The following is a 143609-nucleotide window of genomic DNA, read 5'->3' as shown; positions in this document are numbered from 1 at the left end:
GGGTTCAGCCTGTCTGCTGCGTCTGGCCAGAGCGACAGATACTAATGGCATATGTTAATTACAACCCAACAACTTCCTTTCATTGGGGTGTTTATTGACAGCCTCACTTCTGCCCATCGAGGCAGCTGGCGCGGGATGCTGGGGCTGCTCAGGGCCACGGGATCTTCTCCATTCGGGCCGGGGATGTTGCACCACATCGCTCCGTTGGCCAGAGAATCCAGCATCCCATGAGAGGTTTTGGGGTTTTTCCTCCCCTCTCTTTTCCTAATGTTGCAGAGGGCTTGGAGAGGAAATGGGAGCTTGGGAAGAAATTCTCTTCGTGGCCGCCAGTCTCCTGATTGCTCCGGGTGCAAACGGGATTCAAATAGCTGGAAAATAACTTGATAATTTGGAATTTAGGGGGATTGTCAACTGTCTGGTGTAACTGATGAATGCAGCCAAACAGGTTTTGACAGGAACAAGAGGTGCTGTTGTATCATGCAGAGCCAGGACACGTAGACCCTAGTGTCCAATTTTTGAGCACAATCAGAGACAAATATTTCAAAGGCAAATGCAAGAAATATTTAAAGTGACAATTAGGGATTAATATTTCAGGTGAAGTTTCCTTATCTTTCCCTTAACAAATGGTTTCTGACATTGGAAAAATGAGAGAAAAAAATTACTTTTTAAGAAAGAAAGGATATCATTTTCTCATTTCTAAACCTCTCATCCTTACTGAAGAGCATCTATCCCAATGGTTTCTTATGGCATGGTGGTCCAAGGTGGTCTGTTGATTATACATCATATTTAAAAGGATACCCAAATCATGTTTAGTTTACGGTACTTGAATTTCATGCAGTTTTATTTATATCTCTGCATTGGCCAGGAGTCACGGCCAATGGAGCAGGGCTCCTACAGCCAGGTTCTGTAGACACACAGAGCAAACTCACCAAGCTCAAGGTGTGGAAAAAAACTCAGATGCAGGACCACACGGAGACAGAACTGAGCAATACCAGCAGCCTATTCCCTGCTGCCTTTTACAAAAATCGCATTACTGAAAAGACATTTTCAGTTTTTGGTTTGTAGGACATAGCTGCATGGATAATGGGAATCTTTGAGGCAGCATGAAAGAAAAAATATGAGTCTCAGCTTTTGTTCTGGGACTGGTTTTGATTAGTGTCAAGCCCTGTGTGAGGTATGCATGAGTGTGCCTCTCAGTGTGCATCAGGCTGCATTTGGCATTTGGGGACTTCACTTAGCACTGTGCTGCTCTGGTGACTACGAGTTGTTAAGTCCCTGCATAATTCCCTACAGTCTTCACTCATCTGGAAGCAAAGTGTAATTAGCAGTTTTTGCCAACTCACTATTTAACTCTTTTATGGCCCTTTGTGTGTGTGCGTGTGTGTGCTGTTCATTCACAAATATCCAAGCCAAAATGCTACATCTGCTTGAATTTGCTGAGATGTGCAAAGAGTTATAGTAGATTAGTGAAATACAGCTGTCATGGAATCATAGAACCATAGAACCATTAAGGTTGGCAAAGCCCTCCAAGATCATCTGGTCCAACCATCCCCTACCACCAGTGTCACCCACTAAACCATGTCCCTAAGCACCACGTCCAGCCTCTCCTTGAACACCCCCAGGGACGGTGACTCCACCACCTCCCTGGGCAACCCGTCCCAGTGCCTGACTGCTCTTGCTGAGAAGAAATGTCTCCTCATTTCCAGCCTGAACCTCCCCTGGCACAACTTGAGGCCATTCCCTCTAGTCCTGTCACTGGTTATCTGTGAGAAGAGGCCGACCCCCAGCTCCCCACACCTTCCTTTCAGGTAGCTGCAGAGAGCAATGAGGTCTCCCCCAAGCCTCCTCTTCTCCAGACCAAACAACCCCGGTTCCCTCAGCCGCTCCTCAGGACTTGTGTCCCAGGCCCTTCACCAGCTTCGTAGCCCTTCTCTGGACAAGTTCCAGGGCCTCGATGTCCTTCTTGTAGTGAGGGGCCCAAAACTGAACACAGCACTCGAGGTGCGGCCTCACCAGAGCAGAGTACAGGGGGATGATCACCTCCATGGTCCTGCTGGCTGCACTATTCCTGACACAAGCCAGGATGCCGTTGGCCTTCTTGGCCACCTGGGCACACTGCTGGCTCATGTTCAGGCAAGTATTGACCAACACCCCAGATCCTTTCCCTCTGCACAACTTCTGGGCCACTCTGCCCCAAACCTGTAATGTTGCATAGGGCTGTGACCAAAGTGCAGGACCCAAGGTGAAGTGAAGTGAAGGACCTGTCCTTCCCACACAGCTATTTTCTCTTCTTCCTTCTGTATCTAGTTTACCTTCTTGGGGTTAATTATTTTAGCTCCTGGTCTGACCAATTTTGTTGCACTACATTTATAAAATAAAATAAAATAAAAATAAAAAAATCTGCTCGAAACATGTAAGTCATAACAATGGCCAGCTGAAGAAGAGTTTTTTATTTTATGTAAGTAGATCGTTCTCAAATTACAGTGACTCGCTTGACGTATCCCATTTAGCCCTGGAGGCTGTTCCTGTTCAACTCAACATTGCTCAGTGGGGGCACCTATAGGGTAGAGGCAGGCCAGGAGATGCTTCTTTGTGGCCTGCAACAGCTAGAGGAGATGGAGAGTGGCTCATTGCCTTCTCACGAGGGCATGCCTCTGCCCATGCAGGGCCACTTGTGTCTTGTTTCTGCTTTGTGTGGACCCAGGGCAGAGCTGAACGGGGTTACCCATGGTCTCTGACATGATTACCCATGGTCCTCAACAGGACTGGAAAAGTCCTGTCTGGGATGAGTAAGTCTGAACAGCAAAATAAACAAGTTTTTTTTCATCATTTGCATCCAGCAAAATCCCCCCACACAATCACTTGTCACAGACACCAAACACAGGCCAGAAAGCATGTCAGATGAGCAAGGGTGCCTGGTTTAACAGCCTCTATTGAGAATGACTTTGTTTCTCATTCAAAGACAAGACATTTAATTATCTGGTCATACATTGTTCTCACTCCCCATGCTACTGGGCTGATGGAACATTTTAGTTGTTTATTGAGATGCGGGAAAGCCAAACCTTTTGAATACTGCAACAACGAGGAGTTTGCATGCATTCTACTACTCCTCTGTATCTTATAAAACAAAAAAAGAGACTGTTCACAAGACAGAGGAAAAACAATGACTTTCAAGATGAGACAAGCACAGTAGATACTGAACTATAACAACCATATAACCAGGATGTGCACATGGGTCTAGGTTTTAACGAGAGTTTACAAAAAGGGCTAAATCCTGTCATTACCCCAGCATAAGGGCAATCGTGTCAGCTGCACATACCCATGGGCAATTGTGTGTTGAAGTGATTGTTTCAGTGCTCTGTGGTCTCGGCTCTATTTTTATGTTAAAGGAAATGGTAAAGGAAGAGCAGGAACATCCTCAGATGCCTTGTGCTGTGTTCAGCAGGACTGTGCCCTGTCCTAGAGTGTTTCACAGCGCCGAACCATCCTGTGTGAGAGTCTCCTGCTGGGCAATCCCAGCTGTTACACAGATGTCCGTGTTTGTGCCTATGTACAGAGTCCCGATGTACATAACCACCAGCCACACTGAGTAGTCTTCTCCCTCCCTGATGTTATATCCTTTGCGTGCACCCATCGAGAAACCATGATGCGTGTTTTTTCGAGGGGAACTGGTAGGCTGGAAGAAGCAATGCAAGAGGAACTGGTAAGAGTTTGTCACGGGCCATGGAAGAGGGAACACAATGGATGAAGCAGCTGTGGCCCATCTTCCCAGTGAAGCATGGTGACTTTTCAGTTGTCTTCTCACCTCCGTGTTGGCCAGGGTCCTTGCAGGCCCAAGGTGGAGCCAAACGCTCTCATCACCAGAAGATGCTGCTTCTGCAGAAGCTCTCTGGGCAGCCGCCTCTGCCTTCAGAAATGCTCTCCATCGTGACCCTGTGCTCCCAGGGGATGGCCTCTGAGGCAGAACTTCAGATGTTGTTTTCCAGCCTGAAAGCCTGAGCACTTTGGAGGCTCGTTACCCAGAGACCTCTTTTCTTTCCTCCTTCCTGCTCCGTGTATGAAACGAGCAAGGACTGGAACCGACGTGAGGCTGAGTTGCCAGTAAAAACATCCCCCCTAAATCCTAAAGGATTTGGGACATTTTCCTCCGGACTCCTAAGACCCTCCAAAGCACAGTGATTGTAGCAGTCTCTAAAATAAACGCTGTGGGCCGGGAAGTCTCGAATCAGGAACAGGAAGCACTGGCTGAACTGATAACTGAAATGCTACTTTAAAACAACTCGGTGAGTACAGCAGGACAGCAGCAGGGCTTCTGCAAGGATGGACTCTGCCTCTCCCATCAGATTAGGTCCTATTAGGTCACCTGCAGTAAACAGCAGAGGCAATTAAAAATATATATTTACATGCTCAGTGGTATTTAAAAAGCGCTCTTCAGAAAACTGAATAGCGATGTGGGTAAAATTCTGTCCTGGATAAAAATTGCCTATGATTGTGTAAATCAAGAGTTCACTTTCATTAAGGCAAAGACAGCAAATGGCTGCAGATATACTGGTGGGCAGAGCAGGAGGAAGATCCCGGTCAGCACAACAGGCAGCACACGGCAGCCCCAGAGGAGTTCATAGCGATTTTTGCAGCCATGATGCTGAAGAAGACTTTTAAAGGATAATTCAAAGAAATAGGTGGCTCTTTGGCTGTTTCCATGAATGAAGGAAGGCTTGGAGAAAATGCTTCCTAGTGAGGTAGAGAAGAGGACAAACCAGGCAATGGCAAAATATGGTGAGGACATCAATTTGGCCACGATAACTGAAACTAGAAAAATCCACGAGGTACTTCAGTGATGGGGCCAAAAAGGTCTGAAGGGTTATAGAAAGAGCAATAAAAAGATCTGAGGCATGGAAGAGACTGAAAGATTAAAAGACTCAGGTGGGAGTGATGGCAAATATGAAGGAACCTGACAGAATGACTTGAGATAGTACAAAACATGTCAGCTGAAGTAACACTGAGAATTTCAGCTGAACACATTATTTGCTTTTATTTAACACCAGAGCAAAGTGACATCAGATGGAAATGAAAGACAGCAGGTATAAACACTCAAAAGCGAAACGCTACTTTTGGAGAACAATGCAGACTTTGACTGCCATGGCTGAACAAGTGTTTTCTCATTCTGCCTGCACACAGGACCAGGGCCATGGATATCTGACTTCTTGTTTCTCCTGAGACAGTAGCAGCAAGTGCTTCATTCATGAGAGTGATTCCCATAAGGTAGTGCTGGAACTGATATTTCAGCCTGATTCCACAGACAGCGGGCAGTAACATGACTAACAGGCCCAGCAGGAACGTCAAGAGAAAGAAATGGTCTGTGAGCCACTTCAAGGGGTGATCCAATCAGTAATTGCCAAGGATTAGGGAAAAATATAAATCCCATGGACACTGTGCTCCAAATGTACCTGATTCTGGGATCCTTGCACTTTCTTGTCATTTTTGAATGCAAATAACTCAGCTGATTCGGCTAGTGAGCTCAGGTCCTACTTGCTTAGTCAGTCTAAGGTGGAGATGCAGTGCACATAATACACATACTACAGAAAGCCAAATAAATTTTAAAAGCTTCTCCTTGTCCTTTGGACAAAAGTGCCCAAAACCAGGTGAAATGAAACAAATAGGCCATGACTGGAGCATATTTGGTTTGCATGTGCTGCGTTATTATGCCTGAGAGGTGCGCCTGCTTAAATAGCATTACATGCCGGAAAGTTGGTGATTGCAGTGATGTGCGCAAACTTGGCCAACAAAATCTTGCAGAAGGAGCCTGGGATGAGTGGCTCCCTCAGCCTAAACCCACAGCTCTCAGCATCTGAGCTGCAAAGAGAAGGTACAGCTCTGGATAGAGCAATTGCAGGAGACCACTGGTGACCATTTCTTGAAAGGGGTATGGGACGTGTAGACGTAGCTTCAGAGCTTCTGAGATCAGCTCCCAGTGCTCTGTGCAGTTTCCCAGGAGCTGCAGTGACAGAAGGCCCCAGCAGAGCAGGAGACATGTTTGCAGAGCACAGGCTCATGTCTTTGCAAGACCAACTCTCAAACCACCAGCGAAGGTGACGCAGTAGCAGGAAAGCCGCCAAGCAGCTTTATCCCAAAGGAAGAGAAATTGAAACCGATACAGTTTAGGAATTTATTATTGTGACACTGTTTACTTATCTTGTTCAACTATTCTTTTCTCCCTTTAGTAAGCATATTTCGTGCTGCCCATCTGACTCCTGTGTGAGAAAGCAGAGAGATGACTGACCATCAGATAGCTTAGCCTCAGGAAAAGGCTGAGGTGCTTAATGCCGCCTTTGCCTCAGTCTTTAGCGGCAATACCGGTTGTTCTCCGGACACCCAGTGCCCTGAGCTGGTGGAAGGGGATGGGGAGCTGGATGTGGCCTTCGCTATCCATGAGGAAATGGTTGGCGACCTGCTACGGAGCTTGGATGTGCGCAAGTCGATGGGGCCGGATGGGATCCACCCGAGGGTACTGAGAGAACTGGCGGAGGAGCTGGCCGAGCCGCTTTCCATCATTTATCGGCAGTCCTGGCTATCGGGGGAGGTCCCGGTTGACTGGCGGCTAGCCAATGTGACGCCTATCTATAAGAAGGGCCGCAGGGCAGACCCGGGGAACTATAGGCCTGTCAGTTTGACCTCAGTGCCGGGGAAGCTCATGGAGCAGATTATCTTGAGGGTCATCACGCGGCACTTGCAGGGCAAGCAGGCGATCAGGCCCAGTCAGCATGGGTTTATGAAAGGCAGGTCCTGCTTGACGAACCTGATCTCCTTCTATGACCAAGTGACGCGCTTGGTGGATGAGGGAAAGGCTGTGGACGTGGTCTACCTTGACCTCAGTAAGGCTTTTGACACCGTTCCCCACAACATTCTCCTCAAGAAACTGGCTGCTCGGGGCTTGGACTGGCGTACGCTTCGCTGGGTTAGAAACTGGCTGGATGGCCGGGCCCAGAGAGTTGTGGTGAATGGAGTCAAATCTGGCTGGAGGCCGGTCACTAGTGGAGTCCCCCAGGGCTCGGTACTGGGGCCGGTCCTCTTTAACATCTTTATTGATGATCTGGATGAGGGCGTCCAGTGCACCCTCAGTAAGTTTGCAGATGACACCAAGCTAAGTGCGTGTGTCGATCTGCTCGAGGGCAGGAAGGCTCTGCAGGAGGATCTGCATAGGCTGGAGCGATGGGCTGAGGTCAACTGCATGAAGTTCAACAAGGCCAAGTGCCGGGTCCTGCACCTGGGCTGCAACAACCCCAAGCAGAGCTACAGGCTGGGAGATGAGTGGCTGGAAAGCTGCCTGGCCGAGAAGGACCTGGGAGTATTGGTGGATAGTCGGCTGAATATGAGCCAGCAGTGTGCCCAGGTGGCCAAGAAGGCCAACGGCATCCTGGCCTGTATAAGAAGCAGTGTGGCCAGCAGGTCGAGGGAAGTGATTGTGCCCCTGTACTCGGCTCTGGTGAGGCCGCACCTCGAGTACTGTGTTCAGTTTTGGGCCCCTCGCTACAGGAAGGACATGGACGTGCTCGAGCGAGTCCAGAGAAGGGCGACCAAGCTGGTGAGGGGTCTGGAGAACAAGTCTTACGAGGAGCGGCTGAGGGAGCTGGGCTTGTTCAGCCTGGAGAAGAGGAGGCTCAGGGGCGACCTCATCGCTCTCTACAGTTATCTGAAAGGAGGCTGTAGAGAGGTGGGGGTTGGTCTATTCTCCCACATGCCTGGTGACAGGACGAGGGGGAATGGGCTAAAGTTGCGACAGGGGAGTTTTAGGTTGGATGTTAGGAAGTACTTCTTTACCGAAAGGGTTATTAAGCATTGGAACGGGCTGCCCAGGGAGGTGGTGGAGTCACCATCCCTGGAGGTCTTTAAAAGACGTTTAGATGTAGAGCTTGGGGATATGGTTTAGTGGAGTACTTAGTGTTAGGTCGGAGGTTGGACTCGATGATCTTGAGGTCTCTTCCAACCTAGAAAAATCTGTGAATCTGTGAATCTGTGAATCTGTTTTTCCCAGGTGTGAGCTCAAGCTAGAGGTTTTGCAGTGATGCCCTGGTGCTTGAACCCAGCCCTCACTGCTGCCCAAAGCCCTGGCAGAAGGGTTACGTACACATGACTCTTATTCACGTCTCTGGAAAAGCTGGACGGACATCCAAAGACAAGCTTTGTCTCCAGAAGCAAACACAATATCTCATTATGGTCTGGAAGGATCATTCTCCGGGATTCAGAGCTGGGATGACAAATCCATAAACTCCTTGGGGATCTGTTTCTTTGTAAATACGCAGACATGACTCAGATTATACTAATGTAGTTACGTGTGAAAATTCAGGGGGAAAACGCAACCCCAAACCACCTTCCTCAGAAAATAAGCTGCAAAGCCAAACGTTACTGCATGCTTTTTTTTTTTTTTTTTTGCTTGGCTATCAGCAATTTGCAAGTTCTCTCTTGTTGGCCCCTGGGAAACAACACATCCCGAGACTGCGAGCACCAAGCAGTCCAAAGCGATGCCAGCGCTCTCCAGCATGACAGAAGGAAGAAAGCCTGCAAAAAATGCTTGGTATTCTCCATGGGCCTGGATGGTCCCTGAGGTCCTTCCCGTGTGCCACACTGTCAGACCTTTGCATGCGCAGGTCTTTATCCCCGGGGATGCACTTGTTAGAGGCTGCCAAATCCTGTCCTGCTCACCAGCCAGCCTTCGGAGGGTTTGATGTTGCAAGCCCTCCGCTAATGGGCTGTGTGCTGGTGCTAATGAGGTTCAGAGCACTGACCACAGGGAGGATGGGCCGCTCATTATGTTCCTAATTAATTCGAGAACTAATCATACGGTAGCGTGCTCCAGGAGACAGCCCATCCAATGACAGAGGTAAGGAGTCTGCACAATCTGCCCCCTCTGCATTCACCTCGCAGTATTTTTCCCTGCCTTCTGTAACTCATTTTTTATAAAAAGACGGCAGAAATCTTGCTCTGCGAGCTGCTTGTGTTCTCCCCCATGGCGGCTCGTCTGTACATTAGCTCCTTCTGCTATTTAAAGTCATCTGGCATTCCTTCTGGGCCCACCCATCCTGCATACTCTGGGCTTAAATTCTTGACCCCTACCGGGAGATGACATTAGCTCTCCGCTTCACTGCCTCTCCCATCTTACTCAAAGCTTATCTGAACCCATGCTTGCTCACCTCTCTGATTTTTTTTCTTTTTCTCTTGGTCATAACACCCTAATTAGAGCCCTGAAGCATATGGAGATGGGTTTTGCATGAAAGGCAATGTTCAGGGTGTAACTGGATCCCAACCCGTGCAGCTTAGCCACAGTATTTGAAGGTGATAAAAGATATTTAGAGGCCTCACTTCTTGCCTTTATTTTTTGTAAACTACTCAAAGCCCCTTTTTCTTTTCTGAAGGTTCAGAGCTAGTTTCTCTAGTTTTTCTGGAAGAGTAATAACCTTGTATCTCCATACCACGTTAAATAAACCCTAGAAGGGTTTCCACATTCCTGTTCAGTGTGTATATATTTACTTGAGTGTATATCACCTGTTACCCAGCCCACACAGTGGATGGCTATCTCACAGGTTAAAACACACAAAATAAGGCCATTGGTATGAACAGAGGTGCTCATCGCTTTGTTGCTTCTTTGAAGCTGCCTATTAAAAAAAAAAGAGACATGAAAAGTTAGTTATATCAGAGGTACTAATAGAAAAGACAAAGACATCTTCGTAACTATTATAGCTAATGACCATTCTTAGATATTAGCTGTAACATTAAATATGGAAAGCTGGTAAATACCACGTTTACATACCAGGGCGATTGTCCTACCTTGGAAAGCTTGGCTGGGAGCAGCAGCAGGTCCTGGCGCTGCTTGGCGCGGGGGGGACATCAGTTACAGAAGAGCTGACACGAGGAATTTGTGCTGCGACTATTCACGGTGCTGACGCTTGCTGGGTAACGCCGTTCGGGGCCTGTTTGGGAAACAGGACGTGTCCCGGGCTCTGGAAGAAAAGCCAGAGAAACGGGGCATTTCTCAGTAGCATATTCAAAAGAGCATTTGCAAAGCAAACCCTGTGCAAATTAAACGGGTTGGCTCAGCCTGCCCCTAGCGATGCTGGCAGCCCCTGGTTTGGGGTGTCTGCTGTCAGCAGCCAGCCCGACAACAGCAAAGAGGCTGCACAGGGCCAAGGGCTTCCCTGTCCCCCCGCTTGGCCTGGCAAGGACGAGGGATAAAATGCTGATGGATGAACTTCTGGGTGCTGGGTGCACCTGGGGCTGAGCTGGTGCGGCTCTGCTGGCCTCAAGGAGAAGTGCTGCGGAGGAGCAAGGTAGGGATCAAAGTGCTCAGGTGGTAGAGCTGAATCTGGCCCTGTAATTTTAATTTGAGGTTAAACTACGCAGTGTTATATCACCCCAAGGATCAGGGACAAAGGCCAGGCTGAGCTCAGAGGCTCCTGCCATGTCAAGGGGAAAAATATCAGGGCTGATGGAGAGCTGAGGTTGCTGCAGCTGCCTGTAGGACACCAGAGCTGGTCAGAACAACTCCTGCCGGGGGAGGTTGTGCCCCCACAAAGAGTGATACCCCAGTCTCTCCTTCCATAGACTCCAGAGTGGTCTCTGGCTTCCCAGGGCTCTGGAAAGAGCAGGGTCACAGACATGGACCCTTCCCTCCCCATGGGGAGCTGCCTGCTTTGCCTGTGCCTAGAGCTTGTCCCCCCCTTTGGGGCTAGGCTTATTGTTTTATATAAAAGATATTTCCAAGAAGAGCAAGCCAGTGATTACTTGACACGCTGACGATTGCCAGTGATTACTCCCAGAGCAGTGCCTTCTGGACCCCACTGTATTTCTATCGTGTGCTGTAAGCTCTGCTCTCCGGGCTGACCGCAATCATTAGCCAGCAGATTTCGTGGAATTTCACTCTGGAAATGAGCTTCCTCTGTAATTGCTGCAAATTCCTCGGAGTTTGAAGGCACGTGGGACATACCCAGACTACATCCCCAAACTTGGGCAGCAGGAATGGGTCCCGAGGAGGGATTCCTTGGAGGGGCTGGGAGGAGACTTCTCAGAAGATGCTGGAGGTTACCCTAGCCACATGGCAAAAACTGCCTTCATGGCTTTTCTATAGAAAAATAGAGAGGGGGAGGAGAGAGGACTGGGGCTGAAGCAGAAATAGGTTTGGCTGCAAGGAAATAGATGGCTTCACCAGGTGTGCCAGCAGTTTGGGCTGCCCTTGAAATATAGAAGAAACTAATGTGGGAAAGCCAGTCCAGGTGCTGTGGCTGGACTGATCCAACATCCAAGGGCCTGGTGGGCTGGAGACCTGGGTTCAAGTGTCCATTCCTATATCTTCTTGGGCAAACCTTTCAGCCAAATGGTTCTTCAGTCCTGCAAAACACCACACGGAGATAAAAGCTTTTCCTGACCTCTCAGCAAAGCACACACTTGGATGGGATAAACCTTGAATACTGAGACGGTGGGTGCAAAGCAAAAGTAGTGGATGTTTAGGTAGAGGGGCAAAACCAAGAGCTGGCACTTTCAGGTCAGCCTTACAGAGCACACCTCTAGCAGGTGCTACCACGGGCTGCCCAGAGAGGCTGTGGGGTCTCCTCCTGGGAGAGCGGCACAAGGCGCCTGGACGGGGTCCTGGGCACCCTGCGCTGGGGGGCCCTGCTGGAGCGGGGCTTGGGGACGGGGGCCTCCAGAGCTCCCTGACAGCATCAGCCATTATTTTTTTTTCTGTGATTTTAATAATGAAAGATGGTTTGAAGACCTCCCTGAAGGGTTTCACCCAATAAATCCTGATTATTTGGGCTTTGTGCAGACAAAACGATTGTTACCCTAACTTCTTAAGGCACATAAGCATTTAAGCTTTCTTAAATCTTTAAGGTAGCACAATGTAAGCATTAAAGCCAACTTAAATCCTTATTAAGTCTTCTAGGTGCTTAAAGCATTTAAGCCATTTTTAAGTCTTTTTTAGAATGACTTCTGATTTCCATGGGAAGGATGTAAGGCTGACAGACACTTTGTACCCAATGTCCTCTTAAAGTTCACGCTGTCAGACAAGCCAATGTCTCATATTCAACCTTATCAGGAAGAAATGAAAAATGTCTAGAACTTTAATTTCCCTGTCACTTCAGCTTTGGTCCTGGGTTCACAGCAATGCTTATAAATGCGACAGGGTTTTGAGAGCATGGTGCTCGATCCACCAGCTCATCCTGGTGGTTCACGTTACCCCATCCCGTAGCTTTGCCACATTGTCCCGTGGCACAGAGGACGGTGGAGGAAGTTGCAAAGGAGTGAATTTCATGCACATGCAGGGACAATCGCTGTTCATCACCAGCTGAAAGCATTTTGCCCTGACTTTTCAGCAGTGGCCTTTGGATCGCAATCAACCTTGGAACGTCCCATCTGAAAAGGCAACGTTTCTGGCATGCCGTGAAGGCAAGGCTTTAGAGTAGAAGCCACTTTTGCAACTTTTACTGTATGATTGCACTCAAGAGGATGCCATAACAAACTGCTGAGTACAGTAAATCTTTCTGTGAACAGGGATCCAATCCAGCAAACACTGTCCTTTGCACACAGTCAAAGAAACTGCTTAGCCCCACGAATAAAGGCTACATGTGTGGCAAACGCTTTAGGGGACTGGGCCCTCAGCTGACAGAGCGCTTTTCCAATAACTCCTGCTACAATTCTGACCTTTTCTGGTTCCTAACTTCCCTTGCTCAGTTAAACCCCTCGTACAAGGGAACAGCTGATGGAGATCTCCTGTCTGTGCCATTCTGGATTTGCAGTGCCTGGGAAGTTGGCTGCCTCCTTCTGGTCCTTAGCTTCTGTCAGCATCACAGGCACCCGTTGAAGCTGCCCTCCAAAGTTAACAGAGGGAGGAATTCGCTCTGAAGGTTCCCACTGAGAGCAAGAGGGACATCTCATCTAAGTGTAGACCACTGTGCTGGAATCCTTCAAGAGCTGACACTGTAGGACCCGGGTCTGATTCATCTTTCTTAACTGTATCCTAATAAAATATATTGCCAGGACATCTGTGCCTGACCTAGCCACCCTTTGTAGTCAATGGCCAAGACTGGGCACATTCAGAAAGCCATTCACCTCAGCTCTTTCACACATCTCCCTTAGTACAAAGGCAGCCGTGCCTTAAAAAAAGCTCATTTCTCTCCTCTGTGAATCCAGACAACCAGACGTAGGCACCCACAGTGCCCATTTGATCAAACAAAACCATACACCTGGTGCCTAGGCACAGGCTAAGTGCTTAAATCGGACTGACAGGGTCTCACCTCCTGCTTCAGTGTATGCAGAAAGTGAGTGACTTCTTTATCCCCATCTCAAGGTCAGTTTTGAAACTGCCCCTATACTCTATAAAACACCATCGCTGCTGAATCATGGGGTCAGTCTATTTTTTCCTCCTTGCACTTAATTGCAGACTGTTAGTGCATGCCATAAAAGGTTTATGCAAGCATACCCGAGTGGCTTTGAATGCTTTCCACTTCCCTGCATTTGCATGTGAGAAGTGACCAACTCACAGTTGCAGGTTCTCAGCAGACCCGGGGTTTATGACTGAATGCCTCCAAGTTGGGGTATTCAGATGGACGGCAGTGTTTGGAGTCAGTGACCGCACTCATGCCCACATAATCGTGAGCATGTACAGGCCACGGGGAATTGTTAAAACGGAGACTGATTTGTCTGCAACAAAAGTCTCGGCTGAGTTTTGCTATAAAGTGCCTCATTAGTCGGATGTTTTTTGTGACATCCCATTGGTAGTAGATATGAATAGAAGTGTTTTGTGTTTTTTTCCCCCCCCTTTTCACACATGAGCAATAGGCACAAATTCCCACGTCTGCTGAAAACTGGCCTGCCCTCCACGTGCGAGATGTGTACCCGAAGAGCCTGCAAGATGCTGAACATCCCCTGCTGATGAGAGCAGCCAGGTAGTTATGTGCCTCAGCCTCTCGGATAATCTAGCCCAAAAAGGGAATGGAAAAGTTCAAGAGCTTATTTAAGAGCTCCGTGCCCAAACTTAGCTCGTGCAGAAGGAATCTGCGGGCCGAGCGAGCGCAGTTTGCTGCAGCTCCCTTTCCTCCTTCTGTCCCGGGACGAGTCACGTACCCCTGCCCGCCCGGAGACCGCACCTAGACAAGCTGGAAGGGGATTGCCACGCACAGAGCAGCACACGGTGGACGGGGCAAATATTTATCACACTTGGAAGTGGCAACCCAGCCGATGGGCAATGCGGCCGGTCACCCAACGTTGGGCGCAAGCAGGGGAGGGGGCTGGCTGCATGCCAGCCCGAGGGGATGGTGAGCTCTGCTGCTGCCACCAGGTGCTGCTGGCTCACGGTCACCTCGCTGGCCACCAGGACCCCAGGTCTGCTTTCCTCTGTGCTGGACTTCATCAGTGTTGGACCATTTCTCCAGCCTGTGGAGGCCCTTTGTGCATGACGGCCCTGCTCTTCAGCTTAGTGACCGCTCTCCCCGTTTGGTTTCACTGGTGACCCCACTGATGAGGCAATCCGGCCTGTCGTTGGGTCCTGAATCACAACCTGACAAACTCCTCTAGCAGCACTCTGCACCACTGACCACCACCCTTTGACTCTGGCAACCCAGCTAATTTTTCACCCACCTTACATTCAGATCATGATAACCGGGGCAGGTCCTATCAAGCATTAACTTTACAGATGAAGCCACTGTGGTCAGGAATTCAAAATAATCATTCCTTTTGGGTGCGTTTATCCCTGTGTGAAGTTTTCCCTCTTCTCCTCCACTATGTAAAATGTAAAATGATTCAAACCGCCTATCCCATGAGAAACAGCAAATGCCATCAGAGATGTCACAGAAACCATCCCTTTTGGTATTATAGCCATGATTCTCACTAAGGAAAAGGTATAAATTATATTGAATGGATTACAGATCAAAGACCCTAAAAGAATCCTTGCTATCACCTCACCTATTACTTGGCTGGAGAAAAGAATATATTCCTGGTAGACCAAGACATCTCTGCTTATCAGAATGATCTGAAAGACAGATTTGTAGTCACCCCAATGAGATTCATGAAAAATATACCACATGCCTAGCTATCGTGGAGATGGAAAGCAAGTGTAATGCACCATTGTTAAATTGCTGATCACCTGCAGAGACAATGACCTCTACTCTGCAGTACCCCCTTGATAGCTAATGCGAGTGACACTTTGAGATGACAGTCAAGAGCTCATTCTGTTTTCTAGACCATTAACATCATTATTCTAATTACCTATTGAGTCCTATTCTTGCGTGTGGTGCTGCACACAAACAAAGGGAATATTGTATTTGTCTCCCAAAGTTTGTGCTCTTAATCAAAGAAGGAAAGCATTCAGGCACCTAACAAATTGCAGAGGCTAGAGAGGGGTAGAAATTACGCGATGAATTAGCTAGGCAACATTTGTGAGAAAAATGGCTGGTGAAAAACATACTTCCCTGTCAATCCCAAGCCCCTACATCCTCACCAAGTGGAATGTGGGAGGGCTGAGTATCTAGCAGCCTGATTCGCGGGCAGCAATTCCTTTGGAGTATTTTGACTGATTTACTTGACATTTCCTTGTGGCGTTGACGGTATAAAAATGATCCAGCGATTTCTGCTCCATCATGTCAAGAAGGTAATTTGCTCCTTCCTGGTATTTGTTCATAAAGAACAAAAAGAGGTGAAGTGCTTGAATCTCTCTGAAATCCAATATGGTTTGGATGCAAATCTTTTTCTATAGTATAAAGAAAGAATTTGTGCAATTCCCTTTTCTATTCCATTAACAAAGTTTCCTGCTGGCAGTATCCAAAATAAATCTGAGGTCTGGCATAACATATAGCAATGACTCTATAGAAAAATACTTTTAATTTAATCAATAATATGGCTTTATAAGGAAATCTTGTCAGAATGTAATTACGTATCCGAGCAAATGGATTGTTGCGTGCGTCTTACTAAGACCATTGCTGAGCGAAGCTGTGAACCGAAAAGGAACTGAGAGGTTTCAGATACCCAAAATATGCTACAGTCCCTGTGCAGATGAAAATCTCGGTGAGTATGGCAGGGCTAGAAAGTTGTTGTAAATCTTCTGTTTAGCATAAGCAGCTATTAGGGACATCATTTAATGGGTGACATTGGTGGTAGGGGGATGGTTGGACCAGATGATCTTGAAGGTCTTTTCCAGCCTTAATGATTCTATGGTTCTATGGTTCTATTTGGGAAAAAGAATGATCTTTTTTGGGTTGTGGCTGAGCGCATGCCTGTCCTCACTGATACATCAGGTTCACTACGCTGCAGTCTCCTGGCGTGGGTTCAGACAAGTTTGTATTGAATTAGATGGTTTGGCCCAATACACTGACCCATTTATTTTTGCCTATATGTTTAACCTTTCTGTTTCTGTTCCTGCTTCTTCTCACCCATATAGCTCTCCAGAATCAGTCCTTCTCCCATATTTATCGTGCTTACTTAGCAATACTCAGCGTGGCTGTGCTGAGAGCTTCTGCCCTGGGTACAGTGACTGCTCACAGAATCTCTATTGAGAGCACACGGTTTCTGTCCATGGCAGAACAGCCCTTCTCCTGATCTGATGGAGTCAGAACAAATGGAGGGTTGGTACTCGCTGTGCAGGAGTATCTTTGATTTGTTGCTGTGTCTCTTCCCTTTCTTTGCTTCCACCATCTGCTGTTACTCCCCACACATCTAGGTCTTTGCACAGGGGGAATGTCCTGTTACATGCACCACCCCCTGATTTGGGGTGCTTCATCCAAGGTGCAGGTTAGACACACAGCCACAAGTTCATTCCTACATGTAGGACCCAGCTGGGCTAAATAGATCATGTGAAAAAGGATGAAAATGGGCTATTAAGGTCAGCTTATGTCTGAGAACTGCTTTTGTGCTATATAAAGCTCAAATCTCCAAGCAAAGTTCCATTCTGCCCATGTTCTCTGGATTTTTCCACCATTTAGGGAACCCAAGAGCCTAGATACCCCAGCAAATGAACAGTTGACCTCACACATTCTTCAGGCATAATGAAAAAAGGACCCAGGCCTGGAGCCATAGAATCGCAGAATCACAGAATGGTTTGGGTTGGAAGGGACCTTAAAGATCATCTAATTCCAACCCCCCGCCATGGGCAGGGACACCTCCCACCAGACCAGGTTGCTCAAAGCCCCTGAGGTATCACCAAAACACACTTAACTGGGTAAGGAGCACAAGGCCTGCTCTGCTGTTTGCCGCAGACTGAAGAGCAGTTCTTGCAGGGTATGAAACCAGCTCCTCGTGGAAGCCCAGGGAAGAATTCAGATTTTTCAGGTTCTAAAAGCTACATGTTATTTCCTAGTACAAGCACTTCACAGCACACCACTACCTACTTTTTTTTTCTCTTTAATATTTAAAAAAAAAGGAAATAAAATATCTTTGTAAGATTAAATTAGTGAGAAAAGGCTGAGCCACAGGTGCAACCTGATCTCAGACTTTGCTTACATTTATTGTGGTGCAAGTTACTGCACTCAGAGGAGTGCGCTGGCACCTGCTCACACATTGGGCACAGCTTGGAGAATATTTAAAGGCATGCACTGAATGCTAAGAAAAATTGGCAGTTTACTGACAATGGCTGTGCTAATATTTTTATGCAAAACTTGTCCTTTGATTCTCCCGAGGCATGGGCAAACACATGCAAGCAACGTTAATGACTAGCTGCAGAAAGTATCGATGACTGCGAGCTCTTATTTTACTAACAGCGCTGCATGTGTAGGCAGGCATGAAGCCCAACCAGCTCATTTGGGAAGGTCAAAGGGCTCGGATCCACACAGGTGCTCAGGCACTTATAGCCCACGTAGGCACTGGTGGCCAGGCTTTCCCCAGCTAGCAGTGAGCATATCATGGAGATGCACGGGAGAAAGAAGCACTTTCAGGCATGGTTCAGACCCAAAACACCCCTCAGAGGCACACATCTCCATGGAGGGAGCCTGCTTCACATATAAAGCTCCCAGCTCAGCAGCTGCGGGTGCCTGCAGGCTTTCAGAGCAGGTTCAGTGCTGCGTGAGACAGCAGATGAAGATAATCGGTGTCCTGGAGAGTGAGGGCCATAAACAAGCCTGGAGAGGAATTTCGTGGGAGAGGTTGGAAAACGCTTCTGTTAGCAGAAAAAAATGTGAAAAAGTTCGGTGCTTCACTCCCTGGGGGTGGCGGATAGAGGCATCGGTGTAACCCACATCTGGGAGGTGAATGGCTCTCGAATATCCATTTCTGCCATACAGACTATTTTCACTTCAGTGCTTAAATGCCTTCCTTAGGACTCTTTTTTTTTTTTTTTTGTAATGCTGTGAAGAAGTTGTCAGCTCTTCCCATTTCTTAAAAGAGCCCTGACTCACCTGCAGAGTTCATTCAGTTTTCCGTTCTGCAAACCACCTAGCATGGGAGGGGGGAAAAAAGCACCTGCAGGTAACACAAAAGAATACCTGGAAGGTTTAAGACTTGAAACAGTGTGCTTGTCCAGTAAATTATTTTTAATAATTAATAACAGTTTAATTATTTTATTTCTAGAGCTGTGCTAGCCAGTTTCAGAACATACCAATGCCAACATTTTATTTACATCTGCCTGCAAAGAGGTTACAAATCAACTAAAGATATACTATTTTATCTTGGAATTTATTCTATGAAGATGATTCATGCCGGACAGCTAAATGCCATCAGTGTTGTCTCAGCTTTTACTGACTAAAGTATTTTTCCATATGTGATAGCGGACTGTTCTCATTAATGGCTGAGCTGTAAAATCTTGCTTTCCTTCTTATTTATGATACTGGAAGACATCCAACGTAGCACAGTACATGTGTAAGTCATTACTCTCCCTCTAAGCTCCCCCCCAAGCATGGAATGTTGCTGTATTTTAATATATTACAGAAATAAACAAATGCTATACATGTGGGGGATGAGTATAAATCAGACTTTACTCGGAGGGCAAAATGGCCAGAGTTTGCTGGGCCTGGAAACCTCCGGAACTTGAGGGCTGCATGGGGTGGGGTTGAGCTCCCACCTCGCCCTTTTGGCCATGCCCAGTGCTGAATATTGCCAGATTTCCAGTCCATGCAAGCCTTCCGGACTGGTGGTTAAAGATCTCGGGCTATCTGATATGTTTTGGGTCGTGTGGTGTGTGCAACAGGCCACGATGCTCCTTGCTGCTGCGTCCCAGAGTGCGGCACGAGGAGCCTGCCCTTCCTGGTGGTGGCTGCCGGCTGCCGTGCCACCCCCTCGCCAGGCCCTGCAGTGCCCATCACCACAGCCTCCCGAGGGCCACATCCAGACCCTGAGCGCTCCCGTCCTGGCAGCTTCAGCCATCCGCCACCGTGGAGGCCATGTTTTTTCTCATCAGAATGAGTGAAGGCTGGTGGAGGCCTCAAGTTGGATCAGGCCTCGAGCTGGGTTGGGCCTCAAGTTTGCCGTGACAAACGCTGCAGCCCAAGAGCTGACACTTTGATCAATTCTCTGTCACAGAGGGAGAAAGAAAAAAGAATATACTCCTCCTGCAAGAGCCTTTTCTTCCCCCTGGATCAATGCGTACATCCTCATTCGACATCAGTGGGAGTTCTGTCACAGATCAAGAGCAGTAAATGGCCTAATGGCAAGAATAATAATGCTAGCATGCATCCGTACCGCTTCTCATCCATCTTGTGGTTTTAAAGACCTTCCTCCAGCAAGCTTGCTGGTCATAACGCTCACCCTCAGCTAATTCAGATCTTTTAATTATCTTCTCAAAAGTGCTATCAAAAATCAGGATGAAAGTGGAAGAGCAGAGAATACGCAGATTGCAAGCTGAAATGAGATGCTCTAAAACTTGAGTCTTTCTGCCTTTGAAACATAATAGGCAATATAACTTAAAAAAATAAGCAGATTTTATTAAGTGCACCACCATTTAAAAACTGTGAGCCTGAGACTTAATTTCATCCATAAGCTGCAATATAATACCTTATTGACCTCAAGTTGTTTTATGCTGCATGTTTCTTCTACCTCTTAATGCTAAGAAGCACATATTTATAAGCCACCAGCTTATTCACTAATGCAACATTTTCATTGTATTTCAAGTGGGAAGCAAATTTATTTGTTATGAGATTTTATTTTATTTTATTTTATTTTATTTTATTTTATTTTATTTTATTTTATTTTATTTTATTTTATTTTATTTATTTTATTTTATTTTATTTTATTTTATTTTATTATTATTATTTTTTTCCCAGTGATGTTGCGGGTACCTTTCACCTAATACTATATCAGCATATATGATGGGACTGGCTGCTTCCTTGACATTCACTGAAGCTGGATAACAAAGTGGGAAAGAGTAAGAGAAAGACATTCGAAATAGAAAAGTCTTGCATATACGTGTTGGCTACTTGTCTTTCAGCAGCACCATTATGTCCCCCCTCCAAACTGTATCTCTGTTCGAGATTTCGCTCTTGTTTTGACAATTTTGTGTCTCAGTGACACTTAATGTAATTATTGTTATTTTTTCCTTTGCTTGTACAGCAAAAATTTGCTGACGCTCTCAGAAATTCGGGGGTCTCATTCACTTATAGTTCCAGAAATGGAATTATCGGAAAACATTTTTAGGATACTGTGCAGTGAGTCAAATTGCACACACAGAAGGGATGCGAGCAAAGCTGAATTATTTTCTATATTTATTTTGTCATACAGAAACATGTAAATCACCATCTTGTTACTGTAAATGGTATTTAGGAAATAAATGAGAACTTCTTGATCACATAGTTGATGACTTCTTAAAAATGAGGACATTTAAAGAGTGCGATAGTGTTAACAAATTGTTATTGATTGCTTCTCAGGAAATATTCTGTCTATGTCATGTACCACTGTATATTCACATTATGGAAGGCTTCCTACATGGTGAACAAACAATAATAGTCTGAACATGATGAATCAGATAAAAGCAATTGCATTTAGTTTCAAAATGTACCAAAGAGCTAAAATTAAACCCGTGCTTCCTCTCCCTGAGCCGATTCATCTCATTCTTCAAGAGCAAAGCAGAAGCACATCTGTATGTGACACAATAAAATGCAGAAATTGAGACTATTGGTAGAAAATGATTTTAGGGTAATTGCTGTTTGCATTTAGCCTGTTCCTTGGAGAGGAATGAGTTGTTACTAACGAAATGCTCAAAAGCATTACACGTAAGACTGCATTCCTTCCACGGCTCGTGAGACGGGTTTTGGAGAACACAAAGGGTTACTGGGATGAGAGAGGCATTTTAACAGGAAACTTGCTGTAATGTGCCACGGTCCTTAAACAAAGGAGAGAACTTCCTTCATGTTGAGGAAGGAATTCATTCAGCAATTCTGAAATTTTCAGGGCGGACAATTGGGGCTGAATTCACACGATGAAATAGCGCACCAGAAGGTGGGCTTATTCAGCACCAGGAGGGCTGGGAAGAACTTGGCTTGTCCAGCGAAGCCTCGGGATGAACGAAAAAAAAAAAGCTATGAAAATGTTCGGTATGTTCCCCGCGAACATCTGGGTGTGAGAACACAGGGCAAGGAGCCGAAATGCCTCGTGCGCGCTTGGGACCCTGCCAGCCACCGCGGCGGGGAGATGTGCAGCTGCCATGGGCTCAGGAAACAGGCAGGTCAGGTAGCGGGACGCCGCAGCCTGGCCCAGTTCAGACTTCAGAAAGCATTATCAGGGTCATCTGCTGTTCCTTGCTCCCCTTTTAACTCCTTCCAGCTCCTGCTAACGAGCAAAAGCAGCTCATTCCCAGCTTTCAGAGTGCTCCTTGCATGAGGCTCTGGAGCAATTTCTTTCACAGAGGTCACAACTGAACCTCGGGGAGGTTAAGTGCCTTTCCCAGGACTTGAGGGCGACAGCAATCAGGGCTATGGGGAGCGATGACGGAGATAGGTCACACAGCAGAACAATTGCAAGTCAGGGAAGGAATCTGGGCCATGCGATGCTCAGACCCCCGCACAGCCGGACGCGAGATCACCATGGTGGGAATCTGAAAGAAGACATTGTTCCTTCAAACGTCTTGGGCCTGGACATTTATTAACATGGAGCTGTCTTCATATATATATATATATATTTTTTTTTTCAAAACAGAGTCAAGCCCAGTGCTTTCCTGGACATCAGGGAATGGCTTTGAAAGTGTTCATAGAAAGCAGTGAAGGCTTGCAAGCCCTTAGTAGGCTTGAATTCTTTATTTCAGCACTGCTACCTCTTCTGGATAGATGTCTGCAAATCAAAATAGTTTGGGAAAATCACGGATCTCTCTCACCTTTATCCAGAAAACAGAACCACGCAATGAAAAAATTGACAGTCCCAGCAAACACCCACCAGAAAACATTATCTGGGCTCCTCTGGAAAAGTATGAAAATAGATGAGATCAAAGGTAGTTACACCAACAACCTTAAACCGTATTTATACGTAACACTTCTCATTCTGCTTTTAGAAGTAGATGAGGATGGGAAACGATTCAAAAACTTCTCTGAAATGAGCAAGGGCCCTCTGCATGGGCACACAGCTGTAGGGACACCAGCAGCAGGATGGGGAAATGCTCCAAAAGATGTAGACGAAGGGCTGTAAGCGGAGCTGTTGTAAAGCCCTTGCAAGTTAAAGATGTTAGGGAAGACATCCAGACATGTGGGCACAGGGAGTGCCTGGTGTCACATGAGATCCTCAGCTATGAACAGAGGGAACCTGCAAGGACAGTCCAAGGAAAAGGGGGCTGAGCTTCCAGCAAAGAGAAACTAAAAGAAGATCTGTGTAAAATCTCTTCTTCGTTTTATATTGCATTCCGGGCGCAAGAGAGAGACGGAGTGTGCATTTCACTTACCTTTTAGTACTGCTTTTCATTTTTTTCCTATTATGTCTCAAGCATACTCTTGCGCAATGAGCTAAAGTAGGCCTTGGAAACAAGGCTCCTTACCCTCTGCGTGCACCTCAGCTGCACAGAAAAAAGCAAAGCAGTTCCTTGAGGCTAGGATTCATTGATGTTTTCTAACTCCTGCAGCTGTCATAAAGGTTCAGCAGCAGCCTTATTTCACCAGAAGATTTGGGTGTGATAAATTATCCCCAGGGAGCGTGTAAGAGCTCTGCAGGCCCTACGCACACGGTCTGGGTTTTGTGGGTAGGAGAGAGAAGCAGGTAACAGAGGAAGACGTCTTTCCCTTACCATTTTTGACCAGTCAAGCTCTCTTTGCACCATTAGAGAAGGATAAAAGAGATGTGCTTGGATTGCTGGAGTGAAGGTGTGTAATCCAGAAGAGCCCCAGGGGAAGCAGACTGCAGCTTGGCTCCAGCATGGAGAAGCCTCACCCAACTTTATGGTCTTGGCATCGTGCAGGAGCAAGAAGCTCCCGCGTGTACCACCACCACCACCCTGTCTCTGCAGGGGGACACGTAACACCGAGCCAAAACCATCTGCAGCATTTCCTTTCGGTGCATCCTTCGCTTCCCATCACACCCAGCTCTCCTCCAGAGCCCTGACTTTCTAGGTTTCTCGTCCCCTTGAACATCTGCGTTTCAGCTGCTTTTTCCCCAGTTGTATTATGTTTCATTTTCTGAGTGAATGTCACTTTGTTATTTTTCAGCTGGTATGTGCAGGCTCTTTCTATCCCCACTGGTGTTTGCAGCAGTATTGTCTGTGCATCTTAATAAAGCAGAGAGCAGGCGATCAAAGACAGGCACTGGGGTTTTGGGGAACCCAAGCCTCCGCTGAGCCACAGAAACGGGAAGGCGAACGCCCTGTCCGCAGCCTCAGAGGCGGATTTGGGGTCCGATGGCGCCGAGAGTATTTGAGCTGATGTTTTGCCTGATCTGCAAGGATAAGGTTTTAATCTGAAAAGAAAACAATAGCAATGATGACCCCCTCCCCCCCATCCCCCCCGGCCCTGACTGTTTGTATAAATGCATGGCAGAAAAGACAAAAAGCAACACAGATGGAAGAGGAGCAGCCATCCCTCTTAAAAGTGCAATTGGCATTTCGGATGCTGCTTTTGCTTTTAGATTTGTGGGGTTTGGAAACGAATGCGTGTTCCTTGATGCCATAAAAGATTGCTTTGCTGAGTGGGTCAGTTTGATGGTGTCCTTCAGACAGGCACAGCATGAAGGAGTTACACCCCCAGCCTGGCATTGCTCTGGGCATGGAGAGCTGGACCCCAGAGCAGACAGCAGCCCTGGGCTCTCCCTGGGGCCACCAGCATCTCTCCAGCATGTGCTGGCGTCTGGGAGGATGCTCGGAGGTTGGCTGAAGCGTATTTTTAGGGGTAGGTTCAGACTGGGACAGCCTGGCATTCCCTCTGAACGGGGATCCTTCTTTCCCTTTGGGGAGGACTGTTTTTCCCATCCCCATTTCAAAGTGCATGTCCTGATTATCGTGGACTTGGAAACAGCAGTTAGAGGGTGGCTTTTAAAGCTGCACTGGTGCATCTCTTTAAAAGACATTCCTTCCCCCCTTCCCTCCTCACCTTTCACATCTTTCTTGGCTGGCTTCAGGGTGAATGGTCAAGGGCAAACACGATTTCACAGGCTGGGTATTACGTATGGTAGGCTGGAGGGCAACAGCTTCCCAAAGCAAGTATAAATATGGAAGATCTCGTGGGAAAAGAAAGGAGAGTGCACATATAGCCAAACGGAAAGCTAGAATGAATGGAGAATGAAGCACTGGGGGTGGTTTCCTTACGGCTACGGAGTACTTGTTTAGTTTAAGACAAAAGGTATTATTCTAAAATGCATTAGTTAGCGTGTTCTAACCAGTACCTTTTAACATTCATATTAAAGAATATTTTTAATTGTAATATATTATCATATATTTAAAGGTACAGCTCAGACTGAAGTGAAGGCTAATTAGGAGGCGACTTTGCTCTAGCTGGATAATGGCTGCTGAAATAGTTTCCCTTGCCTGGACGAAGGGCACGAGTCCATGGATGGAAGCAGTTTGTAAGAGCTGATCAAGTTGCCCTTCACCACCTGACCTGCAACACTGGTTGAGTGCCTACTCTGAGCTCATCAAGACGTCGGACTCACGTGGTTTTCCCAGGGGGACCCTCATGGAAAGTCTTAGCCACGGATTGTGCTGAGATGTATGAGACAAGTAGTCGCTGTGGCCCTGTTAGGCACTTTCAGAAGAGGATCTGCCTGATTTATGTGCCCCAGGAACGTCTCTTGATGCCATGAGGTCTGGGATCTGGATCACTCATCAGTCCTTTTATCCTTTAGGATCACAGCTTCTACGTGAGGCACTTCTGATAGGGAGTCTGAATAAAGCCCCTTTCTCTATCTAATCTGACCGGGCTGATGTAATGCACGATACGAGCCAGCATCCTCAAGAGATAGGAATCTAGGAGCTGCTTATGTGGCTAAGCCTTATACCAGAGACTGCCTGGTAATGTCAATTGGATGAGGGAATTAACCAGAGGAACAGTCAAGGCTCTTTGATTAAGGGATTGCATCAATTGTCATAAGATATGTTTGCAATAAAGATCTGTGGTTCCTGCTAGTAGGTCGGTATCAGTTGTGGCTAAGAACACTATCTTGCCATCTGTTCTTGGCAGGAATTGTACAATCCTTTCTTTCAAGTCGCAGATATTATTACACTTACTCAGCCTTTGTCAGCTCAGGACTTGACCATCATAATGCTCTCTGCAGGATGCTGCTTGCTGCGACCATCTGGAAAATGAAGCCAGATCAGTATACAGCTGCTTGCTTATTCAGTAGCATTTCATACCGCAAATGTCTTACACATCTGCCTTATCGTCTGTCCAAGCTATTCATTCGAGGGTGTGGTAGGAGCTGTTGCTTTGAATCTACACAATGCTGTGCGTGCACACACAAAACCATGCTACAGGAACATGGAGTTGCAAAGTGGGGTACACCCAGGAAGAGCCCGTAGGAAAGTGGACTCCGAAATCTCTTCATTGACTGTGTGATCACTTACGAAGGAGTATTCACACCTCCCGTCTTAGGTTACACGGGCACGACCTCTCCCTGCTGACTTGATTTCTAACTTCTTCCTCTGAATGGCCCCAAAGTCAGATCGCTGTGACATCCTCCAGCCACTGCCAATACCCCGTCCCCGCACCAGTCACCCAGCCTTGCCTCTTTGCTAGCACAGAAAGGATGGTGCCCACCAAGTGAACAGCTGCCCAGTGTGTGGTTTTCCATCCCGCTCAATGCATAGCCCAACACCCCATCGACCATACACCATCCAAGTTGTTTTCAGAGGTAGGTCTGTTCCTTTCCTCGTGTCCCTTCTGTGTCACTCATCATATTGATCCATTTACTGTCAGAGTCCCATCTGTGGGTGGGAAGGTGGCTAAGGAGCCGCCCAGGAGCTTCTCAAGGGGAGGAAGGCAGAGACCTTCCAGAAGAACAGAGGCTGTGACTGGAGCAAGGCCAGCGGCCCTGCAGGCTGGGGTGGTGCAGAGACCGCACCAAGGACTGGGAGGAGAGGCCAGGCCAAGGGTAAAGAGCTCACAAGCTGGCGTATAGCAAAGGCTGGAAAGGTTAAGAGACTGGGACAAGAAACCGGGGATTAGAAAAGAAACGAAACAGGGAGCTGAGAGAGGCTGGAGCACGTTCTCCACCAGGCCCTGGGACTAAACCCATCCTGGCACTCCGCTGTCGGTAGGACACAGCCACGGAGCACACCCACGAGCTGTGCTATCACCATTGTCCTCACCACATCCAGGTCCAAGGACTGGATAGCTACCTTCTGCTGCTATCAATTACTCCTCAGATCCAGTGTCTGAGTCACTTCAAGTCTTGGAGGATCGATCTACCACAGGCTGCAACTGTCCTGCTGGCTTTTCAAAGCAGATCTTACTGGTAGAGACAAGGTGGAAGCCAAAATCCAACTCACAGTGGAAAAATCTGTGAATCTACGGCCATACTGAACACCATATTTTCCCAATTAGTGCTCATGCAAGTTGCAGCAGCGATGAACAGCTTTTCTGTATGCAGTTACAACTGCATAAGGAAACCACGCTGCCTATTTGCACAGCCAGTTAGCTGCATAACTGGTCTTTTGTGCACAAAGTCTCTGATTCAGCAAGTTCTTTAATCATGTGTCCTACTTTAAGCATGTCTCTGAAAATCGGGCCTTACAGCACGTATCTCTGTAAAATCAATTTTTACAACAATTTACAACTACTTCTGTCGTTTTAGCCCTCGCGTTGGATTTGTCTAAACTTTTGTGCCTGAAGCAAAGCACCGAGCAAACAGAACAGTTCATATAAATGAGTAGGTTCATCAAACAATTATTTTTTTTTTATGGCTTAAATTGATGCTATCATCATTTTCCATTTTTTCTGCATTATTACCCCACAAGGAAGAACTACCACCATAAAAAAAATATCTGCTGCTAAGGCTCCTTGGGGTTTTTAACCTCCTTTTGGTTAATGGGATTTAGAAAAAGACACATTTTATGGGTTCTGTCTGTGTCTTTTCTCAGGCTCTGTTAGCTGTATGAATATACCCTTTGCACTTTTGAAGCACGCTAAACCTGCATGATCCCACGCGGGCTATCACGCACTACCTCCAACCACACAGCAAGAAATTTGCCCAACTAACAGCAATTTATACCTAGTTAACATGCGTAGTACGAGGTTAGTTATTTGATCCTGTCTGCTGAGAAACAAGAAAAAATACCTGCTATTATTCTAGCAGTTTTCCTGCACATTTTCAGCCATTAGTGATAATATCTTTTTTTTTTTTCTTTTTGACTGGAGTTATCTAAAATACATCCTGCCCTCCTACTCCTCGTTATGCGCATCAACGTCTTCCTTGCTGCCTTCCCCAGAGAGGACTGGCTGTACCTGGGTATCAAGGAGCACGTTCTCATGTCTCGGGAAGTTTTTGGAGGCAGCCAGTGTGTGAGTCCCGTGGTGGCTCACAGAGGATGTGTATGCCAGGTGTGAAGGAAAGAGACGGTGACCTCTCTTTTTGTCTTCAGAAACTTTACAGATCTGTCCACGGAAAGCCAGTTTGGGGAAAGAGAATAACCTCTGCATTCTCTAGGCTGCAGCCTGAATAGGCAGACAAGGAGGAAACCACTGTCAATAAATGCAAAGCTAAAAATAGGCAGACCAAAAGCCTCAGCAGAGCTCTGGAAAAAATCTGAAGGTGGAAGTAAGAGTTATTTATAAGGTTGGGAACTGAGAGGGGAGAAAGAGGTCACACGAAGACTTTATTTACATAGTTTGGGTTCCAGAAATTACTTTCCAGTGCACACAGCATCATTAGGAAGTGTTTCTGCTCAAGTCCCGAGTTCTGGCTACTTTTATGCCTACACAACGTGCTGTGCCATGCCAGGAGCAGGTTTCTGTGCACTCTCGGGATGCAAGAGGGCCTGGACTTGGGAGCTGCGACTCCACTTTTCAGAACAGAGAGCTTACTTGCAGATAAATAATGTGCAAAAGTGCTCTTTTTGGAGTCTGAAAGCAGGTTAAGCTGCCTCCATAGGCATGGTCTTAGATGGTAGGTTGGTATGGTCCTGGGTGATAGGTTCATTGGTAAACAGATAGATAGAAAGACGGATAGATGCATGCCCAGGGGTGGAGTGATTTCTTCTGACCTGAGCTGCAAAGAAGTGATTTTTCTAAGTGAGTTATCCAGGGGGTATACAGATATCTCCACGGAGAGCAGGTGAGCTTGGACAATGAGCACTGACTTAGGCCATGGGCACTTCAGCAAGTGGTGCAGTGCATGAGGAGCAGATTGCGAAAGGCAGAAGAGGTGCTGAAAATTTGACATTTACTGGCAGGGGTCACTTCGGTCTTGCTCTAGTCTCATCCCATTTGCACACAGGTGTGTCCCCAGGGCCCATCTTTTTGTTTAGCTTCATCCAGCTGGTGCCCCTGAGACAACTCCGTTGTGTGGACCATAGCATGGTCAGTGGGGATGACAGGGGGATGTATTTCAGAAGCACTGAAAATGCAGAAGCTTCTGAAATGCAGAAGCACTCTCCCAGCACAAACACATACTGTGTTGTGGACATATCCTGACACGAGTAATTTTTGTACAACTAAAATAGTTACCATGATATTTGCCCCTTACTTGGAGTAGTCCAGTGCAAATGTGAGGTCTGAGACAAGAGCAAGAAAATCAATCTCATTTACACATCTGAAACTTGACAAATGCATAGGTTTTCCCCTCGCGTGTTCAAAGGCAATATAGGGAACATTTATTTCACAAGAAATCACCTGTATTTTTTCTGTTTTCGCTGTTACAGGTAACTAAAATAGTTGGATATCTTTCTTGGGGCAGATAATTGGCATGAAAAAAAATCTGCATTGTACCTCCTGTTACAATTTTATTTAATGAGAAGTCTCGGGCAAGCTTAATAACAGATGGATCTTCCAGCCTAATGTAATGCAATAGAATATAAATGACCAGTAAGAGTGCATTTAAATAAACATCTCCTCTTGGGTATATATTAAATTGACTATTTACATTAATTATGACTTTAATTGTGAGAGATCGCTAGTTAATTTCATGAGGAATTTAATCTAGTTTGCCGTACGTGAGGAAGAAGGACAGCAGTTACGTTTGAGTGGAGCTGCTCGGCAGGGGAAGGATGCCCTGGAGAAGCTGGCCGTGCAGGTGAGCATCAGAAGGAAAATCTGTGAGGACCAGCACCTTTCCTCCTTGCCCAGCTCCTGGATGAAATCACGGACAGCATCCCATGGGGGAAGACTAACATCTCACCGGCCTGATCAGCAGCTTGTTTAGCAGTCTTCTCGCGTATCAGAAGGACCCGCTGGCTTTTGGAGTGCACAGGATAAATAACTGATACCTCAGGAAGGGGACTGTAAGGTCTGATGGGAATTGTCCTCTCTGGAGGGGATGGTCCTCTGCAATGCCAGACTCTATGCAGTTCCGCTGCTAAGTGCTTTGGCTAGGGCGTAATGGGGGAGTTACCCATACGTCAATATTTTAATATACCATTTTACTCTCCGCTCTTCATTAAACCCTTATAGGGTCCAAAAAATCACGTCTACCCGGTCGCCACTGCACTTGGCAGAGCTCTCTCTCCCAGGCACCTGCTTGTGAGGCTCGTTCTTGGAGAGGGTCTCCTGATTTTGCTGCTGGAACAAAACAGCTCTTGGAAAGCGTCTGTGCGGGCAAGAAGGACCCCGTAGAGGCCACTTCCAGCTCCGCTGCGAAGCTCCTTGGACTTTTCAGTGTTTGGGAATGGAGAGCCCGGTTGCCTAGCAGTGGCAGATGAAAGCCTGGATCACAGAGGCTTTATCTGTGTTCGCCTGGAGAGGGAAATATTTATGTGACAATAATCTGCGAATACCGCACACGCTGCGGGGAACAGCTGTGAACCGGCGGGGAATAACACAGGGCAGAAGCACCCCAAACCACCATCTCGGGGGGCAGAACGGCTGCGGCCCCTCTCGCTCTCATCTCAGCAGCTTGGTGACCTGGCTGAGGCACCTCGCCTGCAGCTCTTCCCCAGGAAAACCACCCTGGTCACCAGCTCCACCTGGGCCCAGCCAGGAGCATGCCCCAGGGCTTGGCCCCGCATGCCACGCGAGCCTCAGACCCGCTTCGGTCCGCGGCAGAGGCGTCTGCAGGGGCAACAAGGGTCAGGCCCGTCCCGTGAACCACTAATGAGCAAACCGGCGAGGGGAGGGGGTGATTTTGGCCTCCTCCCGCGCCACGTAACTAGATACGACGATAAAGTTGACAAGGTCGTTCCTTCTTTTGGCGGTGACCCGGTCAGCCCCGAGTCACGGCTCTTTCCACTGGCAGCCGGTGCGGGAGGGAGAGCCGGGTTAAATCCCTGCATGTGCCCCGTGTCAGTCACGGATGGGGCCGGGAGAGGCCAAGAGCTCCTTCACACCACGTCCCCTGCAAGACATCATCGTTAGCAACGCCTGGGTGAACTCCAGAAGGAGTCTGAATGCAAGGTTTGGGATATGGGAAGATGTACTTAAAAAACAGTCCCCTGGCAGGGAACCGAGCCTCTCCTGAGACACTGCCCAACACCCTCATGATGATATTAATCGCCGTTCCCATCTCAGCTATTCTGTCTGGGATCAGGATTTAGCCTGCCATGGAGCATGTTTGCATTTCATAATCTGCCTCTGAATTCTAACAATAATCCACTATAACCGCTGTAATAGACTCTTCAAATTAATATGCTGTTTAACAGGAAAATGAAGTTCTAGAAATGTATTGCAAAATTAGAATTACCCACAAAATGAAATAATTTTGACATGACATATCTGGCTGTAAATTTGCCTTGCAACAGAAATATTCATAATTACAGTAATTTGCAGCTCAGCCTCTTACTGTAGTTATATGATCCCGTAATTGCTGAGTTGTCTGCAAAGCGCTGGTTGTGCTAGCTCAACCAGTTTGCAGCTTTAAAGGAGCAGAGTGCGAGCCAGCTCCAGCCCGTCCTCAAGTCGTGGAAAACTTCCCAGCGGCTGCAGCGAGCGGCGGGCTGGACCCCGAGCTGGCAGGGAGGATAGACAGGCTCCTGCAGAAGGGTGCTTCTATTACGTTTGCTGGGAAAAGAGAAATGCTGGGATGGAGGCAGATATTGCTTAAAAACTGTGAGCACAGAGCTCTGCTGTAAGTTGCTGCATCTTAACAGAGTAATTCCAGGAGTATGCCAATGCAAATGGAAAATACTCTGGTCCACATCATGGATTAACCTCTGGCTGGTGCTTAGGGTACAACAAAGCTGTTTGCTTCCCCAAATCGAGAACTGAATGGGCTTTTCTTGGGAGCTGGAATTAGAAGTATAATGCAATAAGTCCACCTTCTAGTTCAAAGGAAGTTGCCCCCCAGAATGTTAACTGTTTGGGCTCTATTGTAATTAATGACCTCAAGAAAGTCTTTTTGTTGCTGATATATGTGAAATGGTGTAACTCATGGAGGTACACTCTTACCAACACTGGTGAGCAGGGAAAGCACAGAAAAGGAGAGCGTGAGGTTCAAGTCCTCAGTCCCAGGGCAGCACCTGCATTTAACGTTGGGTAAAACACAAAACCTGAGATCCTTTGCTCCTAAACCCTGCGCCTTCAGAGCCACCCTCCAGGTGTGTTATCATCTTGTTTCCCTGACCCTGTGTGGCAGCACGGCTCGTATACAGCAAGGCCAGAGACTGTAGTCTGCTGGGATGTGGACACGATGGGTTTGAACCCCTCTAGACTGTATTCCTCTTAAGTAGAAGTGTTCCTCTTAAAATGTAGCTTTAGAGTCAAGCTGTGCTGCATGGTCAGATAATACATAATGCTAGTGGGACCATAAACAACAGATAGTTTTTCATTTGTTTTTTAATAAAGCATGAAAAATAGGGGTGGTTTTTTGCTTGTTTGATTGCTCATTTGAAATAATGAATACTACTATTTACGCTATTTTACTTCTGGTATGGAAAATAAATGTTGATTACTTCTCGTATTTTATAACCTTAAATAGAAAGAGAGAAACCTGCCACAGATATGTTTTCCTATTTACACCAATGCCATAACCACGCTTGTTCAGTTATCTTTATTGAGCCTGGTGTTTGAGTGATAACTCCTCTATTATCAAATGTATTTCAGTAATGATCACCCACTTATGAAGCACGTTTCCTTACAGGCAAGAGCATGAGATGTCTTCGCTAAAGGTCTGTGACCAGGGCTGGCAAAGTACCAACCTAATTCAGCTCCGAGACATACCCAATAAGAACTGTCTGCTGTGCCTGGGGAAAAAGCAATAACGAGGTAATTTATTCACAGATTCACAGATTTCTCTAGGTTGGAAGAGACCTCAAGATCATCGAGTCCAACCTCCGACCTAACACTAAGTACTCCACTAAACCATATCCCTAAGCTCTACATCTAAACGTCTTTTAAAGACTTCCAGGGATGGTGACTCCACCACCTCCCTGGGCAGCCCGTTCCAATGCTTAATAACCCTTTCGGTAAAGAAGTACTTCCTAACATCCAACCTAAAACTCCCCTGGTGCAACTTTAGCCCATTCCCCCTCGTCCTGTCACCAGGCACGTGGGAGAACAGACCAACCCCCACCTCTCTACAGCCTCCTTTCAGGTAACTGTAGAGAGCGATGAGGTCGCCCCTGAGCCTCCTCTTCTCCAGGCTGAACAAGCCCAGCTCCCTCAGCCGCTCCTCGTAAGACTTGTTCTCCAGACCCCTCACCAGCTTGGTCGCCCTTCTCTGGACTCGCTCGAGCACGTCCATGTCCTTCCTGTAGCGAGGGGCCCAAAACTGAACACAGTACTCGAGGTGCGGCCTCACCAGAGCCGAGTACAGGGGCACAATCACTTCCCTCGACCTGCTGGCCACACTGCTTCTTATACAGGCCAGGATGCCGTTGGCCTTCTTGGCCACCCGAGCACACTGCTGGCTCATATTCAGCCGACTATCCACCAATCTCAGGGTTTAGGTGAGCGTAAAAAGGCCCTGTGCCACCACGCCTGTCGGCAGCCCGAATCCTCCTGCTGAAGGGATGTCTGCTTCAAAAGGCTCTGTCGGTCCAGGCTCGTACATTATAACATTTCATTGTGTTCACTGAAACTCAATACATCCTACAGTCGGCAGGCTCCTAGCACATAAAAACGTAACCGGCCTGCATGGCCTCACTGCTGCGATGAGCCCTGAGTGAAGTGCCTCAGCATTTCGTACTCCTCGGCCTATGGCGGTTGGGTACAAATACCAGCATTATTAGATAAATAAAATACGTCTGTCCAGCTTGTGCAAATCCTCTCAAAAAACTGTTTCGGTATGTCACCTCTGTAAGGGGAGTCCAGCTGCGTGTGCTGCACCTTGCAGCCGGCCACGGTGCCGCTGAGGCCTTGCCCCATATGTTTTAGAAGTTTGTTCTTCCTTCTGACCCACCCCACCAAGCTTTCCTCATCATTTGTGTTTAACCGGGTCTTCTTTAGCTTGTAAAACCTGAAAGCTGTCACCTCGCTGCCCAGGAAGGAGTCCAACCCTAGAAGCCGCTGCCTGTGGATAAGCCCAGACTTTCTTCTGGAAATAATTTCTTCTGGGAATATTTCTTCTGCAAGTTCTTCTGGAAGAAATGGTCTTTACTGGGATTGCAGAACAGGAATATAGGGGGCACTCTGGCAAGCTGCAGCAAAGAAAATCCCCCCTTCCTTCTCTCTCCTCCCTTCATCTCAAGCCAAGTGCTGATGGCACCAGGAATCAGAGCAGCACGTGAGCTAACGGACCAGCAGCAAGAGCTGCAGCCCCACCACCCCAACAGAGAGACCTTTTGGTCTAGGAAAGGTCAGCACTTTCTATTCCCGCTCTTTCTGTTTTTGTTTTGTTTCTGGTAAGTCTTTGTGGTAGGAGGAATCCAGGTTCTTCTTTTAGGATGATTCCTCTATCCTCTCCCCCATTCTGTTTTTTTTTTTTTTTTTTTTAAACAAACTCCCCTCATGCCTACAGTTTTTGATTGCAAGAATCTTTCTCCCAACTGAGGAGCTGCCAAGTACTGACTCCTGGTGTCTCATAACATGGTGTCTACACAGGGAGACGCTGGTTCCTGCAGAAGCAGAGCCCACGGCACAGCTGGGCTCTGCAATGGGTCCCCGACGACCCGCAGCACGTGATAACAAGGATCTGTCTTCTCAGCAGTTTTCTTGGCTTTACTCCAGACCCTGGGTCACGTTTATGCTTCTCCGCGGACAACCAGCAATCGTTGCATTAAGTTATCGTCTCCTATCATCTACTTCTCTTTCCCCCGTCTTTAAATGAAAAGAAAGAAAAGAAAGGCTACATGACAAGAGGGTTGTTATATCAATAATAAAAAAAAAAGCAATAAAAACATTGACTTTATGGAGTCTCCTGCCCTGGGCTGTATGTTTTGTAAAGCACTTTTTCAGCCAGTGCCAGGCTGGGATTACTAAATGTGATAACCAGATTCTGATAATCTGCATGTACAAGCCGAATAGCTGGACGGTGCAAATTGCATTGGTTTTTGTCACACTTCATGGGAGTTATTATTCCGACCTTAACGCTTCCTTAACTTTCAAAGCAGCGTGTAGGGTTTTAGCCCAGTGGCTTCATGGCCCCATGCTGCTCCTGCTCAAGACAAGAGGAATTTTATCACTGATTCCAAAGGGAATGATCCCAAACCGACGGAGTCAACAGCAATTGCTCTGTAAGGCTGGTCTCCTGGTGGAAAAAGGGGCTATTGTATCAGACTGCTCCTGACCATGCAGTACCACGGTGATGGTACCGTTCAAGTATTTGCCCTGTGACACACCGCGCGGCGCTGCACGCGTCCAGCTGGAGCTGGGGGTTTCGCAGCCAGTGTGGCACAGGGTAGGTGCCCAGTTGGGCTCGTTTTCAGGTGCCCATTTCCTCCAGATGGAAGCCAAAGTCCAGACCTGTTGGCAGTGACTCTGTAAAATGTCAGCAGAGCTTACGCTTCTGTGGCCAAAGGTAAATTGAGTCATTCTTTTTAATGAAGTGTTCCTTAATTTCCTTTATTCCTCCGGATAGCACAGCAAACAGACTATACATTTCGTAAAGAGATTACAGAGAAGGAGAGTTGCCAATATAATCATACAATCTTGCAAACGCTAAACCTGAAATTGCCTTTTGTTTGCTGCTTTACAGTACATCTTTTCTTCCTGCCCTCTGTAGCTGACAGAATAGTGCTTGTTTAAAAAATATGTGACAGAAAATACCATGGGAAAAAATGTATTGTTAAATCTCAGCCAACCCGTGTGAAGGCTCGAGCCAGGACTGTCAACACATACAATCCCAATTTAATGTCTGCTCTTCGCAGCAAAAGAAGGCAGTGTGGAGCTAAGCACAAATTAATTAGAGGACTGAAAGGAAAGAACAGAGCAAATTTTATTCCTTTCTAAGCCGACCCAAACCCAGTTGGCAAATACCTATCTAGCGCACAGGGATGTGGTTTCGCTTTGTAGTCCCTACCTAGTGAAAGCTATAAACCAGTTTATGGTGAAATCACTTTTTTTTTTTAAAGTCACAGACAAAACTCCCACTGATTTCAGTTGTGCCAGGCTTTTATTCGAGAAGTTGTGCTATTTCAGCACTTCCAGAAACCAAATATTAGTACTTTTTTCAGAACCATGTGTGTCTTGGTCTGTATATTTCGAGATACATACGGTGTGCCAATATTTATTTCTCAGAGCCGTGGGACATTTTACTGCTTGCCCCTCACGCTAGCTCAGCCAGGCAGACTTTGGCGCAGCTCTCCCAGCAGAAATGAAGGCCAGCTCTCAAACTGACCTCTCCAAGAAGAGACGTGCCCAGGCTCTTGGGATTGCCAAACTCCTCGAGGGTTGAAGGTACCCACAGGCTCTGTCTGCGAATGCCTCCTTGCTTGGCTCGCTTCCACCAGGGAAAACAACGTGTGTCACACCCCGTCAGATTCACTCGGACCCGTTCTGGACACGTTGGATGCTCTCCAAATGAAAGCAGCTAGTTTCACCACAGCAAAGCAAAGGTTTGCACCTTTCGTTGTGTGTTGGAATCATTGCTATGGAAGCAATGCATAAAAGCAAACGAAGCAAGCAAGCAAACAACAACAAAAAACATACAGAAACTTAAAGCATGTTTGACAGCCACTTCTGCCCAGGCTGTTGCTTAAACTTTCTCTGAAGCGTCAGGTTGATGGCAAGAGAATAAGCCCAGACTAGTGAGCAGCTGGTTCCTGGGGTGCTCTTTTGTTTGGTACCCCAACCTTCCAAAATTGCCATTGCATCTGACCGTATCAGGGTTTCACCGTGTGCCAATGAACCTTGAAGTTCACAGGATCCTTTCTTCTACTAAACAACCTAAGGAAACCTGTGCTATCTTTGCAGGAACATAAGTTTTAAAAGTGGACTGGATGTGGGATGGCAGTGCCGGGCTTACCTTCCCGTTCCAGAAGTTAAACTCACCCGAGATTGCCCTTCCCAGATGGCATGACTTGCCCCGAGGACTTCTGATATCATCGCAGCAATGTACACACCGCTTATCTTAAACAGCATTACACACGGAGCGTTTTGACAGCCCCTGGATTTGTGGGAGACTAGTGCTGGCCTTCCATAGACACCGCATATGACGTTACGGTAGGTGTGGGGCTTGGCGTGTCACCTCCCCACCTACCTTACGTCAGCACTATAAAGCCACCATAACACATGATATTGTGTTAGTTACGGCTGTACGGCCACCCTCCACAGCTGCTGCAGTGAAGGGTTGCAAATCGGTCTGCAGCAGGGCTAGGAAAGCCCAGTTCCTTGTGGTTGTGTGTCTTCCTGCTGCATCTGTGAAATCTGGGAGTTTATACGGCTGTAGAGTTTTTGTGATTCTGTGATCCACAGCATCCTTCTCTTTCCTTTACACTCTTCTCTCCATCCCCATGTTAAATCAGGACTGAATGCTGCACTCTGCCATTTCTCTTCTACTTGCATAAAGCTTGTTCAAACCAAAGATATTTGGGACCTCTACCTTTTTGTCAAATATGGCAGAAATCACACGTAGCTCAGAAATAATTGCTGGGGTTTGGAGAAAATAATGGGAAAACAGGCATTCATGAAAGACAACTATCCAAATTTCAAGACTTTTGGAAAGTAGGTTTAAAAAGTAATATGTTAGATGTAGGGCTTTCTACCATACTGCTGAACAAAAGGGGTAAAGTGGTCACAGCACTTTTTAAAAATGGTCACAATACTAGGACAATGCAGCTGGGCACCCCAATGGCAAGGGCACTTGTGCTCCACAGAAAAGAGCCCCCTTCATTGGTGGGAGGCTGATCTTCTTAATTTCCCAACAGTAACGATTCTAGTTACTGAGCACACTGGAAACAAGAGGCACAGGACTAAGCACTGTCTGAGGTGCATTGCCACCAAAACTTGAGTATAGGCATAGCCACCTTGTTAGCTCCCTGAAGCTATTCAAGTGTCTTTTTGTAAGATGGGGCTTTGCACAAGACAGGATGGAGTACTACTAGGACATGATTTCTTTGGATCAGCTGAGGCAGAGGCTCTAAGATGTCTGGGATTCCCACAAAATTATTAATATCCTGAGATTCGTTGCCCTCACCATTTGTTTTTGCTGTCTTTTCTACTAATATGAGCAGGTAGTCTGCATACAGTCTGATACATGTGAACAAACAAAAGCCCTCACAGAGAAAGAGTCGAGCCTATTTTTTTTTCTTTTCTTTTTTTTTTTTTTTTTCTCTAAATATGCACTTTTTGTCCTCTGGAAATGTAGCAACCGATTATGTGGCTTTCTAACAAATTACTGGCTCAAAGAATATACAAAGAAAGAGCAACAGAAGAGACAGACTTTGAGTCCTCTGGGACTTTGTGGTGATCTTTGCCAAAGTAGGTCAACGTGTTTCACATCAGTTTTAGCAGAACTCCGGGTAGACTCCTGAAAGAGGTAAGAATCTGAAATTATTGTATTTGTTGCCGCCTTTGCAATCTGCTCTGGCTTATTTAAAGAACTGGTTAAAAATACACTGAAACAATTATTATGGCAACTGAGACAACAGCAGTCATGTTGAGAAGAGAAGAAACATGTTCACATAAATATGCAAGGGTCTAAATAATTCCTTTGGTAGACTGAAAATGCTTCTGATTTAATCACAGACATTTCTCATACTTATTACAAATTTTTTGCTTGAAAACCTAACAAATTATGAGAAATTTCAAAAGCCAACAAGCAACACCAATCCTCCTAGAAAAAATATTGGGTTACCTGAGATTTCCTCAAACAGCAGAAGAAATGGAAAATTTCTAGGATATTTAGTAAAAGATGTGCTGATCCAGGTCCTAGCCTGTATCTAGGAGCCAGAGCATTTTCTGCATCCTAAATATGCTGAAGACTGGATGTAATTTTTGAAATAAAATATTATTATATGCTAACATGCTTTGCAAATTCTCCTGTGCCTTAGTAACTTTCTCCCAAACCAGTATGCTTCCTACAAAGTTTCCCAAATTTACTGCTACTTTCTTAGTCCCCTGTAGCTAAATTTAATGTCTTACCTGATTTTTTTTTCAGCTTTGCTAAACAGCAACAACTGATAGCCAATTATAATTTTTGAGCTGTGTTTTCAGCCAGAGAGATGGATTTAGGGCTCTGGAATGTAAAAACTCAATCGGGGCATTTGTATCACATGTGATTGCGAGCCTTTCCTATAAATAGCCAGAGCGGGAGAGCACCTGTGCTTTTTCCTCCAAGCATTTTGATGGATAGCTTTGCTGGCATCTCTGCAATTGACACTACACTAAATTCAAAAAAGAGGCTGAGTCAGTCCTAAGTAATGGAATGCGTCCAAATTCTCCTTGGCTTTGATTCTAACAGAGAAAGACATCATTTTCATGTCTCCTTCCAGATTAAACTCCATTCCATTTTCTGCTGCCCTCAACGCTCACTCCTGAAAATCCCACAGATGCATTAACATTCAGTCAATGAGATATTTCTAGCAGCTAGCCTACTATAATGTTTAGGTTCTTCTGTAGTTGCAAGGTCTTGGTTTTAGCCTGCCCTTGTAATGGAAAAATTGTCTTTAATCTTGACAGCCTGTAATGTCTTGTACCCATGCTAGCTGCACCATCCAATCTTTAAGACTGTCACTTTGATCTGATGTTGTTTATTGACAGAGGTTGTTTTTTAAATAAAAACAAAAATAAAAATCACCATCTCGGTCATGAGAAATCTGGATTTTCATGGTTGCTTATGGAAATTCATGATGAATATTTCTTTTTTCAAGAGCAAATTGTTTAGAAATTGCTCAGAAGGCAGGTGAAAAATCACCATGTTGACGTTTTTTCTTTTCCTTGGGCATGACAAATAAACCAGTCCCAGCTGGTGACATATCAACAGGCAGTGGGGGAGCCAGATGAAAGGAGGGAGGGTGTACCAGGGGCAGTCTGAGAAGCAGGTTCAGACTGTGAGAATAAACTATACCTACTGAAAAGACCAGATGTGAAGCAGCTAATGTTGTTGACCTCTTAAACCCTCCTTTTGAGGATTCTGGTTTTCATGTTACAGAAAATACAAGCTATTTTCTTGCTGCTTGAAACTTTTGGTTCAGCTGCCTGCAGACTTGGGAAGATTTGCCGTGCAAGTTTGCAGTGGGTCATATTTTCAAGATTTCCTTTGCACCTTCAGAAGGCAGGAGGGTACTTTGGGCTGGAAAGGGACAGCAACAACAGCACAAGCTTTAGACTGTGCAGACGGATGGCAATGTTTCAGTGCAGGTTGTTCAGACATATTGCGACATCCTTCACCTAACTTTGTGTTCACCACCCTGCATATGCTAACATAGCCCAGGAGAGGCTCACCAAACAAGAAATGATCCCACCATTCACGTGTCTTCTACTCTTCAATGCTGAGCTTCAGATTACTACACTTGTAGGAGTCCCCAAGCTGGTTTAATAGTCGCTCACGCACATCTACACATACTCGCAGTCATAAAGATTTCTTGCTACACAACATAGTTAACCGTTGTATGTGTTCAAAGGCACGTGTTAGTTCTCAGTGGCCTTCTTTCTGCTTAAAATTCAGTTCAACTGATATAATTCAAGGGGCCTGACCAAACACAGAGCTTCAAAGGGCAAGATGCCCTGAGAAACTGAAGCTCACCTTAAGCCCCATCAAAATAGATTGGTTCCGGAGCATACTCTGCCAGGTTTGACCATGTTATGTTTGTCCACCGTATTTCTAGCCCGATTTCCATATGAGAGGTTTGTGATTGCATCCTGTATGCAAGAACATGTACATACACAAATGGCTGTGCACATTAGGGTGTCTGCGAATTTCCCTTCCCATCACTGTCCATCACCTACTAATAACTGTGAAGCTTTCAATCAATTCCAGCCAAATCTGGCAGCAGAGCAGAGATTTCTAACACACTTATTTCCAACAGGTCTGTATAAACAGGCAGTTAATTAATGAATAAAAGCCCAATTAGCATATCGGTAGTCCTGAGGAAAAGGAGTAACTCCTATTAGGTACCAGAGACTATGTCTATACCCCAACCTTAAATATTCCCAGCACCATTCTCTGGCACTAAGGGTAGCTGGCAGTGAACAGCCCGTGCCATGTACTCCTAAATGCTCTTGCTCTCCAAAAGAGGGTGGGCCAAATGTGAACTGCTTGCTGGAAATGGCCTAAGCTTGCTCCCAAATTGCGTTCAGGAATCATTTGGGACACTGCTGGTAGACACAGGCCAGCAGCATGCTAAGCACCACGCGGGCAATTCAACAGTATGGACAACCAAACTCTAGTGGCCAGAAATGTTCCCTGGGACTTTGTAATTTAGTAAACTGGCAGAGAAACTCTGCAGGAAATGGGTTAGGTGTAGCCCATCCACAAGAAAAGCTTGGATCAAGGTTGGTTCCATATTAGACGACGGAGAAGCCAAGTATGAAGCGCAAATCCCCAGGAAATGGGCCTCGTTAGATCTGTTGCTGACAAAATGACTTGTTTAGCTGATGGCACCTTATTTAGAATTCACTCCCACTACCAACCCATTTCAGATATAATATAGCAACTCTCAGCCCTGGATGCCAGATGCATGAGTTGTTTTTTTTTCAGCATTCATTTAGCTGTTCATATTTTGTTCTCTAGTTTGTTTATATTAGTTGCCACCGTGATTGGTGTTTCAGACACTGTAATTAAACGAATCTTTATCACTTAACATGTGAATCGGATGATTTATCATATTTGCTATTTGTGGTCAGGACTGAGAGAATTCAGACCATGACCTCCAGAGCTAAAGCACGAAGATGTTAAAATCTTAGACTATGAAATCTGTTAACCAGCAGCTGCAAAGTCTCATCTTCCACAGCACAAAGGGAGACAGAGGACAAATACTGAATATCTGGATACTGGATATCTGGAGACTAGCCTGCTGTAAGAATAAACAGCTGAAAATTGTTTCAATGCTGAGCAGAAGATTAACAGACAGAGGAGCTGGAAACTTGAATGCCCGGAAGGACTCTGAAAATTGCGAGCAGTAGGCAACTTCTCTTGGGTACCGAAGAACAGAGTCTAACACTCCTGCTGCAGTATTATTAACATCTCGTGTTCATATCTCAGTGGCACCTAGTGACCCAGATCCAAGACTGAGCCATCCAGCTGAAAAATGAATACACAAACACACACAGCGAGTCTATTACACGCACACACTCTTTCCAAGAAAAGAGACTCCTATAAAGAAAACTTTTTGCTCGCTTTCTTCTTTGTCATAAACGCACATTCCAGCAGCAGCAGCAATGAAGCTCGATGGCCTACAGACTTGTCCCCCATACAAAGCAGGTCTCCTTCCTTCCCACTTTGTCAGGGGAAGGTTTATCCCCCCTCTTGAAGCTCTTGTCCCCAGGAGAGAGACGTGCAGTGGCTGGCCAGAGCCAACAGTCTGGACTGCGACACGGTGGCTGCTGCTGCCCCGAATGGCTGCGGGGATGCCTGTTCTCCCATGAGAGCGGGGTGTTAGGACTTTGCCCTCTGCCAAACTGTACAACTGCACGAACTTTAGGGCGAGCATACCTTTGTGATCTCCCTGTATCCCAGCCTGAAATCAGCCAACAGGTTCAAAGTTATTAAAGAGAGGCTGACAGACAAGCAGATGGACAGCCAGGCAGAACAGTTGTGTAAGCTTTGTTTCCTTAGGAAAGCAGGCTAAAAAAAGAAACAAAATGCAGTATTCACTCATCATTGTCTACAAAAACACTGAAATCAGCTATTTAACACTTTGTAACGAGTGTAATGGCTCAGCAGAGTTATTTATTCTGCTAGAAAAACCTGTTTCTAGGCCTCAGAGGATTAGCTGAGAAGCCGAGAGGCAGCATAACCTCTCTGTGACCCTATCTGAGAAGAAGCTGGTCTAACTGGAAGTCTGAAAGCAGTATTTTGAAAGCAGGGGCAGCTATGAGTACATGTGCTAGAGGTGAATTAAACTAAGGGGAAGTTTTACAGAGAAAGAAAATAATCTAAGCATTAAAAATGAGAGTTAAAGAAAAAGAGAACTGAAAAGTAGGATAGAAGACAAATGAGAAAAAAAAACAGAAACAGCAAAGCAAGTAACACATTTCAGTATGTTCAGGAACATGGCAAATGACACAAATGACAGGTTAAAGGTGTGTAAGGACAGTAAATAAAAGCTGAACAACAAAGAAGTTTGCAGAACGCAGCTTTGGTCTTAAACAGTTTTTAAATCAACATGAAGCATCACCGCATAGAAACGCAGCAGACGCACAGCAAAGAAAAGCAGACAAGGTCACTGAAGCCAGGGCTCAGCCTACAAATCTGTTTTCATCTACTTGGTAGAGTTTGCTTTGGGAGGTCTTGTTTATGTGGATGGTAGTGAGCTGTCCAGTTTTGGATGAATGAAGACAAAAAACATGCGAAGGAGCTCTCAGATGTCCAGGAGAGTCCGATTCTGACTCAGAGCAGCCTCAGCTTATGGTATCTGACTGCAGGGAAGCTGCAGAAGCGACAATTAGCAAACGCTGAAAGCACCACTAAGTTAGGAAATAAAAAGTAGATATATCGATATATGCAATATGAAAACACTTTTTAATATATTTATAATGTGTACATATTTATATATTTGTATGTGTGTGCGTGTGTACAAAGAATGTGATTTTATTCCCCAGTATTATTATGCTAGGAAATTATATTATGCATTATTTCCTGCACTGGATACTCACCTGTCACTGTAATCCTAGGATCAGGTAAGAGCCTTGAATTATAGATTATTGTTCTTTCCCAGATAAAAGTATTGTATATTTTAATGGTACGACTAATCTTACAGATGATATGAGACCTCTCTTGGTCAGTGTAGGATTACTCTCTACAGGCACTTATTAAAGTATTTTATTCTGCCTGATTTTGAGTGTCCCTGTAATTGATTTTCTATCACATTCTCACAGGCTATATTTCACTATTAGTATCCCATGTATGTTCAAAACTGTTTGTCCTGATGTTCAAGTAAAATATTCTTTTTCTCATGCCATTGGCTCACATACCTCCCACCTTAATCTAGTCCCTACTGAGACACATACACGAAACACCTAATAACCCCGGGCTCTTCTAGCAGTCAATGGGTAAAAATGAGCAGCTCCAGAAGATGCAGAAGTTGCAGGTGAAGGTTCATGTTCCCTACCAGAAATTTTACAGCAACACTTCTAAATTGGGTACTTCACTGGCAGGGGGTGGAGGGAACTGAATCTGGGTCTGAAATATCTTCTTGCTTCAACGTATCTCCCCTCTCCTTTCAACAGCCAGAGATTATTATCTTGTGGTTTAATGCCTCGACCTGCAGACACTTGCAAAACAAACACACATTATCCCCAGACTGAAACTCATTTGACTTAAACATCATTTTTTTTTTGCATTTCTCTGGACTATTACTGTTTTTTCAGTGTGCTTCTGGTACCATAATATCTTTAAATTATTACAATTCCTAGGTATACCAGCAAGAACATCTTTGCAAATGTCATCAAAATGTCATTAAAAATGTTTCTTTGCATCCATTTTATATTACAAAATCACATTTAATTTCATATTTACTAAATGCGTGAACTAAGCAATCACACTTTTTTTTCTTCTGGAAATATTAAGTCCCTGTGTTATTTCCTGTCTGGTTTCCATACTACCTCCCATCTTCGTGTCTGTAAATTCATTTGTATCCTATTAACTTCTCCTATTCATGACCTAAAAAAGAATTGTTTCCCTCAGCTAAGGTATCGCTATATTTTGTCCCACAGGACAGGCACGCTGACATACTGCCCCTTATTTAAGTAGGATGGGCTACTCGATCAGCACAGTTAGAGGCGTGTTTTGGCACTATTTGAGCCTTTGCTCATTTATTATCTAAGAATTCACTTTGCAGAGAGACATGGCAAATAATGCTGATGGGTTTCAAATTCTCATCAGTGCTTCCATGCTGAACTACTAACAGAGGCATTAAGTCTGAGCAGAAATAAAGCACATTCTAATAAACAAAAGCATTTTTTTGTGTAATACAATTTAAAATGGATAATTTTTGAGCCTCTTACTAACAGCAGTTAAAATGCCCTTATGAGTGGTAAAACTGGCAGTGAGGTAGCGTGACTTGATCCTAAAGCAGTGAAATATTGCAGGGCTGGTTGTTAAGCTCATGCATAAAGTTTATATAAGACAAAAAAGCCAGCATCTTTCAAAAAAAATATTGGAGAATCTGTGGTCTAGCAGTGTATGGAGTAACTTGAAAAGGACTCAACACTGTTACCAAATAAAGATCAACATAATCCTAAAGCTACAAAAGACCACACCTTAGCACATACCTCATCTTCTTGTCTTCTGAGCCTACAAATATTTACATATTTTATGTTAAGTTTTTAGGGGTTTAGTGACTAAAAGTTAACAGTCAAAGGGACTATCCACATGACTTAAGTTAAGCCTCTGACTACAATGTCTAAAATTGTCTGGACATTTTTTTTTTCATATCTTTTGTTCTACTGAAATGGGAAGAGGCAATTTTTCCTGGTGCTTGAATCAGAATTTCCAAACCTGTTTCTTACTAAATTTTGTTACAAGACCTTTTAATTCAGCTTTTCAATGCCTGTCAGTGAGTGTGTGCAGAAGCAAAAGTGTCACATAGAGCAATTTAAAATGCAGAGGTAATCAAAGAGAAGATGCCCAAACAATTATAAAACAGGTAAACAAACTGAAGACCTCAGGTAAGTGGAGGAATTATATACACTGCTTTACTATTACTGTGAACAGGCCTGTATGTCCTTTAGTAGTGAAATAACTGTAGAGAAATAGGTGATTTTTATTATTAGAATTATGGGAAAATTACCAAGTGACTACTCATAAAAGTTATGTTTACTTCTGCTGTGCTCATGACCAGTCTGTGCTTGCTTTCAGTAAGCAATCCAGTTATACTACGACTAAGGCATATACAAAGCAAAGTTTAAGTTTGCTCAGGCACTGCCCAATAGAAAATTTTAGATTTGCGCAAACAAATATTTGCTTCCACAGAATATGTTTTAGATGGGAATAAATACTGTTGACACAGTAGAAAGGGAGATGAAAATTAAGATACACGAGATTCAGAAAATCGAATGGGTTCAAGAAAAGCTTCTCTGTACCCTTTGCAACTAGGACAGACTATTTGCCTCCAGTTCCTGTATTATTATATAGTGACAAAAATTACGTGGATGTGTTAAAAACTAACTAGCTGCACAGTCTGCTTTTGCAAAGAACTCTGTATTCAGACAAGGCTTGTGGTTCAGCAAAAAAAAATAAATCCAGAAATCTATTTATTTACTCCTAGTCTAAAATTTTAACGATTTCTGCCTCATCAGAATGGACCCACTCACCCTGATCACTGAAGAAGACACATAAATTGCAGAACTTTTATACACCACAGAATTCCTTGTGTAATCAATGGAGAGAAGTTTGTTCTTAAACAAAGCGTTTTCCTGAGTGCTTTCCTCTATCAGGGTTAGGATCTGCAAAAAGAAAACAATTCCACACAGTCCCTGTGACCGAGAACTACAACACAAAAGAGCTCAGGTTTCCAATACTATTTAAGAGTCCCATGAAAAATCTTTCTGAATAATTCGTAAAAACTAAAGCTAATCTAAAAAAAACTGTTTGACTTCTCACTTTGCTCATATTTTCCAGAGGTAAAAAAAGGGAGCGTCTATTTAACAACTGGACCATTTTTCAATGATTTGATCATCATTTTATTTGATCTTCAGCTTAATTATATATACCACTTGGCTGACTAATCAAAGATCTAATAGTTAACAATCTAAGACCTGTACTCTACAAACAATTAAATAAATGATCTCAGACTACAATGGAACTGCATCTATTACAATGAGAGGTTGAGGTACCTGAGAAAGTCTTTCCAGAACTTGGCTCTGCTATGAGATGCAATTTCATCAACTGACTACAAAATGCAGTTGAAAATGGAAAATAAAGGAGAAAAAGATGATATTGATGAAGCTGTGGTGTTGGTTTTGTTGATAACGCATCTGTCAAGGAATGGTGGAGGGTTTACTTTTAACCATGGCTTCTGTACTACATTGCTGTGCACGTAGTCTATATAAATATAGTCTATACAGTTTAAAGTGATGGTAAAAGTTTCTACAAGTTTTTCATAAACTCTGAATTTGAATGCAATCCTTACCAAGAAAAAACAGAGAGAGAAAGACTACCTACTTGGCCACATTCCCCAAGTGCAGGTATAGGAATATTTTAAAATGACTTCTCCAGACGATCTAGAAATATACGATTTTGAGAAAATTGGCATTGAAGTAGAACTGACTAATGTAAAGAAAACCATTTTTTTTAAGACTGCTAAGATTATCAATTTCTGCAAACATTTAATAGAAACTTGTGAGAAAATTTCCCCTTCCATAAGGTTTGACAGTATTTCATAAGAATTAAAATAAGGACTGAAAAATGTCTCAGTAGGCGTTTTGGAATCAGTCAGTAAACCCAATCAACCAACTAACCAGCCAACTAAAAACAAAACAAGAAAGGAAGATCAAGACTTGACTTGAACTTTCTAAGAAAACACAGAAGCAGAATTACAGCTTTTTCAGAGCTGAAAGGTGAGTTTTCTTACGAACACTTCTCTAAGAAGGCAGAAAATAATTGCATACACCTTTGCAAATCAACAGAGACTACAGTCAGCAATATTAATGAACACAGAAAAGCCTTCTGTCTAAAGTAACAATGGAGCTTCGAATCATAAAAATTTCTTTTCATTAAAGTTTCAAAAAATATTTATGAGCAGTCACACAGGATTTAAAACACCTGTCAGATTGATCCCCCTTGATTCTGACTTTGTCTTGAGTGAAAAACCAACAGTACTCCCATTTGTTGGCTTTATAAATACTGTATACAAAAATACAAACTACTGCATATAGTAGGCTGAATGTATACAACTGTGTCTCATAGTAAAGGAGCCAGAGAAAGAAAATACTAAAATACTACTTCTGGAATCCCTGGAGAATCTGTGATGGCAATAAGGCTTGTTTCCTGTCTGAAGAAGTACTACAAATTTGGAAGGCAGATCTCTAAATATGTATACTGCGAAGATCTTGTTCTCTTGCACTAACCTGAAGTACAAGATTTTAAGGTTGAAACAGAGTTCTTCCAGACACACGCTCTCCCTACCTGGCAGCAAGGGCTCCATCAATCCCATCTGTACTTGCCTGTTCAGAAAACATGCGTGTAAGAGATGTAATCCAACGGGATTCCTCTATACTGGCAACCCTTCCGTCTCGAACAGAGACCCCAAGAGTTCATGAAGCCATCGCAGGACTGCCCTGTAGCCATGAGCAGTGACCACAGTGGATAAGGTGCTGGATCCAGACAGTGATGACAGAAGCACCTCTGTATCCAGCCAGTAGATTGATACAGTTCATTAAAAAACAGGAGGTGAACTTGTTTGGAATAACTATGGAGCAATTTGCCTTACAGTCCAACACACCCTACATGAAGGTGGTTAATTTTGTCATTGCCCAATTTTGAAATATTTGGTGTGTTTTAAAATAGGTATATGTTGAAGGTTCTTTTCCCACTTTGAACAACTAAATAACAACATTTATAGCAAACAAATTATCAATTTCAACAGTTTAATTTCAATTTCATCAATCTTTGATGGATATGAAAAGGAATTAAAATCTTTAAATCAAGAATTCCATTCTGAGACTGAGGCTTCCAAAAAAAAAAAAAAAGAAAAAAAAAAAGTGTAAGCATATGGCCGGTGAAAAGGTGTAAGCAAAGAAAAAAAATATCTAAGATGACATTAATATTTATTAACAGTATTTAAAATATATTTCAATCAGGCTGCTTCAGACGTGCTTTGTGTAGCCTAGACCATCATTTGGATTGTTAACTGACTAGTGACCACATTATGCGAGTAAGTTACGACTTATCTAAATTACATATTTTTTCTCCAGTTTCCCTTGGGGAAGAACTGTGTGGAGCTAATCTAAAGATGTTTCACATACTGTACTAAGAAGTGTATAGCCCAAGAGGATGACAGGTATCTTACCAACTACTTGAAATGAATGTAATTTATTTAGTTGGAGTGTGCTAAACCAGACATTTAACCAATTACCATACTACTTTTTAAATTCTTTTTCAAGCTGATTGATGCCTATTAGGTGCATACAAAATTCTTTCTGAGTTACTTATATAGAGATTTTTAAGGTTAAAAACAGATTCATCCCTCTTCCTAGACTATGTGCTTTAAAAGTAGTTGGCCTTTGTCCAAACATTCAAAAAATCATCTTTGCACTGGGACTAATCACAGAAGGCTTAATTCCTCAAGGAAATTGTTCTGGGAAAGTTATAAGCAGACAGAAGAGGAATTTATAATGGAAGTTGGCTTGCAACCTCAGGCTCTCATCCCAAAAATGTTTACACACATTTAGCATTCAGCATACGAGTATCTCATCAAAGATACATATAAGGCCGCAGCGTTGCATCAATTTCCATGTAGACAGATCATGGGCATCTTTGTGACGCTTTCCTGAAATCTGTGAGGGTCACATGAAGATGTCTTCTGGTATGGGGCTCACAACACGTTCAGGTAGCATGGTCTTCGATATGTTCTGATTAGCAGCTTTAAAACATAATATTGCCTAGTTCTCGTAACAGGCAGAATCTTATTTAATTACATGCCAATCGCTTCACAGTGCTCAGCACTGTCTGTATACAGGCAGTGGGCTAGAGCCATGGAAGGAGCAATGGTTGCAAGTCTACATTTCAGGTACCCAGAGACCTGAGCTGAATGTTTGCATTCCAGATATAAAAGCAATTAGGATGCAAAAAGCAGGATTTTCTCAAAGCTACCCCTGTCCCTCACACTGACTGAGAGATGGATAATCTAGTTAACAGGGTGAGACAAGATGGAAGGCTGAGATTCAGGCACAGGCAGCAAAAACTCCCACTGTGCGTGACCTTGAAACCTCACCCTTTTCACAAAATGGAGCTAGAAAAACAGCATTTTTAGTACCTCAGTGATTAAACACCACACACTGAACATGGGAGACTCAAATCTCCTCTCTGCCTGAAGGAACTCACATTTACATCTCCCACAAGAACTCTAATGACTCAGCTATGATATAGTAGCTTGGACTCTCCCAAATTCTCCTGTTAAAGCTCTACTACTCTTCACAACATATTTACATATTCACTGCAGTAAACACCAAAATCTTTTTTTTTTTTTTTTTTTTGCTTCTCCCATGTGTCCTGTTGATTGTCCTAAGCACTGGCTTTTGTAAATAAGCTATAGAATTAGTCCGAGTCAGTCAAGCCCTGCAAACGTTTTATTGTTCCACACAAACCACAATAATTTCAAAGAGGTGACTGAGACATCTCCACCAGCTCATGAAAGACTACGTTAGGAGATGATGATGTGCTGCCAGAAAATGGGATACACAAGCACCCCTCCTGGTATAGGTGCACACTTCATCCACCTGGAGAAATGGAGGAGAAGGTTTGAACCTTTCCCCCTCTGTAGGAAAGCAGGACAGCCAATTTAGCAAGCTCTGAAAGTGCTCCTGGTGGGAGTCCTTAGGACAGGAGAGGTGGAGCAATGACTGTGGTGTGAATTTGTTGGGTTTGTGTTGCAGTGAGATACCTACCTACCTGCTGGATGCTCACCAAGGCATGCTAACAGGTTTGTAGATGCTATGGAAGATCTCCTGGCCAACGCATGAGCACCGAGAGCCTTCAGGGATCAGAGAGCAGCCACGCCAGGTTGAGGAGAAGCCAAGGTTTGGCCATGGGACAGCTGAAGCCACAAGGGGATGGAGATGGCTGAGGGCTGTATCGAGCTTCACTACGTCTGAGGAGGGCCACGAGGTCTTTCCTCCCTGATGAAACGCCAGTACTGAAACAGCAAGAGAAGAGCAGTGGACGTGACCTCAATTTCACTTAATGATAAAAAAAATACTTGTGAAGGGTGACAATTTTTTGAAAGAGCGCTTCAGTACGTTCCTTCTCAAGCTCCTCGATGCGCCCACACCACCTCAGGGAGTGGTGGCAGCCCTGGGACCTCCTGCCGCCCTGGGGGACATGGAGACCCCTGAGGGGGGTGAGGGCCGGGGGGCGGCGGCGGCCATTTCGGGGTGTGAGGGGACCCCCGGCGGCACAAAGGGACGGGCGAGGCGCCGCCGGCTTCCCCGCGCACGGCAGGAGGAGGAGGGCGACAGGAAAATTCTGGACCGAGGGAGGGGATGAAGACGAAGGTGATGAATAACGCGAATAAACCCGCGGCGGAGCCCAGGAGGGGGAGGGAGGCGGCGGGTCATGTGAGGCACAGTCACGCTGCGGGACCGCGGCACCTGGGGCGCGGGGCGGGTTGGTGGCGGGGGGGGGGAGCCGCCATTTCGCGTCCCCCCCGAAGCCCCCTCCCCGCTCGGGAGCGCCCCCCCCCCTCGGCGGGGGCTCGGCGGCGGCTCGGCGGCGCTCGGCAATTTCCGCCGGGCGAGCCGAGCCGATTTCCGTCGTCCCGGGCCAGCCGGGCTTTATGTCTGCCGGGCTGGGCGCGCATGCGCGGCGGCCGCCGCCATCTTACGTTGTCTGCGGGCTGCCCTCCCCTCGGGCCAGCTCTGCCCTCCCCCCTGCGGCCCCGCGCTGCGCCCTCCTCCCCGCCGGGCTCCGCGAGGGGCCGGGGGAGAGCCGGGAGGGAAGGGAGGGGAGGAAGGGAAGAAGGGGAAAGGAAGGCAGAACGCAGCGGGAGGAGGACGCGGCTCTGCGGAGGAAGAGCGGGTGCCGCCTGTTATAAAGGGGGAGGAGGCGGAGGGGGAAGGAAGAGCGTGTGGAGCGGAGCCTCCTCCAGAGACAGCCAGACACGGAGGGAGGAGAGAGCGGCTGCCTGCCTGCCTGCCTGCCTGGCTCCCCCGGCCTCCCTCCCTCCTTTTCATGGACTCCCTCGCCGGGCTGCCGCTTTTCTTCCCTCCTCCTTCCGTCTCTCGGCTCCCCAAAATGATTCAGCTCCATGGCTGCCACTGACGGGGATGTCCCTGCCCGGCTCAGCCTGCCGCTGCCTCCCTGCCGTGCGCCAGTCCCGTACGTATCCGCGCCTTCCTCCTCCTCCTCCTCCTCCTCCTCCTCCCCCGATGGCGAGGGGCGCCGGGCCTGCCGGCGGAGGGCGGTTCTGCCGGTTGCCGGCTTCCATGAGGGGAAGGGAAGGGGCTCGGCCCCGCCGCCGGCCGGGCTGAGGCGGGCATTGCCTCCTGCCCCGGGGGAGGCGCGGCTGGAGGGGCCAGGGGAGTTTGGGGGTGGCTGAGGAAAAGGGGGTGTGTGTGAGGGGGGTGCGAGGGGGAAAGTGGACGGCGGAGGGGTGGAAGTGTCACGTTCAGGGGCGGCGGAGGGCCGGTGCTCGCCCCCTCCCTGTGCAGGAGGAGGAGGAGGAGAGGGGGAGGCGAGCGGCGGTGCCGAGGCGGCTCAGCCCCTGCGCTGCGGGAGCTGGGGGGGGGGGTATGGGGTGTGGGGGGGGTTGTGCGCGGTGTCTGTGCCCTGCTGCCGAGCTAACTGTGTGTGTGTGTGTGTGTGTGTCTGTCTCTCTCCATACCGGGGGACTGCACTCTTAAAATCCGCCCGATACAATGCACCAGCCTGACTCAGCCGCAGACATTAGTGCTAGGAAGATGGCGCACCCGGCGATGTTTCCTAGAAGGGGCAGCAGCAGTAGCAGCGGCAGCAGCTGCGTTACTGCTCCCACTGCACCAGGTACCGGCGTCGGGAGCGCTGCCCTCTCCGCCGAGGATTATCAGCCGCCCTTGCTGGTCCAGCCGCCGCCTCCATCTCCTGCAGCATCTTCGTCGGCGGGTCCACAGCCGACACCCCCTCCTCCACAAAGCCTGAACCTCCTCTCGCAGTCTCAGCTCCAGCCACAGCCTCTCGCGCAGACTGGAGCTCAAATGAAAAAGAAAAGTGGCTTTCAGATTACCAGCGTGACCCCTGCTCAAATATCGGCTAGCATGAGCTCTAATAACAGCATAGCCGAAGATACCGAAAGCTACGATGACCTGGATGAGTCCCACACTGAAGACCTGTCCTCTTCAGAAATCTTGGATGTTTCTTTATCCAGGGCCACTGACTTGGGAGAACCCGAGAGGAGCTCCTCTGAAGAGACTTTAAATAACTTCCAAGAGGCAGAGACTCCTGGGGCTGTTTCTCCAAACCAGCCTCACCTTCCTCAGCAGCACCCTTCTCTGCCTCATCACCCACAGCAGGGCGTTGTGATCAATGGAAGTGTTCACCCCCATCATGTTCACCACCACCATCATCTTCACCACCACCACCACGGACACCATCATCCATCGCATCCTGGGGTGGGCAGTGCCCCGATTTCTGGAGGACCACCACCCAGTCCATCGTTTAGAAAACTATCAACAACTGGAAGCTCTGACAATGTCATATCAACTGCACCGGGTTCTGCTGCATCATCCACTGGTTCCCCCGCATCTGTCGCGTCTAATATCCGCACTACGAGTACTCCTGGCAATTTAGGTGTAAGTCCTGCTTCTGGAACTAGTACCTTAAATAATATGGGCGGTGGTAGCTCTAGTGTGGCAAGCAGCATGCTTGGTACTATAAATTTAAGCAACATCACAAGTACTGGTAATGTAAATGCTTTGTCTGGAACTAGCAGCAATGTTAATGTGAATATCTTGAGTGGTGTTGGCAATGGTACGAGTGCTTCCTCTAGTGTCATTAACAACGTTACTAATCCAACTGCAGGAATGGCAGTGGGATCAAGCCAGCAGCAGCCTGCATCTGGCACATCAAGGTTTAGAGTTGTAAAATTAGATTCTAGTTCCGAACCTTTCAAAAAAGGTAGATGGACATGCACTGAATTCTATGATAAAGAAAACACTGCTGCAGTTTCAGAAGGAGTAGCAGTAAACAAAGCAGTAGAGACGATAAAACAAAACCCGCTTGAAGTGACTTCTGAAAGGGAGAGCACCAGTGGGAGTTCTGTTAGCAGCAATGTAAGCACACTGAGTCACTATACAGAAAGTGTGGGAAGTGGAGAAATGGGAGCACCTACTGTGGTACAGCAGCAAGCGTTTCAAGGTGTGGGTCCACAGCAGATGGATTTTAGCAGCGCTGCTCCTCCGGCAATTCCAGCATCTAGTATACCACAGAGTGTTTCTCAATCACAGCTTGCACAAGTCCAGCTGCATTCTCAAGAGGTAAACTATCCGCAGCAGAAGCCAGGGGTCCAGCCTCCTGCACAGGCCAGTCTAACCACTGTTCCTGGGGTTCAGCCAGCCCCGGTTAATATCCTAGGTGTAACCCCGTCTCTGGGCCACCAGCAGCCTGCCATTCAGAGCATGGCTCAGCAGCAGCTGCCGTACCCTCAGCCGGCGCAGCCCGTGCAGACGTTGCCGGTTGTACAACAGCAGCAGTTGCAGTACGGACAACAGCAGCAGCAGCAGCAACAAACGGTTCCTACGCAGATGGCCGCAGGTCACGTTAAGCCGGTGAACCAAAACTCTGTTACAGGGGCCATGCCGGAGTACATCCAGCATCAGCAGATCCTCCAGCCCCCGGCGCCTGCTATGCAGCCCAGTCCTGCCGCGGTAGGAGCGGGGCTGCCGGTTCCCGTCGCCCAGGCCCAGAGCATGCAGCCTGCGGTACAAGCACACCCCGCTGCTGCCCCGGCTCAGCCTGTCGCGCACGCTCCCGCAGCCCTACCAGGCGTAGGTACCGGCGGCCAAATGCTGAGCGTCGGGCAGCAAGGAAGCGTAGCCGCTGTGGTGCAGCCACCGCCTGCTGCAAACCAAATCCCACCTCCGGTCATGCCGTCGACGGCTGCTCCTCCATCTTCACAAGTGGTGCAGCCTGTGCAGACAGGAATAATGCAGCAGGGGTTACAGGCCGGCGCTTCGGGCCTTCCCCAGCAAATGGTCATTGCTCAACAAAATGCTTTGTTACCTGTGCAGCCGCAGGCGCAAGCGGTGGAGTCGGTGGTCCAAGGAATGACCGGCCAGCAGCTGCCTGCAGTTAGCCCTATACCTTCTGCTAGTACTGTTCCTGCACCGAGTCAAGCTGGTTCAGCTGTGCCTCCTGGCATACCTTCTGCCTCTATAGGTTTGGGACAGCCACAGAACATAGCGCAGGCTTCGGCTGTGCAGAATGGGAATTTGGCTCCGAGCGTTAGTCAGCCTCCGTTGATATCAACAAGTATAGGTCTGCCGGTGGCACAGAGTGTGCCGCAGCAGATACCGCTAAGCTCTGCCCAGTTCCCCGCACAATCACTAGCTCAGTCAGTCGGAAGCCAAATCGAAGATGGCAGACGCCCTACGGAACCTTCCCTCGTTGGTTTACCTCAAGCTGCCAGTGGCGAGAGCGGCGTCGGAGCGCCAGCCGTCTCTGACGGCACTAGCAGCAGCGCGCCATCCTCTGCTTCCCTCTTCCCGCTGAAGGTGCTGCCGCTGACGACGCCCCTCGTAGATGGTGAGGATGAGAGGTAAGGCTGCCTGGAACTTCATTTAAAAGATACGTCCGCTAGTTTGGTACGCGCTGACTTGCAGCTCTTTTCCCAGCTGTTCTGTGAGATGAAGCGGCGCGGTGTCTTTGTCTAATTAGAAATACCGTTCCTGAGGTCCCAGCGTGTGTAGGTATTACATTAAAACGCTTGTTTTTCTCTTGAGGGGGTGGGTTGTATTGATTATGCTCCGAAACTACTGCGTGGGTAAATTGTGTTTAACAATCTGTGACAGTGTGTATATTCCCATTGTATAGAGGAAGACAAAAGAATACTGTGGAATGTGGGTACGCTAGTGGTGATTGTAGTTTAGATTATTTATTATACTGAAATAATTAATATTTATTCTTCGGTGGATGACTTTTTCTCCACAAGCCTAGACTTCATCCTGCCTCAGCTTCTCTTTTCAAGTATTGACTTCGCTCAGGTTGAACCAGTTGTGAGTCTGTGGTGTATATATAGAAGCCTTCTCTTTGACAGCCAAGAGATGCTTTAGGCAAATGAGTATGGTGGGAAAAGGGAGATTCAGCAGCACTGTTGTGGCTCTTCAAATTGAACTCGGGGCACTTTTGGTCTTGGTGGTTTTGCTTCAAAGCATTAATCCTTTGTGAGAGCCGCTCAGGCCTGTGGAGGGGCAGCGAGCCTTTGAATCTGGTGCGCCTATTTTGTGCAGTCAGTAATAAGCTACACATGTTCTCCCACCTCCACTTTTTCAAAGAAATGAAGACTGCTTGGTCTTAATGGTGTGTGCTAGTGAATATTCTCATTTCGTTGATGATGTGTGTAAAGAAGCTGTGTCAGTTGCAGAAGGCCCTTGGGTGCGCAGGGTAAAGCAATCTTCATAGCAGTTTTACAGTGCAATTGTCTAGTGTTCATTATATCTGGAAGTTCCTAGCTATTGAGGACCTCTGGTGATACGCCTTTAGAAATGGACAGGAAGGCTGCGGTGGTTTCCCAAGGAACTTCTTGTCTAAGAAGAAACTACGCTAATGGGGGAAGTAGATAACTTTAAAATAAGTAACCAACCTACCTTGAAAATGGGGGGGAGGACAGAAAAGAGCACTAGAAAAGAAAAGCTGAGACTTGGGGAGGAAGACGAAATACAACACCGAATATTTACAAGGTGGGGATGGGAGGCAGGAAATAAGAGAAATATCAATGGCCAAACTCTATTTAAAAAAAAAAAAAGGTTGCTGGGAGAGGCTGGCTTCTTAATATTGAAAATACTAACTCTATCAGCAGTCTCTGATTATGTTGATCATGAGGTGTTGACTGTCTTAGTGGTTTTCATCACATCTTTCTAAGATGCCAGAGAGCTATAATGAGTAGCAGCTTGTCTTCGAGGAGTGCTGGAAGACAAGTTCCAACACTGTTTCATTTTGATCATGTTTTTTAGTCAATAAATACGTGAAGGTGGAAGAAGACAGATGGAGGTGTTAAAGCTCCCAGTGTCACTATTGTGCTACTAGCAGTCAATTTTCTCAAACTTTTTATTTGCTTTTCCTTTCTTCGATCTTTCTGAACTTGGACACTGATCCTGTTTTTTTTTTTAACCAACCAACGGGGCAAAAAAAATCCCTAAGCTTTCAGGAGATCCTAGCTAAGTAAGAGAATTTTAAGCTCATTGATACTCAGTGTTTTGGAAAATCACATCTAGCACGTGATTGTACCCTGATTTTAAGAGCATATGTTAGCTGTTTGTCATGATTGGTAGCTTTTCCCAGCATGTTTAAATCCCTCAGGGTAACAATAGCCAGAAATGCCTTCTTCCTCTGTTATTTGGCCAGCTAAAGATCATATCCTTTCTTCTCCCATGCACGTTGTGTCTTTGTTCTATCTGTCATCTCCAGGTAGGCTATACTTTTGTTTAGCTGCAGTTGGAAAATCATTTAGATGCTTTACACAGAGCAGGATATGACTCTATTAAATGGAGACCAAAAATAATTGCGTGTTTTGCATGGCAGCGGTGATCAGTTTGCTCGGATAATTTATGGTGGAGTTTCTCCCTGCATATCTGCCTGTAAAACTGAAAATTTGTTGAGATGGCTTCTGTTTCTGCTCCCAGGGAGTCTCAGGGCAAGGCATCGTATCGTCTTGACCGTGGAATTTCTTTTGGTCTGGACCTCAGATCTTGTCACTCCCTACAGGTAGTGCAGGACATGCTGTTACTCTCCCTGGCTCCTCATTTACTTCTCTGGCCACTGAATGTCTCTAACTAGAGTACTCTTGAGAGGGTTTTTTTTTTGCCTCTTTGTTAGCTTATTCCCTGTTTTACAAGAGGTAAGGTTGTAGTATGTTGTAAGAGTACGTAAACATTAAAGGAGGAGCTATACTATAAATAAATACATGTAAGTGCGTGCATGTAAAATCCTGATTGCTCCTTCTCCCTCGTGCACCCATACATCTCATTTAAAATTATATCAATACATCCCAAGTGGTTCTAAACCTGGCAAGGGAAAAGGTAGGGGAGGAAAGCAAGCAAGCACTGACATAATTGGGCCAGTGAAGAAGCTGTAAAATTCCATTTAGTGTGCCTTTGAAGAAACATCTGACCTATGTAATGCCTTGTTTAGATTAACTCCCAGCTTTCGTTAAACCCGCATATAATTGCGCTTAAAGACATACCGGTATCTTTAAGTCTTCAGCTCTCATTTTTAGGATGCTGTTTGCAGTTCTTTTGATGCCTGTTATCAGGGCACGGCCTTTTAAATATAGGCAGCGTGGGGCGTATCTGCTTTGAAAACAGCAACCTTTATTTCCCCAGTATGGGTCAGGTTTTTTAATCACCGTTATGACTCGAAGAGATATTAAAAATGATATGCTTGGCAGAATGTCCTATGGAAAATTAATTTACAAACTTTAATAAGGAGGATACAAATAATACAGTCAGGTTCTGTATTTATAATAATAAATTCTTCCGACTAATATTTCTTCAGCCTGTCAGGTATGCCATAGATGTTTACATATTGGTAGACTTCTCTTCTGATATTTCAATCTACAAAAATGCCAGCCAGTTTTTTGGATCTTACATCTTGTTTTTGTTAGTTTGAACCGTAGTATGAACTCGTTTTAATATATGATTCTCATAGAGTTACACCCTTAAATCTGCAGTGGTTACCTCAGTTTATTCAGTTCTGTTACTGAATTCTATCCGTTTTAGACATTGGTCTTTTCAGCTCAGTATTTAATCTCTAGAACTGTAGAAGGGGATTTTTTTATTTCGATGCTTCTGAAACCTTTAAGTATGAAAACATATTTATATTGCAGCAAGTTCTTTTGAGTATTTATACTGAGTGTTGCAAAATATATCAGTTTTACATCTTTATAGACAATGCTTTATTATGTTATAGGCACTTGCAGTAAGAATTTGTACAGATAGATATAAATATTCCAATTCAGAGGTAACTTAAAAACTAAAGATCAACATATTTATACCATTTCTAAAGGCTATTTTAAGTTAATTTAAGAAACTAAATATGAGTACCATTACTGAAAAGCAGATTTTATGAATGAAAGATGTGAGAACTAATAACTGTCTCCCTGTCCTTGACATTTCCTGTAGAGTTGCTTTCATTCTTTCATCTGATGCAAGTTGTTTTCACCTGTTCGTGCATTTCATCTAGCAGTGAAGCAAAAGAGGAAGGAGGAAGAGATGATAAACACATAAAATTGGCATAGATATTTGAAGTATTCTTTATTATCTGACAATCTCTCCTGTAATTCTCTTTCTGAGAGAATTTTTTAGTAAAAGACGTCTTTACAGCAGAAGAGACAGCAAAAGAAATTTTTGGAGGAAATATTTTCTGTATGCCGTATGTGTTCTGGCCTGCTAAATCCGTGGAGCAACTGGAATTTTAAAGCTGAGCATGAGAATTGAAAGACCTGTGAACAGAATTTTAAGAATCTCTAGTAGTAGAATCTCTACTAGTAGTAACTAGTAGTGGCTTGTAAAGCGAGAGTACACTGGAAACTGGATGAGGTTTCCTACACACAAGTAGGAAGGTTGGTCAGGTTTTTACAGGTGCAATTGGGTTCTTGCTGAAGCTGTTAGTAGGCAGCATGAATGAACATATTGAAGCACAACTGGAAGTTTCAATTAAATGTTATTTTTAATGCAATAACTGCTTTTTTGCGTGCTGTTTAGAGTTTATATGGACTTCTTCATTTGCTGTGAAGTTTGCTTCTGTAAATTTGAGCAAAAGGAGGAAGATAACCTTTAGAAGATGCTTCACAACAAAATATTTGTGGTGGCTCAGCATGGATTTATGGTCGTTATTTTTTTTAGGTGCAGCCTAGTGGCAATGTCACCATCTTCCATTATTCAGAGGTTAAGCTTGCTTTAGAGTTGTGTCATTTGAAAATGACACAGCTTGAATTCCTGAATATTGACTTTTTAAAAAGTCTGTTCGTATTTTCAATTTGGCTATTTATGGAACTCGGAAAAAAAAAGTAGTTACCCTCCTTGTTAATGACAGATTGCGCGAGTGAAGAGTGCTTTGGTGAAGAAAATGCAGTTACTGCTGTGTGGTGCTGACAAGTTCAGCTTTTTTTGTTTTCATCTGAGGAAAGAAAATGCCTACCACTGGCAGAATTGACTTGGTTAGTTCTCTGCTCTAAGTGAAGGAGGAGGAATTCAGGGTCTGCACCTTGTGTGTCTGCTGGCCAGCTGTAGGCACAAGAGTGCTGCTGTCCCCTGCGTCTGCAGCAGCCTTGGTTCACTGTAACTCGTCAGCTGAGTTTTGTGACACTGGGGCTGTGGTTATCCCAAACCACAGCTTGGGATAGTTAGCACATTTCTCCCTGTGTAATGACAGCAGCTGCTTTGCCAGCACTGTGTAGTTGCAGTAAGGGTGAACTCGATGCAGGCAAAAAATGGTGATACCTGTTTGGATGGACCTCTTCCCGGTGTCTTTTGTGGATGCATTTTCTGCATGCGTGGTATTGTGTTCATTAAAGACAGGAAGAGCAGACGGGTTTTAATGGGATTTCCAGAAAATGTTCATTAGCACTACAGTTTTGGCTGCTCTTTAGAATCGTCAGAGTATAAGCAGGCTAAATATCTGCGTGCGTGAAAACGGACAAACAAAAGGTTAAGTGTTCAATGCTGAAAAGCACTCTTTGCTTTCTCAGGATTTGCATTCCTTAAGCTACAGGTTAATTTGGAAATTGGAATCTGCCAGTCAGTCTGTATTGGGAGTCAAGTGGTTCAGCCTCCACAAGTCACCATGGCCTAGGCAATGCGGCAATTGGAATCTGCCAGTCAGTCTGTATTGGGAGTGAAGTGGTTCAGCCTTCACAAGTCACCATGGCCTGGGCAATGCCACAACAGAGCAATGCCTGTAATGCTCCCTGGTAAGCAGAGTTCTGTGGGTGGGAGGGAGCCATTAAAATGTGCCTTGCTTAAACACAAGTAAAAAGACGTGGATAGCACACCTATGCTACGAAGAGAGCTTTAATAATGCTCTTCACTTTGCAAAGGTTAATAGTGAATATATGGTATTAGATCTGAAAAGGCTTAGGAGGTAGATCAGCTGTAAATAGTGCTGCTTGTATGCTGTTCTAGAAGAAGAAATTATGGATGCCCAAATATCAGTATAGTAATAGCAGGTGTGTTCTTGGTATGACTTTTTGGAATAGTTTGTGATCTGGGTCTGCAGTTCAGTGTAGGTAAACCATAAGAATCGAAAAGAATGCCGTGTCTTTGTTCTCATTGATTTTTATGCCCTCGTTCTCTTCTCTTCTTGATTAATTTATGAGAATGAAATGTGCTGTGTGTGTAATATGTATTTACTTGAACAACTATTGATAGCTGCTTAAAAAATGGGCCTATACCTGTCATTTACTGCACTTGGGCCACCAAAGGCAATGATATTAAGCAAAAGCATGCTTTACAGAGCATAGATTATGGGCAAGATTATTAAGTAAATTATTTCATGGTAACAATCACTGTAAATAAGGAACTAGTTTATTCTCAGTGTGATTGTACAAGAAACCGTAACCTAAAGGTAAGATGGAAAGACCTCTTGAGTGACTGGAGATATCCCTCAGTTTATTTTAGCCTATTCTAAAACATGTACAGAGTTATGAATTGAATGATGGAAACACGGTGTAATTAATATATGGCATCAAACTGGGGCATCTTGTCCTTATGGCTTTACTGTCTTACAAAAATTAACTCTTGGTCTGTACTGGGGAATTAACTAACAAAGATACTATTTATGCTGTAGTCAGCTGTGGGGTAGAAACCCTTATCAGCCCATTTTGTGCAAGCTTCCAAACACCTGGTGTGAATTAGCAGCCTTTGAAGCAGGATTTGCTTTGTGGTGCAGTCCTATGCAAAAGTCTCCATCTTCTATTGAAGCCAGACTTCACCGAGAGATCGAGTAGTTCCTAGTGTTTGAGGGGCAGAGATTGCCTGTCAACCCTAACGATCCTATACATGCAAATGTGTGACTCTTGCCGTGATATTCTGGCTATTTTATCATTGTTAGCTACCTTGGACTAAACGACTTGTTGGTACCTACTAAATGAGGGTTTCTCACTTTGGTGCTGTGCAGAGATTAAGAATGACTCATCACAGCTGAAATACAGCATTGTGCTTTAATAGCTGAACCCCTTCCATTTTATGAAAATATTTATACTTGCATCCTAATTCACAAACACTTGATTAGGTAGTGTGCTGTGACTCTTTAGGCTTACTTACCATTTTCCTCCAAGCAAACACTTTCGATTTTTGTATTTCAGATATGACTCATGATTTTTTTCCTACTCCACAGTCTTTAACTTAGTGGTTTTGACTTCATCTAAGCTGTTTTAATGCTATTGGTAATTTAACCTTTTATTGTTCAGTTAGTAATTAACTTAGCCTGGTGTGTGCTTCAATGGGATATTAAAATGTTTTTTTTAAGTGTTTATTATACTGTTATGAGGTGCATGGTATTGATGAGACTTCATACGTTGAGTACCTTTGGCAGTCAGGATGTATAGCTAAGTGTTGCAGGCATTCAAGCTTGAAGTTCTCACCCCAGTTTGTATTTTTTTTCCTTGCAGTGCAGGGCCAGCAATAGTCCAGAAGAGTCAAAGTAATTTTTCTTTGTCCAACGTAGAACTGTTACCTAAACAAACTGCTCTTTATTTTAACCTTCCTTGCTGGGGGTTACAGGTATTGTACATACTGCAGTGGTGCAAAATTCTGAAAGTGCAGTAGAGGAATAGAGCAGGAAGTAGAGCAGTTTGAGGTTTTTATTATCACCAGGGATTAGGAATTCAACACTTTCTGAGAAGCTGCCTGTAATCCACGAAGCACAACAGATGTGGGTATGATTGTTTTTTCTCAGGGAAATTCTCAGAAAACTGCATCGTATTTATTTTAATAAAATGAGGGATGTCTTGGTTATCTGTTCTATATTCGTTATATTCTCATCTATATTGGAGAATTACACGTATAATTTGCAAAAACAGACGCAGGAAGATCTCCTGTAGGTTTAGGCTTAACTGAAAGTTAGAAACGGACCTGTTAAAAAGGTGTAGATGCTATTTCTAGTAAGGAACTAGAAATCTGATACCAACTGGAAGTTGTTTGTAGGGAGTTTTCTAACGTGCTGTTTAAATGTGCTAAACCACTTGGCCAGGCAGATTGTTCGAGCTTGTGTGCGAGTTGTCCAGCCTTCTTTCTGCTGTTGGTGTTTAAATTAGCATGGATATCCAGCAGCAACTTCTCAGGACTCTGATTTCTTCATGTGTAATGCAGATCTGGACTTCTGTGTCAGTTGCTTAAGCAACAGTGTGAAAGTGCTGTGCTAAGTATTAGGGACAGAACTTGAAGCAGCTGAAAATGCAGATGGGTATTCAACAACAGTCTTAGTGTCTTTGTGCCTTAAATAATAGCTCTGTAGTAAAAAATGTATATTGTAATGTAGTTCTGAGGGTGCTGTTAGTATATGCTTATTTCTGTATCCTGAGCCTTACACTTGCTTCATTCCTGGAAGATCTAAAGGTTCAAACTACATGTAGCTTATGCCATTTTTTTTGCAAGCATGGATTTATTTTATTTTTTAATCTGTAATCGATTGTCTTTGGTCAGTAGCAGTGCTCGTTATTGGTACCAAGCATTAATTTTCAGTGCTGATGCACCTAGTCAGCACCCTTGTCATTCCATATGCTGCTACGTTGTGGAGCTTGGTGCTTGGTACCTGTGATGAGTTTTGTGCTTGGTTTAGGAATGGCTTTTTCCATTACATCGCTGTAAACAAATGCATGGTATAGAAATACCTTTTAATGTTCTCCCAGCGACTTTGAACTCCCTATGCACTGGAGAGGGATGAAATCCCTGTCAAGATGAGAGAGAACTTTTACGCTTTTAAGCTTCCCCTGACCTGCCCTTCACCCAACTCTGTCACAGTTGTGTATGGATGAAAGAGAGATGATTGCTGGCGGTCATAACTTACATGCAAGAAATCAGTTCAAAACTTAACCATGCTAAGCTCGTGTTTCTAAATATTTAGTGCTCTTACAGCTAATCAAGAGTGTGATAAAGCCCAATAACTCATGTGTGGTTGTTTGGACTGCTCTTGTGACCGCAGTTTAGAGATCTCTCTTTTCAAAGAAGATGAAACAAAAGCTTCCCAGGCAGGATTTAAATTATACATGACTTGTTGGGCATATATCGCAACTGAATTGGGATATTTTTCGTCAAAAAATTAGCTTCTGTTGATTTCCTGAGAGATTATTTTCAGCTTGGTAGCTTTATGAGACTGTTGTGTATACATACATCCAATAACGTGTTGGTATATCGTGTGAAGAGATTCTTTATTTCTCTGAGGAAGTCAGTTGGTGGTACCATTAATTTAAGGAGGTATTAATTGTCATTGTCCCTTGACGTCACTTGCAGTGCTGGATCCTCACTAACTCTGAGCATCTCTGAAATCCGGCAAGGAAGGATTCTGGAGTAGTAATTAGTTTCTATTCAGCATTATGGCTTATGTTGCGAGCAGTTTAGTGAAAATCTTGACCTGACCTTAACTTGAAATGTTAGAGGTTTTTGATTCACTTTTTTTGGACTGAAAACTCTGAATGTTGCTTATCTGTGTACGTGTGTGTGTATGTATATGTACATGAGAATACATAAATCTCACTTCTTTTTTAAAGAAAAAAATCCACAAAAACTGCTGGTGAGAAGAGAAGCAATTGCTGCTGTTGGTGTTTCACTTCTTGCATTCACACAAAAATAAGACCAAGTGAAAATAAAACGAACCATGAGTTAATATTTTAAGTACTTGTTAAATAATTTACTGTACTACTCAAATGAATTTAAGGTATAAATGCACCTCTTTAATCTATTGAATGAGGTTATTATGTTAAGAATGGATCAGTGCATTGTGCTGCCAAGTGTTTCTTTAGTAGGCCTAACATCCTAAATTAGGTGAAATGGCAAGTTACTCATAAGTGCCCAGGGAATGGGGCAGGATGTGCATGTGCTTCCATGTTCTTTTCTTTCTTTCCAAGTTTTTAGGGCTTTTTCCAACTCCGTAACGGCTTGTAAAAGAGGAGTTCCCGAGCGTGGATTTGATTGGAGAGAGAGGAGGGAGTAAAGGAGGTGTGAAATGTTTATGATGGTGGTTTTTTGGTTTCCTTCTTTCTTTTCTTAGAGGGGAAAGGGATTTCAGTCGGCGTGAAATGGTGTCAGGACTGTATGTGTTTGAGCCAAGTGTACGCAGTTGTTGGCAACTCAGCTTCTCAGAGGAGAGAGGGATAGTAGCCAAAGGGCCTAGTCAGGAGTTGGGGTTCTGCTTTCCCTGCCTTGTAACCAAGAGCAGGGTTATGATGATCCTGAAAGACTTGCTGTCTGATTTCTGTGCTATTTTCGAAATGATTTTAAGATAGCAGTCCTTTAACACGTGCAAAATGTAACAAGTTTTCAGTGGTTTATGAAAACGGAGCAGCAAGGCAGGATAGTAATCTGTGTATTCCTGTGGAGGTGCATCCTGTTAGGAACGAAGGAGGCTCTACAACGCTGCTGCACCGAAACCCGAGTCACCATTTTGTCGTGGAAGCATAGGTTAGCCTCTTCTCTGAGGTTTCACTCACTTGGCTCTTGGGATGTGTGTATTCTTAGTGCTGCTTGCTTGTGCTGGGGCACAGCAGTGTAATTGAGCAGTCTTTTCATTTCACTGGAAATTAACATGTAAATGGCAGTTGATGACTTGCATGAGGATATTTTTGGCTTGTGAAGAATACTGAGATCTGTGGAAGCAGAAAAATAAATATTAACGTTGTTATAGCAGACAGTTGTGGCTAGCAGTAGTTATCTTTTTTGCATTTGTCTGACTGTGAGAATCTGCTCGCTGAGAATCTTTAATGTGCATATTTGCTGTCAAAATGCTTAAAATACTTTAAACATGGAATTTTAGTGCCTGTGAAGCTATTGGATGAAAGTGTTTTCTCTGAAGGTGTCACAAACAGGTCTCCAAAGAATTTTTTAAGGGACATTGAAATTCTGCTGTAATTGTTCATATATATTTTCACATAGAAGACTGTGTTGAGACTAAACAATGTGTTGAAACTAAACAGTGTTTAAGAAAGCCATGCAACCTTCCATCTTAGTACCTTTTAATTGAAGAAATGTATAAGGAGGCTTTTTATTATGTTTTCTAAAATTATTTTTAGAAGGAGATCCTTCTTAGTCCAGCCTCCAAACAAGGTAGTCTAAACTAGCCTTGCTATTTCAGGAACGTAAAAAAATATAAGTATCTGCTGTATTACTACTATATATCTATATATAGTGTATTATTTATCTATATTTATATTCAGTCTTAAAATGTACAGCAACAAATACAGTGGATATTTGTATATCTCTGTTAAATGGCCTGTGTATATTATATTCAAATATAGACTGAAGAGCAATGTAAGACACAGGCAGTTATTCAAAATCCCAAACATCTTTTCTTTCTTATTCCACTTTGGCTTTTAAAAATACCTGCAATTCACTGAAATTATAGGTACTCTTTAAAATTGCCTTCTCAAAATGGAACAGTCACGCAGGTTGCGTTTGTCTGATAATAATTGCCATGTAGCTTTGCACAATTTGGCATGGACAGCTTGACACCGAGGTCTGTGTTCAGAAATGTTCAAATGCAAGTTTTAATCTTCTGTAGTGAATCGTAGTGTGTGTATGTAGATCTTTTCTTGCTAGAACATCCTAAATTGTGCCCATTCTACTAAGAACTTTTGTTTTCCTGAACACCCATTTAGAATGTAAGTGTAATGGAAAATCATACTATATGAACCTCTATCTTTATAGGAATGTCAAGATAGGAAAAGAAATAGTTAAAGTAACTTCAAATTCATTTTTCTCCAAAACATCAATGTTTTCAATTAACATATTCAATTCAATGACTTACCAGTCTGTACGTCAGGATATATTTGCACTGAAGTTATTTTATAGCTTAATAGTATTTATTCTGTAGCACTTCTTATGCCAAATATAAATTTAATATTTTAGGATAAAGTGTATAAAGAAGTTAATGAAATTATTTGTCCCTGTGCAAAATACTTCTGGTGTGACTGGCAAGCACTGGATATTTCAACTTGTGCTTATCAGTTGTTTGTGTTCAGCCACTGGCATATGTTGTCTGACTCTAATGAAGAGGGACGATTATATTAAAAAAAAAAAAAAAGGAAATTGCTGGAAATGTTTCGCTTCAGAAATAAGAGTTAGAAGAGGTAATTACCATAGGTAGTCTAGTCTGCCTAAAGTGACCACGAAAGAAATGTACCAAACATAATTGCTGGTAAAAGTAAGTAGCCTTTTTTTCTTAATGAAAGAAAATCTAGCCATGGCTTAATACTATTTAATTATAGTGTCTGTCAGTGAATGTGACCAGTTCCTGTGAGACTGTCCTTGGGTACTAACAAAGGTTGTTTGTAATCTCAGATGGGTAAGTAATGGTTTGAAGTGCAGTGCCTCAAAAGATAGGCAGTATTTGTCTGTAAGTATGTTAGTGGGTTGAATTAAGATTGCACAGACACGGACCATGAAACATGAAAATTAAGGCAGTCTCTTGCATCTTGGCTTTTCTGAAAACTAAATACAAAAATCGTCTGAAACTAAGGCATAATGGCAGGATGGCTGCTGTTGGCGTGGTGTCTTGGTTGCCTTGAAGGCAGACTTGTGTTATTTCATCTCATTGAGTAATCGATAACAACGCTAGTAGAGGAGGCATCCACTGAAGAGGGGAGCTGCATATGGCACGTGAGGTGGAGAGCTTGGAAATTCTCAGTTCGTGTTCTGGAGAGGTTTGTGCAATGGAGACTTCTGAACCTTCAGCTTTGTACAAGGAAGGCATCTAGAAACAGCCATGCTTTTCTTATCTTCAGTATCATTTCTTTGGAAGGACGAGTACCTCTCAGTACTTTATGGACACACAGGCTCTCTGCAATAGGAAGAAGTGGAAGAAGGTGACAAGCTTTTGGCCACCTACTGTAGGTTTTGTACAGTCTGGCTAAGTATGTCCTAGCGTTTTGGGGATGCTATGTTCTTGGAAGTGGCTGTTTTAATTGCTGTAGCCATCGCCTTCAAGAATTGTAGGTAATGATTGATGTGAACTGTTGTATTGAAGCTTCTCTGTATTGCTGTGAATACTTAACCTAAATACCGTCTTGGAAACTGTATTCTGCTCTTTCCCTGGTAATGATGGCAAAGTTTAACACTTGCAGAGCTAGGTTATGCTGCTTGAGGCAACTCATTAAGAAAAATGAAGTCCTCATCATCCTGTTTTTAAGCCTGGAATAGTTTCTTGCAGTTCTTATTTTCTGACACTGTGTTGTGCTTTTTCTGTTGGAGTTTGGTTCAGCATCTCCTGTTTTTCCTTCAGAACGCTGGAAGAATAATGACTTGGCTTCAGGAAAACTAGTCTCTCTGATGGTGACTAGAAGTGGTGGAAGGGGTAAGATAAAGGATAGTGTTTGTGATTAACCATATCACATTTGTGTGCTGCTAGTTCATCTTGTCAGACTGGGGGAAGACCTGCTTTTGTATTTTCCCGTTGTTTTCCTAGAGAGTCACTCTTATTTAACCAGAAGTCCTTTGTCTTCTCCTCTTAGAGTATGCTTGCTTGCTCCGAACTCGAGCCTTGGAAAATAAAAAACTAATGAGTTAAGGCCTGGTGTGTTGCTGTAGCCTTTACTAGGACATTGTAGAATTCAGTTAGTGTTGTATTTTAATTAATGACTAAGTATGATCTACTGGGATTAGAAAGAATTCAAAATAAAACGGCAAAGTAATACCTAAAACAAGAAACACAAATCTCTAAAGCTGAATGGTAAACCTCCATCTCACTGCTGGTTGAGACCGTGACTCAGAAGGAGCCTAAAGCTATAACACATACTTGTTTTGTATTTTAGGTTATAAATGAAAACTAGTTTAGATCAAGACCTGGTACCAGTAAATGTGCAGGTAAATGTATTTTTTCTGAGACAAGTTACCCATAGCTTCCTTCTGCAGCAGCTTCTGAAGTATCTGGTGCTGGCATTTATTGAAGACAGGATGCTTCTTCATACCTTTTTTAAAAACTTTTGTTGAAAATAGCTTTGAAGTATGAGGGCAGGAGAGGGAACTGATGGAGTCAAATGGAAGAAGAGGTACAGAAGAAGGCCATACCCCAGACTGTTTATAGAAGTGTGAGTGATCACAATTGATCACATGGGCTGCTAAAAGCTGGAAAGCGAGGATGTGTTTCTTTGTGGAATAACAAAAGTTGAGAGGTAGGGAAAGGTGTAATTACTACTATGTTCTTTCAAAATGCAGCTCAAATTAAGATGTCACGTAAGCATGAAGCAAGATACTTACAGTGTCATTAACAACAAAAACATTCATTCACAATCGTTATTTTTCAGGAAGCTGTTCTCGTGCTTGAAAAATGTAATGGTCAGCACAGCAATGGCTTAAAATAGCCCTTTGGATGCTACAGCACTGACACTAGAGCCCCATTGGCAAATATCCAAGAGCCCTGTAAAAGAAGAAGAAAAATGCTTTACGTGTTAAACTTGGTTTCATAAGGCAGCTTCTGATGTTTAGTTTCGCTGAAATTTTGAAATTTCATGCCTACTTAAAACTACTGCAAAGTTTAAAACCCTGTGAAGAGTCTCTTCATAGAAACAGTTCTTACTGGCAACACAAAAATAACTCTGTTATAGGAGCGCATGTAGGGTGGCTAACTGCGCTGAAGTGAAGCAGTAGCTGTATCAGTAGGGTCAAAAGAAATAAGCTTCAACAGTTGCATGCTTCTGTTTTCCCTACTTGCATATTTTGCAAATGCTTGGTTGCCTTATCAGCATACACTGTAGGCCTTTCTAGGCAAATTCATCTTTACATAAATGTGTTTAGTGGTTATGTGATAGAAGTGAGCCATGCCATTTGTCCCCTGCTACACAGCAGGAGGAGGGAAACCCTTTAGCCTTTCTTGCTCCTACCCAAGTCATCCTTAGTAGTTATGCATTCCCCCACAGGAGGAAAGATGCCTTCTCTTACGATATCCTCTCTCAAAGCTTCTGTGAACAACTCCATTAGCTGTTGCTAATGAATAAATAAGCAAGTAGCAAGCATTAAAAATTACCAGGTTCTTAACTTTACTGCTGCCTGCGAAGGTCTCTGAATAAAAGATGTGAAATGCTTCTTATGCTTCCCCTCCCAATTCTGTCAGGTGAGTGCTGGTACCAAAGCTGCTGAGAAATGTCTTCACAGTGGAAGAAAAGGACGGGACAGCTCCACTCCATTCACGGCTGCATGGTTGCTGTTGCAACAAGAGCACTGATGGTCATTTTGAGAATCTGTGAGATCTGATACACATTTGTCAAAGCACTTCCTCATCAGGGTGCTGCTTCTCTCAAATGCAGTTACGCAGTTCCATGCGGAAAGATACATATGTCCTTGTTATGCTTTATTTTAGCAGGTAATACTGAGGAAGAATTGGACTTTACTAATAACTTCTGAAACACGTTTTTCAGGACTTGCAAATTTCTAGAATTGCTGGTGTTATCAGATGCTCTGCAGATCAGCAAGATGTCAGAGGTCACTAAACCCTAGAGGAGACAAGTAATCTACTTAAGCTTTTTATGACTTTATTTAGAACACCTAGCTCTATTGAGAATAGCTTTCTTTCTGTTGTGTTGTATTTATTTTTAATCCATTCAGCAGTCATTCTGGGCAAATAATGTTCTGCTTAATGCATTTGTGCTTGAACGAGACCTGAATGTGCTCCCAAAGGGAGTACTACTGTGGTGTGGTCTTGAGTCAGAACCTGGGTTAAGATGAGCCCCAGCTACCATGTCTGCCATTCCCTCTTGGTATTGTGGCTCTCTGCTGCATATTAGTATTGTATTGGATGATACCTCTCCCAGGAATCCTACTTCATAAACTGGAGGAGTTTGCAGACTTCTTAGGAGTTGTATTTGGTGTTTGGAGAAGGTGTTTGATTCAATTTTAATGCAGTGGGATGTGGGTTATACAAAAACAATGCAGTTACTTTGCAAGTTAGCAGTAAAGTGAGTAATGAGTCTAGAAATACTGGAAGCCTAATGATCTTGTTTTAAATATTAAAAAAAAGTTCAAAACTTTTTTTAAAAGACTTTTTCAAAAATTAATCCCAGTTACTAAAGCCAGTAAGTTATTGTAATGTTTTCTAAGTCTCAAAACCAAAACATTTCAAATGTTCCCTGCTAGCTGAAACATTGGGTAGTAGTGAAGGGAGTTAATGCTTGTCTTAAAATGCTTGTCTTAAAATTAAAAAGCATTCTTAACTTAAAGCACCCATAAACTGTTGAGTATGTGATTAGAAAGTCAGTATATAAAACTAACTAAAACTCTCTTAACCAAGTGTTCTATTTACACCTTACTGTTCAGGAAATTTATTTCTTCCTCCTTCTGGATAGTCTTGAAATTCACATCATATTATGTAGGTGATATAAAATGCTGTTATGAGAAGGATAATGTGTTAAAAATAATTGTACAGTTTTCTCAGGAAATGGAAGTGAAGCTGGTGAAGGGTCAAGAGAACACGTCCCACGAGGAGCAGCTGAGGGAGCTGGGCTTGTTTAGCCTGAAGAAGAGGAGGCTTGAGGAGACCTCATTGCTCTCTACAACTGCCTCAAAGGAGGATGTAGCGAGGTAGGGATGGGTCTCTTCTCCCAGGCAACAAACAACAGGACAAGAGGAAATGGCCTCAATTTGCTCCAGGCGAGGTTTAGGTTGGATATTAGGAAAAACTTCTTCACTGAAGGGGACATGAAGCATTGGTACAGGCTGCCCAGAGAAGTGGTTGAGTCACTATCCCTGGAGGTATTCAAAAGATGTGGAGGTGTGGTGCTTAGGGACATGGTTTAGTGGTAGACTTGGCAGTGCTAGGTTAATGGTTGGATGTGGTGGTCGTGGAGGTCTTTTCCAACCTAAATGATTCTATGATTCCGTTCTATGAGTTTAAATATTCAGAAATAAATAACCGTAATTCTTAGGCGAGTGCTTATGACTTGCTTGTATCTACACGAAGAGTGACAGATGTGAACACAACGCATTCCTGCAGGATAAACTAGGTGCAAAGGACTGGGGAGAAGGATGCAATAAATTTATAAACTTGCATATGGCTTTACTCTCAAGAAACTGTGACCCCTTTTTGTCTAGTACGAGTTTGCTTATCTCTGTAAAACATCCTGGGGGAAGTCTGAAGATGTCCAAGAGTAATAATGGGCTAAATTATTCAAAGTACTTTTTACAGCACAGAATCAGTTGCTGCCACCTGTAGCCAAGTGATTCTGTAGGACGCTGTCTGCTGGGCCGGATAAGTTTATACACCTCATTAGGCTAATAACCTAGTGCCAATAACTTCAATAGGTGGCTTTTGCAGGAAGTCCTTTTGCACAGTCAGTTACAGTTTCATCAGAGCATTGCTGGAAGAACGCAGTGCTGGCTGTGGAGATGGATGGAATATTACTCCTGCTGGATGAGGACTTAAGGCAAGGTGCTCCTGATAACACTTCTCGGTTGTAAGTTGAAAAGAAAAGTGTTGGCTTTGTTTTCCTTTGAGAAGAACTGTCACAACTGCTTGCATTTGGGAAATGATTGTGCTGTTGTAGGCTTCAGACTAAGGGAAGAAAACAATGAAGGATCACAGTTTCTAGAATCTGGGTCTTTAAATATTTTGAAATATTGAATATTGAAATATTGTGAAATGGTATGGCTTAGATGCTTTTTTAAAACTGTATACCACAATGACACGGAAGCTTTTTTAAGGAAAAAAAAAAATGACTATGTCAGTAGAATGAGGATGAAGACAAAGCTAAGAGGAAAAAATAAGGAAGCCAGACAAGCTCAGAGCGTAATTCTTATACTGTGTAAAGACCTTTGAAAACAGTGACTTCTGATGTCAGTGCCCTCAAAGAATGTAAAGGGAAATAGAAGCACTTGTATATTATGTGGCTCTGCTGGAAAACCTGTTACTCTTGCTAGTATGTGACTTAATTTAAAGAATAGACTGGTAAAATTCAGAAGCTTTAGGAGTAATCGGATGGAAAAGTGTACAAGTAGAATTTCAGTGATCGTATTAGTACGTGTATTATTCAGTGGAGTAAGGCTGAAATGCAATTTTTTTGTGATTGTTTGAAACTTACATGGAAAACATGAGCTGTTCTAAGGACTGTTGAACCTGATTCAGGTTATTGTGTACAGCACTTTCTATTTTGGTTTGGACCATCTGATCTCCCATATTATTTAAGCTTTTTAGTTGCTGCACAAAAGAGCCTTACATCATGTTCCAGCATCAAAACAAGCTGTTAAATTCTTTGTTTGTACTAACAGTTTTTGTTCTTTTAAGTTTAATATAATTGATTCAAATAATTAGCTATGTAAAAACCCTACTTAATTAAAATCCCAGCACCTGAGGTTTAATGCATGAAAGCTTGGGTTGGAAAAGGAGATCAACAAACAAATCTGTTGCTTAACTTTTTAATTGATACTAGATCGTTCTTGCAATCCTGCATAAATTCGGGAAAAGGATTGTTCGCATATTTAGGGGTTATGATAGGACGGTTATTTCTGTGCTGTGTCTAGGCAGGAGGAATTTCAAGGACTCTGACAAATGCTTATTATTTCTAGTTATGTAGAACCCATTTTTCTATGGAGGAAAGGGAAGAGTGATGTAGCCAGGGAAGAATTTTCTACTGGAATTTGCTCGTAGCTAATTCATTGAGATTTTGTACTGCAACTGCTTATTTATGGTTTTGCTTTTGACTAAGTGAACATTAACAGAAAGGGAGAAAATGTGAATTGCTATAATTTAACACTGAGTTGATTATATTTGTTCTTTGAGCCTCTTGCTTACCTTTTGCACCAGTGAACCACAGAAATAGGAATTTGGATGTCTTTCCCTTGAGGCTCCTCATTTTTTCACAATTTTGACTTTTTTTGAGTAGGTTCTCATTACTATTCACTCTACATTTAGTTAACACTTAAGGATATAAAAAGCTTGTCTTAAAAATGAAGATTTTAGTAATGTAGCTTTAGCTTAAATCATACATGTTAAGAGCTTTCATTGAAGTCAGTGGGACTATTCATGAGTCATATTACAGTTCTTCTTCCATGTTTACAGTATCATGTTTTCTCTGTCATTGATGTGGCTATTAGTTTATAAAAGCTAAAACAGACTTCATGGCATTGTCTCCAGATCTTTGATGTATATTTAAAGCATGATGATATATAATATAAAAACATAAAATGCTCATGCTAATTTCAGTCTTTGGCCCAGTTTAAATAAATCACTGTCTTTAAAGGGTCCCAAGTGACTATAAATGTTTACTTAACAACTTCGGAGGAGTGATTTAGTAATATTTATATAACTCATTTAATTCTGCTTATGGGTTTGAGTTGATAGTAATTAAAAACACAACACTTCAGCATGATGCATTATTGTTAATAGTTGTGCTTCAAGAGGGGTTACATTACTTGCTTCCGGTTCTTCTAGTTTATTTAGTAGGCGTGGTATGTACTCATTAAAAACAGGGTATCCCAAGCCATCCTGATGAAATTCACCGAAGTCAATAAAAATAATGTCCGTGAATATTACTATCTTTGCTCTTTTTGGAACTGGGTCTTTGAAGCTTCAGCTCACGCTTTTCATGTCTTTTGGTGTTTCCTGGGTTAAGTCACGCTGATAGATAAAAAGGTTCAGGCGTTGTCTGTAGCTGTCTCTTGGCTCTCTAGTTTCAAAACAAGTAGTTATCAATTAAAAAAAGTTACTGATAAGCTTCAGGTTTGTATTAGCTGGAGAAGGAGTTAGTTCTCACTATACCTTTTACATCCTTGAAACTAAAGTTGTAAGATGAAGGCTTTTTGTGTGATGCCCTGGTTTTGCTGTATGTGGGATTTTAATCAAGAATCAATAATAGACTCTTCCCATCAGTTAAGGTACAGCGTATTGCCTGGAAGAGGTTCTCAACAAATAGAAAAAGGCTTCCCCTAAATTGGGAAATACCAAGTTGTGACACATATATAAACAAGAAAGTTTACTGATTTGATAATGAGGTGTCCGAATGATACGTTAAATATAGTTACTTATACAAATGGCCTTGTGGCACGTGGTGCTCCACTGTGAGTGGGGTTGTTCCTGTAAAGAAAAAGCCTGCTTTTCCAAAGGTTTGTGTACAGGTCTCTTACGGACAGTTTCTGTTCTCAGTGATGAAGTACAAATGTCACTGTTACCCATCCTTAATGGGCAGGAGGAGGGGAAGGTGGGGAGAGGTGGCTAGCTCCCAGCCCTGCTCGTTTCCATCTCAGGAGGCAGTACCCTGGAATATCCTGTAGCTTATTGTTCCCGTTGTAGCTTATTATTTCTTTCTGCTAGCTGACCCTGCTTTGACCTCCCTTCCAATCACAACTATTTGGTGATTCTGTGATAAATTCAGACTTCTTATTCTTCATAAAAACAACTTTTAAAATACATTGCATATGGGACAGGAAAGTGTGGTGTGACGTTTTTTGTCTTATGAAAAGAAATGAACAGAAATGGGACCTGTGATGTTAAAACAGGGACTGAAGGCTGTGCTTCCCTGAAGCAGAGATGGCGTTCGTTCTTCATCAGGCTGAAACTGGAAATCTCAAATTCCTTAGTTCTATGTGTAGACTGCAAGTCTGACTTGTATTATTCCCCTTAAGTTTGCAGTTAATTCTTGTTTTCTCTAGAGCACCTATACCTTATTCCTGACACACACCTGCACTGAAACGTTTTTAAGGAACTTGAATTAGGTACTGCTGTAAATTCCAGTGGTTGGCTTGTGTCAGGCTGCTTGCTTCCTTCCTAAGGTCATTCCTTACCTTTCTCTGTTACCTGTATTTTTGTATTTTGTATTTTGACCTGTTGGTTTGCTTTATTTGAAGGTTTCAAATGGGATGTTTTGGGAAGGGGAAAGGAAAGGAGGTATGGTAAATGTACTGTAGTATTTTATCTGACAAGTGCATGGTTCTGGCATTGGCTGTTATTGGTAATTTAGTTGTCTACTCTTAGAGAGAGAGAGAGAAAGCATCTAGCTTTCTGTAAACTAAGCTTTCTTGAAGGACCGTAAGGAAAACAAGTTTATTCTGCTATCTATAGCTGGTGCTTGCCTGTTTGACCCTTTGTATCCTTAGAGCCATGTGATGCCCCCCTTCCTGGCTCCTTCGGTCTTGGAATCCACAGCGCAGTCAGCAAAGCTGTCTTGAGCTCAACGCCTTGGGATTTCTAACGTGTTTTTATGCTGACTTTTTGGGGGACGCATCTGGGGGTGGGCTGGGGAAGAAGAGCCTTGGTTTTATTTTTTTACATTCCAAATTCCCTTTCACTGATGCTTACAGAGGGGAGAACAGAAGCCTGAAGTAAAGCTCTGTAAAGTTTGACAGTATTGAAGGGGAACCTGTTGGCCTGGCTCTCTCTGTGTGCCAATTCTGTTTTTTCCTTTGCGGTATGCTGTTACCTTGCTGCTTCAGGCAGCAGCCTGCAAGTTTCTGGACAGCTGTCAGCCTGTGCAGACACTGAAATTCCTCCCAGAGGAAGCTGCAGCTAGGGATGTGTAAGTCAGCTGTAGGAGCAGAGAGGCAGATCCTTTGGGCTTGCTGAATTCATCTAGGTAAGTCCTAGGGTGATCACTAGACCTAACGTAGGGTATTTTTGACCTATTGATTTCAGATATTCCAGCGTCAGAAGCCTCTGTTCATCACTTTTCTCCTTTTGTGTCTCCCGAACTTGTAGCGAATGTGGCATAACTGGGTGAAAATGACATGCTCAGACTTCAGTTACACCAGTAATTGAGAACTTGTTAGGTTTTTTGTGGTTTCACTTTGGCCAGTGAGCAGACCAGAGTGGGTGTAATGGAGCCAAGAAAACGGAATATGCTGTTGAATCCTTGTTCAAACTATTTCTTTGCCTGTTTGTTAAATTGCTAAATGCCTTTGGCAGATAACTCAAGGCAAAACAAAGGTGGAGGAATTGGCAACTGCATGCCTCTTCATACACCCTGTCTAGAGCCTGACTACCTTTTCATGAGCTTCTGTGAAGCTTTTAGAAAATGCTAGAATGCTAAATATTAAAATAGGAGAGAGCAGATAACTGAGCCAGGCCCTGTATTTTGGGGTCTCATTATAGCACTGTGGCAGCAGGAGTTTCACAAATGATAAGCCTGGTTTTCTGTGATGCCTTTTTAAGATACCAGTGTTATGGATGAGGAATCTTAGACTTCAGATGTTGTCCTGAAAGTAACATGATAAAAATGAAAGCAAGTCTAAGGATAAATAAAGTCAGCTTGAAAAACAAACCAGTGATTGTGGCCTCAGTTGAGTTAAATCACTCAACAAACCAGACCATATCTGAACAGTGAAGGAAGAAATGAATGCCCGTTTTTAGATATGCAGCTTAGAAATTGGAGAAAACTCAGCAAAACTATGCATTTTTTATTGCATTTCAGCTGAAGTCCTGAGACTCCCAAATTCTTCTTTTCATGATGAATTCTTCTGTTCATTGATATCATCATTCATGCAGCCTACCGTAGTAACATGGAAGTTAAACAAAGCTGACAAAACTTTTTAGTTTACTTAGAAGGATAAATTTAATATTAGCTGCTCTCTTGTCAAGCACAGCAGTCACTGCTTTTAATAAACGCTTCTGCTAGTTGATGTTGCTGCGTGAAATTAGAATGGCTCTTAAATATTTGGCAAGTAAGACGAATGTTGAACAAACTACTCTTGAACAGTTTTTTTTGGAAACAATCATTGAGGCTTGCATCAGGTCACGAAAGAAAAGCTGAATTGTACTTAAAAATAGCAGAGCTGATGCAATATTCAGGTTAATGTTCAAGCCTAAGTGTTATACCCATAACGTGGGCTCTGGTCCTGCAAATGGCTTAATAAACGCAGAAAGTTAGTGCTGCTCTTGCAGCATTCAAGTCAGGGAAGTTCAGTCAGTGGCTCTGCTTCAGGGGGAGTGTAGGATGTAGGAACCAAAGCTAAAAGATTTGACTTCCATGTATCTGTTTTCCCCCCTCCCCAGGTGTTTTTGTTTGTTATTTGAGAAACAAACAATATATTCCATGAGTATTAGAGTTAAAACACAAATAGGTAGCCCTTCTAGGACTTCCCATCGGAAATCCCTTTTACTCTGGCACTGCAGTTATCCCTTTCCTATTGCTGTGCTGCTCTTCCCTTCCCTTTTCCCCTGCTACATTAAGTTCTTGTATCTCTTTCCTCTTCCTCTCCCCCTGTAATTTCCCTTTTAGTGGCTGCCCAAAGAAGACACGGTGCTGCTGCTCTCTGAGCTCAGGATGTGCTGCCTCGCTGCTCCAACAGGGGAGGTGTCAAACTGGATTTACATTGAACCATCGATTCAAAAGTTGTCTTGTAGGGAAGATGCAGCAGAAACACTTTGTCCTCTTGTTTTTTAAGGTCCTATCAAAATTGTGGTAGAACGACATGGGCAGTAATCTTGCGGAATCTGGCATGGTTTATCCCTTCAAACCATTTAAGTGTGGTAACTAGTAATTTGCAAGTTCATGGGGTTTTAAACTGTGTGTGTGAACTAAATCACCTTCTAGTAATGTTTAGTCATTGGCTAAATAAAACGAGTAATTCTAATAAAATATGTAGAAGGGCTTATAGTTCAAACAGCTATGAGCCATTTTTTTCTTTAGGAAAAGATGTTTTTTGTATTTAAAGTTAGCTGCAGTTCTGATGTGGATTGACAAGCTTGCTTGAATTTGTCTTCCTCACAGTGACTTAGGTTCCTCCCCTGTAATGGTGTGCTTTATGGCTAGTCCATACGGATTACTCAAAATTGACATCCTTGTCTGTGATGTCCTGCTTGTTACCTCAGACGATTTACACTATATATTTATGCTCCAAATTAACAGACAGTAGTATAATTTAGTTTATGGTAGATTGAAAGCAGGGGAGTCAGATGATACTAACTTTTCTGATTGCTGGCTGCTAAATAGACTTGTTTTACTTTATTATTGCATTTTACATTATTGCATTATTTTACAAATTTTGTTTTACATTAGTATTTAGGACACTACTGAGATAGGCAGCCTTTTGTTATGGTAGGTCTTAAGTGACAAAGAAGAGGGAAGGAATTTGCGTTGTGTTACTGCATGCCGGGGAGTGCATGGGGAAAGAAAACCAGTTTTCTGTAGTGAAAAGAATTTTAAGACATTTATTCTTTCTCTCTTGACTTTCCTTTCAGAATGCTTACAGCTCATAGTTTCTGTAACCGCAACTTAATAAGCAGCGGTAAGAGTTGTCATATGTTGGTGTGCTCTTTTAGTGTATAATCAATGTTATTTTGCTGAAGTTAAGCAGCTTCAGGTTTTGTAGAGCTCAAAAATCTGAGAGATCCTTTTAATGATTCCTTTCCTTAAAGGCTGGGGTTGTCATGTTTAAATTACTTGCTCTTTGACAATTACCTGCCAATGTACAAGCTGCTAAAGGGTGTTTAAGTGGGTCTGTTGCAGTTGTGGAGTATCACCCTCCCCACCTCTCCTCTCCATCTCCCAGTTCTCTCTTCCCCCACTTTGGAGATTGGAATCATTCCCCTTGTTTTGTTGAATTCAGAATGTTTCACTGCATGTTTTTTGTTTAAAAAAAAAAATAATGCAGTAAGTATGAAGACATTCTTATTTGCTTGTGGTAGTGACAGGCTGTCAATACTTTGTTACTGCTTTTGTTTTTCCTAACACGCCCTTTTTTCTGTCTACATATTTTAAACGTACAAGAGAAGAATTGGTGAAGCAGAATGTTGAGTCATAATATCAAGCTACACTGATGGAAAAAACAGACTTCTGCTTAGCACAGGCTTGAATATTCCATATTTCTTAAAGTTGTGTTCAGTTCGTGTCATAAAGAATGTTTTAATGGTGCATTGCAACATGCCACTTAGTGCTCACCAAAATACTTCGTACAGCTTCTCTCCAACGAAGTTGTGCAGTTGCCTATGCAAGTATGATTAGAATGTATTTTATTGGGTACCATCAATGATTCTTCTGTCATCCAGGCTGCTTAAATATATATGCATGTTGTGTTTTATAAGCTAGAGTGCAAGAACTTGACTGGTAAAAGGCAATTCCCTGATGACTTGAAAAAAAACACCACACAGGACATTGAAAGATTGCCAGAGCTGGGAAAAGCAGAGTGTTGCAGTAAGCTGCATCTTGAAATATGAACTTGGCAGTTCCGTCTGAAGAATTTTTCCTTTGGACTGAAGTCTACGATAAAAATACTTAGGAAATAAAGGAATAGAGAGTTACTTGTTGCTAATATATAGAATTGTTCGTGTGAAAGATACTCAGCGTAATGGTTGCCCAGCCAAAAAGGGAGGAGAGGAATAAAACAGTTATGCTGTATAAAACTCTAGTACAGTTTGCAAAACGCTTATAGGGATTTCAGTTGTGCAGCTATTAAACTATGACAAAGAATTACTTAAAACTTGGGGAAACAGCTATTTGGAAGAGTAACTACACTTAATGCAAACTCATTCTCAGTTGAATTCTATGTAATGCTTAACTTTACAGCCACTAGAGAAGGGATTTTGAGCACACGCAAACAGTGACTTTTACTTTATTAGGCATCAGTGTTGCAGTTTTCCATAAGCTGGCTATGTCAGGCTTTGTCATGTGTTCTGTGCTTTCGTTTTTGTGTTTTTGGTTGACTAGAAGACGGAGTTCTAGTTAAATAATAATTTGAGAGTGTGTAAGATAGTTTTGTTACAACCTTTCCTGCGTGTAGAAATAATGCTTGTGAGATTTTTGGCTTTTATTTTTCTTTGGTAGCTAGGAAGCCCCTCAGATGAAAATATACTAGTTTGTTCACATATACCGTGCGGCTAAGATCTGATAACTGTAAGGCAGACCTCTCTCTGGTCCTGCTGCAAACTAATTTTAGAATCTTGCCTTAAAAAGAAAATGTGATGGAAGGGAAGGAAAGGAGCCTCGCTGGTCTTTTATAGGAGAGCCGATTTTAGGAACTTACAGGCAGAATCATTTTATTAAATATAACAGCTATTTTGAGGAAACAGTGATTTTCACATTTTTGCACAGATCAGGCAACTAATTTCATGCTAAAAAACCCATCACGTCAATTTCTGCTGTATATAGTTGTCAAGCTTGCTTTCAAAATAAGCTTTGCATGTTGTGTGCGTTGATCATATGTAGAGGTGTTCAGTAATGATTCAAATGGTGTTTTCTATCAAAAGGGTTCTTAGTCTATTGCATATTTATGTGGGAAGCTCTTTTTATCTGTCCCGGATTGCATTTATTTTTGTCAATAAAGCCTTTATTTAAATGAAGGAAAGAGAGGGTCCTGTGAGATTCAGGGTATGGTTAAACACCCCAGATCAGTTAATAGGGTAAGTTTCTATTTGGTTTGGATGTATGGTGTTTCTTTTCCCTGTTCTGAATAATTTTGTGCAAGCCACTAAGTCTGGACTAGAAATAGATCTCTGTATGTGCTCTTATCTATTTTATTGTTATGTATGACTTGCTGCTGTTTTTTCCTTTCACACAACCTAAACCAAGTGCTAATATTTCAACAGATACAGAATGACAGTCAAACATTGCACACTGGTATGCCTGTGAAGAGGCACTGCCAAAGTTAATTGTGTCTAGTGCAAAAGCTGGGAGTTCTGGCTGATCAAAGCAGGTAGGTGTGAAGGTGCTTGCATGGAGAAAAGATAAGGGGAGCTCAGTGCAATCTCAGCTCTACTTAAGCAGAGCCAAATAACATTTCAGGTGTCCTTTACCTCAGCTGACTTCAGAGTATTTGACTATAAAACTCATGGCGGTCTGTCTTCAAATCATATTTGGGAAGAGTCATGCAATTTTAATTTGATACTAAAATATGGGTGAACTTGGGGCAGTGGTTCAGTAAGGAAAAGTATTAAGTCAGCAAACTTAAAAAGTCAAAGTGCTTTTTGTGTGGTGGTAGCAGTACAAGATAATCTAGAATGCATTTTTCATGTACTGTTACTACTTAGTAGGCAAAAATAATCAAAAATGTAAAACAGAACTGCCACGGGATTTCTTTAGTTGAGTTTTGAACCCAATGGCCAGACTTCCTGTTGCACAAGTATCGTGGTGCGCTTGCGCATCATTTGCTATTCATGACTCTAAATTGGTTTGTCTCCACTGTCACCGGCTCACGTTAGACAAAAATAAGCCTTAGTTGTATCATGCCACTTCGTGGTGCTGGAGAACTAACGCAGCTTACGATAGCATTTGACATCAGTTTGTGCCTCAGCAGGAAGAGTAAGTTTGGAGGAGACGGTCCAGTTCTGGCCATAGAGTTCCTCTAGCTGAGAAAATGATCAAGCCTGTTGGTCAGATTACATGCTAAATTTGGAAGGACAAGAATTAGTAACTTATTTTAATATAAAAGATGTTGAAATTAATATTTAATATGGAAGGAAACATAGTAAGGGTTGAATTCTGAAATGTGTGTTTTGAGTACTTTCCAAAGTAGAGCTTGTTAAAACTGAGGACTTCAAAAAAGGCAAATTAATTGTCTAGGTTTCATTTTTTCTGGTTCATCCATGTTGTCATTTACTAACATAAGCCCATTAAATCTCTATATATTTGAGTAAATACTTTTGTGAAAGGGATATTTTTGCTGTATTTGAGTTCTCCAGAGACCATAGGCATCAGAGGAGAGTTTGTGGAGATGAGCAAACGTTAGAACCTACAGAGAAAAGCTTTGAGCTGTTTTCACCTGAAAATTCATTTTGGGGAAGAAAGACAACAAACAAAAAAAACCCACCAAACAATCTGCCAGAACCCAGCACTGGCATCCAGTCTGGTGTGGCTCTGGAGCTGTATTGGGGTCATTCCTAACATTGCTCGTGTGTAGTATTTCAACTTCTAGTTTCTACAGAGAGACCCTCAGCAGAGAACTGTAGGAATTACATGAAGATTGAGAACTCTGAGAAAAATCTCTTTAAAAAAAAAAGGCTTGAAAAAAATCTGTAAGAAATGTATAGAAGCTAATTGCATGTACACGGAATCAAATTCAATCAAGTAAACATCTATTTAGAGCTGAAAAAGAAAGCACAAAACCTCTTAATATTAAGAAACTGCTGGTTTCGTGTACTTTCTTTAAGTTCAAGGTGTGTGTAAGTACTGGGAGTACTGTAACCTTTGTCACTATTGTTGGCTTTTTTTAAGGGTGAAAAAGCTAAACAACCTGACATCATAAAAGATGTTATTTCTTAAAAACACTGCGTATCAGCTCATGTACTCTGCCTCGTTGTTCAGAGCATAAGATTTCCCAAAGGCTAAATGAAGGTCTGTCTTTCTGGCAGAAATTTGTTAGTGCCAGAAGAGTCTGTTAATCTGATTTAAAATGTGTTTTAATTAGGCCATAAAAGGTTTGCTATCAACAGTACTTGGCATACAAAGTTGACAAGAAACAAACCATGCTGATAAACTGTTTACATTGAAAGAATATTTGTGTTCTTAAAATGAAAATAACATTGTTTAACAAGTACCCATTTATTTAATTTCATAAAGTGGATGCATCTATTAATGGAATTTATTCTTACAAGGCAGTGTTTTTCTATAATCAACCAATTGTTGAGTTTTATACCCCTAGTATTTTCCTGCTGTTACACAAGCTTGAAGAAGTACTGTCTGTATTTCTCAAATGTATCGTTCTGTGGCAGCTTTATACAACTTTGGAATTCTGTCCTGCTGAATTTGGAGAAGCCGTAGTTTTTTTACCACTCCTAAACGGGAAATAGGAAAGGTCTTTCAGTGAGCAGTACCCACGTGGATCTCAAGTAGGTCCTAACTCTTTGTATGATAATCTAGACAGCTCTGTGGCCTGCAAAGGTGTGTAGTAGGCTGTTCAAGAAGCTGAGCACAAAACATTTCTGGAAAGAGGCCAAATGCTTTCAAAACCATTTTGAAATTCAGCAAGTCAGGATTCCTGCCATCCCAGTTGCCTGCAAGTTTAGCTTTTAACGATGGCTTGCATGACACTTAATTTTTTAAATCAATACTTCGATCTATAGTTTTGCTATCTTTTCTCTTTCCTGAGATTTGATGTTTCCTGATGTGGCTATTGTAATGTCCAGTGACTTCTTCCTTTCCGACCCCTCAGTTCCCTGCTCCTCTCCCACTCCCTGAAACCAAAATAGACCAAATTTTGGGAAACATTTTGTGTCAGTGGCTTGAAATGTAAGCAGTTAACTTTACATCACTACTGTTGCTACTTCAATATCCACGTCATGTTGGTGCTAACTTCCAGGAGAAAGGTGCTTTACTAAAATTTGTTGTTCTTGTAATGTTTATTTTGAGTAACAGTTCAACCAGATGCTGGTGCATAAATCCTGCAGTGGGTTTTCAGCCTGCACATTTCTAGAGGTACGACTAAACCAGTGAATGGCATCGGGATAACAGATGCTTCTCAACCTAGAAAGTTTTGGTTTTGGAGCTGCAGATATTCCGTATGACCAGTAGCACTCCAAATCTGAAATAATTGCATAATTGCATGGTGCTGTAAGACTTCAGTTTGAGGGGCTGAGAAATAGTTAAACTAGCTGCAGGAATTGTGAATCAGATGCAGCAGTTTGCTTTTTGTTTCCATGTTCTTTCACTTGGATCCTGTAGTAGTTGGAGCTGCAGTATTACAGAAAAGAAAAAATAAGTGTTGCTGCTTGTACTCTGTACCACTTACTAAATGCACAGATTCAGTTTTTTGCTTATTTTGCAGATGGTCTTCCACAGAATTTACTCACAGTCGTTTAGACTTTTCTTTACTGGCTATGGAGCAGAACCACACTGCAGAAAAATGGGGATCAGTCTTCACTGTCTCTTGATCTACTTAGTGGCAGTAAAACCTGCTGTGTAGAGAACGTAGGAAAAAGCACTAAAGGGAGCTTTGCTCCCAGCATTTCTGTCGACTGTCAGGTCACTATGGAAAGACAAAGACACTGCGTTGATCCCTTTCTTCCCACAAAGGAGATGAAAACATCCATTGTAAGATTCCTTAATGTCTTCTGTATGCTCAGAAGCAGAGATACCAGGGCCTTCCTGACCTCATCTTTATCTGAAGATCATCTACATATGCTGTTCTTGTCATCACAGCCAGACTTTTTCCCTGCTCCAACTAGATGGATCCCATCACAGCCTGCACTTGAGGTAAATCAGCAAACTACAGTACAGTGACTGAGAGAAGAGCTGTTGTCTGTTCAATTCCTTAAGCCAGCCGAACACCCGGTCTCTGTAACAGGAATCATTTCTGAAGAGGCAAAAAAAAAAAAAATCCTCTCCCAAAATTCCCCTAAGAGGAATTCAGGTACTTTTGGGTGACCTGTTTCAGGTCTTTCTGCTCTTCTAAATCTTAGAACAAAGGAGTGTTTAGTTGTTTCAGCCAGAAATACATATCTGCATATAGAAATCAGGCTAGTATTTTTCATAGCTAGAACACAAACATGACCAATTTTCTAATTCTTTAGTGTTCAAAACAAGTCTACAAGGGAAGAAAGATGTATGAAAGGATAAAAAGTAGAAATAAAGGGTTCTCCCCCTTTTTAAAAAAAGGAGAAATAGTATGACCTTGGTGCAAAGAAAGGAACTTAAAAACAAGTTATTCCTAACAGCGTGTTTCAGAATGATCTCACAGAAACTGTTTTGCTGCTTATCTATTTCTATTTTCATGAGGAAAATACCAGTGTACCAAGTTCTCATAGATGCTTTTTTTCCTCAGGTTTTGTGTTGGATCTTTGTCTCCTCTACAGAACTGCTACATGAATAGAATATGACCAAGTAATCTTCTTCTCCACGCCCCCTGAAGCCTGAATAGGTGATTTCATAACGGGCAGTATGGTCTGGAGTCTTTTTTTCCAGTGAATAGGATCTTTCCCTCATTATAGAGGACATCTCAAAGGCAGCCTTTTCTTAATATTACAGAGATGCCAGACAAATTGCTGTTTGAAAGCAACCTATACTAAGCTGGGTCTCACTGCTTCAGCTGGGTTGATTTGCTCTGATATATTCTATTGCTTTGAGCTGGAAAGGAATATCAGCTGAGGAAGTGTTTAATAGCATTGTAGGCTTCGACACCTATCACCTGAAATTAAGCATGGAATGCTGTGTATGGCATTGTGGTTGTGTGATAGGTATTATCAAGTAAGCAGGTGTTATAAAGTAGCAGGTACTGGCTGCTGAAAAGTTGCAGAGTCGAGAGTATTTGCAAATTATCTAATAAGAAAGAACTTTATAATCACAAGGGTACCTGAGAAGATACGTGGTTCTAATTGTACTGTCCTTTTGTGATCATTTTTTAGCCAGCTAGTAGATATCAGTAGAAATTCTTTCCTTGAACACATCCTGTTTCTTATATTTTTTTCTCTTTTGTTTTTATCTTGTATCATCTACCTTACTGGAAGTGGAGAACATAAACATCATCCCAGAGACATCTAATGGCCAATTACATTTATGTATGTTTTGGTCAGTTCTTTGCATACAGAAAGACCCTTTTTCATAGAAACAGGCATGCAGGATGAATCAACCTGAATCCCTAACCTTTTGAGTTGATACTAAATAATCAAAAAGTCAGTATTTTGTCAAATTGAAAAGTACAGAAACACATCTTGGTCTCATGATGTTCAGGTGAAAATATCTAAGCAAATGTCATGAAATTCCACTAAAGGATGGTTAATCTTCATTTTTTTCTATAAAATAGTCTGTTTAGAGCAAAACCTTATACCTTAAATTGAAGTAGTATCACCCTGTTTGTTTGTCCTCAGGAATCAAGAGGCTGAACATCTTTCTGCGTGCCCAAGTAGTTTCTTTGGAACTGATTTGCTGATTTTTCTGTTTCAATTAGCGCAGGATATCAGGTCCTGTTACTGATGGCTTTCAGTCATCTGTGTAAAAAACATATGAAGCGTTCCTGTTTTACCCTAACAGCAAAAGTTAAAGGTGCCTTTTTAACAACATATTATTGCAGTGGTTTGAATGATGAAACTTAGGTTTCATTCCAGCTTCTCTCTGTTACCTGGAGCAGCATCAAGTAAGGATGGGAAAGCTTATAATTGAAGGACACTCAAGATACCGAACTATACAAAGTGTTTTTGTTAGGTGTAGGGTCTAAAGGAGAGAATGGAGGGAGAAAGCCACCAAAACTGCCCCCAAATTAATTATGGGAGAAATTGCGTCGAATGCATCTTCTTGGTTAACTACTGGACTGTGCTTTACCTGCTGTCCTGAGAGCGCTGCTGATAAAATGGTAACGTCTCATCTGAGGTATATGGATTAACAGCTACCCATATGCAAACACCAGACTGCTGCTGTTGTGCAGAAGTTACTGCAGTGGGTAATGGCCAGTAAACATGTACACGAATGTATGTACAACAGTGCTTTAAGTCCCATTCTGTACTGTTCTGTTGGATGCTGGCTCCTTGCTACTGATAAAACTTCTCTGGAGTCTGTCAGTCTTCAGAATTCATGAAGAGGAAAATTTCTGCTCTTGTGCATTGATAGTTTGTATTAAAATAAGTTTAAAAAAAACAACTTCTGGATTCTCAGGAGAAAAAAAAAATATTCTACAGATCCAGAAGCCCAGTCAGTAACTTGGATAGTTTCTCAGCTTTCCACAGCTATATCCTAATGTGTCTACGTTGAGCCAGGAGCTGTCACAGGAGAGTTAAACTGCTGTCAGTGTTTGATTGATCTGATTTTGCAAAAGGATAGAGAACTTGAGATTGGAATAAGGCCTTTTACAGGGGAGCTGGAATTATAGGGTTAGGGAGTCATTGGTAAGGGAAACATTCAGGTAAGTATAATTTCTTCTTAAAGAGACTTCCTGTCTGTGATCATGGGGAGCTGTTCACTGCATTGCAATAGATGCCATTTTTAATTCTCTTGAGTGAACAGAGGAGAAATTTGGATTTTTTTTTTTCCCCCAGAAATAAAATCACATTTTTTTTTCCCCACCTACATCTCCTTGTAACAAACTGAGAGAACTTTCTGGACAAAACATCTTATTGATCTCATCTATTGGTAGATGTCTTAACAGTCTCGAAAGTTCACAGTTCAACACCTTGGGTTTTTTTTTTGCATCAGAGCATGAAAAAACTGCATGTCTAGTACTCATCTCTTGTCATCCTCCCCTATTACAGTGACTCTATGTGTATGTCTCTGTGTGGCCAAAAATGAGGGAATGCAGATCATTTTCCAAGAAGTTACCAACTAGCACTTTTCCTTCCCCTCCAGTCTTTCTGCCTCCCTACCCTGGAAGTATGGAGTCCCTGCCTCAGCCTACAGCTTCATTCTTTTTCCAGCTGCCCACAAAAGTAAAGAACCAGTGTGAAAGTTTGAAGAAAGAATCCGCTCAGAGGACTGAGTCTCAAGCAAAAGCTACAGGTTGCAGACTCAGAAAGAAACTTCCTTTGGGGAAGGATCTGCTTCCAGGATTTGCTCGTCTCTTTTTCCTTGGGCAAACAGAGTTCTTGAAGCAAACAACAGGGTTGCAGGTAGGTAGGGCCCCTTTGAACCGCCATCCACTCCGGTGTGAAGGATGGACTTTATGCTGTTTCTCTATGCTTTTTTTTGTTGATGTTGTCTTCCACTTCTCTAGGCTGAGAAAGTGTGAGCAGCTTAACGAAAAACGTGGGGGGGAGAGAGAGAGGAGAAAAAATATCCTGGGTACTCGGAAAGAATGTTTTTATACCTCTGCATAAGCTTCCTGTTCATGGGGTCACATTTGCACTGGAGCTCTTTGAGGCTCTAATGGCACTCTTTGTCTGACCCTCTTCTATACAGGAAGCTAAGTCAAGTAGAAATTGGTGGCTAAGGCCTAGGTAAAGCCAGTGATTGATTGTACAAGGCCCACAGCCACATCATTTTCATCTCCTCCCTGTCTCTTTACACCAATGTTAGTTAGCTTTGGATGTGCAGTAAAGGTAGAGGCCACCAGGTGGGTTTGAAATCCTCCTTGGTTCCCAGCAGTGAGAGTGTTCCCCAGTTCTAAATGTGTGAATATGTTCTTCCTTCAGAGGAGTCTGTGGCTGCTGGGTTTGTCCTGTTTCTTTCTCCATGTGAAGGAAACTGACTGGAATGCTCTGAGAAAGGAAGGGGATGTGCTGCTAAGCCACTCAGTCAGCAGTTCCTAAGGCCCAGATATGGGCTATCAGTCCAACCAGTTCAGGTAAATTCTGCCTTCCTCGCTTCACGCTGTGCAGAGCAACAGCCTCTTCCTTGCAAACATTAGTAGCCCGAAGTCAGACCTTTCTTTTTCTCCAGCTATGTCACTGCTGACACAGGAAATTTATTCCCAATTTCCTTTAGATTTTTTTTTTAGCAGAAGGTGTCACCTGAAAAGTGGCAATATAATTCTAAGGAGATTTTACCAGTTCCTCTTTGATGCTGAGTGAAGTCATTTGGAACTATGTTACGTGCGTTATTACTTTGGTGCATCTTGTGACTCTTCTCTCCCTCTTCATTCCCTCCAAATCGCTTCAGGACACCTTCTAACCTTTATACTGCGTCACAAGCCTTCAGCAGAAGATCTTGAGAACCATTTATGTTGCTGGAAGATGACTGGGTTTGGATCTTGGCCTTCCTTAAGCAGGATCTCCTGGCAAAAATGGGATTGGGAAAGAAATGACTCCTTTTCCATCACACAGAGCCACCCTAGATATGGAAGCGTAGGCAGAGAATTACTTCTAACACGGGATTCTTTAGGAAACTTGTTTGGCCTCCCATGGTCCTGTTGTTACAATGTCATGTAGCTGTTTTATAAAAAACCTAAACCTGTCACCTTGCTATCTAATGAAGATGAAATCAATAAATCCAAGTTTTAAGAGTTTACAGGTCTAACAGTGTGATCAGATCTTGCTGACCCCTGTGTAGGAGATGCCACGTGAATCTGTGAAAGAGGGTTCTGCTGTGGTTTGGACTGATACATTTGTAAAGCCTTTTCTACTTATAGCCCATTTAAATGATGATAAAGCGTATAATGAAGATTCTTATGGAAATGACATTTAATTAGGCTTTCCACATCTTCAATTTTATTAAAAAAAAGCCAAAAATGTCAATGGCATTGTGAAAAGTACTGCATCTTTTGAGGTTTCTTGTGGTTTTCTGTAGATAAAAGGTATATTGGAAGTGCTGAGAGCTGTGGAAGTAGAAAAACGTATTTTTTTTCTTTAAAAATTATTGAAGATTGAAAAGTTATTTGTTAGAAAGCAGAAAGCTCTAATTGTCTTCCCCTAAGGGGATTCTGCAGTCAAACTTAAATTAAATGTCTTGCAAGATCTCAAATAAAAACCTTATGTTTGGCAGGAGCGACAAACACACGCATGCCCATGTACTTTTGTTCTTTTCACTATAGGAAACGACTTTTGAACAATAAGAGTGACTTTTAATGTTCAGATTAGGAGAGGGGGGAGCTTTGTTCTGAAGCTGAGTGCGAGAAGGGGTGGCAGGAGGGTGAACCGGACCCTCTGGCAGTAGGTAAAGAGCACTTTGATTTTCCTGTTTTCTGCTTCTGGCACTTGGAGGAAAGTAGACGCTCGTGCTTGAATCCAGTTAATTTCTGAAACCAGTCACCATGAAAACATTGTTTTTAACTAATGCCTAGAACTTTCATTAAATTCACCAGCATATTTAAATTGTTGAACTGTCTTAACGTAGCCCCGAGGCTACTGCTTCATGGCAGTTGTGACTTCTTATTATGCTGGAATGCATTGCAGTCTTGGTACATTCTAAAAATAATTGTTCAGATGGTGCTGTTTAAGTGCATACTTATGTAGTGAGCCATTTTCATTGGACTTCTTGAAATTTGGCTCTGGTGGATGGCTTTACGACTTTTTGCCATGAATATCAGACTACTTTGTCTTGCTTCTTCTGTGGTTATCAAGTAAAATGCTAAATTTATAATGTGATATTTTTAGAAAACTGATGCATGTGTTAAACTATGCAACCACAGTCACACTTCTGCACTTTAAAGTTTAAAGAAATCAGTTTAATGTATCAAAATCAATGGTTTTTAATTTAAAAAAAAATGTGGAAACGTGTACATATGTGTATGGTGACTCTGAGTAGTTGTTACAGGTACAGACCTTTGGACAGGAATTGTGTGCATAACAGGAGTAATCTGGAAGTTAGAAGCTGAAGATCTGTGAGTCTGAGAAATAAATACTAACATCTGTGGCTTGAGATCTCTGCCAGCGGTGCATTTAGTTGAAAATACCTGTGCTTTTCTAACTTGTGTCTGTTTAAGGTCTGACGACGTTTTGTGCCTTCCCTAATAGGTACGCTTACCTCAGCCACAGTTCTTGGTCATTGTGTTCTGTAGAGTAAGGTAAATTTAAGACTGTGAAATACTTGTGAACACGAAATGCTTACGGTGAAATAACAGGGGCACCGAGAACTTTCTAATGTTGCTGTCTCTTGGGAGACCTAAAATGACTTCACTTGTCCCCCTCCTCTCCGTAGTAACAATTAAAAAAAAAAAAAAAAGACAAAAGACTTGCTTTTATGAAGTCAGTGTTTTGATACTTGTGTATCAGCATTGTTAGCGTATCGTTATCGTGCTCTGGGTTTTGCAGCTGGCATCCTGGATTCTTGATACGCCTTTAGAGCAATAACTCCTGCGTTTGTGTTATTAAATAATAAAGATGTCTAAAACCATTTTCTTCCTGTTTATATTGTACTTAACGTAATTGTATGAGTATTGAGTGACTCTCTTCTGATTGTCTCCAGAATGTCAGGAAACATGGAAAAGCACGGTATGATTTTAGGTTTTGAATCCCAAATACTAACAATTTCACAAGATAAACTTGCTCCTGTTTTTCCTTTCTGCTCTCTTTAAGATTCCGTGAGCATTAGAGCTGCGTAACTCACTGTATGTAGTTCTTTACATCTCCTTTACCAGATGCCAGCCCCTCCTAACTGTTTCATACTCAGTCCATAAAATCCTGGCTGCTGACATCTTTTCTCCTGTCCAAGAAAAGCTATCTTGTTTAACCTGAAAGATTTGCTTTCTTCACACCTTCTCTCCACCCTTTGTGGCTTATGTTGCAACTTTCTCTGTTATGGGATGTTTTGAAGGTGATGGAGCCTTCTGTAAAGTTTAAGAAATTCCAGGGAAAACCTTGCTAAATACTTCTGCCAGAACTAAACCTGTTTTTTAAACCTATTTTTTTGTGAGATGAGATGCTTTGTCAGTTCAGAGTATTTTTTTTAAAGCAAGCACCAAAAGTGTGGTCCTTCTATAAACAAAATGAGAATAAGCAGTATAGATTCTGGGGTGTTCGTCCTCACTTTTACAGTGAAGGGGGGGGGTGTGGGTTACAAAACCATCAGCAGTTTATGGTGAACTTCTGAAAGTCAAAGACTGGTTCCATCAGCAGTAGTGTACTGTAAGTTAGGTTAGGTTCTCTATATCATTCCTCTATCCCTGTCTGCAGGGCACTGGGATTTGATTGAGTAGAAATGACAAAAATATATTTTTAGCTTTTTTTCTCTTTGAGGAAAGGAGATAGATACCTTGGTTTGCCAAACATGTTACTGATTCTTGAAATCATTGTATGTGATTTGGGGGTTAACTGAAAAAAGTGCTTTTCTAAAATTGGAGAAAGGCGTTCTCTGAACAGCAGTGCTAACAAACAGGTGAACCGTTCCAGTTTTGTTTCTTGCATGGACTTTATGAAGAATTGGCAGCTGCACAGCTCCTAAGCCAGGCCCATAAATGATTCAGGTTGTTATCAACAAAGTGAGGTGAGTTGACGGGTTGTTTCAGGGATTATTGGGTTTGGCTGCTTAAGAAGCTGGATTGTCTAAACGGCATTGAAGGCATTAAACATCAACTATCTAAAAAAAAAAAAGGTTTTGAAGACCATATTAAGTTGGTTTCTTTCACTACTGGCAGTGATACTTTCCTGATCACTACCAACGCTTTTTTTGAGTGAAATATGAAATTAATGTTCTGTCAAACTGTCCTGTATTGTTTCATTTCTGTGTTCCACTCTAATAAGTGGGTGGCTGTTCCTCTCTCACAAGAGAAGGAAACTCATGTTTCTGCTTTTCCTGAGTACCAAGCAGATATCAGGAAAGTATGTGGGTTTGGGGCTTCTGTTACAGAATTGTAAATGAAGGAATCTATCATGTTCAAATGAGTATTACCTTTATGGGGAGAAATAATTTTATTTATTCCAGTTGATTGTGAAAGTTTGTACAAATGGCTAGAGAGATATGTGACTCAAGGTGGCTTTTTTTCTTATGGCTTCAGTGCTGATAAAAATACTAAGTAATCTTCTGTAGTTTACGAACTTTTTCAGGATCTTACCCTGATTAAAATTGATTTGACTATCTAGGTGGTAGAAGTTTGCAAACATTTAGCTTCTTGTGAGTAGGAATTTTTTTAAAATGCAAAGTAAAATACACACTGTTATGGACTTGTTGCATGGGCTACAGAAAGAATGGAAAGGCTCTTTGGAGGTGTAATTTTACAGAAATTACTGACAAATTAGAGATCACCCATTTTTCCGAAACGTAATCCCCTATGGCCAGGGGAAGGCTTAAGGCATACAGTCAGGAAATCTCAGCTCCTTGAGGTTGCAGTCGAATTCTGCTCTCATTGCTTGTGCTGTCACGCAGTTGTCTACCCTGGCATTGACCAGGGAGGGAGGGTAATGTGAAAGGTTAGGAAGTACAGTTGAGTGTGGAAAAAAAAAAATGAAGTGGCATTTGAATGTGAAATACAAAAATACAAGTCTCTAAGAAATTGGAAGTTACATTGAACTCATGTGAGCCCTGAGTTGACAACATCCCCTGAAGTGATTCATGGGGTTTTTTACACACCTGCTGCTGCTCTTGTGGGTAGAACTTCACAGAACAGTGAAACTTGAAACACCTTTTAAAATGTCTTCCTGATTTGTGGTAGTACTTTGCATTAGATGAGAAAGCAGGAGAAATTAATTTGCAAAATCTTTTTTGAATGTGTAAAAGAGATGAAACCAGGCTGAAGTGCATGAGAACAAATGAACAGGTAACTTCAGCATAAGCTTCTGTGTAAGGACGGGATGCTTCTGGGTCATCTCAGAGAAATTTCAGCTAAGCTGGGTAGTGGAATAGCACAGGAATTTAAATATACAGTCAACTACTGTAGGAGCTCTCCCTTGTCAGGCAGAAAATAACTTGCAGCAGTTGTTGCTTACAGGAGGGCAGGGGGGGAAAAAGGCTTGAAACTAGCGAAGTCTGGGTTCCTGTGAATCTGTTGCTTCTGTGGTTGGGTTTTGTGGTGTCTAAAGCGTGAGCTCTGATTTGCAGCTTCATTATGCCTTTGTTGCTGATTGTTTGTGACCTAATGGTGTCTAAAACTATGGAGTCAATGCTGCGTTTTGTTAAGGAGAAAGTAGGCACGAGTTCAGAGGGCTTCTGGACTCATCCATTTATTTTTATGCAACTTTTTAAGAATTTACTTTAACTTTGGAAGCTGTAGCTCTCTGTTGGATCTGGTTGAGATCAGAAATAGGTTAAAAAATTTACTAGGGACGTAAGAATGAAGACTTTCATAGAACAAACTTGTACTAGTTTTTGAGTATTTTGGGGAATAATGCTTTTTTGTAGTGTACTGAGGAGTGTGCCATGAGTTGTGTTCTGTCCTGACATTTCTATTTGTTTTGTTTATATTAATGATACCTTTTAAGTATGTTCTATGTTAATGCTAAATTTAATGTAATTATTTTTAGCTATCTTCTTCTACACTTGCACTTGGCAGACCTTTTCCATCTATCCCCCTCATTAAGGGTACTCTAAACAAGTGTTGAATTACTTCCTTTAACTAGTTGAGAATTGTTGTTTCTGTTCTTATTAAATCAATTCTGCAGATAGGAATGATGAACAGTAATACTACACTTGTCCAGAGAATAAATGCTCAAAAAAAATCAAGGCAACAAACTTCCTCCCTGTATCAACCCCCCTGTTGTGTTTTTGGAGAAAACTGCTTGGAGGACTCGAGTATCCCCTTGTGCTTCCAGCGTGGCAGTTCTGCAGCTGCAGGGCCTGTTGTTTGCCTTTCCAGGTAATCGTAACACCCAGATTCCTGCCTGTAGTTGGGCTCAAGTTACCGCTTCAGATTAACTTTGTCTCCTTAAGAGACTTTTTTCATTCTAAACCTGGTGGCAATGTAATAATGGTACAAGGGCTGTGCTCTTGCCCATTCCTTATGACTTTGCTTAAACGTTTTCTTAAGAGCTTGAACACCATATGTAGGTCGATGAGATAAATCTAGGATCTCCACTTGCTTGTACACTTAAGCAGTGAATGGTTTGTATTGCCACATTTCGTTCCCCTGAACTGCCATCTGTTTTTTCCCCTCGTGGAGTGCCTGCTGTTTCAAAACCAGCCTTACTCTGCAGTGTGGTGTACTTTAAGGCAGAGAGGAGAATTTCTTTATAAATGCTGAAACAGATGCAAGGTGTTGTGACTTGACAAGCTGTTTGTATTTGTTCGGTTTGCACGTTGCTTTGCATAGAGTAGAGAATTTTAAATTGAAGATGCTTGAGAGCCACCCATGTGCCAGGCCTTGGTTCAGTGAGTAGTCTCCCCAGTTCGACTGACGTGTGATGCGCGGTTATCCTCAGGACACTCCTTCTTGGAAAAACTCTTCAGCTGACTGCACTGGAGTAGATGGTGTAGTGACTGACTTTCTGCGAGTTGTCGTCTGGCCTGAAGGAACTTTCTTCAGCTCTAGCTAAAAGGAATTAAAATAAAACTGCCTCAGTCCCCAATTTCTTTTTGCCATTCCTCATTCCTAATGAAGAGTTTTTTCTGTACCTGCTAAACGCCCCACACTTCTCAGTGAATCCTCAGTGACTGGATAACTCTAGAAAGTTAATCACTTTCAGTATGATCAATGACTTAACTTATAAAATACAGTAATTCTGATACTAAAAAAAAAAAAAACCACCCTCAGTGTATCTCAAAATTCAGGAATTTACCTTTTTCTCCAGAATTAGTGACTATAATGTATTGTGGATGCTGTTCCAACCTCTCCCCCTCAAATCTACAGTTATACTTAGTCTGCATGAAGTACCGTAGGATGTCATTTTCTCCCTTTTTTACTTGATGCCAAAAAGGAGGAGGCCGTGCTTAATAAATGAGTCCTATGGATGTTATTTCATCACAAATATTTAATTACGTGGTTTATAATGCAAGGTTTTTTATCTGCTCACCAGCTAGGCTTGCCTTTCCTTGTACCCAAAGTTGAAAATTGTTCCCTCACAGTTCTGGCTTGGGTCAGATGGTATGGCAGGCTGTCATGCAGGGGTTTCATTAAGAAAAAATCCCATTAAGGTGGTGTTAGAGAGGTATAATATGAAGTAAAATAAGATAGAACATTTCTTTTTAACGTGACTAAGAGTAAGTATCTTCAAAGATTGGGGATTTTTCATTTTTCCCCATAGCTGAGCTTGTGTAAAAGGAATAGTTAGTGAATATTCTGGAGCTTTGTTAGTGAAGATCTTCTGCTTACAAGCCCTGTCCCCTTGTTACCTAGTTTGACTGTTCACCCTGCTGACCTTATTTTTGACTGTTAGTAGTACTTTCTTACTCCTTTAAAGATAGATTTTTAGCTAAACATTTACAAGTTAATACATATTTTTCCCTACCGCGCTGTTTGTGACAGCTTTAGTGATGAGTTCACTTTTGCCAAATTAAAAAATTCATACAGGTAGAGGAACTAAATATATATTTGTAGTGTTTTATGTAAAATTTTATGCTCTTGTCTACAGAACAAAACAGTCCGTTTTTAATCCATGAATATTATGGAGGGATGTGTGTGGAAATGTACACTGACATGTATGTAGCAGGTTACAAAGGGATCTGTTGTTGAGTAACACTAATGTGTATTTTGTTTTTACACTGAAGAAGAGTTTTGGAGATGATACTGTGTTGTGTGAGACACATTGAAGGGTGAAAGAAAAGTGGTAAAGTCTTCCACTTAAGATGTCTTAAAGAGTTGATGTCTTAATGAGCTGCTTCATAGCACTAGGTGCTCATACTGGCCTTTAAAATGAAAGCTAGATCCAGCAAAAGCTCACACTAAACTCACACTAAATCAAGTAACGCGATTACTTGCAGAAAGCAGGCTGAGATAACGAATTCTAGGAGGATTCCTCTTGGAGTTACACCTCTGTTTGTGGGGAAGGCTGTGGGTGACTATTTTTAAAGTGAGGACGTTGTGGGAGGGATGACTGCTTCCTACAGCTTCAAAACCTTTCCTCTGTGTACGCTTTTTAAGTGTTCAGTAAGCTAAGTGTGAATTTATATCGACTTCAGGCTCCTGTGAGAGCATATTGGAGCATCAGGTATATTTTGTGTCCAAGCTACACATGTAGTGCTGGTGCAGGATATCACTTCGGTAAGCGGCTTCGAGGATTCAACTTAAATTTCTTTAAATTTCTTCCTTCGGACTTGAAATTCCATCAAAACCAGCACCTAATCAGTAAATAGATAAGGCCTTTAAAATAACCAACTCACCACATTATAACTATGCTACACATCCCTAGTCCTTAAAGACTCTGTGCTGATGTTGAATCTAATGGTCTTGTCCCCGCAAGGAGCGGTGATCTGTTCCTGCAGCAGTGGTACTCCTTTGTCATTAGACACGGCTGTAGGGAGCTTTTTTTTGCCATCTGTCACTCCTGCGTGCTGCTTTTTTGACTTGACCTGAATGCTCTTGCCCTGTCAAGGTTTAAATGCCGAGCGCAGACTGATTAACAAGGCATTAAGTCACTTAATTCTTTCATTTTTAAATAAACTCTTAACATGGTTTTGGTGGCCACTGGTTTGCATTTTAAGTGAAAGACATGGCGTATGTCAGCAGTGTGGATTTTTAACCCCTTTGTGGTGGCTGGTAGATGCAGAACTGCAAAATATCTAAGACGGTGAAGCTTAAATAGCAGTGCTGGATCAGCTTGCTCATGGTAACCGTTGCAGTGATGAAAAGCAGATACCTCACTAGAGATGAAACACTTGTTAATGAGTATTGAAAAGTGTGCAAGCTTGGTTCAGGACAAGTATTTGTACATTTCTTTTTATACATAAGAGGTTTCATTTATCTTAGTGGCTTAGTACGTGAGTACCTAGTACCTGAAGGGTGGCTCAGCAAAACTTGGAATAAAGTGGGCTAGGACTTGAGGAAAGTTGAATCGTGCCTGCTAGCAATGGTAGTGAAATGAATTATCAGACCTGCAACTTAATTGTTTTTAGCAGTTTCTAAAGTTCAAATATATTGCCCTGAGTATTTATCAGTCACAGCCATAGTAGTATATAAGACCCAAGGTCCCACTGGAGGGGAAAAAAGTGAAAATATTGAGATACTTTTGCTTTAGAAGTGGATTTGAATGCTGAAGTGGCTCTCCTATTTTTTTATTGTATTTACAAGAGCCTCAATTCCAGACTTCTATTTTGAGGAGATGCTTTTGAGTCCTGAAGCCATCTATAAAAAGATTTTCATAAAAGGATCTCTCCTTCATCTAAGAGCTCAAGAGGATTCGTTAATACCACTTTAATTTCCTGTCGGTGGGGAGGGCATAAGAGCAGCTAAACCTCTCCTTCTCCGTGCGGCTTTAGCACAGGACCCGTCAGTGCATCGTATCTGCTGGATCTTCTCATGGGCATCGTGCTCCTTGGGGATTAACGGGTTCTGTCTACCGCTGCCACCAGCTCGCGGTGTCTTGCCTTTTTTAGGAACCCGTCTCATTTTATACTCCCAGCTGACGTGCTCTTGGAGGGCACGTTGGTACTTCTGGTAGGCAGAGCTGACTTGTGTTGGCCACCCAAATTACGGGGTACCTGCTGACTCTAAGCACGTGCTTCTCTGGCATCACTGGCTCGGAAGAAGGGCAGTGCAGAGGGCAGCTCTTTTCCCCCGGTGCTGTGCTGCTTGGAAGGGGTGTGCTGACATCGTGGCTGGAGATCCTGGGGCTCTCCTCTCCTCCTGTGGCTCGTTACAGCTTTTGTTTCATACCAAAACCCTTATTTGTTTCAGTGTGTCAGAAAAGAGAGATGAAGCCCGGACGTGTGCAAGGAGAAGCGAGACAGGTTTCCCAGGGAGGCTTTTCCTAAGAACTCTGCAAGGATTGTGCAGGATTTGGTAGAGTAAACACAAGTACGCCAGGCTTATCTTCCCCTCCCTAGCTGTGTATCTTCTGTGTGAAAGGTTATTATTCACGTTCCTGGAGGCCAGGGGAAGATAGGGAAGCTTATTGCTTGCAGATGGTGCTTAGCATGCAAAAATACATGCTTTGTGCCTCTGCGGAGACGTTACTCGGAGAACATCTTACACGGCTTGGCTGTAACTTTTTAATTGCACGAACACAGCCGAGGCTGGAGTTTTTTGTTCTTCACCAGTCCTTTTTCTAGAACTTACTTTGATGTGATGTAAACCGAAGAAAACTTCTTAGCGAATTAGTTGTTGCAATAAAGGAACCGCAATTTACTGAAGTCATCTTTTTCATCACCTTTTAAAATAAGACTGAAAGTATAAGTGAGACTAGGAAATGGTCTTTGAGCCTTAAAGACTTTTGTTTTTGTGTTATACGTGCACTTTGGACTAAGCACTGTGCTTCTGATTTTATGCGAAAGGAGAAGCTGCACGCAAAATAATTTAAAAAAAAAAAGTTGACGTAAGTGTATGGGATGCTTGGCCATGTTGCGTTAGTCGTCTCTTCTGTGACCTGAGTGGTGAAGCGATGATGGTTTGCTAGGGGGTTTTAAGTTCATGTTTCTCTGATCAGCAGCAGTGAAACTGATGAAGTTCTCATAACTCTTCCTGTACTATTTAATTCTGAGAATTTCAGGCTGTGCGTAACTGCCCTGTAAATACCCAGGTACCTTCTTGAACGGCTTCTTTTCATGCATTCATGCTATTCCTGTCATATCCGAGTTCTGTCATAAGTGGATGTGCCAGCTCTCGACAAGTTGGACCAAATTTAATACTGCTTTGGTAATGGAATTAAACCAGTACAAATTTGACATGATTGCTTTCTAATACCGAAATTATCCCTGAACCTCATCAGCGTGTGAGTAATTCTCAACTGACACTGATGGCATGTGCATTGTTTCCATTCTTACTATTATTGAAAAATCTGGTTTTTTAATGATGGTTCCAAGGCCTGTGGCTGCTGATCTCAATGAGTGTGCTTAATGCGTTTAAAAGGGTCTTGTCTGCCTTGTATTATTTCTTCCTGTATTCCCCCACTCTCCCTGGAAAAGTTCAGAGTAAGTAAAAGTAGTTTTTGTAATGTTTGACATTTTCACCTGTGAAAATACAGTCTTGATTTGTAGCACATTGGTAGCAGGCTTCAGCCCTGTATGGCTCCAGGTACTGTCATAATATTAATACAAAATGCTTGTATTTCATAAAACTTTTGAAAGTAGGGGATTAATTCTACTGGGAGCTTTTTAAAACTCAACATGCAATGTTTTAGAGGACATTTTAAGGCTGGAGATGTAGGGAGTTGTCCTTTCTCCTCAGCCTTACTCTGCCTGGCTGTGATTCTTGCTGTTAGCTGTATGTTTTAGAATTTTAAACCCCTTTTTTCCCCCTTTTTAAAAGGGTAGTAATACTGTTTGGCTACCCACTTCCATTTGGTGGGTATGACATCTTTCTCACCACTTTCCTCCCCCCCCCCCCCCACCTCAGCTGTTACAATGCTGACTTTACAAGTGAACTAGAGCTTCCTCTCCCCTGTTTAACCCAAAAAAGATGTTCTCAGCCCTAAAACCGTCCCAGAAACAATGCTGACAGGTCAGCGTTTGCGCGAAAGCGGCTTAAATCTGCTGTATATCCTCTTGCACGGTCTCCGTTTTATATCCTCTTGTGCGGGAGTCTTCGCACTTGTTTCCGTGTTGAGCTCTAGGCTGCCAACAGTGGTGCCACAGCTTCCCCGGTACCACGACAGGTGACAAATCCGTCACGATGAGGGGAAGATCAAACCGAAAAATCAGGCAGCTTGCGTCGGGAACGTCTGATAGGAACGCAGCATATGGCTGTGTGGGCGGCCATAGACTTTCTGAAGCTCCGTGCTTAGAAAACCTGCCTAACTAATATTTGGGTTAATCTCTCGCTAGTAGAGCATTCAATTCCAGACGCTTGGTAATCAGAATTTCTGCAGTCTCACCCACTGCTCCAGATCCCTATCATTCAGCTGTCTATTTTAAATGCCTCTTTCAGGGAGTAGTTCTAAAATTACCCACTGTTTTGACCTGACAATAAGAGGAACATGTGAGCTCCTCCCGGTGCCGCTCAGCCAGTGCGTGGCTGCTTGCACCATTCATCAGCGGCGATACTTCGGTGCAGAAAAATGGGGCATTTAAAATGCTACACTGACTCTTAGTGTCTCTTTGACCTTTCCCTCGCTGTGACCGACAGGGTTTCAATTTATCATCGCGGTGACAAGAGCACAGCTTGTTTGCTACGTCTGATCTTCAGGGCTAAAATTCGACCATGAAGACTTTGCTCCCTGTGTAAGCACTGTAAGAGCTTGGCTTGTTTGCCCCTACAGATGTTGAGGGTGCTGCCTCGTTCAGCTTGTCTGGCCAAGCTCATTGCTCCCAGAATATGGATTTTTGTAGAATTGCACATCAGTGAAACCTGGGGAAGGAGCATTAGAGTGTGTAATTCAGTAATAGTAGCTGTGTCGCCAGGTGTTAAGTATGTTGTTGGGACTGAATAATTTGGAAACACTGAAGTTATTGATTTGCATTTTTACATAGATTATCTCTGCTTTTCAGAACAAAATGTGGAAATGAAGAGGGATTTGGAACAGCCATCGCCTCAGGCGTTGGGGTAGGGAAGGACAGAATTAGGGTTACTGGAGAAAGTAGTAAGTGGGAGGTGATGGAAGGGAACAGCTTCTCAGCTGTAACATGAGAAGCACTGCCCTGCTTCCTCTTTGTCTGTTCCTCTTCCATTTTCTAAGTACCTTTTTTCTTCCCTTTGTGCATGAACAGATTTGCATCTTTGCAGCTGTTATAACCGTGAGGAAAGCTAGTAGGGAAAGCGAGAGAGGTCTCGCATTCTAGGCATGAAATGGTACTTTGCAAATTCCAGGTAACGTCTTTAGTTTTGTTTTACCTACCATGCAGGGCTGCTGTATAATTAAAACTTCAACTGTCATCTCCCATACAACCCAAACCTCCCATACATTTCCATCTTTTTATGGTTCCGATCTTTTAAATACTAGTGGTGAACGAGGTTTTTTTGTCATCAGATTTAGGTAATTTCTCAAAAGCTTAAAAACCAAACATCTGCCTGGCGTTAGCTGCACGTGTAATTCTGTTGTGAATTAAAACGGTTCAAAATCATTTGTTTGCTGATAGGCAGCGCTATGCAAATAGTGCCCGGTAGATAGTCCAGTTGCTTAGCAATAACATTAACAGTCCTGAGTGTTTATAGAGCAAATATAACGTGATATGGTCAACAAGGTATGTGGTGCTTTTTGTATTACTTAAGTGTCCTGATAACTGTTGGAAAATGCTTATTGGGATTACACATGGGCAAGCACCTGACACTTAAGAGCAACAACTCGAGTAGGTGAATCTGATAAATGATGTGCTTGTGTTTTTTAATCTGCCGCCGCCACCAGCTCGAGGCAAGTGGCGAACACGATTTTCCGAACGCCTCAGCTGTGAACTTTGAAATGTTATTTTCGGGACTTTGATAAATACTCCGGGGAATGGCTTTGGATGTGCAGGCTGGAAATGTATGGGTGATGAGTTATGTCACTGAAGGGCTTGTGTCCACACACGCAGAGAAACCCAAGGGCATAGCAGCAGGCAGGGGAGCCCCAGGAACCTCGTGGGAGGCGGGAGCCCCCTGACCTGGGTCCTGCCAGGGCTGCCGCCGGAGATGTCAGCCCCAGGGACCTGGGTGGCAGCCACACGATGAGTGAACGGGGCTGGGAAGGGCAGGTGGGGTCACCGCGGGACTCCCTGAGGGGCATGGGGAGAAGTTTTGGGGTGCTGAGGGGAAGGACCAAAGGTGGGGAAAGGGAGGGATCAGGGTGATTTTGGGGGGAAGGAAAAGCTGGGGAATTTAAAGGGAGAAAGTGGGCTGGTTGTGTGTAAGCGGGTGGCTGGACTGTATGTTTGGCCACGCAGTGCCCTGGTCAGTGCAGTCTGGCCTGTCTTCTCGTTAAACCATTTTTAATTGTTTCCTTGGGTACGGGGCCGCCTCCTGTGTGTATGGGGCTCTGAGTGCCAGCAGCTACTGTCAAGCTACTGGAGTCAGCAGCTCCTTGTGGAGGGAAGCGGGTCTGAGAGGAGATGCTCGATGTCTCTCGCCTTTTAAATCTCAGACTGGATGTCTGAGACCACTTCAGAAGGTACTGACTATGCTTTTCAGATAGACTGTGGTGGTAAAAAGCATAGAGAGTAAGGAACGTGGTAGTGTTTTAAATATTACACAAGTAGAAAAATGGAAAATGATTTTAATGCAAGGATTTGCGGATGCTGTGGCTTTTAGAAAGTCAGAGGTGACACCATTTGGAAAACAAAGTTAGTTATAAATTATATATGTTCAAAACCTGCTTTAGAATAACACTTCAAATGGGCATGCTGTGTTCAGCAGCATCATTCCCCTGCTAGACCTCTATGTGGCTTTTCAAACTGTTAATGGGGTCTGTTTGGTACCATATTGTCACTTGGTTGTTATTATTAAAGCTTGTTATTATTAAACTCATTTTTTAGACTGCTTAGGCAAAATTCAGGGTCCCAAATTTGGCCTTGAAGACTCTTCCCTGTGCCATTTCCCTGTGGAAAAATACAGAAATGCAGATGGGAGCAGCATGCAATCAAGTGTCTGCAGTTTCTGGGCTAGTCTTCTGATTTAGTGCAGGTTGCAAATCATAGTTAACCAGCAGTAAGTATCACCCTACTGGCATCAAAAAATTAATCTGAACAAAAGCCACTATTCATAAGGCCTAAATACTTAAACTATTTGTAGCGATATTGTTTAATCTTACACAAGTTGACAGCTTTTCAGACGTTTTGCTTTGGTGAATTCTCTCAGCCACCTATTTGGCTGGAGGAAGTAGAAACGTCAGACAAAAACCAGGAAAAGTGGAAAGGTACTGTGAATAAATGTTTGATGCTGTTGTGCTGCGTGGAGCCTCACATGTTTTGCTGCAAGGCTGTTTGAAAATGTCACAGGGATTGTGTAAATAGGTTGCTGTTGTAGTCAGCCATATCCTCATACCCGGTACAGATGCACTTGTCACCTTCAGAAAGTCCTTTTTTATTTTTAAAGCAGAGTCCTCTGGAGAAACTCAAGATAGACACTAAAGCACCATTTTAGAGTCCCAGCTATTTCGTGCGAACTGATGTAGAAAAAGGGGGAATGGTGTTTGCTTCGTGTGTATGTACTGGTTAAAAACAAAACAAAACCAAAAACAAACAAGCAAAAACTGAATGGCTGGTGCTATTTGAGGAATGGTATGCAGCATAGTAGCTGAAGACTGATGTAACACCAGAAAAGAGAGTTAAAGGTCTCCAATATCTTAGTGTGGAATAAAGAAATCAATAGGACACACAAAAGCTGAGAGGGATCCTGAATCTGGGAAGAATTGCCTTCAGGTAAAATCTGTAGGGTGGCTGCGTGTGTTTGCATGCCATGTAGAAATGGAAGGGCCATCTGCTCCGTTTTAGATGGAAAAAAATAAGTGAAAGTTAGAAACTAAAAGTGAACTGCCTTATCTTCAATAAAAGAAAATATATTTATTTCAGTAGAGGAGACTTTTGGAAAGAATGTGTTATGCAAACCGAGTTTCCAAGGAGTCTGTAGACAAAACAGACTTCAGAGCTTGATACGCTGAGTGGCTTGTCTTCTTCTGCAGTTATCGGGGTGTATGTGTATTATCAATACACTGATGGGAAGGTTCACACGCATCTTGGAAAAACCTTTCTGTGGGTGTTTAGAAAGCGTGGTATTTGGCCTTGTGTGGCACAGTGTGTTGTAAATAAGATGGTCTTGTGCTTCAGCTGTCTTGTGGAGTTCTCTGTCTGGCCTTTATATGGGGTGGATCTCTGAGAGGTGTGGGAACGTCCCAGTTCTGAACTACTGAAATAGTTCTGGGAACTGATTTTTTTGGCTATTTGCTGAGAGGATCTTCCTGGGTACATGTCCTTTGAGTCTTTGTTCTATCCGTTCTTCCCATATGGATACATGGCGCTTTTAAATTTTATATTGTTTCCTGACTTGCTTAGCAGGTGACTTGCTGAGATGAATCCTGCTCATCCTCAGCAACTGAGCACTGTGGTTCCATTATAGGATTAAATCTTTAATTCAGAAGTCATTAGCCTCATCCTCTTTGACCACTAAGTACCAAAATAAGTATTTTCCATTGTATATTGTGTTAGCTTCTACAAGATAGAACTTGACTTCTAAGGCATGTTAGCATTTAATCATAATAAAAAAAAGGGTAGATCCCTTACCTGAATATTTAGATAAGGACTTTTTTTTGTCTATGTAGTGTCTGCTTACTGATTACTCACTCTAAAATGCAAAACATCGGAGTATGGGAACAATTGTCTGCGATGATTCTGGATTCCTTTCCATGATAATATTTTCCCTGTTCCTTGCTAACATACTTGCGTGCCTATTCCTGCCTTCGCTGATCTTATATAAAAGCTATCAGTTCTTTCCTATTCTTGCTTGCCAAAAAGTCTTAAGCTAAATTAGTTGATGAAAATGTCTCTATTCTACTGTTGCTGAGTCAGAAGTGTTTATTTAAAGATGACGAATTTAGTAATCATCAGACCATGCTTAAATCATCAGGAATGCTAATTATAGATAGGCTAACCTATATTTCTGAAATACTTAATGACTCAAAGCCCAAATCCTTCCATCTTAAGTTAATAAATGAATCAATTTCAGCTGGAAATGGGTGAGAATATTCAGAAAGATTAAAGTAGTAATTATCTAGATGAAAACATGAACCTTGTATCCCACAATACAGGGTGGGGGGGAAGCTAAATGAGATGCTCTCTTTTTATGTTCTTTAGCGTAAGAAAAGAACAAAACTTTGAGATTTTTTTTTTTCTGGAAACATAATTTCAAATGTCTTGTGTCAGTGGTTTCCTCTCCTTGTTGTCTTTTGAATGTTTTTACAGCTCTGCCTTTCCAACTTCGCAGTCTATTTTCCTAATTCTGGTGTTTTCTGTAGGCATGTTTATTAGCTAATCTGTAAGGATTATAGCTAGAGTTATTATTTGAGAGTCAGATTTGGACAGATAATGAGGAATAAAACAAGTCTTCCATCTAGTTTAAACTAGATGCAATGTTTTATTTCCAGTAACTAAACCACTATCTATGGTGGTACCCACAGCCACCTTAACTCGGAGATGGAGTGCTCTTAGAGGAGAATGAAGTCTTTGGTTTCTTCTGGGTGCTGTATGTGAGACAGTTTTTGAGGTACAGCCTCTGAAATTTTGATCATTTAACTTTTGTCTCTTGCACACGGTGAGGAAATACCCAGATTGTTGTCTGCATATGCCACTTATTATCTGGAAGTTCTATTTTCTTGGTGATTGTGCAATGTAATGATGATGTAATGGACTCGTATATTGATGCAAAGCAGGACTGTTCTACTGAATATAGAATCCTCTTTGTTTTCAGAGATCATTTTTGGTTTTCAAAAAAGCCTGTTGTTGTTCCTGGGTTTCCTTTTAAAACTAGTGGAAACCTGGTTAGTTCCTCCAAAGAATGTATAAAGAAAAAAAGGAAAAATAAAAGGATTTTATTGCATCTGACTAATCTAGGTGCAGACTGTCCAGTTAAGTGTGCATGGTGTGCTTTGAGAGAGTGGTCACCAGTTCTAGGGAGGAGTCCCTGTTTAATTAGAGTTGATTGAAAAATGATTCAGTACAGCTTTCTAATATGGGAACATTTGAACTAAGTGGACCTTTAGATGTTAAGCTACACGGTGATAAAATGAACAAAGAACAGGCAGGTACAATTCCTTAAATTATTGCTAGTGTGTCTGTATTCAGGGTGTTTATGGATGTTTTTAGATCAAATTTTAAGTTGAAATGAGGCTTGCTTGTACTAGTACAGCCCGGATTTAAGTATACTTCCCTTTTGAAAAGGGAATGTCAAATAAAACTGCATGTTTCACTGTAAATAAAGTGGATGTCTTTATGGGCAGAGGTAATTCTTTAATTGGTTCTATGACTTAATGTTTTTTTTTCCAGTAGCTGTAGGATTACAATAGCTTCAGGAGAAATGGTACAGATAGCATTAGAGATTTAAAAAAAAAAAAAAAAGCTAAACTTGTAAAAGTTGGTATTTCCCACAAATGCTCTGGGAAGTTCTGTGCTTTTAATGATGACAGTCAGTGTGCCAGTCACCTTGATGAAAGGCAGGCATCACTGTGGCCAATGTTACATGCACTGTTACTCTCTACCAAGCCGTCACCTCAAAATGTGGTTTTAATTCAGTTTACGCGTAAAGGTAAGGCTGCTTCATGATGATTTTAGCTCCAGAGAGCTTTGGGAAAAGAAATTGAGAGGGGTGTCTGCCCTGAAAAGAGGGGGTTAATCAGAGGTTTTTAAATCCTTCCCAAGACTCAAGGGTCAAATATACTTGGTATCAGAAAAATTGTGTATGTGCCTTCTGTTTTAATGTCTGGGGGGGGATTTTGATCTTGCGTGGGGGGAAAAACCCAGCTCCCAGCACCTGTTATCTCAGTCTCTTCAGTGAGTTCCTCTTGTGTCAAATGACTTTTTTTTTTTATTTTCCCTCCGTGACCTGAATCTCTCAAAACTTTTGTTACAACAGGGGATTGTCACCTCATTAAACTTTTGTGCGGCTTTGGAGCCGGGACAGTTAGTGTTTGAGAACAAATGAGTCTGAGCATCACAAGAATGTTTTGTGCCTGTGTAGAGTCCCAGTTCATAACTGCCAAGTTTAGGCAACTGCTTATCTTTGGGCTATTCTTAACCTCTGCAAACATGTATTGCAAACATTTCTAGCATGTCTTTAACCTTGCTGTTAGAGTTCAGTCTGGAGTACAATTTCTGGCATTAAAAATACCTTTCCATCATAACTTTTCTGACCATCAGGTTACTGAAACTGTGGAAACATCAATATTCTCTAACTCACAAACTATAGAAAAATACTTCAGTTAAGCATGTGGTTACTATTGTCTGTCAGTGCAGGCAAGAGTATTTGGCATTCAAACAGTAACTGGATCTTAATGGACTTCAAAAATACTCAGTTGTTGTTGCTTAACATAGGCAGTTTGAGAATAATGATAAATGGGGTGATACAAGGTTATAAATTAGCTGGGGATTTGTCTTGTACTCTTAATAATGTAGCATCTACCCTGCCTTCTTCTGTGCTTTTTCTCTATAGGTATTAGTAATCATTCATCCATATATCTCTTAATTTTCAATGTTTCTGTTCTCCTTTTCTGCTTTATTTTCTTTTCAGGTTCCAGAAGTGACTGTAGAAAGCAGTACCTTCTGAGTTAAATATGTAGTAAATATTCTGAGTACCTTCATTAAATATGTATCTTCACACTTGAACAAACTGTTAATGGTGGTTTAATTCAGCAGCCTTAATCTACACATTTGGACTGAAACAGTGGTTCATCTAGTTGCAGAATATGAGCAAAGTAGTCCCAGGTTATGCAGTTGTTGGACTTTGTGCAAGTCTTGTGATGGTAAAATGGCTGCTTTCACGAAGTGTATGAAACTCATGCAGGCTCATTGGCAGTCTTTGAATGTAAAGTTAAGACCAAAGCAATCTTATCTGTGCCTGCCTTGTTTTTCTTAATTTTACCTATAGTTACCTGCTAATCAGACTTTTTTTATTGGATTCTACTTAGTCTTAAGTCTGCAGCAGTCTTTAGAGCATTAATGTTTTGGTTCAGTTTCTTGGGGTTGCTTTTTTGATAAGATCTCTTGCCAGTTTGAACATAGCCTTCTTTTAATGCTGTCTGCACCCCAGAAAACTGTTTGTGACGGTTGTTCCTACGTATGTAATTGGACCTTATTAGCATGATGGTGATATGGTGATATTGTTTTCAGTTCTTGGGGTTTCTGGGTGGTTTGGAGCTGGAATGTGGTTGGATTTACATTTGTAAGGCACACAAGCAGGGTGTCACCTGGGACAGTACAGTACAACCAAGTACCTTCTGTATGATGGATGTATTTGGTCCTCCTTTCACTGTCATCTTTCACTTCGATTTTTGTCTGCAGTTCAGATTCAATTTGTACCCGTCTGAAAAGGTTTCATGGGCTGAGCTTCTTGTTCTCTTCAGCTGTTGCCTTATTTGCCCTCACCAGTGGAAGAATGAGGGAATGTGGCTTTCCTCCTTAAAAACAACCAGGAAGGGAGAAGGCTTGGTTGTGCTTTCATTTTGCAGGCTAGCCTGAGCTTCAGCTGGTATAAAGAACTGTGTGCCACATACTGAAGGCTACTGCTGTTGGAGAGCTGCGATTGTGGCTTGGCTTCCAACCAGGAGTTTAGAAGCCAAATAGGTGATGTAATTTTTAAAATATAACTTAATATAAGGTATGTTCTGAGGAGTTGTCTGCTGTACTCCTGGAGCTGTTTTTCATGGGCCATACAGTCTCTCCTGCTTCTCATATCCTGGAGTTAAAATATTTCGGGAACCAGTTGCAAGTTCATCTAATATTTTATTTTTCTTTCTGCTATTTCAGAAAATCACTTACTCTGTTTTAGTTCCTGGAAGGTGATCGCAAGCATAAGGCCTTTGCTGATCTAAATTGCAAGGCCTTTGTAAGGTCTGCACCATTCTTCTGCTGAGTGCTCTTGAGCGTTGTGGTGGTCTTGCGGGGACAGTAGTGCCTGTGAATTCTGAGTTCTGTCTTCTCTTGTTGAATTGCTTCAGAAGGCCATGAGCAACCTGATGTGATTTTGAAGTGAACCCTCATCTGAGCAGGAGGTTGGTCTAGATAGAGAACCTTTCCAAGCTGATTTTTTTTGTTGTTCTTTGGTTGGTGGTACCAGACTACTTTATGCTACATTGTACTTCACTTAGTGGTTTCCGAGGCCTACATTTCAGCTAATTTCCATGATTGTTTTTTTAAATTGGTCTGCCATGTCATTACTTGTTCCCATACATTGAAGGTATAAACTTCAGTTCTCTGACTTGTCAAGCCTCCAGCAAAAGGCATTTATTTGGTCAATTAAGAATATTTGTACTTCAGTATTCCTGTTTCCTGTGCCCCATGTTTTCCAGTGTATCCCAGCTGAGGTCTTTTTTCAGAGTTTTCTTGTAATTTCATCCAAAGTAGATGGTAGCAGAGAACTCAGCTACTTGAGTACTTAAGGAAGCTAAGGTAATTCATTGAAATAATTGAATAAAATATTGATTTAATAATTAAAATCATAAATACAGTTTTGACCAGAAAACCCATGGAGTCTACATGCAGTATTGGAACTACAGTAGTAGACAAAACTGTAGCTTGGCACAATAACAAAAGATTTAGACTCTTGTGTCAAATTCTGTTATGACAGTTGATTACTAAATCTGGAAGTGTAGATTTTATAAAATGCCTGTTTTCCATCGAGTTCACAATCTTGCGGGCAGTGCTTTCTGCAGAATACCACGTTCTGTGCGTGTAGAGGTGAGTCAGCTTAGAAGGGGGTACAGGAGCCCCAACAGGCCATGGTTTGATCTTGTTGTGTATTGTTACCTCTATGATGTCCTCAGTCATTTGCAGTTTGTGAATTGGATTCCTGGGCATATGGATCTCCAGAAGTGAGTGGGGTGATTCAGTTCGAGGTGATCCCAGATCATCTTTAATGATGCTGCCTTGTCTTACGAGCTGTCATGCTGCTGGGCTGAGTAAACTAACAATAGTTGCCATTAATGCTTGACCTGGCAATGTGTGTGTTCTGCCTCTTCAGAGAGAAGGCCAGCTTCCTAACAAAGCAGTGCTGACATCACTTCTGCACGAGTGATGCTTTTGGCAGTTGAAGAACAAGTCTTTGCCATGTTGGCTGATGCTCTATTAAAACAAACAAACGGGAAAAAAAAAGCAAGAGGGGGGGAGACCAATACCCGCAAGCGTTTTGGTGTTTGTAAAGGGAGAAACTCTGAATAGATACCCGCATGGTGTGTGCAGTACTTTTAAGCATGCTGTTTTTTTGTAAGGAAGTGGTTTTTTTTAAGAAACATGAAATCTGATTGTAAAAGTGCATTCTGGTATTTTAGCAGTAAACACTCTCAGAAATTAAGATTCCCTAAAATCTGGCTGTTTTGACATACCAGCCCTGCGTGAGTACGTACCTGTACCTGTGTGTATTTTCACAAGCTGGGTTCAGCTCAGAGTTACTCCGTCCCTGGGAACAGTGGCAGGAATTCAGGGTCCCAGTGCATGACATCTTGCAGCCTTAATATTTGCTCAGAGGTAACTGCCAGTGAACAAGTTCAGATGTGCTGACGGGGAGCACAGTGACCCTTTGGCATCCTCTGTTAAAACAACGAGTTATTTTTGTCGTATCTTGTGAATCTGGCTCAAAGGATAAGGGTCGTTTCTCAATAAAGCTGCAACACCGTGGGCATGTGCTTTGTTGTGGGTAAACTAATGACCTCCTAGCAATGGAAAGTAATACATTTGGAGGAGTTTAGTTAGTTACTTTAGTCTAGAAGGGACATTGGCTTTGCAGTGGGGGAAAAAATTAGTTTTAAATGTTGTCACTTCAGTGTTTTGAAAGGGGAAGAGAACAAGGTGTCTCTTACTCGGTTATGCCTCCGTAAAATGAAATGCTCTTTTCCTTTCATCAGCACCAGTATCTTGCTCCCCTTGCCTGTCACGGATCAGAGGATTGAGGGAAGGAAGTGTTCTGTTACCTTTGTTCAACTCACCCAAGAAAAACCTTGTGAGCTCCCAGCCTGTTTCAGATCCCTCTCCTTGCGCCTCTGTGCAAGTCAGCCCCTAGGACTCGAAGCTGCCATGGCTTCCTATCCTTAGAGCCAGGGGGACGTTTGTGGGGGCTCCTCCTTAAACATTTACTCTGAAAGCCACCACATTTCTGGTCCCTGAGCTCTTTTACAGTCCTGAAAGTGTAGGAAAGCGTACCTGAGCCCTGCAGCCACCCACATCCCATTTCTCGGCGCCTTACCGAGAGGGGCTCAGTGACAGGGGCACCCACACGGGCACCTAAATGCTTCCTCAGGTTTTCTCCTGCCAGTTTTCCACTGGGATATTCTGTGTGTTTTCCCTCTGCTACCGAGCCAGCTTCAGCGGGCTGTACGAGGTGGCAGCGAGGGGCTGGTGGCAGTGTCAGGGGCCGGGCGCGGCGAGCTCTGAGGTGACCAGGACAGCCGAGGGGCTTGAGCCTCGCCTCTCCCTTCTCCTTACCTCCCGCTAAGGCGGATTTATATATATATGTAAATAAAACATATTTGTATGCCTCCCACCTGGCGGGGGCTGGCCGCGGAGGGGCGCCAGGCACCAGGCGAGGCCGGTCCCCGAGCGCTCCCTGGCGGCCCCGGCTCCCCCGGCCGCGGCCGCCAGGTGGCGGGGTTGGGCCGCGCCTGGGCCCCGCTCCCCCGGCCGCGGGGCTGCGGCGGAAAACAAACCGAAACCCTGCGGCCTCGTCCCGCAGAGCAGCCTTATTAGCCTTCTGAGCCATTGATTCAAGTTTTACGCTTAAATGATGTATTTTGGCGGAAACAGGATTAAGACCGAAGAGCATCTGACAGGCAGGAGGAGCCGTGACGGCTTCGGTCAGCAGCCACCCGTGCCTGCGTGCGCTGAAGACAGCGGCGGGGTTTGGTGGGGAGCAATGCGCCCCTGTCACCTTCAGGGATACGTGGTCCAGCATGTGGCCGTCTGGTGACGTGCTGCTCAGGATGCTGGAGCATTCAGGTCACCTTATACCTGGGCTTCTATTCAGGGACCTGGAGGAAGTAGCTAATGGCATTAACGTTGCTTTTTCTCTGCAGCAAATCCGGCTGTTTTGCTTGTATGTATGATGGCGATTGTTTCGCCTTTCTGTGGAATGATTCCTCAGAGTCCAGCTTCAGGGCTTTCAATTTTAAATTTCATTTATACTTCGCTTTTAACTTTGAAGTCGTTCAGAGCTAAGCCCCCGGTGAGGAGTCACCGCTGAGAGGAGTGGATGTCTCTCCAAGCCCAGGAGGGAAGCAGAAGAGGTAGGAAAGGTAGAAAGGGCTTCAATAACGTCAGGACCAGGTTATTTTTAGCCGAGGCTGTGCTATCAGTAGTGTAGCATATTTCAACAGAATTCTCTTAGGTATGCTGCTCTTAATTGGGCAGTCTTAATTATTGTTGCAGTTGAAGAACACTCCCAAATTATATGATGCTTGGGGGGAAAAAAATAGGTGAATTGTGTTATCTATACTTACACCTCTTTATCTTGTTCGAGTTCCCAGCTGGAAACAAGAAGCCTTTGCTGCCCTAGCGTGACTGTAGGAGTTAATTGCGTGCTGTAAGGAGGCCTTCAGGGGCAGGCTCAGCGGACAGCATCAGCTGCAGCAAGGCTGGGGACTTTCTGGTTACATAAGCCTTGTGCACTGCTGATTCCCATTTTTGTGCGCAGTGTGCTGTGAGGAAGCATAAAAATATGCGTGTTACCTCCTCGGTTTGCCTCAAACGTTGTGCATGTGGTCAAAGGGTAGTTTATTTTAAAAGCTGAGTTATTTTGTGTCCGCTGGTATCAGTGACAATTTTGTCTCGCTACGCGATCAAGCTGATGCAGAAGTAAAGAATAAAAATAAAGTTGGTTTTTATACATTTAGAGGAGCGCGTAGCAAAAAAAGATTTTTTTCGTGCTTTTTGTGTGGCGATATATAATTTTGTAGGCAGCTGAGCTATTACATAATATGGGCCTTGAAGGAGAAAAGCAGCAACCTGACCGGTGAATGCAGGGAGGCTCAAGTCAGCATGAGCAGCCTCACTTTAAAAAAAAAAAAAAAGTGAGGATGTGTTTTGTGGAATAGCATTTAATTCTAGTAAAAGCTTTCTTTACCACATGAGCAGAAATTTGAGACTGAAAGCTCTCTAATTTCCTCTTAATTCAGGTTGTCAGGGAAATAATTGAGACAAGTGATGAAACAGAATGAAGACTGTAAGGTTCCAGATTCTTCAAATAGCTTTTGCTCTGCAATGTAACAAAGGTCCAGATCTTTAAAAATCAGAATCCTTTTATTCCACTAACTCCTGTTGCCCTTAAAAAAAATAAAAAATTGTGAGCGCTTTTTGGAACTGCTGAGACAGCTGCTGAGCTGAGTGTAAAAGATCTGAACCTAAAATGGTTTTAGGGTTAGTCTGCAGTGTAGGATAACAAGTAGTGATTTCTCTTTTTAGCTGTTACCTGTGGCTTTTCTTAAAGGTACCAGATAGATCTGTTCTTGTGGGCTGTCCCAACTTTTCATACAGTGTGCTAGTAAGAAAAAAAAAAAAACACAAAAAAACCCACTTTCTCCATTCTTTAGTGACATCAGTAGCTCAGATGAACTATGTACACTTGGTATCCATTGCTCTCACCCTCAGCTCTTTGTCTTTTGTTTCCTTTAAGCTTGTAAGGTGATTACCAAATGTGTCTTCTGGGATGGGAAGAAGACCTAGAAAATTTAGTATGCCACAGTCTACTAAATCAAGGGGGAAAGGACAGAAATGCTGTGTGGAAGAAGTGGATGGACTGGAAACCAGGAGAACAAAGCATAGGAGCAGAAAACCTGTGACTCCTGTGGAGTCACAATAATAGGAGGGAAAGGTATTCCTAAAAGCCAACTTTGGTGCAGGGAGATTAATTTTGTTGGGCTGCTTCTCTCTCTGGTGGAGAGAGAGGTAGGGACAAAGTGCCTTAGGCTGGGTTCTGCCCTCTAGACACCGAACCTTGCCTGTGCTAAAGGAAGCTTTGGGAAACACCTCGAGGAAACACCTTGACACACAGTACACAGACTTATTTCAGTAATATTGCAAGCAGACTTTTTTGTTCCCTTTTAACAACGGGCTTATCTTGAAGGGTTTCTTTGAATGGACTGAGCAGTATCATAGCTGACAAATCTGACTTAACTATATTTTTTGAGTAAAAATAATTGGCTAATGTCAGTGCCAATACCTCTTTGTTCCTAGGTGCAGATGATTCAGTCACTTGTCAGATAACCCTGAAGTATTCAACAGGCTTCATGTTAATTGTGCTTGCTGTTATGTTTCTCTTCAGTATTATAGCTTTGACTATAACTTTGTTTTTTTCTCTCTTCTGCTGTTTTTTTCTGCCTGTTTGCCTGCTTATCTTCTTTGGAATGTGGTTCTTCAACTGTTCTGATAATCTTCTGACACAGGTAAATACTAGTCTGTTTATATCAATATTTACTGAGCATACCCTTTGCTTGGCAGCACGCAATGAATCTTTAATCAGATGTTGCACACAGCTGCAGACTGGGACAGGGCAATCCCCTTGCAATGGCGGGTATCGTTAGAAGAGAAGATTAGCCGGGAGAATGTCCTGAATATTTCCTTCCTTATCTGCTTTTCTTATTCTTCCTGACCCACCCCTGAATCCTCCTTACACATAAATAGACAAAAAATCATCCATGCTTGCTTTCTGGTGCTAGTGCTTCACGTCTAGTGTGTTCTGGAGGACTTTACCCTGATAGCGTGGTTGGTGTGTACACGTGAGAGGAAGGGGAAATTAGCCTAGAATTAATAATGTTAATATATTCCCTCTTTCCCCTCTGTCAGCCCCTCATTTCTGCCTTCACTTTTGTATTGTCTGCATGGTATATAGCAGGTAATCTTCGGTAGATTAGTTTTCCCATCAGATCCGATGCGAAGGAGAAGGCAGGAACATGTGGGCAGGATGAAGTAGGAGAACTTTTCGCAGCAATTAATTGGAGCCCGTTGCGAAATACAATAGTGGAATACATTAACGGGGTGAGAGGAAAAGAATGTAATTTGACGTGTCTTGTTAGCTGCGTTCGTGTCTCTTATTAAAACATGGAGTTCAGCTTCTGTCAGTGGAAAGCCTGTTGACATGAATGCCTGAGCAGATTACATCCTTGGACTTAGGTCCGTATGTATGTACCAACAGGGCTCACCACAAATGTTTGATGGGATATTGAACTGCTCACTGAAGGAGAAAGTAATAAACTTCGATTTTTTTTCAGGCGTCTTGGAAACAACAACTCTCGGCTCTTATAACTTGATACATTGATATTCAGAAGCCAAAAGTACAGACTTCTGGAGCACATTTGGAACCTATAATCTTTACCTCTGCTGGTGCTCTTTTTGTTGGGCATTATCAAGTGTTGGCCATCATTAACTAAGAATGAAATGTGAATGTGTCAGTAAGCGAGCTTTGCCTGCCTGCCTGTCCTCCCCACTCTAACGCCTGCTCGCTCCCTCCCTGTGGTACGAAAATGATGCTGTATTATTTGGAGCTCACACAGAGCCGTTCTCTTGAAAAATCCCCATGCTTGCTGTGACTGAATCAGTGGTGATCATGGAAAGGCAGGTGTAGGCAGGCTTTTTACTTCTAATTGCCGCGCTGTTTAACTCACCTCCACCGAAGGCCAGCAGCAGTAGCAGTGGAACCCAGGGCTGCTACTGCAGTGCTCCTGGCAGCAGGAATAGCGTGGGGAGAGAGGGTTTTGTGCATGGTGATGAAACGCGGGCAGCGTGGTCAGAGCTGTGTGAGCTGTTTTGGGATGAGCTGCCCTAGCACTGCCACATTCACCCTTTCCAGTGGGGTAAGCCGAGCAATTCAAAGATCCTGGCTAACACAGCTGTTACACTGCGGGTACCTTAAGCGTTTCTCTAATCTACTGCATTTAGAGCATGAACTAAGGAAAGAGTCATAATAGGCTGGATATTTCTGCATACTTACATAGAGAAAAGAGTTGGGCACTTCCATTTTTATTATTTTCACCTTTTCCGAAAGCTGTCATCCTAGGACAGCGGTGTCATGGCACTGGGTAATGAATCGAAGTGCCGGTCTGCCAAGGGAAATTGCAGGGCTTTAGCAACCACTTACCATAGATTTAGTTTCTTAATCCTTCCCTTCCTATGTTTTGCCTTTCCCCGAAAAATCCGGAGTTTCCAGAAATGTTCTTTCTATTTTTCAGATGTTGTATTAAATGTACCAAAAAATAACATCTGCTGTTACCTTTATTTTGGATATTTTTAGCTCATAATTCCTTTATCCTCTTCACTCCCACATGCAGTTCCTGACCCTTCTGGCTTTAATGCCTTGTTCTCCTTGCTATTTTCTCTGGCTACTTCTTCTCCCTGTTCTTTCCCTGCATCCACTTGCCGTTTCATTTCTGTTTTCTTCTTCTTTCTATCCCATTGTTATGTCCGTCTTTAGTTCACTGACATGTTTTTTCTAGTCTCCAGGTCTGTAGTTAGGTGGTTTTCTTACGATTCTGTTACTTAATACTTGATTTCATTATAAATACATCCTTCTATTTCTCAGTCTCATTAATAAGTGTATATAAAAATAATCTCTCATCCTTTGAGATACAGTAACACCCTTTCAAACCTTTACGTGTTTAGCTTCCCAGAATAACCTCCATAGCTCTTATTTACCCAATTTGAGCAATTCTTTTCAAGAAAAAGGGTTGATAATTGCTGGCTATGGAGCCGAAGTCACAATTTCGGGTTTAAAAGAGGGTCGTTTTGGTACATCTGGACTTTCTTCAGTTCTGTGCTCCTTACTGATAAGGGAAGAAATAAATATACAGTCAGAAGGTGTTTGAAGAAAATGCTTTGTCAGAAGAAGCTAATTTCAGAACGGCTTGCTTTTGTTACGTCGCCAGATCAGAAAATTGAAGGTTGTGACTTCAAGTCCTTGTGAAATAAACAGTGCTGAATGCATTCAATTTCCAAAAATACCGAAATAAATACAGGGTAAGAACTGCGTAAGAATTAAACGTTCACGGTAAAAATAAGAAGGAACGGGATTAGTGCTGTCTCCTGATGCCTGCTGAAGTAACAGACGCTTAGGGGTAGGGTATTGGTGACACATGAACTACTGGGGCTTAATCATTCATCATGGGGGGGGGAACTTGCTGTATGTCAGTGGCTCCAAATGGCAAGGTGTTGACTTCGCTGCCCTGGGTGTTGTTTTGTTGCTGCTGTTGTCCTGTGAAATCCCTTTATCTAGGAACTCCTATATACTTTCGTGGAAATCAGCATGTTTTAGTGAGTTTCATAGCCACCACGAAAGTTATTTATGTGAGAAGGGTTTCTGTGCAAAACACGTGTCAGATGCTGCAGTTCCCGTTTCAGCAGCGAGTTACGCCCTTCTTCCTTCTGCGTGCGTGGGGCAAGTCCCTGCTGCAGTCCCTGCGCCGCTACTCATCCAGGAGCTGAGCAGCCTCAGCACCAGCAGCCTTCAGTTCCTGGAGGCACCGGTGAGAAGCCAGGCTGGCTCTGGTTTAGACCTCAGGGGATCATTTCAGCTGCATCTCACCTTGCAGAGCCTCTGCCCTAAGCGAAGAAGGGAGTCAGGATGGCAAAGCGCTGTTGGGAGGCTGCTGATGGCTTCCCCCCTGTGAAAATGTTGAGCAAAAAAAAAAAGCTTTTAATTATCAATCCTTTTTCTTGAAAAGTTTAAAAGCTCTTACTGTCTCCAACTTCAGTTAGAACTACAGTGTTGTAAGCTTTTATGGGTATCACTGAATGCCCAAGCAATATCAGATATGCTTTAGTCTCATAAAGTTCCTGTATTAATGAGGAGCTTCTGGTGTTCAGGAATACTTGTCACCGGTTACTGCTAGCCCACACCTAGTGATGCACCTCAGTTTGGGCAGGATGCTGATTTGTTTCGTTGTTCTGTGAAGGCTTTGGGTATGGAGGGTACAACCGCTGCTCCCTCAGGGAGCTGCCCTTCTGAATAGAAAGGTTTGTGTCCTGCTCAGTGCCGTATTTGTCTGTTGAAATTAAATTACCCTTGACCTTGAGGCTCTATTTCATGGGTTGTATGACTGGCAATTTCATCACACTCTGAAGTTTTCTTAAGAACCAAATGTACGTGAGTGCTGGGGGAGGATGCCTTCCCCTCCAGTCTAGCTGGTATCCAGGAATCCTTAGCTACTTGTTTTGTATTCAGCTGATGTAACACGCAAAATAAACTGACAACCCCTTGCAGCAAGAAGTGCTGAGCCGCTGTTAGTGTGCCGTGTCAGTCCACGTTAATCAGGTTCCTTGTTAATCACATTCTGCTCGTTTGGATTTCACAGGTGCTATAGCAAAGAAAGGGAATGGTGCTTTTTAGAAGAAGATAGCATAGCATGGCCAGGGGAAAGGTGTCTTACCTGGAGAAGCTGAAGAGACATGAGGCTCTTCTTCCTGAACACCTCTGGTTTTACTCATCTCCACAGTGCAAAAAGCCACAAATCGGTCATACTGACACAGTTCCACTCTGAACACACTTGGAGGCCTTTTGTTCTTGTCTGTGATGAAATGCTAGAAGCTCAGTGATTTCCCTTTCAGCGGCAGGTAAAGTGTTCACTCACATTGCACACTGTGGTTCTTGGAGGAGACTGGCTCCCTGCAGCTGCCCTGTCATGCTTGTGGTGTCTTCCAAATCTCTGTAAATAAGAAATCACTCCTGGATCTGCTCCAGAGATTCGAATTCATCTCTCCTTAGCAGCCAGGGTGGTTGATGCTTCAAAACTGCCTCATCAGAATTAACTAGCCAGAGTTTCACAAAGTCTCAGCTATGTGACCTGAGTGATTTCTTTAAAATAAACCAACTAAACCAGTTCTTAGAAGAAAATTCGAGTTAAGCATTAAGGTATCTCTTCTTGTGCAGGAGCTGCAGATTGACAGGTAGGAGGATGCTGCGGGAAAGTTAAACTTGCCTGCCTGCCTTTTTTAGGTTGTCCTGGAGCCCACTTCCTGGGCTAGATGGGTATTTCTGATGAAAATACGAAGCAAATGTAGAACAGCAGGTTAATGATGTGCAATTGTAATGCTCATTTGTCACTGAAAAGCTTACCTTCTGTATCGCTTGGTGGTGATTGGGAAGGATTTCAAACAATACTCCAAAGATGCACAACTGGGATGTTCATAGCTAAAGACATGTTCTTTTTTTTGAGTTGCTTAATGGTGAGCTGAAAGAAATTGCAGCTAGAGAAGATGTATTTTAGGCTGATGTTATAAATCTAAAGATCACAAAGGTCCTGCAAATGTCCAGCCGTGTCTTCTGCTGCTATAGTGTTGGGGATGAGGCACCTCCCAGGCTTGGCATCTACATACTTGTCTTTCACTTCGGTGCTTTGGTTTTCCTTACGGTGCAAGTGTCTGTGTACAGCTTCTTGTAGTTTTTTTTCACCCCTTCTTGTCGGTTTCACTTCCTTTGATATTTCAGCACGCATTGCTTCACTGCTGAGTTCTAATGAATATTTTCTGAGATAAGGTTTGTTTTCGTGTGCTGCTGTCTCTGCTGAGCAGCCTTGCGAAACACTCCTTGCCAAGTGCACCGTAAAGATTGATCAAGGTGTGTGTGTGTTGGTGGGGGTGGGAACAAAGCATAAAAAATACATAAGTTACAGTGCAGAGGGTGTCTGGAGCGTCTCCCCTAACAGTAAGCACTGTGAATTTGTATAAATTGGGTGGTTTAACTTCTGAAGTAGTAGTCTTTGGAGACTGTTATTGTACCAGTGTCTTGAATCAGTCTTAGATCTGTTCTAGTATTTTTTTTTTAACTCTGAGATATATGAAGGATTGCAGACTTGTGCATTTGAAACTTCGCAAAGGGCTTGAATGCTTTGTTTGGTGTATGTTCTGCTCCATCAAGCACCAGTATTCACACCAGAATTTTAACTTAGGTTGCCGCTTCATAGCAAAATAGGCATTTTTACCAAAGGGCTTTTTATGTCAGTAGTCTAAAGATTGGCTTGCCTTTTATCTTTTGTCTTTTTCCTATGTTAAAAGTTGAGATTATTCAAGCTGTCTCTGAAGTCCTCTCTAGTACACGGAAAATGAACCTGCCAAGTGTTTATTCCACAGAGGTACGGCAGCTCCCTCGGTGCTGCGTGACGTGCTCAGGAGCTGGTGCTCGAGTGCTGAACTTCATTCAGACTGACACAAGCAGTAAATGTTGTTGGATGGGTGCCAGGTTAATTCACTTAGATTGAATCTAAGCTGGTGTGTATTTCTGTGTTGGTTTTTTTATTATTTTTAAAAACAAAGCTGTTGGGGAGTACAGCAAGTTAAATGTCTCGCAATGCTCTCCCCCTCCCCCTTTGGGCATCCCAGCTTTTGAGGCGGGGGGGAGCTAGGTACTGTGATGCGATGATGCAGGAAATCTTGTTGTGTTTTTTTTTTTCATTAAATGCTAAAACTTATCCATATCTGACATCCTAGTGTACCCACGGTGATAATTCATCTGTGCGCAATCTGTCACTTTATATAACAGCCAGAGTGGTTCAGGACAAAGGAAGGAAAGCATAGCTCGGTGCTGAGTTCTTGAATGTGACAGCAGAAGAAAGAAGATCCTTGTACTTCAGGCTTTTTTTCAGTTGCAGCTAGAGGCTATTTTTCAAAGCAATAAAAATGTTCCATCCCTTAGTTCATCCAGTTGACTTACAATTTCATTGTGGTTTCTATTACCTGTAAGTTGTTGACCTACACATAACTGAGCAATATTTTTAATTACTTGAACGCTTTGTAACCAGAACCGGCACATTTATGGGCATGGTTGCAAGCAAAATCACGCAGTTATCGGAATACCTGCCTCTGAAGTGGTTGTGTTTTAAAATTTAATTTGGTCTCAGCCTAGTAACTGACAAAGCAAATCCTTCGCTGTTTTTCTTGAAGGTGACAAATTAAACTGATAGAACTGCTCTGGGGCACAAACACCCCAGATAAAAAGGTGATGCATTGGAGTTATGAATATGTGCTTTTGGATCGGTGGTATGGAAACAGCTTTACTTATAATAACTGGAGAATTAGCATTAAATAAAGCCTGTGAGTGTTAAAGCCTGCTTTTACTGCAGAGTTGTTGCCAGAACTGGGGCTGAGGCATGAGGAAAGGCGCAGTGTTATCAGAGATGGGAGCTTCTTTGTGAGTCCAGCAGCATACTTGCTTCTCTGCCAGATAGAGCAGCTGAACGTATTCAGTAGTGCTGCATCGTATGTGCATATTTATATATATATACATATTCACCTTTCTTTTTCAGACTGGCTCTGTCATGATTTCTTTTAATAATCAGAGCAAATTACAAGGATTTTGGCATAAGCTTGTGAGGAGGAGGATGGAAAGATAACTTTTTTTTTACAGTATCTTTTAATTTGTGTGTGGGCATGAGTTGATAGTACATAAGGTTATTTATCTTTCATAAATTATATTTAGTGCTTAAAGATTGGTCTCTGAATTTTTTTTCCCCATGTAATCTAACATTTAATCATCCTTCTGACTATAAAGGAATCCCAGATTTGAGTCAGCGCAGCGCTGGAGCTGAGTGATGCTGTAGGTGAGATGTGCATACTTACTGGGCCTCGTTCTTAACTGCCTCGACGCAGCCCCTAGCTGATGGAGCTCCTGTGCAGGGCTCATCTTGGAGTAGGAAAGGAGGAAGCAGAGACTGCCCAAATAAAAGGTTAACATCGCTGCTTTTGTCCTTTCCCATGCCAACGTACTCGTGTATTCGTTGGCTCAAGCACCCTGCAGGACATCTGTGACCGCTGTATGCACAGTAGCTAAGGAGAAAGGCTGTCTTCCTCGCTGATGTCAATAGTGCAGCTTTAGAGAGGGGAACACAGGCAGCACAGATGGCAAAAAGGACGTTAAAGAGGTTTGCGGGAAGGACAGCTTAAAATCTGAAGCCATCGTGTGTTGGTGCAGCTCTGTGGGATATAGGTTCAGTCAAGCCTGGCTGCCAGTGATGGCAATCCTGCAGTCAGCTGTGGAGTGTACAGGATGCCAAGGGAGGCTGTAGGATAAGTGATAGATAAGGTGATGCTATCAGTAGGGTTCGTTAGAAATTGTTCTTGTCCGAAGCCTCTCACTATGCAGTGCTTCACACGGCAGCTCTGATGCCCAGCCTAAGTTATCTGAACTCCCCCTTGGCTCTGGGAGTGGGCAGCTACTCCCCCTCTGCCCAAAATTGCATTACTTCTGTCCGTTTGCTGCCTTTCTGACTCCTAGCCAAAATACTCCCTTCATGCGATGTTCGACTGGTCGATTCAAATAGGTGGGGTTGGTTTTCTGCCGCCCTGTGCCTTCCTCCCCCTGAGCCAGGCTAGATTTTCTTTTTATCCTGCAATACCTGGTTCTGCTGCCATCTGAGTCACCTCATCAGTGTCGTAGCAAGGTGCAACAGAAATGCAGCTGAGTAACAGATAGATGTTCACCGAGCCACCTTGCTTGGCCCTTCTGCTTTTTCTTTCCTATTTAGTCTTGTAAGGCGAATCCTACCGGAGAAATGCATCTGATACCGCTTTAACAGTCAGAGATACACCCAAGGAATATTTGCTAGGTTAAATTCCTGGCTTTATTTCTGCGTTTTTATGATCTTGATCTGTTGGGAGTGTGTAACCTCAATGCCCGTGCCCCCCTGTGTGGCTGGGGTTCTTGCAGTTGTGCTTTGATATCCCACTGCCGTGGGGAGGGGGTTTCTCTGCCTGTCCGGATCACGTATGGACTGGGAAGGTGAATCCTGTTTGCTTCTCTAAGCACACTGTAGGTAGTAACTTGGGTTTGCACTGAAAGCTTTCACCATAATAGAGTAAGGAGTAAGGAACGTGTTGAATTGGTCTTGGGTGGTGGGACCTGTGTGAGTAGGCTTGTAGTTAATCAGATGTGTTGTATACATAATACAGTTCCCTATGGTGATACGTGTTTGTGAGGAGGAATACACAGCATTCAGGTGAATTTTGAATTGATACAGGGCTCAGGAGGACAGACGAGTTACCTTAATCTGGCCTGCAGGAGAAGGCTCAAATGAATCAATCATGTCTGTAACTCGTCACCAGTGCTTGTGGTGATAGCAGGCAGGGGTAGGATTTGCCTGTGTAAATTTTTTTGGGGCTAACCCAGTGCCATTGGTTCTGTGTCTTAATTACAGCTGTCATTAAGTGCTGGGACTCTGATCTGAGGAACAGTACAACTCAGCTGGCCTTACGCAGAACTAGCTACCTGTTAGCAATGATCCCCTGCTTCGCAAAAAGCGGGAGCAGTCTGAATTAGAGAAACGGGCGCTGCTGAAAGCAGATGCATTTGTTTGAGATTTGAAAACGTAATCGTGAAGATTTTAATCTCTCTTGATGCTTTATGTAACAGAAAACCATGTGATCCCAAGATCTGCGGTGTCGTCACCGTTTGCCCTTCTTGTTTTTGTTGATCGTGACCAGCCGCTATTAAACTCTGCAAACTTTGAATAGGAGCAAGTGGATAATCTTTAACGGGCAAGGCTTTGTGATTCTTGAAAGTGCTGCGGAGTTCAGGGCTCGCGGTTAATAGTGGAATGCTAATGCTAATCTCACGGCTGCCAAGGATTGAAAGGTATTTCTTCAGGCTCTCGGTCTGGGGGAACTAATCAGCAGGTACTAAATAGATACATCAATGAAAGTGACATTTCTCCAGAAACGGGGCTCTGACGGAATAACCATGAAAGTGTTATTCTTGGAACTGGAACAGCACCTAAAGAGGTATTTAGAAAGTTTAAATTTTTCGATGCTTGGTTTATCGTCTCTCTGTGTTGTTATTATAAGGGTTTCTTAAACTATTTTGTTTGAGCAAGTACTTAAATGCTTCTCCTAAACCCAAGTACTTGGCACTTGTTAAAACCATTTCAGGCTATTTCAAGCTACGAGTGTAATACTGGTTGAGAGTACTGTGTCATGCAGAGTGGTTTACTCATTCACTAAAAGTCTACGTGTCTTGAAAAATCTTTACTGCGATATTTAAAATAATCCCTATCATAAAAAAGCATGAATGGAAAATGTTTTTCTCTTTTCAAAAACGTGTTACTGGAGTCATTATGAAACTTAGGTGGGGTACTGCTGAACCAAAAATGAGAATTCGAACATGATTTGAATCATGTTATCAAACAACTTTGTGTGTTCAAGTGTGTTTCAGAAATAGGATATAGCATCTTCCACCTTGACACACATTCAAAGTGTAGTTATTCAGCCATGCTGAATGTTCGGAAAGGTGATGAAATACAACTAGGTCTTCTGCAAGTTGCATTTATTAACCTAATTTTGCACATAAATAGGGAAATACACAATGCACACTTTACTTTGATCTGTTTCCCCTAGTGTTTAGAAGAAATACCATGTAATTTGGTGAATGGGAACAGTTATTTTACTGAGCTGATTTAAAATCCATGATAGAGGGGGGGAAATGCCCTACTTTGGATGCTGCTTAGTTATCGGTCTGTGCACAAAAGACAAATAGCCTTCAGTGGGAGGAAACACGGGACGTGTTCCTCATAGCTTCGAATCTCTGAACTGGTGCTTTTGTTACACCACACCCTTAAAACAAAAATCTTGCCCTAAAATAACTTTTTGACAAATAGTTATTAGTACATTTTACCTTGTCGTGTGTCCGTTAGTGCCTGTGGAGAATAGCTTTCCTCTGTGAATGGTGCCTTTTTAAAAACTTCCAGTTCGTGCATTGAAAACTTAAAAGAAACTTAATCTTTTTAAATTCTCTTCAGTGGCTGAGAGTTTCTGAACATACACTTGAACTTTCACATGAATGTTAAGTTATACTACGACAGTTCATCTGAACACCTGCGGACCCAGTGTAATGGAAATCGTCTATAATAGCAATTCAAAATGATGACAAGCAGTGTGTGTATACAGCCATAACCTCTGTCGTCATATCTTACTGGACAAGAAGTGTAATACTGAGAAGACTTTCCTACCAGGAATTAGTGTATTACATAGTGTAGTGAAAATGTGTGATGGGGTAGAGGTGTGTGAATTTTTTCTTTAAGCTTTTGGCGTTGTCACGGTGTTTGGCTGTTCCTAATTTTACTGATACGCAGCAGTATGATGCAGCACCTCTGCTCGTAAAACACAATTTGCACGTTAGCTTTATACTGAGAGTTTGGGTGCTCTCTGCTGCACGTTTTCAGCAGGCTGCTTCCTGTTTGCTTCTTATTTGCTTTTGTTTCCTTCAGTGTCTCATGCAGAGATGCTGGTTTTGCTCTAGTTGCTGTTCTCTAAGTTAAGATTGAATGACTGTCACGTCACCAGGGGTTACAAGTGAAGGAGAAACCCTTAACTGCTTTTGCAGCTGTTCTTGGCTAATATTGCACATGGTCGTATTTTCCTTCCCAAACTGACCCTACTGAATGCATAGGCCGAATCCAAAGAAGCATTTGGCCTTCTCCAGGTTAGAGACACGGTGCCTTTGCAGGGCGAGTGAAGCTGTGTGCAGCTTTCTGGAGGAAAGAAAAATGAATCCCAGGTCAGAAGTCTCATTTCAGACTTTCAGGATGCTAACGCACAGTTGGTGTTCATCCCCTCTCACTCCCCCACGTGTAGTCCTTGGTCAGTGGCAGTTTACAGGGGACTGAGAAGGGCTTTTACTTCTAATAGTTAAATATTTTACACTTTTTCATTGTAAGCTTAGCTGCCAGAATGCCCATCAAGTCTGGGTGGGACTTTGAGCAACCTGATCTAGTGGGAGGTGTCCCTGCCCATGGCAGTGGTGGGAACTGGGTGGTCTTTAAGGTCCTTTCCAACCCAAACCATCCTATGATTGTATGAATGAAGTCCAAGATCTAGATTCTAGGCACTTGAGCTCTTCCACAGTGCTTTGGAAAAGTGACCCCAAATTCCTACATGCTCCTGGGCAGCTGGAAACAGGGACAATATGGGTGTGCATGAGCTCCTGCTTCCTTTGTAGTCAAACTGCAGGCAGGCAGTTGTCTGCTTGAGATCTGTTGCATATCAGTGCCTCTCAATCTTGATACTGAAAGAACAGTGCTGTGGTGTCCTCTGTATTTCTTCTTGAAACGTGGTTGGAAATGGAGACGACCTGGGTCTGGGAAAGGAGAAGGAATAAAAAAAAATAAGCCAGAAGATGCTTCAGCCTGTTGGTTATGGCATCAGCTGGAAGAAAGGAGTACTGGGGGTGAGTGCCAAATTCTTGGCTTGCTGAAGTGTGTTGTAGGTGCTTAAAATACATGAACAATACTGAAGGCAGGGACAGAAACTTCCTTACGTTTAGGTTATCCTGTCCTGGACTCAAAGACCTTCAGCTTGGTTTAAGGGTACCTTAACGAAGGGCATCCAGTCACTCTGATGATGGGCTCCATCTGATGATACCAAGGGGGTGGAAAGCCCACTAGATTTGTGGGCTAGTCCTTCCTACTATTTTTAAAAGGTAGGCGGTAGGCTTTAATTCATTATTAAGAAAATACTAAACAGATGTGCTCTGATAAGTGAAATAAAAAAAATTGACAGCACCCAGCATTTTCTCCTTTAAAGGTAGCTGTTCCTCCAGTTAAACAGGTCTCAGGCCCTTCAAGGACTGTTTCGAGTACACTGACATCTCTCAGTCCATCAGTACAAGCAAATTCCTCCGACACCTGAACCCGTTCAGTGGTTGTTTTCTGCCCGCTTTGGTTTATCAGCGGCCTGCTTTACAATGCTCAGCACTGCAGAAACGGGGCTGAGGAACAGGTTCGGGCAAACTGACTGAGGGCAGGAGCCTGGCTCGGCTGCACCAGCGCTACCCTGTGACTCAAACGTTCACTTCCCGATGTTTTTGTTTATAACTTGTCACCATCACTTGCGCTTGACCTGCTGGCTGATGTTACCTCTCACCTGCCCAGGGCCTCCAGCAGTCGGTAGCAGCCGGGAAGAGTCAGAGGAATTCCCCTGCGCTGTACCGGGTCAGAGCAGACGATGACTCCGCCATGGCAGGCTGCCCAGGGGTGTTTCTGGAAGAGGTGGCCTGTCCCTTGCTTGGGGGGGCACTGCCACCGTGCTTCCCCGGCTTCCCCGAGGAGGGACTTTAAGCCCAGGATGGCTGCGGAGGCCCTCTCTCCTTCCAAATCAGTTGTGGTGTGGCAGCTCAACGTGACTGCTGCTGGGCACCTGAGCTAACACCTCGCCTGAGAATGAGGAAATGCACCTGGGAGCTGTTGGGGACTCCCGTGCATTGCTAAACAGGTTACTGATCTCACGCTTCTGCTGCTGGAATTGCTCGGGGTTGGGGTTTGTGGGGTTTTTGTTTTGTTTTCAGGGTTGTTTTTTCAGCTGTAAAGGCTCAAGGTGTCATCTTGGTGACAGTGGTTTCTGGAGGATTAGATAATAGTTTTGAAGAAGTGTTATGTTCCTGGTGCAGCCTGTAAATGACTTCAGGCCTTGGTTTGTACGAAAGGCTCTCGGAATAGCTTACGAAATGTATTTTAGGTAGGTATCCACCAGGAAATCATCATCAGTGTGAGGGAACGGACTGGACTGCTTCATAACCAGGGCCCCATTCATAAACTCAGCCAGCTCCCCATAAAGATGATTACCCTTGTATTGAACAGCTATGAAATAACGTGCTGTAATCCTTGCAGGCTGTGCGTTAGGAGATGAAGAGTACATCTTCTGCTGCTTGCAGCGTCTGGCTCAAGGGTGGCTAAATGTCAGCGCTGTCTGCTCGGCGTGGCCAGCGCAGCTCCAACAGTCTCAGGGTGAGATGCAGTCCTGTGGAGAACGAGGGCTTCACAGAAAGCCCTAAAGAAAGCCCTAAAGAGTGGTAGCAGGGTACCGGGGAAGGCTGGACCCCGCTTGAAGGAGAACAAGGTCTTTGGCTTTTTTTTTTTTCCCCCTGTAAATGACATGGAGCTCTGCCAGCCGTTTGCAGTCTCTGGCCTGGAAGGTGCTCCAGGGACATGTTCAAAATGTGCTGAGCTCGCACATCTGCGCGCTGGCTGCTCTCTGGTTTGCAGTGTGGCAGGGCTACAGGAAAGAAAAGCTGTGTTAAAACAGGTAGTACATCTCTCAGAGCCTTAAGGCAAAGTCGGATCGGATTGAAATACCTATTCAGCTATCTTTAGGTAATTTTAAGTAGTTTTCGAGCACACCTCCGTTCATAGTCTTTACACCAAGCACCACATCTGTATGGCTTTACAGTTTCTTCCTTGAGCAAGGCAAATTTCAACATATTTCACATGGAAGTGCTCTGTGGGGACGTGTGTTTCTAAGTCACAGAAGCTCTGCCCAGAGCAAGGAGGCCAGGAGAACTTCTCTGCTCCAGGCTTCAGCTGTGCCACCCGCTTCTCAGGCGCACTTGACTCAAGGCGTGGGCATAGATCAGATTCCTCTCCTCCTCCTTTCCACGGGAAGGGAAAGCAAAAGCACAGGCTGGGCACGATGAAGGCATCGTCCAGCAAACGCCTGACTTGGTGGTTGGTAAGGGAGGGAGGCTTCAGGATGCCCCGCAGTGTGCAATAGCCGTGCTAAATCGGGTCATGTTCTTGAATGGTTCTGGAAATTCCCCCCTTGCTTCCTGAGTAACTGGAGGTAGGTGGATTTTGGTTCCTGTAAATGGAAGTCTTCACTCGGGTGTAAGCGTGGCTTTACATACACCAGAGTGAACACAGCCTGTGCTTCTGCTTGGATGGAATAGCAGCTCTTGAATTTTCTCCCGATTTTTTAGGAAGCTACCTAAAGATGATGAGCTGTAAGCCCAGGCACAGCTGAAGCAGTGCCCTGAATGCTCGGAAATGAAGGGATTTGGTTAACGTACATGCACTAGAGCCAGGAGATACAGTGGACTTGATTTGAAACACTCCCTCAGTTGTCCAGTGATATTGCTGACACCTTTGAAGCCCTTTCTCTGTGACTGCACAGAGACTGAAGTTGTGGGTGAGGAACAGGCACGCTGATAAGACTTGCATCCAGTTACCTGCTGAGGGAGGAAAGTGGCACTGAACTCACCTTACTGTCTCCAGGGGATGCATCCAGAAGAGAAGTCTGCAAAAAGGTTGCAGGAAAAGCTGTAAGTGCCCCTAAAACCACCTCTGGCCTCAAGAAGGTCTAAGACACACACCTGCAAGGTGTGTGGGCCTCCCGGGTTCACTGAGTTGCAGTGTCCTGGGCTAATTATTACTCACCAGGATGGCCTTAAAAATGGCTCTGCACACAATAGTGGTGGTGATGTGCTGCATCAGGTGTAGGGTAGGGGCTTACCTACATCCTCTTCCATGGCAGTTGGGGTTCCACGTCCTAGGCACTGTGATCTTAGTCTTGTGTTCCCACATTTTTCTCCTTTGACCATCATTGACTGTTTTTAATCATTTCTGTAGGAGCTGGAGTAGAGAACTTCTTTTGAAGCTTCCTGAAGACCACAGGATGATGCTTTTTAATTGCAGTGTATGGACTTTTTGCTCGTAGCAGTTTTGTTCTGGCTTCTGGTGTGATGTGCTTCTGTCTGAAATACAGGCTTGCTGTCATGCGTTGAGTTGAAAAGGAAAAACAGAGGAAAAGCACTATGTGGTGAGAAGTATACGCCTGCTGTTGTGGTGAATAATTTCTCGTGTGGTTAAATTAACGCATCCAGTTTCCCAGTGTAGTTTTGGGGGCACAAATAAAAGGGCGGAGGGGGGGGAAGGAAAAGATTAGTAGTGAAAAAATGCATCGGGGCACAGGCTTTACAGGGGGCTGAGGACAGGGCAGATGGGGAGGATTTAAGGTCTACCATGCCCCACACGTGCTCAGCACCAGTAGGTAAGACCCAGTGCTCCCTCTTTGCATGACTTGGTTGTAGCTGGGTGACTTTTTGGCAGCCTTAGGGACACATAAGATATTGAGAGTTGAAAAAAAGAGTAAGGTGACTCTCAGTCCTAGGTTAAATCATCTTTTTTTTTAATTTGATGATGAAATCCTGCTGCGTGCTGTGCAAGGTGAGGGGTGTGTGTGTGTGCCACTGTCCCGGCGTCTGCCGTCTGGGGCAGAGATGCTGGTTAGTGCAGAACTTCCCAAATGCTTGTTGTGTCACCGTGCCAAACCACTTCCTATACTCGCTGTGTTTCTTTTGTTATGTTAGGTGTAACTCGAAATGCTCCGGTGACTCTTTCCTCCCTTCTTCATTTAATTCTGGAGTAGATGGTTAGGAAAAAAAATAATCCACTCTTGTGCAGTCAGGAGAACAAGTGGGATTAAATTTTAACGTAAGTGGCTTTTACTCCAAGGTGTTCTCCTCAGCTTTGAGAAAAGCACGGCGCATGAAAGCTGCACGTAAGACCAGGGAATAGAATGCTCTTTTTATGAGTTAAATCTAGAATGATTTAAACAATTTCACAGAGAGGGAAAATGAATTTCAGCTCCATGCTTGGGGTAGTGAGACCTGAAGTTGTGACATTTTGTCGCTTTTCCACATATGCTGTTTTATGGCACTAAATGTTTTTCTCCCCTGCCATCCTGGGGATAGCAACAGCGCACAGAGTGAGGTTGTGTGCAGCTTTTTTGGTGTGTGTGAGAAATACAAATCAATTCCTGGGTCTCATTTAAAACTTCCAGGGTACCGACACATCTGGTGGATCTCTTCCTGCTCGCAGTCTTTGGTTAAAAGCAGTTTACGGGATACCAAGGAGAATTTTTTTCATTAAGGCAAATATTTTACACTTTGTCATTTTAAGCTTGGATTATGAAATCCGGGAAGCCTGTGATTCCCCGACTAGATGTTACTGCAAATGTGCAAGTCCTTAAATTTAGGTGGTGCAGCATCTGGATGCAATTTCAGGATTCGAGCTATGATAAACCTTGCTTGACTCCGAGAGGGGACTTTGAAACTTAACCCGACGGATGTGCGCGGAGCAGGGTCCTTCATCCCAACCGCATCGCTAGATAGTCATCTAAGGATGAGCTAAGGGAAAGAAATGTCCCGAACATCACGATTGCTTTAAGATGGCTCGGATTTCCTTGCGGAGTGCGCTCTGACCGGTAAGAGGGGATCCTCTCTGTGCTTGCTAATATCCAGGTACTCCATACAGACCTTATCTTTTATTTTACCGGCATTAAAATGAGTAGATTTGCTATAATTCTCTTATTAAAACAACTGGAGTTGACTTAGCAATTAGTTCACTGTAAAAAAAGAGGGAGGATATCCTCAGAGGGGCCGGCAAGAACCACTCCTTGGCTGTCTTCTGATCTTACCCGGTTATCTCCTCGCTTTTAAACGCGTCGCTCTGCCTCCCGTGCCGAATGCCCAGCGCGGTACCTGTGTGTGTGGTGCAATTACGGCTTCTGCCAGGCTATTGCCAGAGCCCCGGTAGGGTGCTGGTATTCTGTCCTCTGCATACTTAGTTCTGTTCTCACATCCGGCAAAAAAAGTAATAACACTGCTAGTGTACTGCATCTTGCATGGCTTTCCCTTTATTGTTTTTCATAGGCGTAAATACAACTTCCTCATCACAAACAAAATTGTAGACGCAAATAATTTTGTTGCTTTGTGAGAGATGGAGCACACAGTTGGCGAAACCCCGAAACGGCTCGGTAATAGATGTTGTGCTATTGATTTAGAAGAGGTGTGCAGACAAATCTGCAGAAGTCAGACAAGAAATAAAAAAGGTGTCAGCCTTTGGAGCTGAGCAGTGGGTTCTCGTTGGCTTGGGGTCTTTAAACAAAGATCAGGGCTACAGGTTTGAAGCTGGAGGAGGAAGGTGGCTGAGATTCTGTGTTCCTAACTTACGTTTTTGGTTTTTTCTTGGTCCTTACTGTATATAGAAAAATCTGACTTACTGAGGGGAAAGGAATTATCGTACAATTTCTCTCTACCTTTTGCCTTCACTGAAATGAGGAAAAAAAAATCACTGCCTGTTGAAATTAACCCTTCAGCTCTTGATTTCAAGTGCAGCCAGAGTTGTTTCTTCAGGTTGTTAGGTTTGAGCAGTTTGACAGAAGTTTGATGCTGGGAAAATAGCTGTCAATGCCTGTGGGATACCTCTAGCTTTGAGCTGTTGACTGTTACGGCAGAATTTATCATTTTTTGACCATTTTCACGTTCCAAGTGAAGCGCAAAGTTGGGTGTCTTAGAATCCAGTTTCTGTAGTCCTTTTCTTGAGCAATTAAGGTTTTTTTAAAAAAAACCTTATGAATTGTGCCATTGTTACAGCTGAAAACTGTAATCCACGGGAGCGGGGTCTGTAGTGAGTGAGATGAAAGCGGCTGGGACGGAAGTCACCGTCTCCCAGTGTGATTTCTGGTGTGGGCTCTTGCTGCAACCCAGTCCAAAGATAAGATTCATTTGAGCTTCGGGAGATGCTTGTCCAGGGCTTCCCGTGCTGGCACCTGAAGGAAGCCCACCTTGACGAGGTACTTGATAGATAAAGCGATATTTTTTTTAAACAAGCACACAAAAATGTGCTGAAGCAGACTCGCGTAGAGACAAAACGATTCTGTGCTGCAGCTTACCTCATTATGTGCTCAAGATGAAAAGCACTTCAAAGAGGAGCGCTTAGCGGGATTAAATTGAGACAAGAGGAAATTATTTAATGGGAGAAACGGCATTTCAGACCTCAAACACCACAAAAGCTGAAGCTCGCTAAAAAGTTGCCGGCTCTGGTATGTGTTTCGATGCAAGCATCTGATTTATTTCTGAATAGCGCTTGCGAGCTGCTCGCTTAGCCCTGTATTACCCCGCTCAGTAACCCCTCTTTGAGCAACAGCAAAGTCATCCTCCTGACCCCCTCCTAGAGCTGGAGGGGAGCTGAGCGAGCCCAAACAGCCACCTCCTGGTGCAGCGGAGGAGACAAATCGATGAGCAAGCGAGGAGAAGGGGTGTTTGGAGGAGTGTTTCCCTTAGCTCTTCTACAGATCGCTGTATTTCATGTATGAACAACAGCAATAGGGGGGAAACGGCCTTTAAATACGGCATTACGTCTGCCCTTGGCAGGCAGGTGGAGGGGAGTTGAGGCAAGAACCTCAACGATCACCACGACGAGCGGTGCCCCGTTCCTCTTCCACCAGATTTCGGGATGGAAGTAGTGCACGGCATGCTCTCTGTTTCCCAGATCTGAGAGCTCGCCTCTCTCCCAGCTGTAGAGGGACACTTCGAGCTTTTGTTTTTTTTATAGGGTGGGCAGAGCAGAGCATGCATGTTAATGCGCAGTCCTACTTACGCAGCTGACAGCTTTCTGTTGAATCACAACCCGGGCTCGTAGGCAGCTAAAAATAAGCGGAGGAATTTGCTGAAAGCCCACACTGAAGTTGATGGAATATGGTTAAGGACTTCAGTGGGGATTGGGCTTGGGATCCTCTCTCTTATTCATGGACATTTATTAATATAGGTTGGAAGAGGGCAGTGTTATTTGTTGATTTAGAGGATGATAGCATTTTTTTGTTATTATTAAATGTCACCGTTCTGCTGATTTCATAATTGTCAGTCATTAGGACAGCAACAACAGTCCTACAGTGTGTCCATGACTTGATTTTCATTTGCATGTGTAAAAACACAGGTGCACGTCTTGCAACAGCACAGCAGGCTTTTCGAGGGTATGTCTGTCCGAGCCCACAGGTTTGCCATCCTCACGTGAGTTATTTTATATGGATCTATGTGGATCTAAATACAGGAGGTGGGGCTGCTCCCCTTTTTATACCCAACCTATCTTGTGGAGTCAGGGCCTCAGGGGACCGCCGTTGCCCCTTGAGCTGGTGTCCAGCTGCGCTTTTACTCATCCTGGCATCCCGCGTAGCTGCCCCGCTGAGGAGCCGTTTGAGGAGTTCCTGATTTTTCAAGCCCAGCCCTCCGTAAAACATTAATTTTTAGATCGAGCCTGGGCCAGGGGCCGGTAGGGATTCCCGTGCAGGTGATGAGCTGCCGGGACCGCTTGTGAGGTGCGCGGGGTGTCGGGGGCGAGGTGGGAAGCTGGAAGCCTGGTGTGCGTGTCGTAATGCGTCGCTCCCGCTTTCCCTGCTGGTGAATTTGCAGGTGGTTTGCTTTGGTTGTGTTGGGGTTGGTTTTTTTTTGGGGGGGGGGGGGAAATTGGGTGCCGCCGGCCTTGTGAATGGAGGGCTGGCGGCCGGGGGCAGGAGAAGCGAGCTAAGCAGGGTGCCGCCGCGACGCGGGCGCTGTGTTTAGCCCTAAGACGATTACCCCGCGCCTTCCTGCTCCCCCCGGACACGTGTGGGGCTGCAGGGCCCCGCAGGGCATGGCGCTGGCCCCGTGGGGCTGCGTGTTGGGCTGGGTTTGGGGTGCCCCCCCCGCACACACACACACACACCGCGTGGGGGCCGGCAGGTGGCGGTGTCGGCGAGGCAACGGGGCCGGGCTGCTGCCCGCCGCTTCCCCGCGTTTTTAAGTTGGTTTGGGTGAATTGCACCATTTCCTACCGAATTTTTTTATTGAGGGGGGGGCGGATCAGCCTTGCGGGGGGAGGGGGGGGTCTCAAGACCCCCCCCCCACCTCTCTGAGTCTCATTTTAAAGTGACGGGGGGGGGGGGGCAGGGGCTGTGCATCCCCCTCCCCATCCCCACACCCCCCTCTGGGGGGAGGTCGGAGGGGAGGGGGGGGTCCGGGGGGTGCTCGGAGCGGGGGGGGGAGCTCGGAGGAGGAGGGGGGCCTTAATGAGATGCAGGAAGGGGGCGGGGCCAGCCGGCGGCGCAGCCAATGGGCGGCGGCGGCGGCGCATAAATGCTGGGGGGGGCCGGGATGGCCGGGTTTTGTGCGGCGCGGCCCCGCAGCTCGCCCCGCGGCTCGCCCGGCGCCGGCCAGCCACGGACCCCCCCGGTAGCCCCCGTCCCCGCGTGTGTCCCCTGGCGTCCCGCCCCCTCCCCGGTCCCCCCGTGTGGCCGCTGTCGCGGGGAGCGCTCCCGGCCGCGCTCGCATGAGCGCCCGATGTTGTAGAGCGGTGGCGATGGATCTCGGGGTCTATCAGCTGCGGCATTTCTCCATCTCCTTCCTCTCGTCCCTGCTGGGCACCGACAGCTCCTCCCTGAGGCTCGACAGTAGGTAAAGAGAGAGAGAGAGAGAGGGGGGGGCTCTGCCGGGGGGGGGGGGGTAGGGGGGCGGCACGACCCCCGGGGCCGCATCCTTTGTCCGCGCCCAGCCGCACCGCTGCCCGCCTGCCCCCACCGGCACCGGCACCGGGATCGGGACCGGGACAGGGAGCGCGGCCGCCGCCCCCCAGCCCAGCGCCGTCCCCCCGCCGTGCCCGGGGGGGGAAGCCCGGGGGCGGCCGCCCCGCTCGCAGCGCTGCAGCCCCAGCATCCCGCCGGGGCTCGGGAGGGATCCAGCCGCCCCGACGCCCTCTGATCGTTATTTTGATTTTTATGTTTTTCTATTTTTTTTTTTTCCTTTTTCTCGCAGCTCCTCCGGTGCGAGCGTGGTAGCGATCGACAACAAGATCGAGCAAGCGATGGTACGTACGGCGCCGGGAGCCCCGGACAGCACCGGGAGGCGGCGGGGCTTCGTGCTTAGGGTTTCACGTTCAGGGTTTGCCGGGGCTGGGGGCTTTGCCCACCGGGGCTCACCGCGGGGCTGTGTCCTACCGCGGCCGGGCAGGGCACGACGGCTCCGTGCCGGTGGGTTGGGGCAGAACGCGGCGTTTTGCCTTATTTCCTCGTTTTTTTTTGCTGCTTTTTAATTTTTATTTTTTAATTTATTTCTTTCTCTCCCGGGGCATCCCGCGCCGTACAAACGGGCGCAGCCCCCCGTGCCCGGCCTGGGCAATCCGGAGGGGCTCGGAACCGGCGGTTCCCCGCGGGGGGGTCCGGCCCCGTCCCGTCCCGTCCCGGTGCGGGCCGTGCCGGGCCGTGCCGTGCCGGTGCCGGCCGCCCTCTCCCTTTGTTGCTGGAGCGGTGCCGGGAGCCGCCGCTCTCCCGGGAGGGCTCCGCCAGCCGGCTGTTGCTAGGCAAAGTGCGAGCCTTTAACAACCGGCTATAAATAACTCGGCCGCTCATTGGCCGCGCCGCGCCCTGACGTCACCCGCGGCCGCGGCCGGCCGGCGGCAGGGGAGGGAAATGCGGCAACCTGCGCCCAGAACTGGCTGCAGCCGGCGCGGCGGGGGGGCGTGGCCTGAGGGAGGAGGGGGCGTGGCCTGAGCGGGGAGGGGGCGTGGCCTGACGTTGGGGGGCGTGGCCCGCGGCGCGCCACCCGGCGCACGTGTGTGGCCGTGCGCTGATGTCCCCCGGGTGTCGCCCCGCAGGACCTGGTGAAGAGCCACCTGATGTACGCCGTGCGGGAGGAGGTGGAGGTGCTGAAGGAGCAGATCAAGGAGCTGATCGAGAAGAACTCGCAGCTGGAGCAGGAGAACACGCTGCTGAAGACGCTCGCCAGCCCCGAGCAGCTCGCCCAGTTCCAGGCGCAGCTGCAGACGGGGTCCCCGCCGTCCTCCTCGCAGTCCCAAGGGACGACGCAGCAGCAGCCCGCCCAGCCGGCGTCACAGGGATCGGGGCCTTCAGCGTAGCCGCCCCTGGCGTCGCCGATGTGACCGCCGGCCCCTGGACTGCCCGGAGCGAGAAGGACTATAGCGGGAATCCGCCCGACACCCATTTCAGCGCGCGTCGCAGCCCGGACTGAGGACTCCGTGCCCTGCACGCATCACTACGAGAGGCTTCCCGCCCACACACCACCATGTTACGCGCTCATCTCTCCCTCTCTTCCCTCCCTTCCCCCTTTGGCTTGAAGGAGTCTTTGTTCTTAGGTTGGTTTAATAAAATAAACTTCTTCCAGAGAATTAGCACAAGTACACTGGGGACTGGAGCAGCTTCTGCAAATGGCTGAGGAACGAAGCTGCATGCCTGAATATTTTTTTTTTTTTGGTTTGTTTTTAAATCTTCCACTCATCCAGTGATGCTGCCGATACAAGTGCTTTTCAAGCTTGGAACGTGTGAAGAAATAGACTGGAGTTTAAAAAAAAAGAAAGGCGATGGCTCAATCCCAATAGAGCACTGGGGTTCCAAAGTGAGGACTGGTGCATAGGATCTGAGAGGAAGAGGGAGAAAGGTAAACTCAGTGTTTAACACTTAATTGTCACCTGAAACCTTAAGTGCAAATACTTGCACCGTTTTCTGCAGCAGTGGACAGGTGCATAAAGCTGTATTATATATAGAAGGCAGGTAGGTGACACACAGTTGGGTCATAGGATAATTACAATGAAGGTTATTTGCCTACTTGTATATTTGTGTATTTAGTGTAATTACTTTGTAAAATAGAAAAACTGTAACTATTTAGGTTGTACAGATTGAAGTTTAGTTGTTTCATTGGCTGATCTGAAAAAGTTTGGAAAGTCTTTTTTTTTTTTTAATGCTACATAAATAAGAATGCACCTACGCAACTGTTCAGAATTTGGCAGATTTATGCTGTTTGTGTAACTTCTGAAGTTCCCTGGCTGCTGATTATCTTGAAGTAAATCTTTGTTCATTGTAGTTTGGTTTAAGACAGGAAAAACCACTCCAAAAATTATTATCAAACCCTGCTAGCAAAGAATTTAAAAAACAAAAAAAAAATCGGATTTCCCAGTATGGATTTTTGCATATGATCTGTATAGTAGTATGCATATGTTTTTGTGCATGTTCTCTAAACAGTTGTAACACGTCAATGTATTTAACTGTTGCACTTGTCAACTTTCAATAAAGCATACAATGTTGATAAATCACTGTTTGCATGTTGTAATAATGTCAGCCGCGGTCACTTCAACATGTTGCAATTGGGCTCTGCCTGAGCGGAGAGATGAGGAAGTGGGGTGGAAGTGCCAGGAGCACCACCGGGTGCTTTCTGTACCTTTCGAGCAGAAGAGCAGGAGCACGGACCCAGCAGTGAGCCGCAGCGACATGCTCTCTGACGCTTTTGGTGCTTAGACCGGGCTGAAACGTTGGATGGCCAAGAATACCTCACTTTCACACCCACAGCTCTTACCTCGGTTGTTTTTCTGCGAGTTGAAATTGTGCAAACTTGGTATTAATTGTGCCTTGTGGGATTGTGGAGGAGAATTTCCAAGTTCTTCATGAAGATAAAAGCACTTTCAGTTCGGAAAAAATGTTTTATTTCCTCTTCAGTAATCGTGATTAAAATATAACTGAACCAAAACCTACAAAGCTACTGGCGAAAGGCTTGTAGGTAACAGCAAGACCGCAGCCTGCAACTGGGGTAGCAAAGCGGTATGCAGTTTTACTGTGGATCCTGGGTACTACAGTATTCCCAACTGATGAAGTATAAAATGATTAATCTTTTACAGACTGGTAGGACAGTACTTTGCCATTGAAAGCACCATCCTAAAAACTGAGTGCAGGAATTTGACTTAAAATGTAAAGGTTAATTACAAAGTTATGGAGTCTTTTCCAGGATAGCACCTAGTGAATATCAGGAGGTACAGTTCCTGGGTAACAACATTACTGTGAATGAATACGTGTAGCAGAGCAAACAAGAAGGCTGCGGGCTCAAAGGTGGGAGAGACTGCCTGTCTGTGATTTAGAACTGAAAGAACTAAATCTTGCTTTTGGGTTCAGATCATGCAGCAGTTCAGGCGCTGCTGGGCTGCGTTACGGCACAAGTAGCTGCGTTAGTTCCCCTTGCTGGGATTAGTATATCAAAGCAAGTGCCTGTGTCCCTGTGGGAATGTGAACTTTAATTTGTAGTTTGCATTCTCAAGGTTTCAGTATATAATTTAAAAGTATCCTTAATGAGGAAACAACAGAGAGAAAAGCTAGATGCTTTTTTTTTTTTTTAATGGATTAAGCTAAAATTAGAAATTGATGATAGCCTTTGTGGCAGAACAGCACTTGAATTATCTGGGCCTGACAAAAGGAATGCTAATTTTGGTGCTTTGTAAGTGGCTTAATTGTCTCCAGTTGCCTTTATATTCTGAATGTCTCTTTAGCACTTCCAGGCCGTAATGTCGAGTGTATAAAAAGCCAATGTTAACATGCAGATAAGCTTTTTCACCCACTTCGCTCACCCAAATTTGCAAAGAATTGTTTTATGTTTAAAAACGAGATTGACCTCTGGATTGATTTCTTTTTCTTTGTTTAGAGAACAGCCTGAGCATGTTCTTAAATCCAGGGTTGTTTTTCAAACTGTTCTTTAAGACAGTGTCTGGAAGTTTGAAGGCTTTAGGTTAGGTAATACGTTGATAATTTTAGTACGCTGTGCTTCAGTGTTGGCAAATCCTGTCGTTTATTCCTTGGTGAAGTACTGTTTTAATCGCTTTAAAACCATGGAGCCAGCTTTTGGAGCTGTTTATTAAATTGCTAAAGTTAGGCAGAGAAACTTTGTTGCTGAGGTTATTTTAGCAATCGCTCTGTCAAAACTGAAGGCTCCCTCTGTGAAACAGACTGAAATTGACCGAAATTTCACTTGAGACCAAAACAAAGGGTAGACTTCTCAGCTTGTTGTGCTGTAATACTTCTGGAATGAATTGTTTTGATTTTTGCTTTTGTTCTATAACAAATCATTTTTCAGAGCACTTTAAATCCAATGGTTTCAGTAGCCAAGAGTACCCTTTTTTTCTTTTCCCACTAGATTATTTATTTTTTTTTTGGTAAGAATTCTGAAATGCTCGGGCTTTCATCCACAGTGAGAATCAAATTAAGTGTAATCTGTCAGGCTTTCTAATCTCTGCCTATCTGCCGTTCAGTAACTCTTCAGGCTATATTCAAACTGTTTGTCATTTACCTTCTTGACATTTAGCCGCACACTTGCTTTATTTTTAACAGCAACATGATGAACTGATGTAAGTGAATTATCGCAGAGCACAACTTGCTATTTTTCCCTAATTGCTTTAAAAAAAAAAAAAGAGATTGGCAAATAATTCTAAGGCAAGTCCAGCTTGTCTAAAATGAGGGCTTTGTAAATAGCTGGGAAAAAGAAATAGGCTTCCATTATGTGTCTGAAAACTGTCCGGAGAGCATCCAGACGAAACCTCCTAGCAGCAGCGCAGTAAGCGCAGGGTCTTAGAGATGCCTCTCCCTAATTCTTATGGAATAAATCAATGCCTGGAAGGCGGCTTTCCCGTCTTTCAACTGGAGAAGGAACCCAGCGAAGCTATTTGGGAATTACCTCCCTTGAATTCTGTAGCTCCACGGTGCGCGTATTGAGTTTAGTACAAAAAAATACATATTTATTCTTTGTGGGGTAGAATAGCAGTACTCGAGCTTGCTGACTCGAGTCAAGCTCGCTTAGCTTAGCTTAACGTAGCCTCTTGAGTAGTAGCAGTTGGCATCTGAGATGTTGAAATATTTCTTGCTTTTCTCCTTTCTCTTTGGGATGACACATTTTAACTTTCTGGAGAGTTTTCTGCTGGGGTGGACCTGAAACGAATTGTTAAGTCCAAGGCTGGAAGTTCGCCCAACTCAGTCCCAGCTGGTCAGTGTAACTTCAGATGTGCGAAACTGAGCCGAGGCCGGCTGCTGGAGGGAACTCCTGGGAAGTCTGGAACAAGCTCAGGAGTTTTAAATGCATGTTTGAGGATACTCTGAGAAGCGCTTGCCGCTTTTCCTGCGATGAGTAAGCAGGGCTCTTCCTACTGCATTTACTTTGTGCTGAGCTAGGCCAACAAACAACATGTTTGAAAATCCCGTGGCAAGGAGTTTCCAGCAGACACTGGCAACTGCCCTCCTGAATCAGGGTCCAATTTCCAACAGGAGCAAGGCCAAGCTCAACAATGAAGTTAAAAGCCAAACCATGAATAAACTAACTTCCTTACATTGTAAATACATCGGAAAAGGGCAGCAGTTCAAAAGGGAAAATGAGAAAACCTCCAAGGACTTTCCTTGAAACTCAGTCCCGGGTTGTTGTTGTTGTTGTTCGTCGAGATGCCCCTGGGAGAGTTGCGCAAGGCCAAGAGGCGAGAGAGAAAGTTCAAGTAGGACGTGGCCGAGAGGCCCCCAGAACGTAGCGTAACTCCGGTTTGTGTACAGCCAGCTGTGGAAGGGGAGCGCGGTCCTCTGAAACCGTGTTCCTGAGCTGAGCCAGGTTTTTAGGTCATCTTGAAGTTCAGCTTTGATTCTTCAGCTGCATTGGGTGGGGGTGGTTTTTCAGTGATGCGTATGTGGTAATATGCATTGGATGTGGTTCAAGTCGTCATGAGGGGAAAAAAAAACAACAACCCATAACGCTCCGATTTAGTTTTCTAGTTTGGGTGGGCTGGGAGCTCTTCTGAAGATCTCCCTCTTAGGAGCTCTGAAGGCACCATAAGGTCTCAAGAGGCTGAGATGTAGCACGTGCAACCTCAGGGCGAATCCACCTGATTCTTGGAAGCGACAAAAGGATGGAGCAGAAAAACTGCCAGCCTTTAAAAACAAAATAAAGAACAACAAACCTATCTGGCCTTCAGAACAGAAAGCGGATCTGTTGTTCATCAAGGAGTATGGGAAGGGAAGGGGATGAGTTTATTTGTGGAGCATTTAAATGACGGTCAGCTGCTTTCCAGCCCTACGTGTATTCTGCATCTCTAGGAGCTGGAAGCCGGGTGTTTGTGCTGAGCTGTTGAATCTCAAAAAAAAAAAAAAAGTCATAATAAAAATAAAATCTTGTTTAAAGTATCTGCCTGCTTTATGCTCCCCGTGGAGCCTGCAGTAAATGGTCATTCCTCCTTCCATTAGTTTTATTACTGAGAACAACAAGCCTGTTCTGCCTCTTTGCTGCTGCTTTAATCAAAGCTTTGCTCCCAGATAGCCATCAGAAAAGACATCTGCAATTCAATTAGATATGTGCTTAAACTCGTGATCTCCATGAAACCGTCCGTGGCCAGAGCACCGCCGCGGCCTGCAGGGGCTCTGCCTCGTCCGTAGGCCTCGTCCACGGCCTTGTCCCCTTGTCCCCTTGTCCCCCTCATCTGTGGCCTTGTCCCTGCTCCTGGGGCACTGCCCCTGTGGTGATGGCCTACAGAGGCTTGCAGCGAGGTCCTGTGTCTCGTGGGGGGCTGTTAGGAGTCATGCCCTGGAGATACAGGTGCCCTCCGAGCGGTGTCGGGCTGGTCCCCAGGCACGTATCACAGCCTTGAAAAACGCTCTAAAGGAGGCTATGGAGCGCTTCAATGGTCTCGTTCAAAGTGTTTCTAAGGGCTGTTTCTAAGGCTTGCGACATCACAAGTGAAAGCAGTCAGGAGGGAGGTTTGTGTGGGCTCCTTTTTCGAGAAGGTGCTGTTGACAAAAACCCCAAACCAGAAGAGAGGCGAAAAGCAAAGGTGGGCAGCAGGAGTGCGTGCGGCTTGCAGCTCGCTGCAAGCTTTGCTGCCTTGGGGAGCAGCTTTGGTTGATGGAGAAGGAGGTTGAACGCTTACCTGAGAGAAGAAGGAAACTGGGATCAGGGCAATGCATCTGCCCGCAATGCTGGTGGGTTGGGGTTGTTGTACCACCAGGTCTGGGGCAGCGTGGGGCTTGCTGTCCCCCACCACAACGGTATACCTGGAGATCAGATGTGTCTGCTTTGAATTTGGGGGTGCATTTACCATTTCCTTCAAATACGATCATGACATTAATCCTCTTAGCTACAGTAGGCACTGCTCCACCCAGGATTTCCCACAAAGTGCACGGTCCCGCTCGGGAACAGGACTGGGGGAGCATGTGGGGGTGAAAATACTCAGCAATGCCTTGGTAAGTGTTCCACAGTCGTGGCCGAAACCCTTCTCCATCTGCCCTTTATAAGGGATCCACCCCCACTGGGACAACAAAAGTGCCTCAGGGCTATCGGGCTGAGATGAGGAGAGGATGGAAATGTAGATACTCATAGGTGGTGTAG

General features: G+C 43.8%; 1 protein-coding gene and 2 long non-coding RNA genes across 18 annotated transcripts; 2 read left to right on the top strand and 1 right to left on the bottom strand.

Moving 5' to 3' along the window:
- Positions 1 to 42623: 42623 nt before the first annotated feature.
- On the bottom strand, positions 42624 to 51521 carry LOC310886681. 6 transcript variants are annotated; one of them, XR_014575423.1, is made up of 5 exons: positions 50598 to 51521; positions 47155 to 47213; positions 46827 to 46967; positions 46305 to 46436; positions 43482 to 44263 (listed from the first exon to the last, which is right to left on the bottom strand). It is a non-coding gene; the product is annotated as an uncharacterized lncRNA (long non-coding RNA). The 6 variants fall into 6 exon arrangements; XR_014575426.1 differs by lacking the exons at positions 46827 to 46967; positions 47155 to 47213 and adding an exon at positions 42624 to 43420 and having other exon boundaries at positions 44001 to 44263; positions 50598 to 51507; XR_014575424.1 differs by lacking the exon at positions 46827 to 46967 and having other exon boundaries at positions 50598 to 51520.
- On the top strand, positions 51511 to 138525 carry TSC22D1 (TSC22 domain family member 1; the record flags this gene model as incomplete). 11 transcript variants are annotated; one of them, XM_083811498.1, is made up of 4 exons in its annotated part: positions 51511 to 52026; positions 52575 to 55438; positions 136239 to 136290; positions 137077 to 138525. In XM_083811498.1, the coding sequence occupies 3 exons, from the start codon at positions 52608 to 52610 to the stop codon at positions 137335 to 137337; spliced, it is 3144 nt and encodes a 1047-aa protein (XP_083667624.1). In that variant the 3' UTR covers positions 137338 to 138525. The 11 variants fall into 11 exon arrangements, 10 of the variants coding, with proteins under 10 accessions (XP_083667624.1, XP_083667626.1, XP_083667621.1 ...); XM_083811500.1 differs by lacking the exons at positions 51511 to 52026; positions 136239 to 136290; positions 137077 to 138525 and adding exons at positions 85018 to 85147; positions 85716 to 85811; positions 88226 to 88273 and having other exon boundaries at positions 52566 to 55438; XR_014575400.1 differs by lacking the exons at positions 51511 to 52026; positions 136239 to 136290; positions 137077 to 138525 and adding exons at positions 81547 to 81653; positions 84720 to 84817 and having other exon boundaries at positions 52566 to 55438.
- Positions 55446 to 80184, top strand: LOC310886689. The gene is made up of 2 exons (XR_014575432.1): positions 55446 to 68909; positions 70156 to 80184. It is a non-coding gene; the product is annotated as an uncharacterized lncRNA (long non-coding RNA).
- Positions 138526 to 143609: the final 5084 nt, after the last annotated feature.

This window comes from Anser anser, assembly GCF_964211835.1.
Source record: "Anser anser genome assembly, chromosome: 1".
NCBI lineage: Eukaryota > Metazoa > Chordata > Aves > Anseriformes > Anatidae > Anser > Anser anser.
This window is presented reverse-complemented; position numbering and strand designations above follow the sequence as displayed.